The sequence below is a fragment of the Schistocerca serialis genome, chromosome 2 (assembly GCF_023864345.2).
Source record: "Schistocerca serialis cubense isolate TAMUIC-IGC-003099 chromosome 2, iqSchSeri2.2, whole genome shotgun sequence".
Lineage (NCBI taxonomy): Eukaryota > Metazoa > Arthropoda > Insecta > Orthoptera > Acrididae > Schistocerca > Schistocerca serialis.
The window spans coordinates 263,444,632-263,588,810 of record NC_064639.1 but is presented as its reverse complement, the minus strand read 5'-3'; the positions used below and the strand labels follow the sequence as shown (position 1 = coordinate 263,588,810).

The 144,179-nt window shown below is 41.9% G+C and overlaps 1 protein-coding gene, 1 long non-coding RNA gene and 1 pseudogene across 2 annotated transcripts; all 3 read right to left on the bottom strand.

Moving 5' to 3' along the window:
- Window positions 1-19,159: 19,159 nt before the first annotated feature.
- LOC126459700 (5S ribosomal RNA) lies at window positions 19,160-19,277 on the bottom strand (annotated as a pseudogene).
- A 46,102-nt stretch (window positions 19,278-65,379) lies between these two features.
- LOC126455888 (piggyBac transposable element-derived protein 4-like) lies at window positions 65,380-67,032 on the bottom strand. Its single transcript, XM_050091648.1, has one exon. It carries the CDS (start codon window positions 67,030-67,032, stop codon window positions 65,380-65,382), a length of 1,653 nt encoding a protein of 550 aa, XP_049947605.1.
- Window positions 67,033-86,584: 19,552 nt separating this feature from the next.
- On the bottom strand, window positions 86,585-119,486 carry LOC126455514 (uncharacterized). The gene is made up of 3 exons (XR_007585331.1): window positions 119,342-119,486; window positions 97,964-98,125; window positions 86,585-86,700 (listed from the first exon to the last, which is right to left on the bottom strand). It is a non-coding gene; the product is annotated as an uncharacterized LOC126455514 (long non-coding RNA).
- Between the last annotated feature and the right edge of the window lie 24,693 nt (window positions 119,487-144,179).

The window sequence follows — 144,179 nt, the reverse complement described above, 5'->3', positions numbered from 1 at the left end:
ACCACGCGCAATTGGGAGGGGATTATCGGAGGGGTGGAGGAGATAGGGTGAGGTGTGGATGGAGTGGTGGGGTTGGAGGAAAGTTTCATTGAGGAGGAAGGCATCCATGCGGTGGGTGGCAAGGGTGTGCAGGAAGAGGTTCTTGTTGGCGGAGAGGGAGTGGATATTGTTGAAAAGGATACATTGCTGTCGCATCATGACAGGGATTTAGAGAAGGGTGTCAAGACGGGAGAAGGTGAAATGGGCCTGGTTGTTGGAGTAGGTGACATACATCTTGGGTTGGAATATGGAACGCGCGGCGAGGGAGATCTGCTGGAGGGTGTGGGGGTGCTGAAAGGGATGAACATTTTGGAGGACGATGGTGAGGAACCTGATGATGTCCTCAGCGGTGCGGGGGGACGAAGGGAATTGCCAGGAGGGGTGGGGGGGTCCAGGGGACGGACAGGGATGGTGACTTCAGGAGTGGTCGGAGGGGGTCGGGCTTTACACTTTTGGGAGTAGGTGGGATGGGGGAGATTGCAGGTATTGCAGGAGGGAGGGGATTGAAGGTTACGGCACTGCCGGAGGAAGTGCGCTTGCCTACAATGCGGGCAGGTGGGGGCCTCGCGGCACTCAGCTGTTGGGTGTGCATTATAGCGCAGACACCTCTGGCAGCACAGGGATTGAGGAGGGGAATGGGAGGGGTCGACCTTGTAGCGCTGGTGGAAGAGGAGGGCACCCTCCTTCAGGAGACGGTCAGTGGAGGGGGCGTCCTCGGAGAAAACCTGCATAAGGCGAGTGGGGCCGGCCGAGTTGAAAATGCGGCGGACCGCCCGCACCTCCAGTGTGGGATGCGCCTTGAGCTCCGCCAACACCTCCTCCTCCGTGATTGACGGACTGAGCCGAGTGATCACGGCAGTGAGGGTCGGTGGGCGACGTGGGGGTGGGGTTTGGTGGGTAGGAGATGGAGAAGGAGCAGGGCTGAAGGAGGCGTTGGGGCCAAAACAGGTGATGGGGAGGCGGGAGAGGATGTCAGTATGGAGGGTTGGGCTAGGGGAGGAGACGAGAACAGAATCTCGCCTGGGAGTGAGGAGAGAGATGGGGGCACCAGGGAAGCGTTGGCGGAGGAGGAGGGAGAGATTCCGGGCCTCGAGAAGGGAAGGATCGGGACAGGAGAGGAGGTATTTGCATTAAGAGGGGGGGGAGGAGGAGGAGGATGACGAGTAGGCCGAGGGAGCAGGGCCAGGTGGGGAGACATCCATGGCACCCTGGGGGGGGTGAAGGTGGGCAGGGCGGGGCCTTTTTGGGAGCGGAGGAGGTGGTGGTGCCACTAGGGCGTTTTATGGCGGCAGAAGGGCAGGTGGTGATATGAGGGACGCGAGCTATAGGGAGGTGGTGGGATGGGACAGGTCCTGGCATGGACGCAGCAGTCGGCGCTGGAGATGGTGACGGTGACGGTGACGGTGAAGGCGACGGCGACGATGACGATGACAGTGACGGTGGCGGCGGTGATGGCGAAGCCGACGGGGAGAGCTGGGCATGGACAGTGGCCCGACGGGCCACCACCCTAGCCGGAGCTGCAGTGACAGGCTGGGGGAGTGGGGGAAAAGGATCAGATCGAGAGGAGCGGCAGGAAGAAGCCGAGGAGGGGGCGACAAAGAGTGAGGGCGAAGGGAGGCTGAGAAGAGGTGGTATGGAAGGAGGGGGGTGGGACTGGGCACACCATGTTATAGTGGTGGAGGGGGCGGAAGGGGAAGTGTAAACTATGGCGGTGGTGGTAGTAGTGACGGTGGTGGTGGGGGCGGACATGACGACAGGGAGAAACAATAACGCACAGAACGAAAAGGAAAGGACACAAACTGGGGACAGACGCAGACAAAGACGGAGGAAGACGAAGACGGCCGAAGACCAGGGTCGGATGGCGACGGCAACGGCGACGACGACGGCGACGGCGACGGCGACGGCGACGGCGGGGGGCAGGAACGCCGCAGCTGCTGCTGCTGCCGCGGACGGGGCCGGGGCGGCTGCTGCGGCTGCTGCTGCTGCTGCTGGCTGGACCGCTGCCGCTGGCTGGACCGCTGCTGCTGGCTGGACCGCTGCTGCTGCTGCTGCTGCAGGAGGACTGGTGGGCTGCTGCCGGCTAGACCGCTGCTGCAGACCGGGACCGGGACCGCTGCTGCTGCTGCTGCTGCTGCTGGCTGGACTGCTGGCTGGCTGGACTGCTGGCTGGCTGGCTGGCTGGCACCTACAATACCTAACGCTTCGATTAAACCGAATGGTCAATCGAAGGGCGGTATCCTACCGGATTACCGCCGAAGATGACCGTCTTCTCCTCTTACTCTGATATATACTCTACAGTGTTCCAGAGCCAACAGTGAGAACCAAAGTTGAACGGTCTGTTACGGGACTATGGACAACATTTCGGCCTTCGAACGCTATGGTCATGTCGCACAGTTTTCTTCTCCCTTTCGCTGCAGATGTCCTTTACTGTGGTTTCAAGCACGCATCACTATTGGGTCGATTTGTCCTGCGCAAGCGGAAATGTTACTCTCCGATACAAACATGCCCTAGTTACTTATCATTCCGTCCTCACTGACTGGCTGGCATCACACCATTTGAGGTTTTCACGTTTCCACTGCTTGCGACGACTCTTCGCTGATGGAGATATAGCATCTTTTGTCATTTGGGGGATGGTACTTTTTACGGCAATTGTAAACTACCTCTCCGCAGCTTTAATGACGTGGTGTTTGTGGTACATTTCTCACTGCTTTAGGACTCATTTCGTCCGTTCACTGTCTTTAGTGTAACCGGGCGTGTATTTCAATTTTTGGAGATCAGAAGTTACATTCATTTGAAGGTAAAGCGTTATACTTTCTCATAGTCATACATCTGGACCTACCACTATTACACATAAATTAAATTACATTGTTGGAAACAAATTTATTAATGAATGCTTACACGAGAAATATGTAAGAAAACTATTGACAATTTTAATAAAATGATTAAATACATAATAATTTCTACTGTTATTATTATTGTGAGTGTATTTGCATTGTAGACAATATTATTTACGCTCATATAACGCAAGCTGCTGTCGTATACATTACTCATCGTCCGGTATGAAAACAATATTTTCCAAATATCGTCCTGATTTACAGTAGTGTCATCGTGAAGAATGTAAGATATAGGCTTAGCGTCCGGTCGATGATAAGGCAGTAAGACACGGCGCATAATCTGCAATTGATGAGGGAGAGGTAGTAAATCAGCAGTGTTTTCTTTTCCATATGAACAACCCTGATTTTGTCTAAAGTGACTTAGGTTAACCACGGACAACGTAAAAGTAGATGGCAGGTCTGGTGTTAGACCTGTCGTCCTGCAGTGAGACGAGTGGCTTGCGCCATTGCGACATCTCGCTAAATTTATGGAGAAGGTTTACAAGATACTAATATGGTTCAAATGGCTCTGAGCACCATGGGACTTAACTTCTGAGCTCATCAGTCCCCCTAGAACTTAGAACTACTTAAACCAAAGTAACCTAAGGACATCACACACACCCATGCCCGAGGCAGGATTCGAACCTGCGACCGTAGCGGTCGCGCGGTTCCAGACTGTAGCGCCTAGAACCGCTCGGCCAACCCGGCCGGAAACATACTAATATCATGACATACATGCGCTTAATGGTAAATTCCATATTTGTGTATGAGGCACTTGTCATCGAAGTGAAGACTAGACATGAACATGTCGGTGATTCCCTATTTTACCTTGAAGTGGCACACATCCCCAGCAACACAGCTGATGGTCTCCGGTACTGTCATCCACTCTCCTAATGTGGCACTAAGCATGCCGAACCGGGACATGAACGATAGGGTTTATATTCATCTTTCGAAAGCTTCTCCTTCATCTCGTAGGGAGCGCAATAATCTCCTGAAAAATACACTGGAGCTAACATGGGACACGAGCGAAGGATTCACTTACACCACGGTCAGGCACCCAAAGTCTTGGAGGTTTGCTCACCATCGGGCTCCTCGCAGGTGGTGACGCCGTATTGCAATATTTCACTTTTCTGGCGCTGATAACGCAACCAGTGAGCAGGAAAGCACGGGGCAGGAAGGTAAAGGAAGCGGAAGAATTGGCGAGCTTCTCTTGTTCTCGGACCCTGCCCTTCGCGCTACGGCAGGCAATTTTTCGCGTCAATGAACGGAAAGAAGAGACTTCGTAATCACATTACTGAAATATGGTCCGATTTTCACCAGCTGCTCTTCGCCTTTCCTGTGAGAAGAGAAAGTAATTTATTTCACGCTGAGGTTGTGCGATTCGACGAATTAAACATGGTTGTAATTGCGTCGAAAGACCTCGAAATTACTGCAGAAAGTGGTGTTCTTGGGAAACCTGCTCCCACTGAACGTGAAAACCCTATTAGTGACAACTACATAACCGTAAACATTGATAAATAACTTCATAGAAAAGTGGCAAGCATAGACTTACATAACGTTTTAGTTACATGAATAAGCAAGTGATTATCAAATACTCCTACTAAACAAGGTTTGTTTGTGTAATTATGCCATATTGAGTCGTTCTGTGTTATAAAGTGCTAATAAGCTCCCAGGGTACACTACATGTGCACTTGAAACGCATGGTTGCTGACTATATGGGTTTTGATCAGAAGCACTAATTTATTTCGAACTCATTTTGAAATCAATGTAATTTCCACATCGCTGCTCATCACTAGAGATACTCGCCTCCAAGCTGAATATGCCAAAACTACTCACTGTTTCAGTGTAACAGCTTTTCTGTGTATCTCAGAGTATCTTCTTTTCCAACAGTAAGCAACAGTTAGCTAAATGCTCGCATAAGCGTGTTTGTGTTGAATAAACAATGCGTTGGTTTTCAAATATTGAACATGTATATGGCCACAACATACAGGCACGCCCCACTACGCAGCAGAAGTTCCGCTGGTAAGGTCTTACACAATCTCCGTACAGTCCCAATCTCTACCCATATGATTTCCGTACTTTTGGAGCACAGAAGAAAAACATTCGTGGCCGTTGACTTGCTTCGGACGAAGAGGTGCTAAAATCAATATTCTGTAGGCAACAGAGAGACATATTTCTTGGTGACATTGACCGTCTTGTATCACAGTGGAGTATATGTATTAATCGTTGTGTCATTTCCTCTGAAACAATTTTTTTAACTGTCCATTTTTCATTTGACTACCCATTACAGTATGAATGTATTATGACTTCGGTTTATCTTACGTAGATTGATAGAGTGTACAGCAAGGATTACAACATTAATTATATTTACCATGCAGTACTCAGTTTCTCTAGATGTAGTTGTATTCGTTATTTAATGAATGCGCTGTAGCATGTGCAAAGTCTTTCTTCTATGCGTAATCGAGAAAGGAAATGGCAGATATTTTCCAACAGGGACGTTAACTGCGCTTTACGACAGAAATCCTCACTTGTGTGTAGCCAGATTCAGTTTGGTAAGATTTGTAAATATATGCATGAGCAGAAGAGTATAGCAAAGCGAGTCTGTTGAAAGATTTTTAGCGGTTTTATAGAATATAGGATGTTGCAGCTCAGGCTGATATATCCAGACTATCTACATACAGGCTGAGCAAGCTAAGACAGTCTCCCCCCCTCCCCCTCAATACATGTAAACTATATCGAGGTGCCGTTTTCGACAAGTTGTAGCGGACAATGTGGCGAATTTCCTGACGTTTCGAAGTAATTTTTGTCATTTATAGTCCTCGAATTAGGACACAGGAGTTTTATTTATTAATTTTTTTTATTTTCTAATGGGAGATATGATTTTTTGTGTTGCATTTGAAAGAAGCTTCTGAGAGAACTTCAGCGATATAGAACGTGTGGGTCTTGATAAAGTAGTATTAAGATAACAGTACAGGAAACCACTGGCCCACCGTTATGAGGCGTCTGCTCTGAAATGCCAAATATTAGCAAACACGTAACCCAGGTACACTTCTTATGTTAACTTGTGCGCTGAAGGCTATCAGCTTGTGTTCTGCTGTTGTAGCAATCAGATAACTTGCTCGTTAAGCTTTTCAAACGTTCACAATGTATACGACAATCGATTTCTGGTAACTGTAGTGTACTGGAGAGTATGCAAATCGTGCAAGCACTCTCTAAAAATATTGTAAAAGTTTCTAGAAAATGAAAGTGTGGAGAATAAAATACACCAAGGAAAAACAAGAGCAACTGATGAAAGAAATGAAACTGCCGCTTTAGCAGCAGTAACACACCGTGCAAGTATTACTTCAAATGGTTGAAATGGCTCTAAGCACTATGGGACTTAACATCTAAGGTCATCAGTCCCCTAGACTTGCAACTACTTAAACCTAGCTAACCTAAGGACATCGCACACATCCGTGCCCGTTGCAGGATTCCAACCTGCGGCCGTAGCAGCCGCGTGGTCCCGGTTGAATCGCCTAAAACTGCTCGGCCACAGCAGCCGGCGCAAGTGTTACTATGAGAATAACGAGAGGGATCAACAAACGAGTGTTTCGCTAACGCTACATTCCATAGCATTTCTATCCACTTCACATATTGCTGCATCTACGGCTTCATGGCAGTTAAATCAGAAACTGGTTACAGGTCTCCGAATACTGTCTACGAAAAGCGCAATGTGATGTGGCGTACATATGCAAAAATTTGTTTAAGTAAGAAACATCGCTTACAAACCATAGGGAAGTCAATCTTCGCAACAAGTACTAACTATCAGCTAAAACTCAGCATTGTCTCAAAGAAATGCATAAAAACAACGCTATTGGTCTATTAACGGTGGGTGCAAGGTTTTCATGATGTGCTTGAATGGTCGCTGTTTTATTGATGTGAATCTAAATACACTAAAGTATCTCCAGTTTCTGACACATGCTACTGTCGCAGTTACTGAAAGACTTCCCGTTGGACATAAGACAATTAGTTTGATACCAACAGAACGGAAGTCCCTCCCATTCCGCACATGTAATAACGCACCACCTTAAGTGGACATTTAGGGAGCATTGGAATGATGGTTCAAAAAACACAAAATTATACGCACACTCACCACTAAACACCTCTATTCTTCTTTCTGAAAGTTAGAAGGAAAGGTCTATTACGAATACCAACGACCCCCGAGGGCATGGTTTATAACACGGCATTGGAAAGAGTCCTCGAAAAGGACTTCAACGACGTAACATCAATGGAATCGATCAAATATTAACATGACAATAGTGCCACGTACATGAGTCCTGCGTTCGAGAGAAGAGGTCCAACAAACCTAGTGGACAAAATGCAGGTGAACACAAGAGTCGAGTACGGTTTGCGTGTTTATTATAGCGTCTGTCATATCAGTTGCTCATAGCGTTAGCGCTGAGCATTGATACAAGCTATAAAATGAATTCTGGACACGTAATGTTACGCGCAAATTACCGAGCTAGGTGGATTAGTGGTTAGCACACAGGACGTGCACTCGCGAGAACAATGATTCGAATAACCGTGCGGCCACTTTGATTTAGGTTCTGTGGGATTTCCCCAGATCGCTGTAGGGAAACGCTGCCATGGTTCCTTTCAATGGGCACGGCCGATTTCCTTCCCAATACTTTCACAGTATTGTGCTCCGGAGCTTGTGCTCCGTCTTTAATGATCTCGTTTCCATTTTTACACACTGAAATACATCTGGACTTACCATAGCACTAGCTTGTTTTATTCTGTATTTTCTGGAGTTTTCGATTTTTCCGTGTAGACCATTCGATTTAAATTTCCCGAAAGATTTAAGTCCAGAGGCGTTAAATCTGGAGAGACTGGTAGTCATTTCTTACAGACGATCCAATGATCTCCAAATGGTCTATTACGGTCTCTAATTACCATTGACGACCCATTACCTTGGTACCACACTGATTGCCTTATGTTCAATGGGATGTTTTCCAAGTACAACAGCAGCTTATCTGTTGGGGGCTATGGCTATTCAGAAGACCGTCCATAAAACGTGGATCGGTGATGTGATTGATGAAAAGCTTTGACAGACCGATGTCATTGCTCATCGACTACCCTCAATCGACGTGGATTTTCGATAGACGAGTTGCGAATATTGTGGTGATAGATACAGTCATGGTGCATAAACTATGCATCATTAAAAAGATAAATTCCATAGAAATGCCACACCATATTACAGTTTTTGTAGACACCATAAGGAGACAGCTATTGCGGTGAAACTGTAGACAGGGTTAAATGTCGAAATGGAGAAATACATTGGCATTCATAATTAGTGTCACGTTGATCGTGTGTTACTGCTGCCAAAATGTTTGTTGGAGTTCTCTCGTCACTTACTGTTCATTTTCATAGACATAATTTATTCTTCTCACATCACGTTTTTCGCAAAATTTTTTTGTCTTAGCAAAGACAGATCGGAAAAAATTGGCATAATCACGATTACTGTCAGCATACAATCGCACCGATACTGTAACGACTTGGCAATATTCGCCTCAAGGAAAATAAGATACACATTTTCGACTGTTGTATACTTTATGAATGTTTGAATTGATCTAAAAACAATTTGCCTGGTAGCTACAACAGCAGTTCGCAAATTAAGGGGCTTCAAGCGTAGAAACACACTAACAGTACTTGAGTCACGTGTTTGTTTACGTTTAGTTTTGGTAGGCCTGTGCTGGACCATGTCTCCTGAGGGACACCCAATGGTTTTTGGAGGTGCTACCTTTTTCATGGGATATCGAGTTCCACGCCTGTTATGTCTTTGCAATCTCTTTGGAAGGATCTTTATAATGCTAAACACAAATGTGTAAGGGGGAGTCAAATGGAAAGGAGACAGACGAGGAAAATTCAGTATATTTCTTATTACTTCAGAAGCAATAGCCGTAACTGTTGATACGTTTATTCTTCTGTGACACAATGTGATCAGTGTTTGCATGGTAAAATCTTTGCAGCTCGTTGTGTACATAGTTCCACGTAGTCAGTGCGTGCACAACTTTCCCACTATAGCGCGCCCCGCTAAGCACAACAGTGCAGGCGCAGCGCTCGTCCGCCTCCGCACTACGAGATGGCGCTGCCTTAGAGATGGACCAAATTCTGCTTCCGCCGATCTGCGTATTAATATGTAACGTGGCAAATGAGATCGCTGCTAACGTAGAACCTTTTCTCCTCGCAATTACACTCGCGCAGTGATACCTGAACGCGTGAGGTATTATAACGAGTGTACAGTCCTCCGATTAGTCAGTCTGCATTGGTCTGCACCAGTCTGCATTTGTCTGCATTAGGCCGGCTGGGGTGGCCAAGCTGTTCTGGGCACTACAGTCTGGAACCGCCCGACCGCTACAGTCGCAGGTTCGAATTCTGCCTCGGGCATGGATGTGTGTGATGTCCTTAGGTTAGTTAGGTTTAAGTAGTTCTAATTTCTAGGGGACTGATGACCTCCGATATTAAGTCCCATAGTGCTCAGAGCCATTTGAACCAGCCTTTTGTCTACATTAGTCTGTACCAGTCTGCATTAGTCTGTACCAGTCTATAGTCAAGTTTCAGTCTGCGCCTAATAAGATTATCACATTCCTGTACATAGCCATGAAGAGAAATGTATAGACACATTGTCAAGTATCAGAGATATGTGAGAATAAGATTAACGTACCAAGACCAAAGGAACTTCAGATTGTCAATTGTAAACAGCATCCAGAATCAAGTTACATGCTTTTTACTGTTTTAATAAATGAGTGTGAAAATTAATCATGTTCTGTTTAAAGTTGGCCACCGTCAATCTGCTACTCTAAGCGTGCAAGTGGCATTTCTATCGTCTGACCTAACGGCAGAAGATAAACACGCCAGGATAAGACCACGAGACATATTGCTGACACTCGCCTACTTCGTTAGAGCTGCCAGTCAAATAATCTGATGGTGTGTGTACCGAAGGTCTTACAGTACGCACACCACACAGCTATTCATGGAAACATGTTGGTTCCCAAAGTGCAGCTCTGCGTCAGAAGTAAATTGATGACCACGAATGTCTTTCTTCAGGACTCCAAAAATATGTAAATCGCATGGAAAGAGGTAAGGACAGTATTGGGGATTTATAAGGACTTCTCAGACGAACTTCCCAGCGAAACTTCAGCATCATAATTGAAACAACCTTGGCAAAATGTGAGCCCGCCTATAAGTGAACTTCGATTTGCTTCGACTGAAGAGATATATCCTTGGGTACAATCATGGTTCCATAGTCAACCACAAACATTTTCCCATGAAGGCATTGACTGTCTTATCTCACAGTGGGATAAACGTGTTAACAGTTATGTCTATTACTTTTGAAATAATAAGAAGTTTACTTACTTTTTTCCATCCTACTCTTTTCATTTGACTGCCCCTTATATACAGGGTGTCCCATTTATCTTGACCACCCTAAATAACTCTCTGTCTACATGCAAATTACAAAATGTTTCAAGCAAATGTTCTTTAACCGTCAGTGGAATATCAATCAGCACTATTGCCTTCGTTGTAGCTTTGTTTTTCACAAAGATATGAACAGCGGTATGACTTTTTTAAATGGCACCCTATATTTTTTTATTCGGTAATTAATTTCCTCTTCTAAAGACCTATTCAAAAATGCATCACGGTGTACCATTCACTGAGTCACAACGTTATTAATTACGTAACACAACATTGACGTTGATGCTCCCAGCGCTTAATGCAGGTACTCGGGGTAATGGAACACATCCACGTGCTGACATTGACAGAGGACAAATGTAAACATAAGTAGAATGCACACCCGTCATCCGTCAACCATCGTCAGGGGAAGAGTTGTGTGAGTATAACGTACAGCAAGAAGAGAAAGTTGAAATGCTATTCATCGATGGGGAATGTAAGTTAGCAGACAGTAATTGCTATACTGTTTTCTTGTGTACGGGTACATTTAGTACAGTAGTTTAGTCGTTTTAAATACTGTTGTGTAGAGTAGGCATACAGTAAAGGTTGTCCTTCCTACAAACTACATCGACATACCGTTTCTTTTATTGTTGTAGTTGAAGGAAGGCGAAATGCTACGCAGGCAGCGGAACTGTGCACAGAGCGATGTCCTGACAAGAACCCACCTTTCCGACGGATGTTTTTTCGTCTTGTTGCGACGTTTCAGGAAACGAGAAGTTTCAACACACGACAACGCAATTGTCGTAGCACTCGCACAGACGAAGCTGCCGAAGTTGCTGTTCTCGCATCCGTTGCTATGAATCCACATGTGAGCACACGACAGCTTGAACACGACGTTGGCATTCCTAACACCACTGTACATCGTATTCTTACACGTCACCGGTTCCATCCTTACCATGTACACCTACATCAAGAATTGCATCGGAATAATTCCCAGGATCGTGTACTGTTCTGTCAGTGGGCACAGCAGCAAATCCTCGTTAACCGGAACTTCTTCTCCAGTGTTCTATTTATCAATGAATGTTCCTACTCAAACAAAGTACAGGTAAACACAAGAAGCCTGAATTATTGGTCCAGCGACAACCGACGATGGCCTAGACAGGTGGAACATCAGCGTCAATGCCTTGCGTGCACGTCGTATTCTGAACCGAAGGTATCCTGCCAGATGTATTGGTCGAGGAGGAACAGTTATTTGGCATTGTTAGGTCTCCTGATTTAAATCCTCTGGACTTTTTTCTTTAGGGATGACGTTGTCTATCGTGATAGTCCAACAACTCCACAGGACATGCAGAAACGTATCGTGCTTGCTTGTAATTCTCTTCAGCAGGCAACACTGGAAGAAGTAAATAATTCTTTCATTCAACGAGTGCACCAGGGTATCGGTGTCCATGGTCACCAATTTAAGCACCTTTGAATGTTGTACTCGTGGGCAATTGTGCATGAGAGTCAAAGTAAATTTTATGTAATTTTTTTACTTGGTTTTCATTTGTTTGCTGACAACTCCAGAAAGTGGACGAGTTTGTGACTCCGCGCTCAAAGTTTATTTTGTGTTGTGTAATTAATAAAGTTTTGTTTCAGTGAATGGTACACTGTGATACATTTTTGAATAGGTTTTTAAGACAGGAAATGAATTGCCGATTAAAAAGTACAGGGTGCCATTTAAAAAAGTCATACCGTTGTTCATGTCTTTGTAAAAAACAAAGCTACAACGAATGCAATCATGCTGATTGATGTCACCCTCACGGCTAAAGAACAATTGCTTGAAACATTTTGTAATTTGCATCTGGACCAATAGTTATTTAGTGTGGTCGAGATAAATGGGACACCCTGTATAACAGCTACATTTTAAAACTGTGTCATAGTTCGATAAGCATAATCCTTATCAATCATTTCTGTACGTCAGAATATTCGTCATATAGCTCTTGTAATTCTGCGATGAAGTCGTGTCTATATGTTTATTAGTTGTGTATTTACAGGGTGTAACAGGAGTAAGTGCAAGTATTTCTGTTGTTGGTTGAGGACGAAGTAGTGAACAAAATTGCGTCATATTTAAGCCACTTGCACTCTAATAATCATCGATATTCCAAGCTGTATGTTTTAAGCATGGTTAGTACCTCCAAGTATGCGTGGAAAAATCAAGCCGTTAATGCTTCTCTTCCCCTAGGCAGCAGGTCAGGTGTTGAACTGTGGACGCATGGACGCAAAACGGTCAATCTAAAAAAAGTGGTTCAAATCGCTCTGAGCACTATGGGACTTAACATCAGTCCCCTAGAACTTAGAACTACTTAAACCTAACTACCTAAAGACATCTCACACATCCATTCCCGAGACAGGATTCCAACCTGTGACCGTAGCAATCGCACGGCTCCGGACTTAAGCTCCTAGAACCGCTCGGCCACCGCGGCCGGCACGGTGAATCTATACTGACAGGTGTTGCGCACTTTGAGGTGCAATTACGACCATGTAGAAAACATCAGGTCATGAAGTGGGAAGACTGTTCGACGTAGAGAAAAAAACACCAAGACACTGATGTTTGTTAATGTTAAGGTAGAAAATACAAAAATACCTGCAATTGTATCCGTTCACCCTGGGACTGCGATAACCTGTCCTGTTCTCCCCAACCTGTGTATACACTGTTGACGAAAGTAACTGTCGTATGATGTTCACTACCAGGTAACATAGCTCGACGAAACGTGGACCATACTCAGAAAGGCCTGCCCGGCTAGCCGCGCGATCTAACGCGCTGCTTCCCGAGTGGGAAGGCGCACGTCGGTCCCCAGCACGAATCCACCCTGGGGATTGGTGTCGAGGTCCGGTGTGCCGGCCAGTCTGTGGATGGTTTTTAAGGCGGTTTTCCATCTGCCTCGGCGAATGCGGGTTGGTTTCCCTTATTCCGCCTCAATTACACAATGTCGGCGATTGCTACACAAACTGTCTCCGCGTACTCGTACACTGTAATTACTCTACTACGCAAACATTTGGGGTTACACTCGTCTGGGGCTAGGCGGGCAAAGCTTCTCCGTCGTTTCTAGGTCCCTGGTTGAATATACAATAAACAATACACAATAATTAGAAAGAACTGCTATGTTATAGTACAGAAGATAAATGAAATAAATACCAAAGGAAGAGAACAGAAATGCCACATTCAACTCAAAAAGTAATAATTTCATTGAAGTCCCTCGTCTTAATGATGGTTCCCGGCACATTACAAAAGGCGGGCCATGGTTCGTAATAGAATTTGTAGTCACCTTGGACGGCAGTGCATACGAACTCCCTTGTTAATCAAAAGGTCGGTAAAGAGTTCTTGTCGTAGAACGTTCTACTTCTCTACCAGAGCGGTAGACAGTTACTGAATGGCCGCTGGTGCATATTGAAGTACTGTAATACTTCTCCCAAAGGCATCCCACACATGCTCCATGTGATTTAAGTCCGGTGGAACAGACAGGTCAGTCCATTCATCAAATATCACCTCATTTAGGAGCTCCCCCAACTGCACAGTTCGATGCGGTCGTGCATTGTCGTCCAAAAAATCAAGTCTACGTCTAATGCACGTTCGATGCTGCCTAGCATCATACATAAAAATGCCAATCCAGGCCCAAATGCACCCTCGAAAAGATTCAAACTGGTAAGGAGTGCCATGTCACAACGACCTTGACCGGTGAGTGTACTGTGTACAAATATTTGCAGATCAATACGCCAGCAACATAATGCCATCCCACAACAGAATACCGGGGCAAGCAAAACGATCCGTTTCGGCAGTGGTCGTGGGTGCATTACGTTTAGCCACAAATCTTTGAGCACGGTGTGCTCGCTCACCATTCAACTTTATTGTCACTGAGCCCTGCGCAGCTCCCATTTATCCCATGTGTTGTTTGTCATCTTCTATTACGGAACTGCCGCCTCGTTTTCTTATTCCATTTACTGGCGTCACTAACACCCCGTCTTACTTGCCCGTGAGTGGCAGCAGCAGCGCGTATCGGTAAGTACACTATCGTACCATCTCTGGAGCGACCGATAATATTTCCAGGTCGTCGTGTGTCTGGAAGTCAGTTCAGGATGGACCAGCAGTGCAGTCAGTACGCAGCAGCAGTGAAGTCGGGGTCGGAGCGCCGGTGAGGCGCCGACAGCCAGTGCTCACCGACCGCTGGCGACACAGATGAACTGTCCGATGGAGGGAGATTGGAGCGGGACGACCGTTGGTTGGTCGTTCGGTTGGTCGTCTCATCGGCCGATGTATATTTGGTCCTTTCACTGTTTCCGGGCCTGGAAGTTAGTAGGCTGGCGTAGAGAAGCAAGGAAATCTCCGCGGCGCGTTGTTTGGCCGAGCCCACTGGTGGCCTCTCTGTGGTGTCGGAGTGTGTGGTGCTGTTCCCACTGCTACGAGGTTCGTGGCTCACCGATCCTAGACATGGAAGTTGAGTTTCGACTTAATCTACCAGCAGGACACGACTGTTCACATTGTGTCGTTCCGAGTTCATTGTCGGCTGTTGCGATATTCCCGCGAGCAACAACGTGTTGGTAAACCTTAGCCACCCTCCGGTGGAGTTTAACTGTACTTGGTTATTTGAATTGAAGTGAACGAGTGGAATCTTCTGCCTGGTGGCCGTTAACGTTCCGGTTACCTGCACTGGCCGTTGACGGAAATTCAGGCAGTGTATTTTCCTCAACGTGTTGTCTTGTCGGTGGGTCTGTTGACTGTCTCTCGGTTGGGTTGTCGTCGGATCGACACTTAAGCGAGCGTTAGTGTTTGAATTGCAGACTGACCCTCGGAGCTTCTGAGCACCCTTGGGTGTACTGCCGTTTCTTGTTTGTTCTTGTTGTTTGATCTTGTATGGCTTCTAGCCGATTTTTATTTAGCCCTTATGGTGTCAGATGGTTTGGGCCTTCAGCCTAATTTAAGAACTGTTTTACGGAGAGCCTTTGGCATTTTGAAATTAATGTTATTGACTCTTAAGTGTTGGGCCTTCAGCCGATTTTGAATTTAAGATGGGCGGCCGGTGTGGACGAGTGGTTCTAGGCGCTTCAGTCTGGAACCGCGTGACCGCTACGGTCGCAGGTTCGAATCCTGCCTCGGGCATGGATGTGTGTGATGTCCTTAGGTTAGTTAGGTCTATGTAGTTCTAAGTTATAGGGGACTGATGACCCCAGATGTTAAGTCCCATAGTACTTAGAGCCATTTGAACCATTTTTTGAATTTAAGTTGTTTTGCTCTTAAGGTGTCAGAGTCCTTGGGCCTTCAGCCGATTTTGAATTTAAGTTGTTTTGCTCAAAATTTGTCAGATTCTTGGGGCCTTCAGCCGATTGTGAATTGAAGTTGTTCTTCTCTTATGGTTAGATGGTTTGGGCCTTCAGCCTAATTTAAGAACTGTTTTATGTAAAGCCTTTGGCATTTTTAAAATTAATGTTATTGAGTCTTAAGTGCTGGGCCTTTACCGGTTTTGAATTTAACTTGTTTGCTCTTAAAGTGTCAGATTCTTTGGGCCTTCAGTCTAATTAAGGAGCTGTCTAAGATAAGGCCTTGCGTTGTAAACTTTAGCTTTAAGTTATTGACTTTCAGCCGTTTTTAAATTAAAGTGGTCTTGCCCTTAAGGCTGCAGATTGTATGGCGCATTCAGCCGCTATTTAAGTTCCAAAACTAAAGCTGCGGTTTTTTTTTATTTTCTTGGCTCTTGTAATTTTTGATCAAATAAAAGTTTGTATGTTCGAGTGTAACTGACAGCCGCTTATTTTGGACCCTTTCCACAACTTGAACTACCTGTCCTGTCCTTTTGGTTCAGCAGGACGTCTCAGTGACACTGTACTCCTTGCCCATGTGCGTCTTTTGAAGTGTATATTCTTCCCAAACTTCAATTTTATGTATGGCAATGTCAGACCACACCGGAGAGCGCAGGTGAAGGAGCTCTTGGAATGAGTGAAAATTCGTCAATGACCAGGCCAACCTGTTATTCGCGACTTAAATTCTATCGAGCACGTGTGGGAGCAATCATGAGGCTTACTGAAGCAGACCACTTGCTCCAACGATCATATAGCAGTTGTCAGCTGTCCTACCTCATGAACTCCTTACCAACCTTGTGGCCAGGGTGGGAGCATGCATTGCCATCCGTGGTGCTCACACACCCTACTAAGATTTATGCCTAGTCTTTTACAATGTCCAGCGGACCATCATAAATCGCGATAAATTCGATGTAATTATTATCTTTGAACAAAGGCCTCATTTCTGTTCATTTCATTGCATATTTATTTCTGTTACCTTATGTACTATATTTTAGCACTTCTTTCTACGCAGAGTATGTCGAAGAAGTCGGTAGCTTGTGAGCATTTTCTGTCAGATGTTATCCAGCTTCAAAGATACGAGAAGCCGTCCGCCTCATTCTTTTGATTATTATTTCTTCTAATTAGCTCCGAAGCTATATGGTGCGTGCAAGTTCGAAGTTTAAAGGCCCAAATAAAATCTTCACGGAATTTACTTCCAATAGATCTCGCAGATTAGTTTAACTTTTTCCGCTACAAAATTCTTTTCTGGTATTTTATTAAATTACTCATCCTCACTAACATATCTGTAGTTATGTCGTGTTATGTTGTTGTGAATATTGATTTTTATCTTAAAGTTTCATAGAGGTTTGTCGGCTACTGAGCTACGTGAGAACGACGGGCTGGTCGACGTAATCTGCCAACCGCTGACGACGGATACCGCTACAAGAGAGTCGGATCAGCCTTAGCCTGTGTGTTCGCTGATACAAGTCGAGCGAACACAATGCTCGATGCTTTCATGCAATAAAACTTAAGTATACCATGTACTGATGCAAGACGGGGCCAGTGCAATGCTCTGCACTTCGACACTGAATATCAGGACAGAACATTTTTTTTTTTTTTTTGTGGTAAGTACTATGGGACCAAACTGCTGAGGTCATCGGTCCCTAAGCTTATGCACTACTTAATATAACTTAAACTAACTTACGCTAAGGACAAACACACACACCAATGCCAGAGGGAGGACTCGAACCTCCGACGGGAGGAGCAGGACAGAATAAGTCACGTGCAGAAGACAAATGAGTTCAATGCTCATTGCTTTGACAAATTAATGTTTGGAGAAACTAAGACTGTACCGATATCAGTAGAGCAAGTGCATTGTTCATGCTTTCACAAAACAGAAAGTCAACTGTTTTGTAGCTGTCCGCTGTGCATAAGGACAATGCCGACACATTGAAACGAACCTGTTGAGATTACAACTATTATATCTGTTGCACAAGCTGCATGGCAAAGTAAGCAAGTAACGTGCTGCAGAGAATATTGATCGCATTACCGCAATTGTGCTACTGACATTCACTTAAGCATTTAACATGCGCCGACAATTGCCAAACAACGGCCGGAGATGATGTCCTGTCTATCACGGCCCAGAGCAGGAAGCTCGTTTCCCACGATGGTCACGAGCGTAGTATTCAGAATCCAAGTTCACAGGCCTCAACTCGGTGCTCTCTAAAAAGTCCACAAGGAGGGGACGCTGTTGCCAATGTGACGGGCAATAATTGTTGCCAAGTTCACAAAAGCCAGGAGAAAGTCCATGTAACTTCATTTCTTTTGCCTACAAGACGCACAGTTTTGAACATGAAGCTGGCACTCGACCGAAACAGTGTCTTCATGATAGGATGGTCGGCCAAACTTTTGCTCCCAAAACTGCCCAGGGCGACACAGTACTATCGGCTGAATCAAAGTTTTAGAGCGAATGGAACAGATTCCCCCACGCTGCCAAAATGGTGCTGAGGCTCTGAACTTTTGAACTGGCGGAGAAAAGAAGGAATGTCGTGTTCACTTATTCTCTGTGGTCTGGCGGCGTACATACACCCAAAGGGTGCAGACGCCAGTCTATCTTTCAATAGCGGTTGACCGAATCGTTGACCGAGCTCCACAAATTGCTCATTCCACCCAAAGCAGCCCCGGCTCGACGTAATGTCTTTCTGCTGGCAAACCACGCACCGTTCCGAAAGCAGGGCTGCCATGTCAGACACAATGCACTAGTACACTCACTAGATAACTGTAAAATAACTGCAGAAAATGACAAAATATCGTATAGAAATGTGTGACAGTAATGTCACATTGTGACAGTAACGTAACATTGTAATAGCAACATCACAATGTGACAGTAACGCCGTAGGCGACAACACGGAATTGCGTTGTCGCTACTTTTTGCGCCCATAGTTCGGCATCAGACCTGCGCCTTCAGCCCCGGTTCCAACACCAGTAAGAAGAAAAATTCCACCTCATCTCTAGCAATTAGTTTTGTGATAAGGCCGGCTGGAGTCGCCGAGCGGTTCTAGGCGCTTCAGTCCGGAACCGCGCGACTGCTACGGTCGCAGGTTCGAATCCTGCCTCGGGCATGGATGTGTGTGATGTCCTTAGGTTAGTTAGGTGCAAGTAGTTCTAAGTCTAGGGGACTGATGACCTCAGATGTTAAGTCCCATAGTGCTCAGAGCCATTTGAACCATTTTTGTGATACCTCATGGGCTACTAAATCTGTATAATTAGTTAAGTATTAACGGAGAAACTGCGTTTAGAGAATAGTAGTCCGTCTTCAGGCCACGAGTGGCCTACCGGGACCATCCGACCGCCGTGTCATCCTCAGTGGAGGATGCGGATAGGAGGGGCGTGGGGTCAGCACACCGCTCTCCCGGTCGTAATGATGGTATTCTTGACCGAAGCCGCTACTATTCGGTCGAGTACCTCCTCAATTGGAATCACGAGGCTGAGTGCACCCCGAAAGACGGCAACAGCGCATGGCAGCCGGGATGATCACCCATCCAAGTGCTGACCACGCCCGACAGCGCTTAACTTCGGTGATCTCACGGGAACCGGTGTAGCCACTGCGGCAAGGCCGTTGCCCTTGTTTAGAGAATAATATCACGCCAATTTCGATGTTCCATTCCCATTTCAGAAGAGTGTGTTGCAATCTTACTTGCTGGATTGTTTTGCATCATAAAGATAGACCAAGCCAACTAGAGTTACCTCAGTAAAATTGCAACCACGAAAAGTACATGACAGCGGTGTAAGATATTTTGCTTTTAGTAGTTAAAATTATAAACTGTATGGAATGAATAAGTCTTGAACAGATGTTAATTTCACCAGTGCGGTGTCCTTTTTTAATTAGTTCAATATTATTTAGGATCTGCTATGAAGCAATTTACGAAAACAATAGTAGATCTTAAGTGAAATAAACAGGGTGTACCTGGACCTAACAGTTCAGATTAAAGGTTCTATTTCAATACATTTCCATAGATGGTAATTTTTTTCAGTTTCTATAAAGTTCTTCATTATTTATGACTCTATCATTCAATCGACGAAGCTCAATTCAGGTGTTTATCCAGCAACCGAGGAAGAAGTATCTCGAGTGTGCTCTGTCATCATAGATACAGTAACTCAAATTTATGTGACAGTTATAATTGTGCACGACGAAGTCTGTCAAGTCGTAAGTATAAAAACTTGTTATAGTCAGCGAAGATGATATCTGATTTCGTCATTCAGTCTCCTCGATTATATTTTCCTCTGTATTAGTTATTATTTCCTTAGATTTGTGTTCTGTAATGGCAAGGAGTCTTTAGGCTAATCCACTCGTGCATTGTTGTTTACTGGTAATCTGTATTACACTTCCTTCTCTACTAATGTGGTTTGTAAATGGCACTATAGTTGTAGTGGTAGTAGTTCCACATTTTTAAAGTGTGCTCTGCATGTGTTTGTGTTTGTTGTGAAATAGCTTTGGTTTTTAATGAATTCAGCACATATGGAGTTATTATTCTCTAATTTCCAGCATTAACGCGCGCGATGTCATTAGTTTTGGAATACCCGCCTGCTGTATACAAGCAGGTGTTATTCTGTCTCCAGCATAAAAATTGGAATTTAAGCTCGTTGTAGAACCGACTCTGAAGACAAAAGGGATGAGAAGATATGTTTAACGTTGTTCTTAGATTGTTATGCTGTATGTCGGTTCGCTTACTCAGATACGCAAATAATTACAAATAATATTTTTTGTTTTGTTCCGGTTTCCCGTTTACGTGTATGATTTGTTTGTTTGTAATTGTGATTATTTATAAATAATTGCCGGCCGCGGTGTCCGAGCGATTCTAGGCGCTTCAGTCCGGAACCGCGCGACTGCTACGGTCCCAGGTTCTAACCCTGCCTCGGGCAGGGATGTGTGTGATGTCCTCAGGTTAGTTAGGTTTAAGTAGTTCCAAGTTCTAGGGGAGTTATGACCTCAGATGTTAAGTCCCATAGTGCTCAGAGCCATTTGAACCATACAAATAATTTTGTTGTGTCATTGGTTACGTTCTATGCGATATTGTCTTCTGTCAGTGAATTTGAATCGTATAGATGAATTTGTGTATTGTGAACTGAGCCATTCAATTAATTTTACAGTTTAAATCGGCAAGTCAGTTTTTTAGTGCACTAACTCTCAATTGACAGATCTCATTTGTCTATTGCACATCAGAAAATAAACAACCTCGGTTAGGGCATCCCAGCAATTAAATTGGTCTCTAATGTCTTCCGTTCATAACTAATCGGTTAATTATAGTCATCTTCATTCTCAAAGTGGTGGGTACATATACTGTAGTGAAATTCGAGTGGGACAGTGACCACCGTACATGGGTGTTGTAATCCGAGTTTTGCTCTATGACACACAGTTTCTATGTGCAATAAATACCGAGCCCTGTCTCCTTGTAACGACAATTTAACATAATATGAATCTATGAGAAATTGTAGTTAATCTATGTAAGAAGTTGAGGGACGATTTGTGGCAAGTAAACATGGTTAGGAGATTGTATGTATGTATTGTATTGTATGTTAACCGGGGCCCTAGAAACGACGGAGAGGCTCCGTCCCCTCCGCAGCTGCAGTGGTCCACAACCCTACGACGACTAACGCAGTCCACTTCACCCCTCCGCCGCCCCACACCGAACCCAGGGCTACTGTGCGGTTTGGCCCCCGGTGGACCCCCCCAGGGAACGTCTCACACCAGAGGAGAGTAGCTCCTATGTTTACGTGGTAGAGTAATGGTGGTTTACGCGTATTCGGAGACAGTGTTTGCGCATCAATCGCTGACATAGTGTAACTGAGGTGGAATAAGGGGAACCAGCCCACATTCGCCGAGGCAGATGGAAAACCGCCTATAAACCATCCACAGACTGGCCGGCTCACCGGACCGCGACACAAATCCGCCGAGCGGATTCGTACCCGGTACCAGGCGCTTCTTCCCTCCCGAAAAGCCGTGCGTTAGACCTCATGTAGTATGTGATCTCCCCTCTCCAAATGCTTGTGTCCTCAGCTCTCCTTTCATTTCAATTACCTTTCATTATCTTCTTGACCACTCTCTCTTTATATTTGTCTCACTCATCCCTTGTTACGTTCACCTTTCCTCTATTCTCCTTCCCTCTTACTCATGGACTATCTCACGCTCGCTCTCTCTCACTATTTGCGTGTATACATAACCAGCACGGTAGTGTATTTATATGAGTGTGTGCTTGCATGTGTGTGTGTGTGTGTGTGTGTGTGTTGCCTTGGAGCCAAACCACCATACCCTAAGCGAGAAAACATGAATATTCAGCGCATCTCCAGCTTGTGGTGCACATTATTTCGCATGAGAGAATAAACGAAATTAAACTCGGCCTCTCCCCTTCTAGAACTAGGAAAGAAACTGGAAATCGGGAAGACTACGGAAATAGTATTCGTGTCTCGGCCACACCTACTAGGACGGAGGACAGTATCTGCACCCGAGTGAGGCGGTAATATTTGCCCGTTCCAGTAGGAGCTAATTTCACGCTGCGTGCGCAAACAGCGGTACACTTAGTTCAGCACGGAATGCCAAGCAGCAGCGCCTCGGCACTGGGGGGATCTCGGAGCAGCCCACTGCCCCCCCTCCTCCTCTCCCCCCCCCCCCCTTGCCAGCCACTCACGACCTGCGTGGACGCGGCGCCTCATCGGCATTCAACACGCGGCTGGCGGCGCTTCTGCTGTTGCAGACGTGGGGCCGGACCTGATTGTTCTGGCAGAGGCACGCGATTAAGCAGCGTCTTCAAACACCTTCCGTGAGCCGGCTGTGAAAACCCTCATTAAGCGAATACGCGCCCAACTCGCGCTATCTTTCCTCCCGAAGAATGTCAGTGAAGCAGGAGCTCCTATCTCTTCGCATGCAGTTCCACGTATAGTGGACGTAATCTCGCATTTGTGCCCAGTGTAATATCCTGGACGGAACACCGCTCTATTTTAATGAATAAATGAATTTTTGTGAGCTCCGCCATAAGCATTATCCGTGCCTGCTGTTTCACTTTCAAACCCAACGGGTCTACGCAGCAGAACTCGTTGCCCCGCGCCCGTGTGGTGGCGCTGGTGCCGGTGCTAATAGCTCTGTGTCGTATCACTTGAAAATAAGAATATAAAAAGTCAAATGAAACTATACTGTTACAACGAACTTCTCAAGTTTCAAACATATATCATGTATATGTGTAGACTGAAGCGACAACTGAAAACTTGTACCAAGGCCTATATTGAACCTGGACCTCCAGCTCACTAGGCAGATCTGCTAAACACTACGCCTCCCTGGTACAATGACTTTTAACAATGCACCAACTACCCTAGCATGCCTCCCTCATCAGTCCAAATTCCCACTGAGAAGGGAGGTACGCTGAAATGGTCCGTGCACTTGTTGAAAGCGATTGCGTCAGGGAGGCTTAGTGGTTAGCACATCTGCCTAATGAGCAGTACACATGGGTTCGAATCCCAGTTTTCGTAAAAATTTTCATTCGTCGCTTCAGTCTACATACGTATACCATAAGTGTTTGATACCTGAAAAGGTCTTTGGAATCATATAGTATCATTTGATTAAAGCACCTATGTCTGGCTTTCAGGGAGGATTCCATGTTTCGTTCAATGCTGAGGTTCTATTCCAGTGCAGTTGGAGAACCTCTTCAATGCAGTTCGTGGTTAGAGCGGACTGAGGCGCGATTGGGAATGTGGGTTAAGGAGGGAGATGTGTTAGGGCAGCCTGTGCATTTGTGCAGACCTACTGTGCCAGGGTGGCGCAGTGATTAGAACATCTTCCTGGTGAGCAGGAGACCCATATTCGATTCCCGGTTATCATACAAATTTACTACACGTCGCTTCATTCTGCATACACACATTTAGAAAAGTATTTTGTTACAGGCTCAGTAATCAAACAGTCATAAACCGTTGCTAGTTTTACCAGTGAAACTGCTATCTTACGATAGCAAAATGTTAAGCAACATAATTAGATCAACTATTATCAACTTATTACTCGGTGTATGGTCACGAGAGATGCTCCAAAGTCTATGGTCAATCACCAAACGTTTCTCGCAAAATAGAACTGCGACACTGTTAAAAGCCACACGTCCTTCAGGTGTGAACATTAGTTTGACAGCTCACTATCCGAATAGGAAACGACATAGGAAGTCAGAACAGTGGAAAAGACAATGGGCTCTCATTCGGGAAAAACTTGGTTCTACCTCTACTTACCATCCACGTTTGTTTTCTGTAATGCCCCTAAATCAATTAAAATGACAGCCGCCGTGTTACCTGTGAAAACGACACTACAGATTTCATTTTCTGCCTTTTTCTTTCCTTCTTCTGAGTAGACGTCGCACCAACAATGGGCTTCAGTAATGTTATTTACGGAACGTATTTGTCTGTGGCGGAACTTTACATCTTCACAGTGGTAACCTCGGAGTAGCTTCGGTTGAACAGAGAGTCAGGGAATTTCAAACATACCACCTCGTAAAATAACGAAAGGCTTGTTATCTTTACCTTATGAACCATTCTGAAATGCGGGCATTAGATTAATTTTTTCAAATTAAACTATGCAGTTTATGCTTCCAGTGAGCTGTTGTAGAGACTTCCAGTTGCCCTTTATGCGTTATTCGTCGATTAGTACATGCTTCGACATATTTTTATTACTTACAATCACTGTAGGCATGAAAAATATTTACAAATTAATAACGCTAATGCGCTAAGTACTTTACGTGAAACACATGTTCTAATAATCCTCTTCTACAAATGATTAGACTCTAGTTCAATTAATTGGAGTTTCCATAGAGGTATGATACTACTATACACAGCTTTTAAGATCTTCAAAAATATAATAAATGAAAGAATACGAAAATGAGCGGAAGGCGAACTTTGGGAATATTGGTATGGTTTTCGATAAGACATAGGAACATCTGATTCGGACGGATAATCATTGAAAATTCCATGTACATAACATAGATCTGCGATTCCTGTTCAACGAGATCAAACTAGGTCTGGCAGCTTAATCGCCAAGACTTATACATAGTTCTGAAAGAAATGACAATGAGTGAGGTAAAGTAAAGGTATTCAACAATACAAGTGAAAGCTTCGCCTTTAGTAAAGTAGGGAATCAGTATTACAGCCTCTCCACTGTCTTATTCAACGCTGCCCTGCACAGCGTAGCAAATAACATTAATAAACGAGACACCACATTTAAGCAAACTAGATAGGTGTATGCGTATGCCTATGAAATTTCAGTAGTAGGAAGAGATGCTAACACACTTACAGAAACGTACCTGGCAGTGGAAACAGACGCTTTAGGAATCTGAATTAAAGTAAATAAAAAAAAAAAACAAAATACATGTTAATTTCTCTCTCTGAAGCCAGGATAATCGGGGATTATTTCGAAGGACTGTCCTCTTTTAGTTACCTGGGAGCCTTCATATAAATAGGACAGCGTTAGAAAGACTACATATGAAAGGATATAAGCAATGAGCAGGGATTCCTTGGCAAATCTGCAGTTTTTCCCAATTGGTCTTGTTAGAAGAAGAATGAAACTTTTGGTACGTAAGTCCCTTACGCGCGGTTGTCAAGTATGGACCAGAAGTATGGACGTTGACAGATGACAAAAATGCTTTAAGAACCTTTGAGCGAGAAACATTACGCAAAATTTATTGTCCAGTTAGAGAGTAAGGAAGCTGGAAATTCCGTTGTAACACTGAGCTACATGCATTAATACAAGGAAGAAATGAAGTAAAATTTATCAAATCACAACAAGTACCATGTATAGGACACGCGGGAAGAACGGCGGAGGATAGAACGAAAAAGAAAATGACGAAAGGTGTGATCCAAGCTACTAGATGGAAACAGAGGTCTAGAAGAAACTGCGTTGGTGACATATTAGAGGATTTCACGAATGTGAGTCCTGTGGTGGAAAACAGCTGCAATAATCAGAGAAACACGGAAAAAAATAAATGAAGGGACTATGGCTCACCAAGGGCTACAGCGCTACAGAAGAAGGAGAAGAAGATTCAAGTTTTTAGAAGATCAATATGAATTAATTATCGACTATTCATGCGAAACATTTTACTGTTGCGGGAGTTGGAAAATTATTTTATTTCGTCTGTCTCACTTGCACTGATATAAAATTCAGCTGTAGCGGTTACCGTTTTCAAGATGACAACCCATTTTCAAATCACTCATCCAAAAATTACAAATTACTTATCACACAAACAGCGGGTTTGACCATATTATAGGCAGTCATATGATTACAGACATGCATTGATATTAACCATAACCGATATAATATGGTACGAAAAGGAACATAAAAGTACACAGTGGACAACAGGTATCCTAATTGATCTCAGCCTATGCGTCCGTTGCTACTGACTGACGCTACTTAAGTGTCAAATATCACTTACAATAGTCAACAGGACGCCTTTGTAATCTTATGGTTATATGATCAGTGCAGAAATAAGGTTTGGCTGTGAATTGTGCCTTTGCGTAATGAGTGACGGTTGTGTGGGATGACGCTCAGTATGGTGCTGTGGATTTTATACCAAAGGTTTACTATTAACGTAATTTGTAAAGCTGTATCTGTTTTATGTCATTCGTCTTATTTTATTTTAGACAGCATGTGTCTAACATGCAAAAACGAACACTATATTTTGGGATTTGGCATTGAATCCTTGTATGCAACGTAGCAATGCTTGGTACTTTACCCTATTACAAAAATACAGGTTTGTGTACAGGAGAGCTGTAATGTGGAATTGATATTTTCGTTTGGATCCCACGTTATTTTGTAAAATAAAATTGTCAGCATTGTCTGCAATATAAATTTGTTTTTGCTTTACTCGTAAATCCTATCAATGCAAAGTGAATGGTTGGGTCAACACCATACAAATCTAATAGGCAGTCACATGCGCATGCGCTTACGTGTGATGGCGACACCTACAAAGATGTCTTATTGACTACTGTAGGTAGTATCTGATAGTTAGGTTGGGCCAGTCATACTGCTTGTACACATTATTGTATGACATGTACGATGTAATATTAAGAATTGTCGTTAGAAAATGGGTTTGTCAGCCCGAAACCGGTAACCACTACAGCTGAATTTTATATCAGTGCAACTGACACGGACGAAACAAAAAAAAGTATCCAATTTCCTAAGTATTGAGCAGTTGCGGATGTACTATCCCGTGTCAGAATGCTCAAATAAGCAATATTTTACTGTTGAAAGAAACATAAAATTCCAAGTGGTGCACTACAGTGCCACTACAGTAACATCAAGAAACCATAATTTTAAAAGGATTATTGTTATGAAATTTCTTTCCAGTTCTACGACATTGTTATGGCATTGAATTACAGATACATCCATAGAATCATATGTATATGTGGATGACTCAAATGAAAATGTTAAAAGCGTAATAAAATTCGTAAAATTTTTACTGTCAATTTGAAAGCCGGTAGGAATTTCCTTTGCGTTTCTATAAACGACGAAGAATTGGCAGCCTCTCGCAAAAAGGATGATGCGTCACTGCAAAGAAGGCTGCTCCTTTGTTGACTAGCACCGCAATGGAGGAACTGGCTGTGACAATTTTTTGAGCACTGAAGCTGCTGAATCTTTGAAAATGTATCTCAGGATGAGAACACAGTGTGGTGATTCGAGTGTCTCCCTGCAGAAGGCTAGGAATGGTGCAGGAAGTTTAAGAGATGCATAACGAATGCGGAAGACGCTCCGCACCAAACCAGCACACCATGCAGTGATGAAAGAAAACATTGCTCCAATGGAAGGCCTTGTGAAGAAACTACAAGTGTAAGTAACCCTGTAAATGACATAGCCACTAATTTTGGATAGTAGTGTTGGTTCAGCAAACAATATTGTCATCACGTACTGTGATTCAATACTCTCCGGAAATATATTCGAAGAGACAGAGGGCAAAGAGTCCAAAACCGCTGTTTCTTGCGTAAATTAGTTCGTGAGTTTCAGTACGTTTCATGCCACAAGAACTGAATTCCTTGAGTGGTAGAAAACTGTTACTTTATCTCACAGAACGCATGATTATGGACTCCCTTATACAACAGAACTCTGTACTGCAGATTCTAGGATGGTGGATGGTGTGGGGCTGGGGGATGGGGGGGGGGGGAGGAAGCAGAGATGTCCCCTCTTGCTTCCTCTGTGACCACCTATGCCCTATGGGCACAACTTGAGTTGCCTGCTGAATTGAGGGATCATCGCGTTAATGACCAGGAAGAACGTTTGTACCATTTCCAGGTCAAAGATAATGGACTTCCGGCCAAAATTGTTACGGGATTCAAACACGGGTGCACTACCATCAACCTGAAACTATCGAGGAGGAAATTGCGCGCCACAGAATTTCACTGAAAGCGAAAGCATCACGCACTCAGCCGTCGGCAGGAACAGACATGTTCAGTCTCTCCGGGATGGATAAGGGCTACTTTGGGATGTTAAATCGAAAGGGGAGTAACAGTAATCAGTAATTCATATTCTAATCCTTTATGAAATCACGTTCAGGCTGCAGTCTGGAGTAAATGACGCGTCTTCTGATTGCAAATGTTTTGTGGCAATATGACAACGCTTACTCCACTAACCACCTGTTCAACCGTAGCAGCAGTACTCGCCAGAAGTCGTCCCGAGTGCTTTTACGTATTCGGACTGCTCGAAAGAGCACCGTGGGGCAAGAATACTGGAACCGATAATGATGTTTATACCGCGCTGCATGAGTGGCTGCATTCGCAAAAATAATAATTCTGTCATTCAGTATCACTTCAACTCCGAAACGGAAGGATGCCGCATTACACATAATGAAGACTACGTGGAAAAATATGCGACTCTGTATTTTCTAATTTATTGGCCATGTATATGTCCTGTGTGTCTGATAGACGTTTTCAGTGTCTGCATGCAACTGTCTTCAAAAACATTAATGTTCCTTGTTTGGTTCTTCAACACTTTTAAATCCGGCCGGTGTGGCCGTGCGGTTCTAGGCGCTTCAGTCTGGAACCGCGTGACCGCTACGGTTGCAGTTTCGAATCCTGCGTTGGGCATGGATGTGTGTGATGTCCTTAGGTGAGTTAGGCTTAAGTAGTTCTAAGTTCTAGGGGACTGATGACCACAGATCTCAAGTCCCATAGTGCTCAGAGCCATTTGAGCCAACACTTTTAAAATTTTTGGCTTCTCATCATTATAATGAACTTTGCGGCTTCGTTATAGATGATATTGGAAATTAGATCTTCCTCGACTGGTGGCATACGACCACCGACAGAAATTACGTACAGTATCTGATGAAAAGTTCAAAATGTTCAAATGTGTGTGAGTTCCTAAGGGATCAAACTGCTGAGGTCATCGGTCCCTAGACTTACACACTACTTAAACTAACTTACGCTAAGAACCACACACACACCCATGCCCGAGGGAAAACACGAACCTCTGACGGGAGTGGCTCCGCAATCCGTGACATGGCGCCTCAAAACACGCAGCCACCCGGCGCCGCGGATCAAACGTACTCGGACACTTACTAGTGAACATTTATATGGAGTGTGTCCACCACTCGCCTTTATGACGACTAGTACTCTGCTGGGGACACTTTCAGTTAGGTGTCAGCTTCTGGAAGAATGGCAATCCAATATTCCTGAAGTGTCGAAACCAGAGAGGGTATTGGTTTTTATTTCATTTATTCATTTCTCAAGTAAAGACCAGCAACTTGTTATTATAGAGCAGGTCGTGCACTGTGTGACTTTATATGTTATGTCATCAAATTCAGTTTTATAACTAGTACATTTTCTGGTTGAAAATTTAAAAAAATTGTATATATATATATATATATATATATATATATATATATATATATATATATATATATATATAAATTAAAAAATAACAAATTTTTATGTATATATATATATATGTATGTATAATTTGTTATTTTTTAATTTACATGTATACATAAAATTTGGTTTGAACTTGTTGCTAACTTAGATAGTGATAGAAAATAAGGTACATAATAGGTTGTGGAAGTATTTTAAATTAAAATTAAAAGGGTATTTAATGGAAGAAACAAGAGATGGCAATTTGACTTGGATATAATGTGACAGTTATTTCCTTTTTACCTTTTGCGTGTACGGTTACATCTGTTTTCTTGACAGTGCTAAGACTAAATTTAATGTATTTATTATTTAGGTTATACTGGGTTTCCGAACTTAAAGTAACAGTGGAGATTGAGAGTTGATTTAAAATGTCAGTGCGAGGGCTTGGTAAACCTTCGAGCCAGTCACACATGATGCAGCGAAAGAAGAAGAAATGTCACATCTTCAGACAGTGTTACGTGCTATAATTGCCGGCCGCGGTGGTCTAGCGGTTCTAGGCGCTCAGTCCGGAGCCGCGCGACTGCTACGGTCGCAGGTTCGAATCCTGCCTCGGGCATGGATGTGTGTGATGTCCTTAGGTTAGTTAGGTTTAAGTAGTTCTAAGTTCTAGGGGACTGATGACCACAGATGTTAAGTCCCATAGTGCTCAGAGCCATTTGAACCATTTTTTGCTATAATAGGATATGACAAACAACTATACAGAGAGTTACATTTTCATATTGATTCGATTTAGTGTTGTAGAACCTTCGTTTACTTTTGCTATGTTTATATGTTTATCTCGTCTCCACTTCCTATGTGTGATATAGCATCCGATTCTTTGTCTGTGCTTGTGTCTTTGTCGTTTACTATGTACTGCTGATCTGTCTGATGTGTTGCCTGTCTTAGTCTAGCATATGGTGTCTTCTGTTTATATGTCGCTTATAGTGCTCGCGATACTTTGTCAGCGATGTTGTTTATAGAGTTCCAGCCATCCTGTCTGCGTATTAACTACCCTATGCCATGGTTCCCTTAACTCGGTCTTACGTGTCCTAGGGCATCGCAAGTGGGCACTGTGTGTTCAGGTGTGCTATTCACCTCAGGCACAAGTGTGATTCTGTTTTAGACCAAACCTGTGGAGAGGCACAGGATACGGGCCATAGCCCCTGAGAAAGTGTACCATGCCACCTGTTGGATTTACTTGCTTCAAATTCATCCGCTCTTGTATACTGGAGGAGAAAGAGTAGACTCCTCTTCCCTTATTAGTTGTGTCCCATTCTGTCTGCCATGTATCAGTTCTCCATTAGTTTGATTTCCGTTTGTCGTTTGTGTCTTGTCCAATACTTCTCTTTATTTTGTCGCGTCTTCCCCTCTTCTGCAAGTAGGCAGCTGCTCTATGGCGTATTATAATATTTATAAGGAAAACGTCCAGTAACACGCACAGTGCCTCAATCGAGGTCGTGTTGAAAGCCCCTGACATTCTGAGTAGAACACTTCACCGGCCGCGCTTCACAATGGTTTTATGCGAACCTGAGCATAATCGATGTGCCCAAGCACTAGCCGCAAAACAGGTTATTGACTCAAAGAGTGCTGTCTAATACGTCCGAGTTGTCTGAAGGGGTAGTCTGTATCTTGTAGTGTTCAGTCCTGCTAGTTTATCCATGAGTTTCGTCGTTTTATTAATTGTCAGTCTGGCATGTTCATTAAAGTCTAAATGTTCGTCAATATAAATGCCAAGGTACCTTGTCATAGCTTTCCTTGTCATAGATATGTTGTTTAACTTTATAATTGGATTTGTTTTCAGCGTGCCTCTTAGAAATAAGTAAACAGTTTTGTTTGTTGCTATTGTGAGTTTGTTGTCGTGCACCATTCACCGATGAACGCGAGAGGCCACGTAGCTTTAATCTGTAATGGGTACCTGCAGTTTTCAGATACTCTGACCATAATGTCATCAGCGTACACAACCAATCCGTTAGCCATATCGTTGTCTGCTAGTGGGTTCAGGAGTGGTTCTATGGCTACGTCCCAGAAAATTGGTCCGCATGTGCATCCTTGCGGACAACCCTTTCTTACCCTCTTTATAACTTTTCGGCGACCAGTCTTCCATTCCACTATCCTCTGTTTACAATAATCTCGTCACTGTATGGAGAGTGCTACATCTACATCTACATCTAAATGACTACTCTGCAATTCACATGTAAGTGCTTGGTAGAGGGTTCGTCGAACCACAATCATACTATCTCTCTATCATTCCACTCCCGAACAGCGCGCGGGAAAAACGAACACCTAAACATTTCTGTTCGAGCTCTGATTTCTCTTGTTTTATTTTGATGATCATTCCTACCTATGTAGGTTGGGCTCAACAAAATATTTTCGCATTCGGAAGAGAAAGTTGGTGACTGAAATTTCGTAAATAGATCTCGCCGCGACGAAAAACGTCTTTGCTGTAATGACTTCCATCCCAATTCCGGTATCATATCTGCCAGACTCTCTCCCCTACTACGTGATAATACAAAACGAGCTGCCCTTTTTTGCACCCTTTCGATGTCCTCCGTCAATCCCACCTGGTAAGGATCCCACACCGCGCAGCAATATTCTAACAGAGGACGAACGATTATAGTGTAAGCTGTCTCTTTAGTGGACTTGTTGCATCTTCTGAGTGACCTGCCAATGAAATGCAACCTTTGGCTCGCCTTCCCCACAATATTATCTATGTGGTCTTTCCAACTAAAGTTGTTCGTAATTTTACCACCCAGGTACTTAGTTGAATTGACAGCCTTGAGAATTGTCCTATTTATCGAGTAATCGAATTCCAACGGATTTCTTTTGGAACTCATGTGGATCACCTCCCACTTTTCGTTATTTTGCATCAACTGCCACCTGCCACACCATACAGCAATCTTTTCTACGGGAGAACCAGTTGTTTCCGTACCATGTACAGCGTGTGCAGGCATTATCAACAGCTGATTGGCCTCCACGGGTACACTTCTGCGAATGGTTCATCCAACAGTGTGTCAATCCTCATTTCAGTGCAAATGTTCTCTTTACGGATGAGGCTTCATTCCAACGTGATCAAATTGTAAATTTTCTCAATCAACATGTGTGGGCTGATGAGAATCCGCACGCAATTGTGCAATCACGTCATCAACACAGATTTTCTGTGAACGTTTGGGCAGGCATTGTTGGTGATGTCTTGATTGGGCCCCATGTTCTTCCACCTACACTCAATGGAGCACGTTATCATGCTTCCATACGGGATACTCCACCTGTGCTGCTAGAACATGTGCCTTTACAAGTACGACACAACATGTGGGTCATGCACGATGGAGCTCCTGCACATTTCAGTCAAAGTGTTCGTACGCTTCTCAACAACAGATTCGGTGACCGATGGATTGGTAGAGGCGGACCAATTCCATGGCCTCCACGCTCTCCTGACCTCAACCCTCTTGACTTTCATTTATGAGGGCATTTGAAAGCTCTTGTCTACGCATCCCCGGTACCGAATGTAGAGACTCTTCGTGCTCGTATTGTGAACGGCTGTGATACAATACGCCATTCTCCAGGGCTGCATCAGCGCATCAGGGATTCCATGCGACGGAGGGTGGATGCATGTATCCTCGCTAACGGAAGACATTTTGAACATTTCCTGTAACAAACTGAAGTCACGCTGGTACGTTCTGTTGCTGTGTGTTTCCATTCCATGATTAATGTGATTTGAAGAGAAGTAATAAAACGAGCTCTAACATGAAAAGTAAGCGTTTCCGGACACATGTCCACATAACATATTTTCTTTCTTTGTGTGTGAGGAATGTTTCCTGAAAGTTTGGCCGTACCTTTTTGTGACACCCTATATATATACATATCTCGTTAAACTATATATATATATATATATATATATATATATATATATATATATATATATATATATCATTAGAAGTGAAAGACCCGATAAATGAAATGAAGTGTTAGCACTGACTGAGGACTGAACCCCAGATCTTTGTAAACTCCTGGAATCAGAATTGCGGGACCTGGAAGAGTAATAAGTAAAGAAATTGGACATGTTGTGCATAAGCAGCATAGTGGGAGGTACACTTGATTAAATATATAGGAGGTTTAGGACTATAAAGGGTGCAAAATTTAGTGCACAGTGGTGTCACATCTGGCAGCAACAGTGGCTCCAACTCAGCTGGGCATCAAGTGGAGCGGAGGCTGGGTACCAGATGCGAGTTTGTGATTCTTGTTGCCTCATCTCTACGCCAGAGTCACTGTTTTTGTGAATCGTGGCATGCCAGTTCCTCGGCGATACAAGACCAGATGTTTTCAAAAGATGAGAAATCTAGAGGACTTTCTGGACATGGCAACAAACGAACACAACCTACACTATGTGATCAAAAGTATCCGGACAACCCCCAAAACATATGTTTTCCATATTTAGGTGTATTTGTGCTGCCACCTACTCCCAGGTACTCCATAACAGCGACCTCAGTAGTCACTAGACATCGTGAGAGATCAGGATGGGGCGCTCCGTGGAACCCACGGACTTCGAACGTTTACAGGTGATAGCGTGTCACTCGTGTCATGGTGTGTACGCGATATTTCCACACTCCTAAACATCCCTAGGTCTATTGTTTCCGATGTGACAGTGAAGTGGAAACGTGAAGGGACACGTACAGCACAAAGGCGTAAAGGCCGATCTCCAGCACCTGATTTAACGTATGCCTGCGAGAGTGGAAGCTGTCATCAAGGCTAAGGATAGGCCAGCATCATATTGAATTCCAGCATTAGTGATGGAGGGCGCCACGAACTCGTAAGTCATTTTCAGCCAGGTGTCCGGATACTTTTGATCAAACAGTGTATGTTGAGATAAGTCGGGACAACACAAACAGTATGCGATGTCGCGTTATCCTGTTCAAAGGTAACATTACACAGTCGTCGAAGATAGGTTACAGCCACTAACCAACACGTCAGAAATGTAATGGCTGCCTTTCAAAAACCCTCTACGCAAACCAGAGGTGACGGCGTTGTAAACACAATCGAGCCCCATAGCATAGCGTGAGGGCTGGGTCTGTATGGCAATAATGAATGTTGTGTAACAACGTATATTCTCTTCAGAGGCTCCAATTTGGGTACCTCAATCCGGCTGCTGTCTACAAGACTGATACTCTTCTAAAAAGCATCATGGTAACACTACCGTTAAAAGACGTCAGTCAAGTGATGCATTGACACATGCCATACATCATTCATTTTATCGAAATTGGTATAGCGTTTCTACCGGTCGATTAATGTCTGATGCTGATAATACGGGAGATACTGGTGCATGTAAAAATAGAGCAGCTAATACATGTTTCAACTTCCTCTGTATCTGCAGTCAATTGCATGTTCTGTACCTGGTGTGCCGTATGAACCTGGCGGCATCTTCGATGGTTCCTTTAAAAATATGTGAGCAGGGGACCCCGACGTCCAGTCTCCAGAGATCGCTAGGGCGTATACCGTCATATGAAACTTCCTGGAAGATTACAACTGGGTGCTGAGCCGAGGTACGAGCTCGGTACCTTTGTCTTTCACGGACACAGAGGTTTGTGTATTGGAGACGTGGAGAAGCAACGTTGTGACTTCAGACGCAAGGCAGAAGCTGAAGTTGTATTTCTGAACGTCAGCCGATCTGATAGAAGCTGATGATCAGCAGCAGGTGCCCCTCGCTGCTTTGACTCACCAAGTTAGGTGAGATTATCGAGCAGAGTGGGGAAGCTGGGAAGGGGTGTAGTTAGGCATTTTTCGTAGTTTCTAAATTTGTTTAGGTTTCATGACTTAACACCTGGGCAGGGATTCGACTGCTCATCCATCTGCATGCAGTTCTCATACCCCTTTCCAGTACTATCGGGCTAATCTCTTCACACTCATCCGCAGTTATGAATTTCTAAAATAACCTAGTAATACAATGTACACGTCAGTCCCACTTTTTCCTTGCGGACTTTGGCAGACCAGTCCACCTCTGATTTAAGTGTCTTTCAGTGTGCATAATCGGCAGTTCCTCTCACTTCGCAGTTTATTGCTCACGTTACTGGGTAATTTTGCTTTCTTGATAATACATGATGTGACGCCCCAACAACCACCTTAAAGTCAGTGAAGAAAGAGCATGATGTAGGGAAAGTCATCTTGGCAGTTACGACATCTTTGCCGATGAGCTAACACGAAAGAATTTTGTCAACAACTACATTGTACACCACTGAGCATATTTGTTAGCGAAAGAGAAAGAAGAAACATCGTATTTCAGCAATGGACAAATATCAATGTGACAAATGTGAAACTAATATCTCAAAAGTTAGGTCCAAAGTAATGTCATCAGAGATAAATTTTATGTGGAAGAGAGTTGTAAGCGCAACGAAGAAATTCAATGCGCCTTCAATGCTCTTCCACAGAAGAAGTCGCTTGCTAGAACTCATCCAGTGCAGACGTACGAGAGCAGTTCTGATCTGAATTATTGAGATTGCGAATCGTGACGAGATTGTTTTCGCGTTTAGAGGTGTTTGTTGCGTGACGGGATTCGCGGCTTAAGAAACTGATTTTATGAACTGAGACAGGAACAGATAGACTCATTTAACCGTGCACTGCGGGTTGATTGAAATCTAATAACGGAATTAGTGAACATTGGACTTGACTTTAAATTAGTTGGACCTTAAGGAGAAGTGAACATTTTATGAAAGAATACACGCAATTAGTCTTGAGTAGGACCCAAGTAAATGACATCGTGAAGATAAAACAATTACGCTAAAGTGTTGAATTGTGGTAATTGCCAAGAAACTATAACTCAATCGGACTGACTTAACTAAACTATTCCGTGTGCGTGTGGTGCGGGAGTTATAAGTATTTAGTGACAAAATAACAACAAACTGTTCGTTAGCAGTTAAATATCCGGTGTGGACTACATCATTAAATAGTTTGATAAATGACTAAATCAACGACTACTCATGAAAGACTATTTCACTGAAGTGCAAATATTCACGTCATTAGTTGAGAAGTGATTTTTGAAATATTTTCGTATTACGACGCAATCTTATAAAGACTGAATCAAAGAATATCTCTGGATCTCGCTGCATACCAACACAACAATTCCATAGCAATGAGACAACAGCGTAAGAAAAACATGATAAGTGAAATATTTCCTCGCAATCACTGGTGTGTGCTATGCGAACGAGGGAAGAATTAATAACTACTGCAAATCCGGGCAATTAACAATACAATATTAATAATAAAAAGCATTAATTATACGAGTTCGCATAAGTGGAAACACTGCGGACTTGTAATTGAGATACAACGATTACTTGAGGAACGCCTTTTCGGAAGTTTTTCAGGTTTTTTCTCCCGTATATCTGCGGGGACTGACGTTATGTCGCATCGTGTCTCGACTCTGCCGCGAGAGCTGTGGCAGTAGCAGCTCTACGGCGTCGACTACATCAGCACGCGGTTGGAGTCCGAGGGCACGCGCCACATTGAGCTTTTGGGAAATGATTGTAATAAACTGGAGTCGAATTTAGCTAAGACATTTAATTCCACAGGTAGCCGAAACTCCATTTTAATTTCGAAACATTTAATTCTTTATGTAAGAATCAACGCATGGGACTTGTTCACATTTTCCATTCTGTTGTTATCGTTCAGTCTATTGCACAACAGAATCATTTACGTATCTGTGTCCTTGGGGAATGATCTGACTCCCAGCCAGTCCAGCCAGTACAAAATATTATGGAAGTCAAACAACTTGCAGTTTTGGTTGGTGTTTCACAATTTGTCCAGCTACGTCATTGTGCAAACTACTGTTGGCTCGCCTCTGCTGCAGCACGAAGATGAATTTCAACAGATGCTGCCATAATGACCGCTTATTATGCTATAGTTGTCGTCGTACACTCAGTGTGGATATCAGTCTTGCAAAAAATTCCGTTTCATGACTGAAGGTACATGAACGGCTGTAGGATCTGTAACAAATAAAAAATATAAAATAAAATAATAATAAAATATAATAATAATAATTTGTAATAATAATAACTGTTATTTGTTTGGATAAGTAATTGAGGGATTAAAATTTTACGCCGTGAATTAATCGAGCTTCGCACGTCCGAAGATGTACGGAACGTAGCCAGGGCTCATTATGTATTTTTTTTTGTAGACAGAGTCTGATATCTGACCTCAGCATCAATCATGAAAATGGAGTGACTAAAACTACTAAAACAAAGAAAAGCATACGATTAAATAAACATATATTCATTTCAACATATACATTACGATATAAATTACACTTACGTAAAATTCTAGATAAATAATGGCAGATCATTCACAAATGAGAGCGACTTATTAATTCTGCGCCTCTTTTCTGCTAATAAATATCAATATGGCTAACTGTGGAGCCGCACAAAATATTAAGTCCTTCTAGGACAACGAATGACATGAGAGTGTTGATGCCTACTGGCTGTGACAAGAGAGCGGTGTTAATTGCTTTATTTTGCATTCTCTTGTCTTAAAAAATCGATACATATAATCTAAGTTAACTAAATTAAATATTGTCTGTGCTAGAGTGCAAATGGTTCCTTAAACTGCCCCCCAAATTGCGAGAGCAAAGGTGTACCACCTGCAGCTGAGCAATTTGTTGACGTATTTTCTTTATTTGTCATGTCACGAATCATAAGTTATTACGTATCTTGTTTCACAGATTCAACATACTTAAAATATCATACATCCACAAAAATACATAAATAATATTTACATACAAGATCAATGAAAGTGAAAATAAAAATAATAATATTCGCTTTCGAGCAGTATTGAACTCGGGAACTTCAGTATCAGAAGCCAGCGATGTGACACAGTGCTATCACTGCTTCTCTGCGTACAGTTCTCAATTTTATGTAACAGTTCTACACAGACAATAACGAATTTCATAGTTCGTATTCACTTGTGCTGTTACTTTGTAAAAATTTTGTTGGGCATATAGTCCGTTGTTCTCTTTCACTTCAAAATGTTATTACACATGTTCATTCAATAAATAAAATTAATTAATGGTTTTGTGCATATTCAGAGATATGTGAACATATTCTCTTTAGAATGTCACTTGTTAGTAAAGGTTTATACTGTGCTAAAGTCTTTGCACTTTAAAATAAATGTCACGTGTCACACGTTTTGTTTACATTGAGACGAAAGTTCTTGAAGAAACAAGTTGGAGATCAACAGTCCCGCAATGAAGCGTGCTTTGGAAGACGTAGTTAAAATGTGGTTTCGTCTTGGTAGGAATTCATGGTGTCAGTGGTTCCATACTGACCAGTCCGTGTTACATCTACTCAATAACCTCCATATTTCGTCTTCCAAAAAGCTTATGTCGTCTCCTGGATATTGTGTCGTCGTTTCGCCGAAAAGTGTGCCGTGGTTTTGCTACTCACGTCACCTATAGTGTCCCATCATGAGCGCAGTGAACCGTTTTTTTTTAATATTTGCACACAACTTATTCATACATTGTTCGTTGCAAAACAAAATGTTCGTTCACAACAGAGAGCACAAAACATAACAAGTATCACTTCACTTTGAGTACAGTTTTCTGTTACATATTTACATAGATATAAAAATTTTCTGTGAAACATGTATCTATACATTTACACTACATTGTTTCGTAATACATATACATATTTTATATTTTTCTTTTGCATTAAACTAGATATTTACAAATATATATGGGTCAGACATAAAAAAAATTATCTAATAGGTTCAGTGTATTGTGATACATTCAGAAAATCCATTTTCTTTTATAGGTCTCTTCCCCTTTTTAATAAAGTTTTCCTTTTAAGTATATTTTCCTTTACATCAGTACTACACAATAAGTGTTCTTCCTCATTAAATGTTTCCTGCAACATAAACTTTCATAATAGGTTAGAAAACATCCTTGAGATGATCTGTCCTGAAAAGTCATGATTACAATAAGACACGACACGTCACATCCACAATCAATTCCAAATTAGCACATGCACAAAGTATCATTTACAAATAAAATAAAGTATATAGCCTTGCTCAATTAATTTCATTTGTCATTTCCTGTAGAGTTTTTTTTTTTTTTTTTTTTGTGCATGTTGTGTTCATGTGGATTGTGGTGTGAGTGTGAATAGAAAATCAAGTGTCTATCATGCCAATTAATATATCAGGTTCAGAGCAGCAATTGTCTCCGGTCATTTAGTCTGTCAGCTTGTCTGCAAGGTATTAACAAATATAATCAGTAACTGTGCTTTGCATGAAAATTGTTAGTTCTCCCTGTGTCTTATCTTCTTGCTGCTGCTGTAAAATGTAGATACTTAAGATTATAGCTTATATCTTCTTCTTCTTCCAGCTTGAAGTACCAGATGTGACTTACCTTGTTTTTGTATCAGCATACTCTGCTAAGGGCTAAAAGTTTTCAAATCTTTGTGAGGGTACAAACCTAAAATTCTCTTACTCTTGGGGTTTTGTAACAGATATGCTCCAGGATGTGGTATATCAATGATTGTGTAAGGACCTTCATATAGCGGACGCCACTTAACATTACGTTTTAGAGGTAATGACGATTTGTAGTGGGTCTTAAGTAAAACTTGCATGCCTATTGTAAAGTTTTGCCTTCTTTTCAGATTAGCACCATAGTTCTTATTTCTAATGTCAGCTTGTTCAGTAATTGCCATGAGTACTTCCCTTACCTTTTCCTCATGTGAAGGTTTGGTGTCAGAAAATTTTGGTAGTGGGTTGCTCCATTCATTAGTTTCCTTTGTGTCAAACATGATTTCTCTGGGAGTGTAGGGTGTGTTGTATATATTTAAATTATTGTGTATTTCCTCAAAAAGTGCTAGATAATGTATCCAGTTTGTGTGCTGTGTTGAGGTATAAGTTCTCATGAATCTATTTAATTCTCTAAAAACTCTCTCACAAGGGTTGGCTGATGCATGAAACTTTGAAATAAAGATGCTCTTAATGTTATTGTCCTTTAGAAATTTTCTCCAGGTGAATCCTGCATAATACTTGGCGTTATCTGATAGAATGGCTTTAGGTTTTCCACAGTATGGCATGTAATCATTCGTGAATCTTCTGATGATGGTGTTTGCTGTGGGTGACTTAATGGCAAAAAGTTTGATGTGCTTAGAAAATATGTCATAAAATGCTAGAATGTATTTGCAACCTCCGATGCTAGTTGGATGAGGTCCGCTAACATCTGTACAAAGTATCTCTCTAGGTCCAGTAGGTAAGATAGAGTGCAAATCTGTTTTGGTGGATTGATTTTGTGGCTTGGATTTTTGACATATGAGACATTTGCTGATAACATCATGTATTTTTCTTCTCATGTTTGGAAAATAGCAATATGTATGTAACTTGTTTAGACATTTCTTTGTTCCGTAGTGTCCCCAAACTGTGTGAGTGTGTGCAACGAGATTGTGTACAGAATCTTGTGGTATGCAAACGCACCAGTTAGTAGCATTTGTGTGTCTTTTGTAGAAAAGTATGTTGTTGTGTAACATGTATCTGTCTTGTAAAGTGTCATTGTGTTGTTGTACTATGATTTGTTTTATTTTGTACCAGTGTGGATCTGAATCTTGTAGTGTTGCCATGTTCTTGCATAGGTCTATGTAGTATTGTGTAAACTGTTTGTCTTGCATGAGTAGTATTCTGTAATCGTGTGTGTTCTCAAAGTCTGTATTGTTATGATGTAATCCTTGCGGTAGTCTTGAAAGTGTGTCAGCTATTATGTTGTCTTTTCCCTTGATGTGCTTGATTTCAAAAGAGTAATTCTGTAATGCAAGTGCCCATCGTGTAAGTCTAGGATGAATGAGTTTACATGACAAAAGGAATGTAAGTGCTTGATGGTCAGTGTATATAATGGTGTGTCTTCCATACAGATAATAATTAAACTTTTTAAATGCCCATATAATAGATAATGTTCCCAATTCTGTGGTGGAGTAAGATCTTTCACATTCTGTTAAAGTACGACTGGCAAAACCAATGATCTTAATATGTTCTGAAGTTTCTGTATTAACAAGTTGAAATAAACAACATCCCAAACCAATGTTTGATGCATCACAAGCAATACAAAAGTTCAAATTGAAGTCTGGATGTTCCAGCATGTTAGAATTTACTAAGGCTTCTTTGATTTTAGTAAAGTCATTTTCACAGTCTTGGTTCCAAATCCATACCTGGTTCTTCTTTAATAAGTTTAGTAAGTATCTGCTATTGAGTAACTGTTTAGGTATGAATCGTCTGAAAAATGAGCATAGACCGAGAAATGATTTTAACTGTTTCTTATTAGTGGGACTGGGGAAATGTCTGATAGCATCTAATTTTGAAGGGTCAGGTTTAATGCCTTGTGTGTTGATGATGTGCCCTAGGTATTTGATCTCACAACAAGCAAATCTAGATTTACAAATATTGGCAGTGATACCAGCTTGTGTGAATCTGCATAGTAAGGTGTTCAGGGTATCAGTGTGATCCTTCCAGGTTTTTGAGGCAATCAGTATGTCATCTACATAGTGTGTAACAGTCTCTAGTAAATCATCACCAAGTACAGAGTTTAGTGCAGTAATGAATACTCCTGAGCTTACATTTAGGCCAAATGGTAATACACAAAATTGATAAGTTGTGCCACCAAACATAAAGGCTGTATATTTTCTGGATTCTTTGCTTATTGGCACCTGCCAAAACGAATTTTTAAGGTCTATTGTAGAGAAATATTTTGCATCCAAGAACTTCTGAAGTTGTTCGTCAAGATTTTCTGGTTGTGTCCTCACAGGTAAGATAATTTGGTTGATAGCTCTTGCATCTAATACTAACCTGATACTTCCATTGTGTCTTTTCACTACATGCAAAGGGCTACAATATGGAGATGTTGATGGTTCTATAATATTCCATGTAATCATTTTCTTTAGTTCTTCCCAAACTGCAGGTCGCAGAGCTAGAGGTACATTGTATGACTTGTGGTAATAGATTTGGTGAGGCTTGACTTCAATCGTATACATATATGTGTTGATCCTACCTGGCTTACTAGTGAAAACATCCTTATTCTTAAGTAAAATATGTTTAAGCTGGGATCTCTCCTCTTCATTAATAGCATCACATTCTGATAACTTAGAATTAATTTGTGTAAGTACATCATTCACTACCTCACCGTGTGATACAGGTTGCTGTGTGGAATCTATGTCAGTCTCACGTATAATCTGTATCTTGTAGCCAGAACAGTGCTTGTTATGGTCTACTAGTCGAGTGTCCAAGTTCAAAACTATGTCTCTGCCTTCATACTTAAAATAACAAATGCCTTTGGAGAAGTCTATAGTACAGTCCTTCTCGCAAAGAAAATCAATACCCAATATACAATTGGCAGCAAGGTTTTGGACAACTAGGAAAGGCCATTGTACGATTCCATTTCCCATATTAACAGTCACAAATACCTGCTTATTAACTCTACTTGACTTATTACCTAATGCAGTTAATATTAAACAGTTCTGAACTGGGAACTCTGGTATCTTAGAAGTTTTCTTCATCATAGTATAAAAATTGTGAGAAATCACACTGACAGCAGCTCCTGTATCAATAATTATGTTAGTAGGTATACCTCCTACAATGCCTGAGGTGGAAGACAGTACAAATCTTTTCTTTACATTGTGACATTGTGTGTTGTCATTTATCAGATCATCAGCTAAGTTTCCACTTTCATTATATCTTAAGAATAGTGTAGGCAACTCTTGTTGTGTAAATGTTAATTTTTCTTGTTTCACAGTTTCACTAGCAAGTGTGTATTCAAACATAGTTTCTAAATTGAAGTTGCCCCCCAAATGTTCCTCAGTCACGACCTGGGGCTCAGTAATGACTGGTTCTAGTTTACCTGGTTTGTCTGGTCATTGGTAAGTGTAGTTGTAGTTTCATTAGCTACCTCAATAATATTTACATTTGGATATTGTCTTTGCCAATCACCTGTCTGGTTTCGTTTGGCTGAAGTCACTTGTTGGTTTGTGTTGCTTGTTTGCGCAAAATTCCCTTGTGGCATCTGAATATGATTTTGTCGTGGCGGTTGCGGTGTTTGCCACTGTCTCACATCATACTGGTTGTCGTTCTGATTAAAGTGCGGTGTAAGTGTTCCATTTCTTGTGTAATCTGTGCTGTTGTTTCTTTGCCAGTGTTTGTGTTTTGCTTTGTGTCCGTTGTTGTTTCCATTATTGCTTCTTGAATTAAAATTGTTGTTTCTTCGTTTTTTGTACGGGTTATCTCCCTGTGTATAGTTGTAGTTGTTGTTTGTGTGCAGCTGTGAGTTGTGGTGACTGTTTTGCATGTTTACTGTGTGTTGTGAATTTTGCTGTGTGTTTGGTAATGTAGCAATGTAGACATGTTGATTCCTACTGCGTGAGTTGTGTGTTGGTTCTTGTTCTTCATATAGTAAATCAACAGCATCTAACTTTTCCAAAAAATATTCAGGATCGTCGTCCGGTAAGTACAGTAATTTCTCTTTAATATTAAAAGGAAGTCTTGCTTTCAGTGATCGGATCACATCTTTTGGTTTCACTGGTTCATTAAGGAAGTGTGTCATGTTTAGGTACTTCTCGAAATATCTGCGCAGGTTGCCGTTTTTAGGATTGAAGTGTTCGGGTTCAGTGACTTGTTTGCGGATGCGTTCCTGCACAGTGGGTGACCAAAACTTATTCAAGAAGGCGCGTTCAAACTGCTCGTATGTTACACATCTGTCGCTTTCATGGTAAGCCCAGACAGCAGCGTCCCCTTGAATGTAATCCACAACGTACGCAATGCGTTTGTGGTCGCTCCACGAACGTGGGAATGCGTTCCTGAAAGCTTTTAAGAAGATGACAGGGTGTACAGTGTTTTTGCCTGGTATAAAAGGTTGAAATTTACGGTGCTTGAATAGACTTTCTTCTTCTTTGTTACGTGTTCGTCTGTTTCTTTCCGTGTAATCATTGAATTCTTCCCTGTGTGTACATGGTTCTTCATCAGAATGATAATTGTATTGTATTTCGGGTGATGGGTATCTGTTGCTATGCGTGTCAGTGTATTGTGTATTTGAGTGTTGAAATTCGTGTGTGTACATGTGTTCATTCCCGAATCGAGATTTTCTTCTGTGTGTGTAAAAATGTGTAGTGGGTGTGCTATTTGGTTGTACCTGGCATTGAGTTGTCTTTGTTTGCATATCGTCATCGATTACTTGTCTATTGTTGTTCATGTATTCCACTACAGAATCGTGCACAATATGTGGCAATTTGTTTTGTATACATTCTTCAAAAATTTGGTCTTTGTGTGCCGTCCATTCTTTAAATTGTGAATTAATGCGGGACAAATGGGGTTCAGCCTCTATCTGTATTGTTGTGTGAATCTGTTTGTGAATGTCAGCTACGTTTGTTTCTATTGTATTCACCTTTAAATTAATTTCGTCACATGCGTGCGTGTTTGATTCTAATTTGCAATTAATAGTTTCACAGGTTTTTGTCAAGTCATTGATGTGGTTGGCATTGTCGCTTTGTCGTAATTCTAAATTTTCGAATTTTTCCGTAAGATCGTCGACCTGTTTGGAAAGACGTGCGTTAATTTCATCTACCTTCTGAGTCAGTGTGGCGAAGTCTGATTTTATGTCATTTCTGAAGGCTGCATTGTCTGTCATTAATTGTGAGAATTTTTCGTCATTGTCTTGCTTAATATTGGATATGCCTTCCAAAATTGAATTCAGTATAGCACCAAAATTTTGATTGCAAAATGAGCTTGCCCCCGCCGTGTCATTAGACGTGACGTGGTCTCTCAGGTTTGGTTCTGAATTGCTCCTCTCGGCGTTTATTTGTGTCTGTAGCGGATTATTTTGATGTGTTTGCGTGTCTGTATTAATTTCTGTGTCTGAATGTGTCTGTGTATCCATGTTTGCATTACTTGATTGTTGTTCCATTGTGTACTGGTGTCGAGTTTTTACCATATCGTGAATAAATTGTGTGCAAGAAAAAAATCGTTTAAACGCGTAGTGTGAAAATGTACTGCCTATGTGTGTGTTTAAATGACTGAGAATGATTGAGAGATGACTTTAAAGATCGAAAGTAGCATACGTGTTAATGGTGACTAGCCATGTTGCTTGAATCTTGTACAATGTCGGCCATATTGTGCAATGTAACTTGCGTATTGTTGGATCGGAATGTAATCGTCTGAATAATGAGATTTCGTGGAATTTGGAAAAAATTACTGAATGGAAACTGAATACTGAATTTAATGCTAAGAAAAATAATTTTGAATGAAAAATGTGCTTGGAATCAATTGTGGATGCGCGAGTGCTGCGTCTTACCGTGCATATCGTCTTGATGCGAAGATTGCATTTCCAGTCCAAATTGTCTCCAGATTTTATTCGTTTTCTTCAATATTCTCGTCACCGGTCAGGATGTACATGAAAAAGAACAATTAGTTGTAGTACAGATACAATAATGAGTCCTGTCACGGTCGCCAGTGTAACAAATAAAAAATATAAAATAAAATAATAATAAAATATAATAATAATAATTTGTAATAATAATAACTGTTATTTGTTTGGATAAGTAATTGAGGGATTAAAATTTTACGCAGTGAATTAATCGAGCTTCGCACGTCCGAAGATGTACGGAACGTAGCCAGGGCTCATTATGTATTTTTTTTTTGTAGACAGAGTCTGATATCTGACCTCAGCATCAATCATGAAAATGGAGTGACTAAAACTACTAAAACAAAGAAAAGCATACGATTAAATAAACATATATTCATTTCAACATATACATTACGATATAAATTACACTTACGTAAAATTCTAGATAAATAATGGCAGATCATTCACAAATGAGAGCGACTTATTAATTCTGCGCCTCTTTTCTGCTAATAAATATCAATATGGCTAACTGTGGAGCCGCACAAAATATTAAGTCCTTCTAGGACAACGAATGACATGAGAGTGTTGATGCCTACTGGCTGTGACAAGAGAGCGGTGTTAATTGCTTTATTTTGCATTCTCTTGTCTTAAAAAATCGATACATATAATCTAAGTTAACTAAATTAAATATTGTCTGTGCTCGAGTGCAAATGGTTCCTTAAAGATCCTGCACAGCCGAGGGAACAATGTGACTCCTCTCGGGAGCTATTTGGCCGCATCGGTTGAGATCTTGCATGGTTTTGTCTGCGGCCCTCCTGAACGTATCAACTGCTTATTCGCATGACAATCGTTGGTTCCTGACCAACGTAACAGTGATGTAGCGGTACGGTAAATCACTGTATCGATGCGCCTGTCCGTTGATGAATCCGGCAAGTGCTGGTAGATGATTTACTTCTTACACGAGGCACAACATTACCATCTTACAAACAACAACAACTAAAATGCGAGATGTATATGAAAAAAATTCTAATTAATGTTTTCATATTTGCAAAATGTAGATGACGTTACCTATATCTACTTGTGCAGTTGCACTGAAATGCTATTTACTTTCATATCCAATAGCTGTGCGATGTGATTGGGTTTTTACTCAGCTGATGATTCTGATTCACAATAATTGACTGCCGCAATATCTTCATTGTAGTGGCTAGACATGTAGTACGCTCCAATCAAGCCTCACTCGAACTTGCTGATTTCTCTCTCTTGGTCATTGTGATAGAAGTGATGAACACCTCTTTTAAGTTGACACAGTGTGCCTGGTTATTACAGATACGTGTCTTTGACCTGGGTCTCTGTAGTCTATTTTTCTACATATGGCCAACCAAACTGAAAGTTCATCACTCTCTTCTCTCAGTCTAAAATCACTTGCTAGGTCACTCGCACTTCAGATTGCGCTGCTAGTGCGAGTAACACTAAAGATGAAACATTGAAGAAAGCCCATAAAAGGGCCTGAATGTGGCTCTATTCTTTTGCCACGCTAATGTTTTTCATGAAGCCTTACTTCTAAAACTATCCTATTTTTTTACAGATTGATATCAGTGACAATATAATCCATAGAACAGCAGTACACGACTGAAACAAGTATATTATGCAATAATATAATTCTTCTGGTTGTGTGTCATCCTACCTATAGCAAGGACATACAGCCATAGAAAACGTTCCCAGAAATAAATGATGTCTGCCTCTTGTTTCTTGTGCAAAGCGGCAGGTATATTGGTGTACCAGTACTTATTACTTTTTTCCATCAGAAACCTGAAAAAACTTTGACTGTTTCTTTAATTCCATTACTCAACTGTAGATTCTTTAACATCAAAGAAAATAGGCACTAAACTCAAATTAATTTATAACGTATTTTGTTATGTGCCATTGAACGTTCTGAAAAAACACACGGATGTCCAAAATTAAAGCAAATAACGGAAATTTTACAAGGTTGTGTTTCTTCGGCCACAATACAGTATACACAGGCGATAGTAAGGTAGGAACAATGTAAAAATACAAAACGTAAACCACTGCAACATGCTTAATGGTTGACAAAAATGTTCTTTGCTTTTCCCGACTTAACGGATTTGCACACATGTTCTGGCTATTGGTTAATGAGCCCAGTATGGGGTGTGACCATCTCTGACAACATTATAGGCATGATAAGCACGGGGCGTGCTGTGAATGACGTCATCAGTCTCACGATGAGTCGATAACTCCTGTTCATACTACTAGCAAGTCTCGGAGAGTAACTGGTGGAAGCTGACGTATGCAACCCGTCCCCCAGTGCATCCCAGATATGCTCTGTGGGTTCCAGATCGGGAGATCGACCAGGGCCCGCCATGGTTGCAGTATCTGCCGTTTCCAAGAAAACATCAACCACCCGTACTCCATGAAGGCGAGCATTATCGTCCATAAATAAGAAGTCTGGACCCTCAGCACCTTGCAAAGACCTCGTTGCGAGACCTGACAGCAGTTAAACCTTGAATATTCACCCTTATAATTTCGTGAAGAGGTGTTCGTGTAGTTAACATAATCCCAGCCCACACCGTTAGGGATCCTTCTCAATATCGGTCTCTTTCCACAATTTTTCGGTCCCGAAATCTAGTTCTACGTTCCCTCCAGATGCGAATCCGTCGACAGTCACTCTCCAGACTATATCGGGGTACATCCGTGAAAAGAACATTGGCCCACTCTTCCACCGTCCAAGTACCACGCTGACAACTCCGTTCTAGACGTTCCCTTCTGTGAAGATGCGTCAGAGGTACACATACAGCAGGTCTTCGACAATGAAGGCCAATCTGCCAAAGCCTTCTGTACACCGTTTGCCTTGATACAACACGTCCAATGGATGCTACAGGGTTAGACGGCAGTTGTCGTTCAGTACTAAGACGGTACTATTGTGCCCTTACAGCCAAATAACGGTCCTCTCTTTCTGATGTCACAAATCATCGGCTCTGTCTTGGTCTTAGGGTTATAGTTTCTGTCCCACTCTCGAAAAACAACAAAACGATTCACATTAAGCCATCGGCCCACATCAGTTTCTAAGTCTGGTTGGTGACTTCTGTGCAATACTACACCGTCTGCGCCTGGCTACGCAGCAATTGTGGATGAGGCACTACCAGGCAAACAGTATCACGTTTGATAGGTGTTCTGACGTCATCGCTGGCGTGGTTATCCGTTGACTGGAATGCGATCTTCGGTGCAGAACACGATCGTATGGACATCTGTTGACAGTTTGTTTGATTACATCGCGAATTAGACAAAAAACGGGGAAATAGCGATTTGTTGCTTTAATTTTGGGAAACAGTGCATTTCAATGACTGTTTCATTACCATAGGCATAATTTCTACTGTCGCTGTTAATGTCGATAAAATTTTAAACTGAACAGAAATTCGGTATTTTTATTTAATTTGCAATTTTTAAAATGTGGTACTAGTTGCATAATTACTAATTACCAATTAGCTAAATACAATTTTTCTTAGCACTCCTCCCCAGAAGTAATCTTATGGGTGCCCACAGAAATAGCATATATTATTTAGTTAGCAACGCTCAAATTCTATGAAAAAGAATTACTGTATTTATTACTCATAAGAAGTGTCTGTGATTGTAGCATTTTCTTACTCGGAATCCGACATAAATGATCAGTGTTTGCTGCATACTGTATTTCAGTTCATAGGACATCATCACACAAAGAGAGATGCAAAATAAAGGAAAACCAAAAAATGAAGAAAAAAGTAATAAACACCGACAAAAATTTCATAGTTGACTCCCTACAGTGCTAAATTACCGCATGAAGAAAGTATTCTTGAAGTGGAATGTTGACATATTTGTAGAATCTCTAGATTTCTCTATTGCTTAATTGTATTTGTAAGCTTACGTATTATCTGTATCTCAAAAGTATGCATTGTGTACCTATATACGTTAATGACATTATGAATTGTATGCCTTCCATAACTTGTAGCAGTAATGACCAATGTAATTCAAGTACTAAACGAAATTTCCGTTTTGAAATTAGGGAGGTACGGCATCACTCGTTTTGTCTTTAAAGTAATTTATGTTGTTCCCATGCCTGCAGATAAACGACAGTTAGATACGTGCTCGGTAAAGTCGTGGAAACATATTTATTTAATATTTGAGCACTTGTGTAAATCGGCTACAGTTTTATAAAATTGTGGGTAGTAACAATTAATTTTGCAGATAATTTTTCCATATTGCTTGTCAACCACTTAAAAGTTTATTTTGAAACTTACCTGACTTTCAAGACCTCGTTCAATATAAAATAAGTTTTTTCAGTTCCTCAGTCGCATTGTTTTACAATGAAAAATGTGAGGCTTGCATCACATCAGTTATGTAAGATTAATAAACTGAACAGAAGCGTACAAAGCTTCGCCGATCAACTCTAAAAACAAACTGAAAGAACAATGATTGATAGCACTATCGCGAGACAGATCGTTTGATACATCATGAATTTTTTCTTCTTTTCTTGCAAAGCATATTCTGTCGCAGCGTAGACAATGTTATACCACGTAAAAGGCTTAAAATCGCCCTATTTGGACGCTTGCTGCCAAGAACATTTAATCCAGCAACTTTCGGAGCCGTATTAATCTGTAGCGCAATACGAAATTTGTGCTTTCAGAGCTAGAGACACAATACCACCAGTCTCATGGCGTTCCTGAATTACAGCTGTCATAACCATGAGCCACACGCTGTTGCTTGGTTTCGGTTGACATAAGTTGCGCGCGGCATTATTGGTTTTCCAGCTTTCAGTGTAATTTCATTTCGAGCCGTCAGCAGTTTGTCGGATTTAGGTCCACAGCTTGTTTTGTAGTTTGGTATTAGCGCCAGCTGTTAGCAAAGTTTGGAAACCTCCTCATATTCGACTACACCTGTGACCAAGGGCTATACTGCATAACGAACTGCCATATATCGAATCTCTAGTAGTTAGTAAATACGAAATTACAAAATAAACTTCTCAAATAGGTGACGTCCAATTTTTCATGAACCCATGTTTGTGGCACATAATGACGACCTCTTGCATTTACAGTATTCTTTGATAACAGGCGTTGAAAATATTCGTGGACAAACACTATCTCTGGTTACTGCTTCAACACGAAGAAAATGCATTAACACTAACAATGTAAATATGCAATAGCTCTTATTCCCATACTCTTCTGGAATTTTAAAAATCTCTGTGACTGAAATTCGTACATGCGACCTTTTATCTTACGATGACATACACTGATGCCACTGAGCACATTATGTTAATAAATTTACCATGAAAATTTGATCCCGCCTCGGCAAGCCGAGGAAAGTGATCTGTTGTTATGGAAACGGAGAACTAATAGGAAAAATCTTTAAAGAAATGAGAGTAGGATAAATGTTACAGACGTAACACTAATGAAAAAAAATACAAAGATACTATCTGGAGACTATATCGTTAATACGTAGCTTACACATCTGACATGTCTGGAGACTATATCGTTAATACGTAGGTTACACATCTGACACGTCTAAAGAATCGTCTTAATTGTATTGTATTGTATTGTATTGCTTATGTGGCGAATTTCTTGGTCTAGTGTCACTTGAAACTGGAACGCCACTGTGAACAACACTAGATCTTGTGTCTTTTACCCCCACCCCCACCAAAAAAAAAAATTCGCCGGCCGGGGTGGCCGAGCGGTTCTAGGCGCTACAGTCCGGAACCGCGCGACCGCTGCGGTCGCAGGCTCGAATCCTGCCTCGGGCATGAATGTGTGTGATGTCCTTCGGTTAGTTAGGTTCTAGGGGACTGATGACCTCAGCAGTTAAGTCCCAAAGTGCTCAGAGCCATTTGAACCAGCCAAAAAATTTCCCTGACTGTCATTATAAGTTAGCCGTTAAAAGGCGTCAATGGGTTGCTGACAGAAATATAACTAAGAAACTGTAGGAAAAACGGTTTAATGCAGATGTCGGAAAGTGTCCGATGCCTTCCAGTGCATAAGAACAGCTGTTTCTGTGCTGAATGACTCCGTCGTCAGCTGTAGCATCTGTTTGTCTTCTTGATAGACGGAAAGGTTTATCCCACTTAAGGGGCACCCATCTCATCGCCCACAAGAGACAGAACCATACTAGATTCGTACTGAATCAGACCTGACATCGGGTGTTGCGCAGGGATGCAGCTAACAGTGAAGCTGGGAGTTGCAGAGGCCCTAGGTGATTTTAAAGTTACTTAATCGCGCTTGAATGGCGTCGCTTTCGAAAGGCCATGCGTCCTTTTAGTGACAAACCGGAATATAGAGGAGTGATGGAAAAGTAACACCTCCTTGAAAACCTTTGTAAGGGCCTCCGTTCAGAATTACAGTGCCCAGCTACACTGGTCTTTAATACTGGGCGGAGCCCATGTGTATCTGAGCGCTAAAGAGACAAGTAAATCACAAATACTGCTCACAGAACAGTAAACCTCTATGATGGGCTCGGTACACAGAAAAAGTTAGTTTCTGAGGATGGCAGCAATTCTTAATCAGTTGGTGGAAACCAGGGAAGTCTGTAGGACAACTGCGATGTTACCTGTAGACATTATCTTCACGTGATAGCTGCAGTTCCCTGCCAAAATATCATGATGGTTTCCTCCTGGGTGAAACATCGTGGACCTCCGGGGGAAGACTAGAGGAGCCACTAGCAAAAAAGGGAATACCAACTTAGGAGCGTAGACTGCTAGAGCGCTAAAACAGTGGATACTTTGCACTCAAAATTCTTCGTCTACACCGATTCCCTACTTGCACTGCACATCAGGAAACGCTATTCTACACCATCCAAGATATCCTTCATCGCTGGGCACACGAGTCTGTGAGAACTCAGAGTTATGATGCAGCGGACGTGATATTCATACCGCCGACTGTTGCGAACTGTGAAATCATCTTCAGAAACCTCGTTATCGAGGTACAGGACATTTCACATGGAGGAGGAGCGGCTGGAATAGATGGCTGACTGGCATAGTGAACTCCTTGCTGCCGACACGGCGTAATGGACCCATCTCTAAACCACTCCGTTTACACAGATCAGCCAGAACATCATGACCACCGACCTACTATGGATATACACCCATCCTGGTGAGGAATGACTACTAGCCAGACACACCCATGGTGTGTGTAGTGTCAGTGAGTGTGCTGTCCGTGTGCAGCATGGGGAAGGTGGGCGATCTATCTGTATTTGACCGAGTCCGCAGCTCGTGGTCGTCCGGTAGCGTTCTCGCTTCCCACGCCCGGGTTCCCGTGTTCGATTCCCGGCGGGGTCAGGGCTTTTCTCTGCCTCGTGATGACTGGGTGTTGTGTGCTGTCCTTAGGTTAGTTAGGTTTAAGTAGTTCTAAGTTCTAGGGGACTGATGACCATAGATGTTAAGTCTCATAGTGCTCAGAGCCATTTTTTGTATGTGACCGAGGGCATACTGTGGTGGCCTGGAGGCTCAGGACGAGCATTTCGGGAACTGCACAATTTGTTAGGCGTTCGAGGAGAGCTGTGCTTACTGTCTCCTTCATACCACGTACAGACGTCGTAGGTTGGCGGCCACCACTCTTTACAGATCTCAGATGTCGTAGGCTAAGCAGGCTGGTAAAAAGGGCCAGTGAGCGAACCCTGTGGAACTAACCAGACTGGGCAGAGTACAAGTGTGTCTGAGCACACACTGCACTGAACACTTCCAACGACGGGCCTCCGTAGCCGACGACTCTTGCATGTGCCAATGTTAACACCACGACATCGGCAACTACGACTGAAACGGACATGTGACCATCGTCTCTGGACGTTGGTGCAGTGGCAAAGCATTCCATGGTCTGATGAATCACTGTACCGTCTTCATCATGCCAAGGGGAGGGCACGAATCCGTTGTCTTACAGAGGAACAGCTCCTTGGCACCTGCACTGCAGGATGGAGACGAGCTGGTGGAGGCTCCATTATGCTATGGGGAACATGCACACAGGCATCCATGGATCCAGTGGAGCTCGTGCAGGGCACCATGGTGGCCAAGGAGTGCTGTATACTATTTGCAGTACACCCCTTCATGACAACTATGTTTCCAGACGGCAGTGGTATTTTTCATGAAGATAATGCTCTATATTACAAGGGCAGGAGCGTGATGGAGTGCTTTGAGGAACACCGTGGCAAGTTCTAATTGATGTGCTGGCCCCCAGTTCACCAGATCTGAACCCGACCAAACGCATCTTGGACGTGATATAATGCGGCTCATGGTCCCATCCCACCTTGTAATCTACGGGAATTTGGTGACATGTGTCAGCAGATGTCACCCCAACTCCCTCCAGCGATCTACCAAATCCTCATTGCTTCCATGTCACGATTCGTCGCCGCTGTTATCTGTGCCATAGGAGGCCACACCGGATATTAGGAAGGTGGTCATAATGTTTGGCTTATCAATGTATAGGACTGCATTATGAAAGATAAGTAGGTTCTCCAGAACGCGATGCTTGTGGCATACATCTGTGAAAGGGCCAAATTTTGAATGAGTGCCATCGGTTTCTCATTTACAGGGCAGACCATAATTTCACTGGGACTTACTCTGCAATTTTTATTGTGAGCCATAGCGTGTCAATTGTGTAGTTAATCATACTGCACTTACTGAACTTTTATGTGAAGTGTTGTGCAAAAATACTTCATTGCGTTAATAAGCTGTTTTTGCCAGCCAGTCTCTTAGAAATAAAAGATTTTGGATAGTATATGATTTTTTTGTGCACATAAGCTATTTTGGCACCATTTTCATTTTGTGATAAATTTGGAAGTTATTAAAAAAATGGTTCTGAGCACTATGGGACTTAACATCTACGGTCATCAGCCCCTAGAACTTAGAACTACTTAAACCTAACTAACCTAAGGACATCACACAACACCCAGCCATCACGAGGCAGAGAAAATCTCTGACCCCGCCGGGAATCGAACCCGGGAATCCGGGCGTGGGAAGCGAGAACGCTACCGCACGACCACGAGATGCTGGCGGAAGTTATTAATATTTCCTTCTGTTGTAATGATTATGTTTTTGTGATTAATAAACAATGCATGACAAAAAAAGCTAAGCTAAAGCAAAGAAGACATGGTTGATTATCAGTGTGACTTTGTACACTTCGACACCATAAGCGGATATGTAAATGGTTACACTTTCAACTCTCTATGAGAGATACGTAGACACTAGAAGCCTCAGTATTTTTCGTATTCCGATTACGTTAAATAAGATTACACTTGCTTTTCGTTCCATAGACACAAAGATGAGATGTTTCTCGTGGGTGTAGAAAAGTCTGAAAGTATAATATAAAAACCATAAAACATTTTAGTATAATATTCACTTTCCTGATCATTTGTCAGGTGCTTGACAAAATATGTGAATACATTACAATATACCGGAACTGTCAATAATTACAGAATTAGTAGACTTGCAGGATGAAACATAGTTATCCACTTTTAATAAATTTATCATACACAATACCTAATCTCGACTATCTTAACAAAGTGCTGCCAAAACTGAAATCTAACAGACATTTTTACTTTAGTTGACCTAACAGACCCCGTTAAGATACTCATCCACAGAGTAGGAGTTGCCTATCAAGAAGTCTATCACACTCTGTTTAAACTATGCTTTATTTGAAGCCAGGTTTTAATGGGTGCTTCCAATTTACTGAAAATATATGTTCCCAAATAGTGGACCCCTTTTTTGACCAAGGCAGGTGATCATGTAGATTGTTCTTATTCCTAGTAGTGGTACTCTGTATTGAGCTATTGCTTGTAAATAGAGGCATATTATTTGCAACAAATTTCTTTAAGGAATAAATATACAGAAAAGCAGTGGTTAGAATACCAAGTTTATTGAGCAGGTTTGTACGTGATGTTCTTGAATTTACACCACTAATGAGTCTTATTACAAGCTTTTGCACGCTAAAACCTCTTCGTCGATATCACAAGTTACTCTAGAATATGATTCCATACGACACCAGAGAATGAAAGTAAGCAAAGTGTGCAAGCGCTTTTATATTTGTATCTGCTACATCTGACATCGTTTCCACTGCAGATATAGACTTGTTTAGCTGCATCATCTATTCTGTAGTATGCCCTACCAGGCTGAACATATTATCGAGCTATAGTTCCAGAAATTTAGCACTGCCAGTGTCTCCGATCTGCATGTTTTCATATGCTATACACATGCTGGAAGGAAATGTCTTACAGGTTCTGAACTGTATATAGTGGGTCTTTTCAAAGTTTAATGACACTGTGTTAGTTTTTACCCATTTATTAATGCTAGTGAAAATTTGGTTAGCAGCCATTTCTAAATCCGTACTTGACTTACTATTTATTGTAATGTTTTTATCATCTGAATACAAAACGCACTTAGCGTATGAAAATGTAATAGACGAGAGATCATTATTGTAGACAACAAAAAGCAATGGACCCAAGGTGGAACTTGAGGAATACCCCATGTAATTAATTCCCAATCGTATGAAGACAGGTTGATTACTCCACAGGTATTTCGGACTTCACCTTTGTTTCCTGTTAGATATGTGAGACTTGAACAATTTCATATTATGGCCAGTGACACTGTAATATTCTAATTTACGCAAGAGACTGCTGTGATTCACTCAGTCAAAGGCTTTTGATAGGTCACTGAAAATGCCAGCAGCCCCTAATTTGTTACCTAATAAATTAAGTACCTTCTCATTCAATATGAAATAGCCTTCTCTATTTTGGAAGCCTTTAGGAACCCAAGCTGTGATTTGGACAATATATTGTTTGCAGTCAGATGCTGAAGAAGCTTGAATGCAACCATTTCAAATATTTTTGAAAAAGTGAAATTGGTCGATAGTTTGACGATATCTCCTTAGCTTCCTTCCTGTAAAGAAGTTCAACTTCAGCGTATTTTGGCAGTCTGGAAATGTTGCGTTGATAACCGACTGATTACATAAATAACTTAAGACAGAAATCAATTCCCAAGAGCACTCTTCGATAAACTACATTGATATGTTATGATAACCACTACAATACTTTGATTTTAAGGATTTTTATGATGGATACTACTTCTTTGGGAGACGTGAGTGTCATTTCCATTTTAGCGAAATTAATTGTAAATACTGGCCTCAGAGATTCCATTTCACTGTTTACTGAATCTTATAACCTCAAGCTGTTAGTAACAGAAATAAAGTACTTGTTTATGAGATTTGCAGTACTACAGGCAATTGTTACTAATGCTTTATTTATTTGTAGAGCTATTTGTTCCTCCTCTTCTTTGGCCCCAACTGTCCCTGTCTCTACTGTATCCCACATAATTTTTATATTGTAGTCTGGTGTCATTATCTTTTTCCCATAATAAACATTGTGCAGTATTCTTTGTAATGCTTACAGTGCTAACATCAGAGCTATTTCTAGATGGTAGATACAGTCTCCTTTTTGTTCCACATGGTATCTTTATTCCTCGTGTAATTCATGATTTACTTTCAGAATTCTGTTTGATTTGAGTTACCTTTAGGGGAAACAAATTTTCAAAAGAAGTCACTTTATTAATGAATGCTTTCTATTTTCCATTTGAGTCAGAAGTATTGTAAACACCTATGCATTACATACCTCTGAGGAATCTCCTAAAATTCTTAATTGTTTACTGGTTTATTGCCCTCCTGTGCTCAGGTTTAATAGATTTTCTTATCCTGACAAGATTCAACTTTTAACAGAATAAGCTGCATCTCATGATCAGAAAGCTCATTGACTTTTGGTGTTGTGATGTTGTTTCAAGGTTTCATGGTCTGGGGGGTGGGGGGGGGGGGGAGAGGGGGGGTCGGGCGGTACATAAGGGACGTAAACAGCGTCAGATGTTGAGTGATTTCTGCAAAGGGTACTCAGATGGAACCCACTTCTGTGGGGCTGCGTTACCACCACCTACAAAATTTGAAAAGGGCCTCATTGTGGATCACTTTCATCAATGTAGAGCTTTCTGACGTGACAGTTGTCTGGTAATGTAAAGGACTGCAGTGGGAGGGTAGACATACTTGTCGTCAAGATTCAAGTAGACCACGTCTGGCCACCACAGGGGAGGATTTGCGTCTCGTGCTTAGTACACAGTACCGCCTTCATATTTGCGATTACCGTCCGAGAACAACTACTCTCTGTCACATTGTGTATGATCCCACATTACTGGTCGGAGAGTAGCTGCAACTGTCCTAGACAATTACAGTCCCGCGCTTGGGCTGCCGTTAGCACCACAACATAAACACCTACGATTTGAGTAGTGCTGTTATCGGGAACCAGGAACTGCTGATGAATGACGTCGCAACGTGTTCATAAGCGAATCACTGCACTGCACTACTCGGAGAGTATCGTCAGAGAGTATGGCGGCTACTTGGAGAGAAATCTGAGTCTCCTAATGTTTTGGAGAGGCATAGACTCGTCCTCCTAGCGTGGTGAGCCACCGGGTATTACATAAGGTGATGACTGGTAGTGACTGGGAGAACTCTGACGGCACGTAGGTACATCGTGTACATCCTGTGTACTCATGTACTACTCCTCATGTGACAGTGTCATGGTAAAATGCTCGTGCACAGACGGCACGTGCCTCTATCAACTGCCTGTGTGATGTTGAGATACTTCCGTGACCAGCAAGATCCCCATATCTGTTCCGATAGAACGTGTTTGGGACCAGCTAGAACTTCAACTCTGTCCCACTGCCAGTATCCCTGATATAAAGGATCAGCTACACCAGCCGTAAACCAGTTTGCCTCGGAAGAGTATAGAACGGGTTTATGACGTCCTTGACGACAGAATCAGTGCATGCATCCAGGACAGAGAGGATGTAACAGTATACAGATGAGTGACCTTGTACTGCCAAGTTCTTTGTAAATTTGACATGGTAATGTAATGACCATTTGATTGGAGACGGAAATGGAGGTTCAGAGGAGACTGGATTGCTAAAGTGAAAAATTTAAAGAATTCAAATTGATAATGAGTAAGAGCAAGACAGTGGCAATGAGGATGAGAAGGACATCCACACCCTGCAACATCACGCTAGAGGGAGAGAAGATGGAATGCGTGGAGAGTTTCAGTTATCTGGAATGTATCATACAAAGATATGGAAATGTCAGACTTGAAGTTTTAAACAGAGTAGCAAAAGGATCCTGCTCCTTCCAACAAGTACAAAACATAATGTGGGACAAGGGAGTCCCTCTAAAAGAAAAACAGACCATGTATAAAACATATCTCCCACCAGTAATGACATGTAGTATGGAGACACGTATAGTAGCTAACAGAGGAGGAAGTCAGACAAAAGCTCGCGAAATTAAATTTCTTAGACCAGCACTACAAAAAAGCGGGTGAGACACTCAGGAACGTGTATGTAATGATAGACCTGCATGTGACAATTACTACAGAGGGAAGAATGAGTGCTGCGAAATTGAAGCGTTAGACCATGTAAAACGAATGGAAGCAGAGGTACCAGTAAAAAGACCGATTGGGCGACCTAGAAAGAGATAGGTAGACCAGGTTAAGGAAGATCTCAATATGAGAGGAGTAACGTAAGATGCAATGGAGAGAGGGAAGTTGCACCAGGACAGATATCAGTGGACACATATCGTTCACAAAGTTCATGCCCGGATGATGATAAGGATTGTAATTTCGTTCCGTCCTCCAGTTCTGGGTGCTTCATTGTTTTTGTCAGGAAGTGTATTTTCCGAACAAATTTATTGATTCGAGTTTTTATATTCTAGCGTTCACATCGTAATTCGAATGTAATTGTTGCTTTTGGCTGTAATATTCTACTTAACAGGACTGCTAGTGTGTCAAAATATGCTGAAAAGTTTATTTGAAGCTTGGAAAGTAAGACAGAAGAATTAGTACATTGAAGATGTGACTCGGGGCTTGAGACGTAACAAGATACTAAAGCTGGTAAGTCAGCAGCATGTGGGAAGCGTGTTGAGGCTCTCCGCTTAAGTGCCACCAATTCTGATCGATGAGTCTTATTTACAAATGGTAGGATTCTCTGTATGGTGAAATTTTAATTTATTTGAGTACATAATCGAATTCCGATTTAGAAGTATTATCATATCTTTAGGCTTAACAAAAAACCAGTTGTACAGACAAAGCATAGTAGTAAGCTACATCATTACCATTCTTTCCTTTTTCTGCTGTACCGATGGTAGCAGTTAATTCTGCAGAATTCAGCCATACATATCAAAACAGGAACAAACAATAAGAGGAACACATATGACATATGTACTTACAGTGGAATGTAATATATTTCTAAGTGTGGACTGAAGTAGATTTTACAGTTTCTCCGACACTACTGAGTAGCTCAATTTTGAGGTTCCTTATCAATTCAGTTCAAGGACAAAAACTGTCGCTGACTGAAAGATCACTAGAAACAGTATCTCAGTAAAGCAAGCATATTTATTTCTTTGTGACTTACAACATGCATTTCTTTTTTATAAAGACTCATCCGTTAGCACTGTCGAAAACTTTGTTGACATTATAAAATATGAAAAGGGTTTGTCATATGTAAAACAAAATATATGTAGATGTCGGGTGAAATTCAAAGAAAAATGAGAAAAGCGAAATGAAACATCATCTCTAGTAAGCTGTATATACTTTCTAAACAAAGGGTATCGTAGTAAAGAATTGTTAAAACACAGAACCGACAAAGTATCTGTCAAAAACGTATTTTATATGTTCCGTAACTACAAAAAATTCTACACTTACAATGACATGATAAGAATAATTTACTATGGATGAAACATGGTAGTCACTTACAACTAAACGTACGTACCAGTGCAAACGTAAACATGATACAGCCACGATTTAGGTATAGATAATCTCCCCAATGTTATTTTTGACGGTTACTTGGTAACGGAAAAAAGGTGAAACAGGCTTTTCGTATAAAATATGAATATACATTACGTCATTGCAGCAGGTTTAAAGATCTCATTTTTATTATGCCTTACAATGACGTACACTAAGCTGCATGCCCAACGGAACGTAAAAATATGACTCATATTTAAGTCGATATCAGAGAGTATAGTCCTGTATGGCGCAGAGACTCGGATAAAACATCAGATATGTATAAACAAGCTAAAAAGATTAGAAATGGATTTCTCGAGAACGACGGAAATAATTTCCAGAAAAGAGAACGTAAGGCTCAAAGAAGTGTCGCTTGCATTGGGTTGTGGATGTAACATGTGGTTACCGGTGCTTCACCTGTCTATCTGTGTCAGTGTGTTAGGAAATTAACTTGTACCCGTCGATTAGGTGTGTACAGGGTGCATCTGAGGATGAGGCGTGAATCATACAGTAAAACTAGTGTCACCACGAGTGAGGTGGGTGAGGTGGTGATTAGAAGAAGAGCATATAGCCAGAAAACATATTTCGAGGTGAAGGGCGTTAAAGATTTGTTTTCGGTTTAAAATTATTTTATTTATTTCCCTCTACAATTCTCACGTCCTGAATTTTAAGCTTTCTTTTTGTAATAAGTCAGTATGTTGACATTTGAATGCTTATTTTATTATGATGGAGTTTTTAAAATACGTGCTTTTTTTCCTACCTTCGAAGTATTGTAGTAATTTATTAATGAAGAAGCCTGTAAAGAGAAAAATATTTTTTCAGATAATACAAGTTAAATAGAAGTTAAATATGAGCTCTATTCATAGAAGTACTGCAAACAATGTACCAGTGTAACCAGTTAATATCTATAAAACATATAAGTCACGTTGCTTATCAGATATTACCTCCTCTGCTCCTGGATCAGCTAGCTCCTTTTCCACTAGACAACTTTCATTCACGTCGTGGCTCTCTTGGTCATTGAAATAGTTTTAGTCTCAAACATCCTTTATCTTCTTCGCAATTGCCATCACCGATGGACTAACATCAGGATGAAATGATTTCAGTATTTGTATGTCAAACACACGTAAAAATGTGAAAGGGAGATAGCTTTGCGTATAAGTTCCTGAAGCAAGTAGTGTTCTGTATGCGTTCTACTGTATATGAACATGACTCTCAGTTTCTAATGATTTCTTTTAGACAAAGGTGGCAGTAGGACGAAGTTATTCATTAGTCCCTACCAAATTCAGATCTCTGCACTAAAGTAAACACTGAAGGTTGAGATCAGCATAAAATGATTGAGTCAAGGAATGAATGAGTTGTAGGGATAATGGTTTTCTTCTTTAGAGCCGGTTTCACTATCCTAGAATTTCGATCATATTGGGAGAGGGGGTGTCCACCTGCTGGGAATAGATGATGGATAGTGACATTCCATATATGTGAATGGCATGAGAAAACAGCAGCCGTCGCCATATTCTTATTTTTCCCACTTGCAGCATTAGAAAGATTTTTTCTTCAAACCTCTGTATTTTATCTCCTTTGTAAGGCTGCCCTTAAGAAAAGATAAAACAAAGGTGCAGTCTTTCCTGTTTTGTGTTTCCACGAATCAGTACGTGTAGGTTGTCTTGTCATTATAAACATGAATGCTGAACACGTTCATCCACAGCAATACTTTGTAAAACTGTCTGGTAACATTCCACTTTGTTACCGGAATGTTTTTGGCATAATCGGATTCTATAACAATACATTCCTCACTGTCTTCATCATCATATAAAACTGCTCTCTTCATTTAAAAGTGTTTGTCAACGTTTTTCTTGTGAAGTAAGTATTAAATTTTTCAGCTATCATTAGGACTACTTGCAAGTTTTTTTTTCACATTGTACACAGTAGTCACTTTATGGTACTCCGAAAGAGAATTAACGTTTCTGTCTGAAGAATTTGAAGTAGGTGTCCTTTTCCATAGTAACAGCTTTCCCAATTTGATCCTTAAAATTTTATCTGATCATTCCATTAAGTGTTTTATCATTTCAATCGGTATCATTGAAATAATAGTAGATAGTAATTACTTGTTGTGACTTATAGGCTGGAAGTCTTCTGTCATCAGTTGCCGTATATTTTGATCAAACTTATATTACCTGTTAGCAAGAGTGCCTCTTGCTTCCTCAACAGATTTCTTTAGAACAACTTTCCCCTGAATTCAGTGTCCCCTCTTAACACTCACCTTAAGTAAAATTAATAATAGTTTCTGACAAACTTTGACTTCTATCTTTGGAGATGTAATCTGTAAGCGCAGAAATGTGTTCGAGTCTTTGCCATATTTAGAGCTATAGCTTTTGGTTAGTTACATATCATGCAATTAGCTAGCATTGTGCCATGGAACTTCTTATACTCATGTATCCTACACTATTGAAAACTTTTTCTTCTTATTCTGCATTTAAATTTTCCTGATTCTAACAGTATTGGTTTTAAATTATTCGAAGCAGTAAAATTTTGTTTGCCTGTATATCTTGCTGCTTTTCCACGTTCCTTAATCCAAGACTGTCTGCTTATTGGTTTTCTTCCACTACAGTGGACAGACCTGTTGCGCCTTAGGCCAATTGTATTTTCAACTTAGAAACGATAAAAATTATGTGAGTTAATGCAGTATGGTACCACACTGGTTTTGTCACTTCTTCTATGATAAGAAAACTTTAAAGTTTGAGTTAAAAGTAACTGTAGGTTACCTACCATCCTTACGCAACAACAGTCAGTTGTGCAGCGATTTCATCGAACTGATGTCCTGAACCTCAGAGTTAATTGTTTGAAACAGATATTGCAGACATTATAGACGAAAGTTTGGGGCATTATTTTAACCAATGGGTGGACAAGAGGCACGTAACCCAATGAACTCTTTTGCCAACGACCGCCTTAATTGCATCCTGAGTCAATTTTATTTGTTGTTCTTATTGTTTTAGCTAAGAAGATAATGGAAGTGGAAGAAGTAATGTGTGATGTGTTGTAACAAAGAAACTTACAGTGAAACTACACGTAAGGAGACAGGGGGAAACAAAAATTCCGCAACCGATACTCGGGTACGAAACTAAGACAAGAAGAACAAAGAGAAACATGTATGCTTGGCACCAAAATGAACATATGACAGTTCGAACATCTGATGCAGAAGAAGAGATGTATGAGATCGGAATATCTGAAGGAACACGTAGTAAATATAGTCTGAGTACTAATCGTTGTAATAATTTCCGAATGTGTTGTTGTGTTGGAGAGAAATCACTGCATTACGGAAAATCGCAGTAGCTTACTGGTTGCCTTTTGTTCAGTTTTGCTGATCGAGAATGGCAACTTAGAATAGTAAACACATTATAGCAAAATGATTGAACAAATGTTTGTAAGTGGAAATCTGTTTTGCTATTATTTCTCACTGAGTAACTGTTTCACTTTAGTTCTCAATTTCGCTTTTGTTACCACAATTTCGACGACAGACACTATTTGTAGGATAGACGTAATTCGTGTTCTGGTCTATTCAGTCAGAAGCTGTAAGAATGTTTGAGTTGCTGGTGCGAGTTCTTTTGATTTCCCTTTTCGTTCTAAGAAAATCTTTCTTCAACCTAAATAATTTCGCTAAAATGTGTGTGGATGTGCGAATGAGTGAGTGAATTTCTAGGCATAAATAGTTCTGGAAAAATATTTTGTTCATTATTGTAAAACAACGTTTTTCATTTTGTTAATTTTGATCACAATACTTTAATGAAATTTTAGCAGTGATACTGTAAACTTTGATGTGTGTCCAAATGATCGGCTTAACAATGTTTAATGTTTACTGATCTGTATCGAAGTTAGAACTACGGTAACTTTCTTCTTAATAGGAAACAGCAAACAGCTGTTTTACTAATCAACTGTAAGCTTAATTTGTCACAGTTCTCCCTCCCCTATTTTTCCAAATATCTTCTTCATTTCCGCATAGCTGCAGCATCTTATATATGGTTTACATAGTTTACTTATATATGCTTTACATAGTCACATACAGACTGTTTTGTGTTTATCAGTTTCGACCATCCATTCATCTAGAGGTCTTTCGTAGAGTTATTGCAGAACGTTTTCATTTCTCACTCGATGAATCTAGCCGATTTTCAAGGTTCATGTAAGGTAAAACATCGGTCTTTTAATACTTCCATTTCAGTTTCCTCTATTGTACATTTTCCTACACATACCGAGTATAATGAGGTTATACTCAGTTCTAATTGCCCTGATTTCTCTGGGCAGTTAAAAATTTCTTTATGCACTGTTTTCCTTTTTAACACTCTCTGTACCAGGCCTATTTTATGCACCCGTCCCTAGAAACCGGGCAATTTTACCAATATTAAAAAAATTACTGCATCAAATCTACTGTTTGGATTGTGGCAAATTTGGTACCATCTTGAAGCTGCACATTTCTACTTTAATTCTGAGTGAAAGAAACTACTTTACAATGCACAGCTTTAAGGTACAGTTATAGAAATCACTTAGATGTTTTAAGAATTTAGAAAAAGTCATACGAATAAGGGAATACAATTGTGATTTATTTTTAACCAAAATTGTGGCACTACATTACATGTTTCTGATAGTATACAGTATTACATATAAATTTCACACAGAATCATATTGTTTTTTAGTGTGGAAAATTTTAAAGCAAGGTTCCAGGCAGAGTGCAACGCCACACTGTTCACATTCGTATCGTGTCTCTTTGCGAGAAGCCTTGCCACTCTGTTTCTTGCTCCTGGAACTGCACACGTGACACACACGAGCAGCATACTTCTTAGTAGTTGCAGGTATGTGCTGCAAAAAATGTCTCTTTGTTAGCCGACCTACAGTTCCTTCATTTCTTGGAATGAATTCAAGTGTGTCGTCTTCAACAAGCTGAACTGCAAGCACTGTTATAAAGTCTGTTATTGTAATTTTCTTCCTGTGCACTGCATTGTACAGCCAAAATGCATTTGATACTCCCATAAGCAGCAAATGGAAATATAATTTTCGCCACCATTTCACAGTTCTGTGCTGGAACGGATTGTACTGCAGGCGTTGGTCTCCAATATCCACTCCAATTTTATTGAGGTTGTAATCAAGTACCTGAAGTGGTTTCAATACTACAGACCCATTTCTCTTAGTATGCGTACCAAATGTTGCTTGATGCCTTGTAGACAATGTATACACATCTCTCTTATCTTTCCACTTCATTGCCAATACATTATCTTTACGCCGAAAAGACATTTCGCCCTTTTTCAGCTTAGCAGATACTAAATCTTTAGGCAATCCTTTCCTGGATTTGTTCACAGTACCAACAGCTCCAGTGCCTTTCTCTGCCAGTTGCTGAAATAGCTCTGGACTGGAATAAAATCGATCTAAATACACAGTGTGGCCTTTGTTCAGCAAGCTGCTGTCAGACAACAATCGCAAAATAACCGCAGACGAAGAATTGTCAACAATATGCTTACCAGCATAAACTTCAAAATTTACAACATAGCCACTACTGGCTTCAGCAACAGCATATACTTTCAGTCCATACTTATGAGGCTTATTTTGCATGTAAACACGGAAACTCACACGACCTCGAAATGGGCAAATTCCTTCATCAATTGTCACTTTTTCTGAGGGACGATATGCCTGGATACATCGCTCCTTCAAATTATTATAATATGGCAAAACTTTGTAAAGTGGATGAAATCCATCTTCGCCTGGTTTTTTCTGATTTGAATTGTCAACAAGATGCAAGCATGACAGTATCTGAGTGAAACGCAAACGGCTCATGACATGGGGACAAAAGTTACAACTAAGAACAGGATTAGTGCTCCAATGGTCCGCAATTTTGGGCTTTTTCGAAACACACATGTGGAAAATAATACCCAAGAAACGCCTCATCTCACTTATAGTCACTGGCTTCCACGAACTCAAAACTGAATGGGGCTTCAGATTATTTCCTCTTCTTTTCTTCTGTATTGTCTGTGATGCATACAAATTTGTCTGTCTCTTGAGTTCATTTACGTCACTGTCAGTAAGGAACACTTTACTGCAATCCAGTACAGAACTCGACTCATCAATATCCACTAGTATCTGCCTGGGTGTCGTGTTGACAGGCAGAGGTCGGTAGGTGTCAACTGCAGTCCACTCACTGTCTTTCGGATACGGCACAGCTGCTGGATTTGAAGCAACACCTTCAACATCATTCTCGTCTTCATCTGAAGACAAACTGTCATCAATCTCGTCTTCTAAAAAGAATATCACATTATGTGTAACTACATACATCGTTTACACATGTTCAACAGATATGTGCGTACTGCACAATTACGTGGAAAATTCGGAAATACGTACCTTCAAACACACCATTGCATTCAGAATCGTCTGAATCACTCTCTACATTATCCAGAGTGTCGCTATGATTGATCAAATCCGCAATTTCTGCGTCTGATAAACCGCGCCGAAACATGATGACAAACAACTGAATGATATACAGACTGAGAACGCAAAGATAAGTTTTAACATGAATTACAGCGCTGCCGTGACATCTATGGACGCATTTTGTTAATAAACATCTGAAAAACGTATAGCGCTGGCCAAACCCGTAGAAATAACGTTGCAGTGTTTTGAATGAAATTAAATGTAGCGGCCCGTAAATTTTACGGGCTTGGTGATTTTCGCGCGATCCCAGGCCCGTAAATTTTACGGGCTTGGCGCTTAGAGTGTTAATGCCTTATTTTTTACTTCTATTACACAATTACCCTTTCCACTATAATTACTGTGCTTCCTCTTTATGGGTCCTAGTGCAAGCTTGGCTATTATCATGTTCGTTTGCTAACCAAAATTTGACCCTAGGTTTCCTCTATCTTTTCTACATGCACGGTTAATTTTATTTGTAATTGGCCGATTTTGTTACTGTTTGCTTTAAACATTTCTGTTTCTTCGCCGTTTAGTTGTTAATTCAATTATCTCCAATGTTATTCACGACTGCATTCTTGAGGTTTAGTAATTTTTCTGCCGCATTTTCTACACGTTCTTTTACAATGATTCTTTCTTTTTTCAACAGCTGCCACTCCTGTAAGCTTTGTGACTGGTTTTGTTGCACGTTCTTCCAAGGCAATCCCAGTTTTTTCTTTGAACATTCTCGGTTTCAGCGTTTCAACTGGAATATCAATAGTAACAATTTATAGCCACTATCTATATAAGCATCATTTACTTATTTATTTATTGCTTATTTAGCCTGAATAAATTCGAACAATATGGCCTTCTGTTACATCTGACAAGCGAAAACACATAACAAAGATGTTACCTGAAATCTCATAATAATAATAGTAATTTAATAATAATAAGATGAAGTTAACCGACACCTCATGTTCTGTTATTACCAAGCAACAAACTTAGGAACCAACACAACTGGATACAGATCACAAGAATACACAACATTTATTACCAGATACCCAGAATTAAAATTTTAACAGAACTACAACTAGATGATCAGATCCATGTAATAATAAAAAATAACAGGATACCCCAGTCAGAATTATAAACATCAAACAACAAGTACAACAAATACTAGAACAAAATAATGTGCAATCAGAAGAAGAAGAAAATACAGTAATAGACTCAAACATCCCAGAGCAAACAAACAAAGAACAACACGCATCAATTAAACAATCAGAGGAAAACGAAATCTTATGACAGCCACCAGAACAAGCACAAATAGAACACGAAGTGACACACATGTTATATATAGAAGAAAAAATTCAGCTTACATATATAGAATACAAAGACACAAATACAGACATTAGATCGTTCTTGCGTAGACCACCAAATAACCCCCAAGTCGAAACAACAATAACAACTATCAACACAATCATACACAACAAAATAAATGAAAATACAACTATGGAAGAATTACTACTACTGATTTATATAGGAACACTCACTACTCTAAGTATACACACTAGGCAGAGATCAGAACCAACCAACACACGGAAGAAACCCACAAAACCAGCATGGCAACACAGGCTACAGATCAGAATAGAAAAACTGAGGTAAGACATTGGACAGCTAACACAATTTATAAGAAATGAAATATCAGACAAAAAACCAAAAAGGTTAGATAAAATCTCACAACAAGAAGCGATATAACAATTAGATGAATAGAAGCAGAAATTACAAGCATTGGCTAAACGACTTAGAAGATACAAAAAAAGTGAAAATAGAAGGAAATAAAACCAAACATTCAACACAAACCAAAAGAAATTTTACCAGACAATAGATAACACACATTAAAGTAGACAATCCACCAAACATAACAGACATGGAACACTTCCAGAGCAACATATGGTCACACCCGGTACAAAATAACAGGCATGCACAGTGGATACAAGCAGAAACAGACACATATAAGATGATACCACAAATGCCGGAAGTGATAATTTTGCAACATGCAACATAACAGGCATGCACGGTGGATACAAGCAGAAACAGACACATATAAGACGATACCACAAATGCCCGAAGTGATAATTTTGCAACATGCAAGCAATTAATTCTACTCACAATTGGAAAGCCCCTAGAAAAGATAAAATAGCAAATTTCTGGCTAAAGAAGTTCACCTCAACACATTCACATCTAACTAAATTATTTAACAGTTACATTGCAGACCCCTACACATTCCCTGATACACTTACACATGGAATAACTTATCTGAAACCTAAAGATCAAGCAGACACAGCAAACCCAGCTAACTATCGCCCCATTACATGCCTACCAACAATATACAAAATATTAACTTCAGTCATTATACAGAAATTAATGACACATATAACACAGAACAAAATTATAAATGTAGAACAAAAAGTTTGCTGCAAAGGAGCGCGAGGATGTAAAGAGCAACTGATAATAGATGCAGAGGTAACATATCAAGCTATAACTAAACAAAGGTCGCTACACTATGCATACATTGATTACCAAAAAGCTTTTGATAGTGTACCCCACTCATGGTTACTACAAATATTGGAAATATGCAAAGTAGATCCTAAATTGATACAGTTCTTAAACATAGTAACAAAAAATTTGAAAACCACACTTCACATCCAAACAAATTCAAATAATATCACATCACAGCCAATACACATTGAGCGTGGAATATACCAAGGAGACTCATTAAGCCCTTTCTGGTTCTGCCTTGCTCTGAACCCACTATCCAACATGCTAAATAAAACAAATTATGGATATAATATTACTGGAACCTACCAACACAAAACCACACATTTGCTATACATGGATGATCTAAAACTACTGGCAGCAACAAATCAACAACTCAACCAATTACTAAAGATAACAGAAGTATTCAGCAATGATATAAATATGGCTTTTGGAACAGACAAATGTAAGAAAAATAGCATAGTCAAGGGAAAACACACTAAACAAGAAGATTACATATTGGATAACCACAGCACAGCGATTGTATAGAAGCGATGGAAAAAACAGATGCCTATAAATATCTAGGACACAGACAAAAATAGGAAGAGATAATACAAATATTAAAGAAGAACTAAAAGAATAATATAGACAAAGACTAACAAAAATACTGAAAACAGAACTGACCACAAGAAACAAGACAAAAGTTGTAAATACTTATGCAAGCAATATTGACCTACTCATTTGGAGTAGTGAAATGGAGTAACACAGACCAAGAAGCACTCAATACACTCACACGATCACAATGCCACAAATATAGAATACATAACATACATTCAGGAACAGAAAGACTCACATTAAGCAGAAAGGAGGGAGGAAGGGGATTTATCGACATAAAAAACTTACATTATGGACAGGTAGACAATTTAAGAAGATTCTTTATAGAACGAGCAGAAACTAGCAAAATACACAAATCAATCACTCATAAAAATACATCTGCTACACCACTGCAATTTCATAACCACTTCTACAACCCTTTAGATCACATAACATCAACAGATACGAAGAAAGTAAATTGGAAAAATAAAACACTACATGGCAAGCACCCATATCATCTAACACAGCCTCACATCGATCAAGATGCATCCAACACATGGCTAAGAAAATGCAATATATACAGTGAGATGGAAGGATTCATGATTGCAATACAGGATCAAACAATAAACACAAGATATTACAGCAAGCATATTATTAAAGATCCCAATACCACAACAGATAAATGCAGACTTTGCAAACAACAAATAGAAACAGTGGATCACACCATAAGCGGATGTACAATACTAGCAAATACAGAATACCACCAGAAGACATAACAAAGTAGCAAAAATAATACATCAACAACTTGCCATACAACATAAACTAATAAAACAACACGTTCCCACATACAAGAATGCACCACAAAATGTACTGGAGAATGATGAATACAAATTATACTGGAACAGAACCATTATAACCGATAAAACAACACCACATAACGAACCTGACATCATACTCACTAATAAAAAGAAGAAATTAACACAACTAATTGAAATATCCATACCCAATACAACAAATATGCAGAAGAAAACAGGAGAAAAAATTGAAAAATACATACAACTGGCTGAGGAAGTCAAGGACTTGTGGCATCAGGATAAAGTTGACACTATGCCAATTATACAATCAACTACAGGAGTGATACCACACAATATCCACCAATACATCAACGCAATATAGCTACATCCCAACGTATATATACAACTACAGAGATCTGTAATTATTGATACACGTTCAATTACCCGAAAGTTCTTAAATGCAATGTAACATATACCGTACAGTTAAAAGGAAGTCACGCTTGATCAAGGTCCATGTCACTTTCCATTTTTAACCAGACATAACGTCCGAGAAAGGAAAGAAATAATAATAATAAAGATAATAGTAGTGATAATAGTAACATTTGACACTAATAAAAATTATAGTAAATGACATTAAGAAAGCTTTAGACCAGTTTAGTACATTTGAAGCCATGTTTAATATTGTCTGAAGTAGAAGGGATAAAGAGGGAGGGGAAGAGTAAAATGACGATGACAACGGCTATAGGAAAGAATGGGGTTTAAGTTAGGAACTCTGCCGAAGTGGGGGATGGAAACGTTGAGGGGGAGGGGGATTAACGGGAATGATTTGTAGAGTAGTTTACGGAACACGGAGGGCCATGACTGAGGGAACGATAGAACAAACACAGACTGAGATAGTACTTACGCTTATCAGCACGTAGTGACGATAATTGGTCATAGGCATGACTGATATGGTCGAAATGGCGTACATCACAAATGTATCGTACACATGGATTCATCGCCAGTCCAAGCCTAAGTAAGCTTTCGTCCTCAAGCCATTGAGTACCGTCAGCAAGGTAAGGTATGGTGAGTATTAGTGACTCTACGAGCTTCTTTTCAAGCTCGAAACGAATTACTTTTTTATATTTATGTAGTAGATGAAGTGATGCTGACACCTTTTTATAGATTGCGGTTGTGTTTTCAGGCGAGCGTATGTGATGGTACAGAATTGTCGCCAGGTTCTTTGCAAAAAATGGAAAGGTTATGTCTGTGCCGTTTAGGATTCAGGGTGGAAGAGGTTCTCTGGATTCTGTGGTAGTAAGTCTTTTGTTAGCGCCTAAAATTGTTTGCGTTTTAGATGGGTGAAGTTTCAAAGCTACAGGGTTCCACACCAAAGATGGTACGTCAAGTAAATTAGCTTTAACATGTTGGATGTCTGTGCACAGGTATGTTGGACTTGTATTTAGATATAACTAAAGCTCGTCAGTGTATAGATGATCCTGTGGGAAAGAATAGTTGACATATCATTAACATATAATGAAGAAAGTAATGAGCCTGGTACTGATCCTTGTATTCCAACTATTACACACTGTTCAAGGATGCAAGCTGAGATGAAGCATTGTACAGTACTTGCAGAAAAAAATGTTGATTTATGTGTTTAGCAAGAATAATGTCAAAGCCAACAGTGTCGACAGCTTTGCTGAAATTCAGAAAGAACATAATACTCAACTGTTTTTTGTCCATAGCTTGTTTCATTTCGTCAGTCATTTTAATAAGAGCAGTCGTCGTGGTGGCGATTCTGATGGGAAACAGGCTGGTATTCATCTGAAAGGTTATTTCATGTTAAATAACTAGTAAGCTGTTCTTGGACTATGTAATCTAACGCCCTGGATAATGCTGGTAGGATATAAATGGGCCTGAAGTCGGAAGGCTGCCTGGAAGACATCTTCTTTTAAGTAATGATTTTATGAGCCCCTACTTCCAGGTGTTGGGAAGGTACTGGAGGTCAGAGACTGGTTGAAAATGTCCACTAATTTCGGCATCCATGAGATCATTTGCACCATTGCCTGATAGTGTCTTGCAGTTGCCGAACGAACTCGCTCTCTGGATTACCCGGTTAGGTTACGGTTAACCAGCTGAAGAAAAAATAATTCGTTTCTGTCAGCCAAAGGATAATCACTGGTTTGTTTCTTTGTGCGTTGTTCGAGTAAAGATATTTGCATCGCGAAATAGTACATTAGATCCTCAATAAGAGCTAGGGGTTAAGACTGATGAATGAAATAACTGTCAAGTCACTATATCACCAAAATCTGTCCAGTTGATATATTCTTTATCTTTTGATAGATCCACATATAATTACTTCTCAGAGCTAGTGAGAACACAGAAACCTATTAACCTTTCTACCCTCTCAATACACTCGCTAATCCGCTATTGTATCACCTATCTTCACTGAAAATTGTCTTTGTTTTCTCAATATACATTCATTAACGGTCTTAACACCATTTCACTTTCACTGTATTGCACATCTATGATTTGTGTGTTTACCTCTAGGATTACAGGGTCAGTTTTCACCAACAATGTAACCATTACTTAGTTGTTAATTTCCTTTATTGTTATTATTCACGCTCCTGCGCTACTGTTATGTGGCCCAGTATGAAAAATCATACAATCGCTACTGCACGAACAGTATCTCACAAATATAGGCTTCCGCGACCATTGTCAGAAACAATAAAATTTTTCTCAGTTTGCGACCGCATTGTCAATATGTAAAAACTACCGACGTTTCTGTCACTGTAGCACTTTCTTCAGGGTCACTTGCAACAGTGACCGAAACCTCGGTAGTTTTTACTTATTGACAATGCGGTCACAAACCCAAAACAATTTTATTGATAGTATCTCACTTAGTCCTAAAATATCTATGGATCGTTTCCACTTCACCCTTTAGAAATCCCAGTCTCCCTCAGTGCCTTACCTTCCTAACATTTCCTGTTCAATATTTGCTTTTTGTCTGAAAGCTACTTTTAACTAACCGTCAGAAATATTTAACCCTGAAGTAAGCAACACTGTCAAATTTAGCCTAAAGTTGCGTGTATAAGGGAAGATACGAAAAGTGGTGTTACTCCAACACCGAGGTCCCCTTCTCTCGCGTCTTGTGACAACAGGCAGAGAGTCGCCTCTGTGGAGAATGAGAGATCAAAACTACACACACTGTTCCCGGAAAGTGTCCCATCGTCTTACTGGTAACAGTAGGCCATGTTAATCAAAATATCCAGGAACAATTACTTTTGGAGATACGGACAGTTTAGTCTTACGATATCAGTGCATCAGTTGAAACTTCAGACACTGCTCCATGTGGTTACACCATATCGTACACAGCTGTGAATCAGGAACTCGATTGCTTTAGTCATACGTTCTTCCAGGACAGTCTCATGGGTGTCACACGAGTGCTGTCGGATCCTCTCGATTTCAGGCAATGCATACATTTTAAAGTGTTACTGCATGCGGTACCAGTCGACACGATGCACAAGATACAGAATAGTGTCTTCCATTCATGATGTATGCGAACGGGTACACATGGAAAAGCAGTGTGACGTCAACAGCGATGTGGCAAACATAGGAAAAATCATGCAATAGCATTAGTAGTCTCTGTTTCTAGACATTGATGAAAGGATATTTTAATTCTACTTCTGACAAATATGACGTCCTGTAAGAACAGGAGATCGGTTATAAATGATTTGTGTATGGAAAAAAGCGGTTTTTTTCTTTTCTTCTCTAAGCTCTCAACAGTCTATGGTTATTCATACTGAACCACACTCGTCTTCTTTACTTGTGATTCTCAGTTCCATGAAGATTATTGTGTGCTGTTTTCTATAGTTAATGAAAACATGTTGATGGATAGAAGTAGCAGACAAAATATGTCATTACTCGTATGAAATCTAAAAAAAGAGCAAGATTTCTTCACAATGGGTGCTCTGAATCCACAAATCCACAATTACGTAAGACCATTTACAGTTACTTGCTTCACCCTTCAGTAAAGCTGTGTGGTAGTGGACATATGGAGTCTTACACCTCTTCTTGTCAATTAGCGAAACCGAAGTAATACCCTGTTACTTTAAATTGGAGACGAATGTGTTATTTCATCTGTGCAGGTAATTAGACATTGTTGATAGAGAAACTTGCTTTGAAGGTATTTGATTATTTCTACTAAAATTAATTAAACCACATAATGCAGCACAACATATATTTCCACTCTTCGTTACATATTTCTTTGCACTCTATTTTAGGAAAACAGTAGAAATGGCAACAGGTATTTAACAGATGTGACGATTCTTTCACTTCGCTAAGCAGAACATTTATACTATTGATATATTGTTACGTATATAAACAATGGTAAAACGCAATTAATACTGAACATTCGAATTATGACGTCTTACTTAGACAATGGTAAGCTGTTCAGTTCGTCGTACGTCAGACACGAAAGAAAAATATCATCCAGGATAACTGAAGATTTCCCACTTAGACTGAATTAGCAGCAACAGTGGTATCAGTTAGGCCCAGTAGCAGGGCAGCCAGCCTGGTCGGTGGCAGCTTAGGGGGCGGGTGGCTTATTGGGTTAAGGCACTTGACATGGCGAGGCGGCAGGGCGGAGTGGCCCCCCACTCGTTCCGTACTTGGGGGACAGGTGGAGGCTCTGCAGTGCCCCACTCATTCAGTACTTATGGGCCAGATGGAGGCTGCGCAGAGGTGCCCAGTCCTGGGGCTCCGTCTGCAGCTCCAGCTGGTGGTGCTCCCTGGGGTCGCCAAGTTCGTCCTGTGAAAAAAGCGTACGCACTTTCTGTAGAGATTCGGTACAGAGTGGAGTACAGAAAATACGAAATAAGCATCAGTGATATTCCTTTGTATCCATGGTAGCGCAGAACCAGTTTTTTTTAAGTAACTAATTTTCCTTCGTAGGCTGTTGTTTTAAAGTAAATACATAAAATACACACCTTAGTTATGTACATCAGAGTAAAAATGCATACAGCATGATATGTTTCATACATCCGTGTCGAGGATGCAACATTTCTAACACGTTTCTATTAGATTGCTCTTTTGTCTCATTGTTCAGTAGAGATTTTGCAGTTGATTTTAAAATAGGCTTAAAAATCTACACATGGCTCAGAGCTGAATGGCAATGCAGTACTAACTCACTTTCTTGTTGGTCTGACAGGTGCAGGGAGGGGTGGAAAATACTGGTAGCACCTGACATCTTGGCCGCCTTGCAGAACTCGTGTGTTGTACAGTTGGTATTGGAATGCATTGCAGGTGGTATGCAAGTGGACTGGCACAGATGAGAAAAGAGAGGGGAAGAAGAGATTGATAAAGAGAGAGACAGGAGGATAGGTGTGTAATATGTGCACACTGGCAAAGCTACAGGGAAGAGGATAGTACATAAATGGGGTGTTAGGGTTATGAGTGCATGTATTGTGATCATTGATATCTTAATACATACGCCCTTCAATGTCTTAATCGCTTCTCCCCTCATACCAGGTAATTTCCTACCTGATGTTTTCTGCATAGTCACAACTGCACCACTAAGTGGACTATCCCTGCGAGTACTGACTAACCATTTTGGATCCGCTTGACCAAACTCCACCACTTTATCTTGTGCTAAGGGGAGAGTAAGCATCAATGTCTGGCTTTTGCCACATGTAGTTTGAGATACTAATCAGTCTAATAATTTACTACTCCTAATACCTATAGTTATTATTCTGTAATTAAAGGAAATAATGATTTAGTGTTGTTCAGTGTACTGTCCTCAGTCACCAATAAAAAAAATCTGTACTTGAAGCCCTAACACCATGTACATAAATAAAGACTGAAATAATAAATCTAATATCATCAAAATGCTTAAAATCCTTTAAGATATTTCATACAAACAAGTATAAAAAGCAGAAAATAATTATGTAAAGAAATATATCTTTAATATAGCACATTTTAAACTGGAGTAAAAGAATAAAATAATTTATTCTAGACCAGACTACTAACTCCATACAGACAGTTCTTAAAATAATGATTGGACATTTTTGTATCTATGGCAATACTTGTAAGATTTATAATGGAAGATGTGGGACACTTGCAATACATGAATAGTTCTCCTCCCGACTATCATCTGTTCCATGCATTCCCCGTTTTACCTTATACGTGCCCCAAGCATTCTTGTATCTATTAAAAAGTCACAATCACAAATTTGAAGACTGTGTACAAGGGGTTGGGAATCTGTATGGTGGTAAAAATTATTTATACTTTTAGTCTACTTGAAAAAGGTGTCGTATTAAAAATGTATTTTACTGAAATAATTACTTTTCTTTCATGTTACTTCATCGCCCTTATCCCACTGGGTGGGTATTGGACTGTGAGTGATTTCAGTTTGTCACTCTTCAGTCAAACTCTTTTAAAAATAAAAACCTAGCAACAGATTGTAAATAGCGTTAAGAATGAATGTGTTCACAAAATAAAAGGCAGTTGGTGAACTGCATTGATCAAACGATAGAAGTTAGATTTTTCGGTGATGAAATATTTGGACAAGGAAGAAATGAAGTGATGAGTTATACAGGGTGCCAGTAAAAGAGTATTATGGGCTTCATAAGTTTTTGTGTAATGTGCTATGGGTTTTATGTATCTGGACGTTAGGTTGGGGTGTTTGGAAGGGTGATGAGGAAGAGGTACCGAACTATGTCTTAGAATATGTGGAGAATGCGCATATATCTCAGCGGATTTCGTAGTCTGGTAAGTGGATGCGACTAAGGCTTTGTAGAAGGGAAACAACATGCGATGGTGTCTCCGGCGTCTCTGGCTTCTCCAAGAAGCGTTTCACACTATCAAAGGAGGTACTAGTACAAACTGTATATCTTTCAGTACTTACAATAATTCAAACTACAAATGTAAAAACATAAACTTAGAATTACATTACTGACCAATAGCGTAACAACCACCTCTGGCCATAATAACGGCATAGAGTCAAACAGAGCTTGGATGGCGTGTACAGGTACAGCTGCCCATGAAGCTTCAACACGATTAGCACAGTTCATCAAGAGTAATGACTGGCGTATTGTGACGAGCCAGTTGCTCGGCCACCATTGACCAGACGTTTTCAATTGGTGAGAGATCAGCAAAATGTGCTGGCCAGGGCAGCAGTCGAACGTTTTCTGTATACAGAAAGCACCGTACAGGACCTGCAACATGCGGTTGTGCATTATCCTGCTGAAATGTAGGGTTTCGCTGGGATCAAATGAAGAGTAGAGCCACGGGTTGTAACACACCGTCAATGCGAACAAGAGGTGACCGAGACGTATAACCAATGGCACCCCGTACCATGAAGCCGGGTGATACGCCAGTGTGGCTATGACGAATACACGCTTTCAATGTGCGTTCACCACGATGTCGCCAAACACGGATGCGATCTTCATGGTGCTGTAAACAGAACCTGGATTCATCCGAAAAAATGACGTATTGCCATTCATGCATCCAGTTTCGTCGTTGAGTACACTATCGCAGGCGCTTCTGTCTGTGATGCAGCGTTAAGGGTAACCGCAGCCATGGTCTCCGAGCTGATAGTCAGTCCATGCTGCTGCAAACGTCGTCGAAATGTTCCTGCAAACGTCCCCATCTGTTGACTCAGGGATCGAGACGTGGCTGCACGATCCGTTACAGCCATGCTGATAAGATGCCTGTCATCTCGACTGCTAGTGATTCGAGGCCGTTGGGATCCAGCACGGCGTTCCGTATTACGCTCCTGAACCCACCGTTCCATATTCTGCTAACAGTCATTGGATCTCGACCAACACGAGCAGCAATGTCGCGATACGATAAACCGCAATCGCGATAGGCTACAATCCGACCTTTATTAAAGTCTGAAACGTGATTGTACGGATTTCTCCTCCTTACACGAGGCATCACAACAACGTTTCACCAGGCAACACCGGTCAACTGCTGTTTGTGTATGAGAAATCGGTTGGAAACTTTCCTCATTTCAGCACGTTGTAGGTGTCGCCACCGGCGACAACCTTGTGTGAATGCTCTGAAAAGCTAATCATTTGCATATCACAGCATCCTCTTCCTGTCGGTTAAATTTCGCGTCTGTAGCACGTCATCTTCGTGTAGTAGCAATTTTAATGGCCAGTAGTGTATATCATATAGGATATATTCTTGAACTAAACATTTTATCAAAACTGCTTCGGTGAGCACCTACACACCGCAAAACAAATATTCGTTTTAACGAAACGTCGTTTCATGTCAAACGTAGATACTCAAGGACAATGTTACCAGTTACTTGCAGTACACGCTGTCTACTTATTTGACACGGCAATGCAACTTTGTACACACGTAAGTGAAACAAATAATTAACTAAAATTATTTAGTAAGCACCCAAATCACATAAGTTTTGCCTTCCGAAAAAATACATCTTTCCTTTCTTTCAACGTATGTGCAAACTGTTGACCATGGACTGAAAGGGACAATTGCAATCACCGTTCGGAAGAACGATGTACAGATGTAATTCCAGTGGATGATGTGGTAGAGTATCTACTGGTGATTCAACAACACATATCGTCTAGCATAGTTGGGACTTCGTCACAGACTGCATCTGTGAGTGCTCCCCAACGAAAGAAATCAGGCGCAGTCAAATCGGGAGACCTCGTAGGCCATCTGACAACATAATTTCATCCTGTGCAACGTCCAGGAAGGTTCTCATTCGGTATTCGTGTTGAGGCTCCTGGCGAGTGAGTTGGACAACCATCGTGTTACACTCTCGAATATCGTGTGGCATCTGTTCTAGAAGAACGGGCAGAATGTTCGTCAGAGTGTGTGCGTACGAATGTCCGTTTAGAACGCCTGAGATGAAATAAGATCCCACGATGTAATTTCCTACGATGCCACGCTATACGTTTACGCTCCACGGCCGTTGGTGTATCAGATGACGAAACCACTGTGGATTTTCGGCTGCCTAGTAGTAAATAATACGGAAATTTACATTAGCGTGGTTGGTAAACGTTGCTTCATTAGTAAAGAGCACACGATAGAAAAACGCAGGGTTGTCTCTCAGTTGCTGAAGAGCAAACCGACAGAATTCTGTACGATGTTGGAAATCACGCTCGTTGAGTGGCAGATGTAGTAACAGATTACAGGGACGCAAATTCCGTCCATCTAGGATGCGTCTGGCTGATTCCAAATTCCGTGGCCACATGTCTCGTGCCACTGTACGGATTCATTAGCGTCGTAGCCAGAACAGCTTCTTCGTGTTCTCTGTCTGTTGGCAGTCTCCCTTGCTGTCCTCTTTTTGACATTGAAGCAGCCTCTCCTAGTGTTTTAATAGCTCGTGCAATTGCCTGGCGCGTCGGATATTAGCGATCCGGATATGTAGCCCTACACCGCTGTATAGATTTTATGGCGTTTCTTTTACGTTCACCACATAAAAGCAGTATATACAACTTCTTCTCATTGGTGTACATGTCTGCACGGAACGAATGTTGAAGGAGAAATGAGCGACCTGCAGTGCAGACAAGTAAACAGGCAAATGTGTTGACGTTCTTAGACATGGTGGCACAAGAGCTCTGCTTGGCGGTATCTGTACCGCTAATACCGATTCCAGCCACTGTGTTCTCAAATTCAAGGACGTGCCTCAATTTTTAACTGACTGATTTCAACGTCAAGACTGTTTTCTCAAGAGCTAATGAATGTAGTTATAAAAAACGTATACCCTTCTAGTTTTAGAAAAACGATTTGGTTCAGTACCTCCGTTTATACCAGCACTAAAAAAATTAGTCAAACAAAAAAATACGTGCTCCTCCATACCCTGTTTGCCGAAAACCACTTTTCGGTATGTGTAACCGTTCACGAATTAAAGGGGTGTTACATCTTATGTGACTCACGACATATGTATACGGGGTGCGACAATAAAGTAATGATACTGAGGTGAAAAAAGAAAACGATGCTTACCATTTTAGTCAAGTTTAGTGTTGTCTCCTTCAAAGTAGTTCCCTTCTGATTGCACACACTTTTTCCAGCGCTTCAGCCATTGTTGATAATATTTATGGAACTCATCTTCTGTAATACCCTCCAAGATCCTTGTCACAGCTGTTTGTTCATCTTGTGTTGTTTGAAAATGGTGTCCCTTGACCACCGTTTTGACTCTTGGAAATAGATATCTGGTGAATAAGGTGGCTGTAGTAGTACTGAAATTTGTTTTGAGGTTAAAAATTGGTGTACTGACGGAGCAGTATGGGATGGTGCATTATCGTGCTGTGGAATCCAATCATTCTCATACCAAGCTCTTCAGTTATTATTAGATGAACCGTTTCTCGATTGATGTTCAGTGCTTCTGCAATCATTGTCACGGATAATCTTCGATGAGGTCGGGCAAGTTCACACACCCTGGCCAAGTTGACATTCTTCCGTTAGGTTGATGGTCCTCCAGTGCGGTCTTCAACTTCAGCATTCGTTCTGCCTTCCCTAAACATTTTATGCCAACGAAAAACTTGAGCTCTTGACACAACCTCATCCCCAAAGCCTTCTGATGCTTACCGTTAGTTGTCGTCGCTTTTTCAACCAATTTAACGAAAAAAGAAATGGCATACCATTGCGCAATATTATGCGGTTCAATTTCTGTGACGAGAGACACAAACATGTGTCAACTTGTTACAGCAGAACTCACGACTGAGCAGTTGTATCGATGTGCCGCTTGGACTAGAAGCAGCTTGTAGATCAAGGTGAAAGATATTGCGCCTACGCAAGCCTGCAGAGTTGCCACATCTTGCACAGAAACTCAGTCTCATTACTTTATAGTCGCACCTCATATATATATATATCAAATACTGACGAACCGATTCCACAGACAGAACGTGAGGAGAGGGGCTAGTGTAATTGTTTAATACAAACCATACAAAAACGCACGGAAGTATGTTTTTTAACACAAACCTACGTTTTTTTAAATGGAACCACGTTAGTTTTGTTAGCACATCTGAATATATAAACAAATACGTTATCAGTGCCGTTTGTTGCATTGTAAAATGTTAATTACATCCGGAGATATTGTAACCTAAAGTAGACGCTTGAAACCTCCTACGTTCAGTTGCGTGTTGTAACAAACACGGGCCACGGTCGTCGAGCAGCATCTGCAGGGACATGTTTACGATGAAGACCGTGTTTACGAGTGTGGCTGTAGTGCACTGTTGTGGTTTGGTCTAGCTATCGCAGTGTCCGCTTGTAGCGCTTGCTGCTATTGTTATTCTGCATTCGTCTCCGCACGCAGACCAACTGTAGTACACCGTGTTACCAGACGTCTGTGATAGTGTAGTGTTGTAGGAACTGTGACCATGGTGCATTAGAACTCTGAAAAGGCGGAGATGATACTCATATACGGCGAGTGTCGACGAAATGCAGCTGAAGCCTGCAGGGTGTATGCAAAACGGTACCCGGACAGAGAGCATCCAACGTGCCGCACATTGCAAAACATCTACCGCCAACTGTATGCTACAGGTATGGTCGTAGCACGCAAACGGGTCCGTAACAGGCCCGTCACAGGAGAAGCGGGTGCAGTTGGTGTGTTAGCTGCTGTTGCCATGAACCCACACATGAGTACACGGGACATTGCGAGAGCCGGTGGACTGAGTCAAAGTAGTGTCACGCGCATACTGCATCGTCACCGCTTTCACCCGTTTCATGTGTCGCTACATCAGCAATTACGTGGTGATGACTTTAATCATCGAGTACAATTCAGTCAACGGTCATTAACAGAGAATGCGTTGCAGTTCTACCTGGTCACCGATGAAGCGGGTTTCACAAACCACGGGGCAGTGAATCTACGGAACATGCATTACTGGCCCGTGGACAATCCTCGCTGGCTCAGACAGGTAGAGCGACAGCGACAGCGGACTGTAAGTGTATGGTGCGGAATCATTGGCGACCACCTCACTGGTCCTCACTTCATTGCAGGGGCCCAAACAGCTGCAACATACATCGCGTTTCTACAGAATGATCTGCCAACGTTGCTCGAAAATGTCCCACTGGAAACGTGTCGACGTATGTGGTATCAGCATTATGGTGCACCTGCACATTCCGCAATTAACACTAGGCTGACCCTTGACTGGATGTTCGACGGGCGTTTCATTGGACGTGGAGGACGCATAAATTGGCCAGCCCGTCTCCTGATCTTACACCTCTGGACTTCTTTCTGTGGGGTACGTTAAAGGAGAATGTGTACCGTGATGTGCCTACAACCCCAGGGGATATGAAACAACGTATTGTGGCAGCCTGCGGCGACATTACATCAGATGTACTGCGGCGTGTACGACATTCATTACGCCAGAGATTACAATTGTGTGCAGCCAATGATGGCCACCCCATTGAACATCTATTGGCCTGACATGTCGGGACACACTGTATTCCACTCCGTAATTGAAAACGGAAACCACGTGTGTACGTGTACCTCACCCCTCATGGCAATGTATATGTGCGTCAGTGAAAAAGACCAAGAAAAAGGTGTTAGCATGTGGACGTAAGGTGCTGTTCCAGTCTCTTTTGTACCTAAGGTCCATCACCGTTCCCTTTGGATCACTATGTAATTCGGTGCTCTCCGATACACACGATCGAACAGCGGAGGAGTGGTACTCAAGCGTCAACTTTAGGTTACAATATCTCTGGATGTAATTAACATTTTACAATGCAACAAACGGCACTGATTACATATTTGTTTATATGTTCAGATGTGCTAACAAAACTAACGGGGTTCCATTTTAAAAAACGTAGTGTTGTGTTAAAAAACATACTTCCGTGCATTTTTTTATGGTTTGTACTAACCAATTACACTAGCCCCTCTCCTCACGTTCGGTCTGTGGAATCGATTCGTCAGTATTTGATGTGGTTTACGAAATAAAAATGGTTCAAATGGCTCTGAGCACTATGGGACTCAACTGCTGTGGTCATAAGTCCCCTAGAACTTAGAACTAGTTAAACCTAACTAACCTAAGGACAGCACACAACACCCAGCCATCACGAGGCAGAGAAAATCCCTGACCCCGCCGGGAATCGAACCCGGGAACCCGGGCGTGGGAAGCGAGAACGCTACCGCACGACCACGAGATGCGGGCTTACGAAATATATCCAGCGGTAATGTTAGGTGACTCACCCTATATATATATATATATATATATATATATATATATATATATATATATATATATGTGTGTGTGTGTGTAGTCTTATTAGTTCAGATATTAGTGGTGAGTGAAGACTGAAGACACTGCACTGAATAACATTACATCAGTATTTACATCATTTGTAGACTAATAAATATAATAATTATAGCTGTTAGGAGGTTTATATTTTTAGGATGCCTTGTACCTCTAAGTACATCTGGCAAGACCAAGCCATTAATGGTTATTTTCTGCTGGTCATGTCAGGTGTTGAAGTGTGAATGCATAGATGCAAAACTAACAGTCCATACTGATACTTGTAGTGTACTTAGTGGTGCAGTAGGACTGTGCAGAAATCTTGCAAGTAGTACATTACGTAAAGTGGTTGTGGCAAGACTGTTATATGCAGAGAAATGCAACTAAAGCAACTAACACACTGAAGTGGGTATATATTAAGATAACAATGGTCACAGTATCTCCACTTATGCCACTAACAACACACACAATATACATATATATATTTTAGTGCTAATCAATCAGTCGTTGTATTTGTATATGGCAATCGTTATCCCCAGTGGTTTCAGTGGTAGCGAATGTAGCTGCAGTGTGGCGAGTCATGTGTCTGTATTTGTGAATCTGAATATTCACCGTCAATTCTATCCTCTAGACTCCACTTACATCTGGCAACAGGCTCAGCTGACTAATTTACAGTTAAATTTGCAGCCATGGAGACACACGACTCTATCCACGATGCACAAGGATACGCCGAGTTCGGGGATGACGTCGCAGGTCCCCCTGGGGAGTTTAAAGCGAGTAGGCGAAGCTCATTTCTTACGAGGGCAGTTCAATAAGTAATGCAACACATTTTTTTTCTGAAACAGGGGTTGTTTTATTCAGCATTGAAATACACCAGGTTATTCCCCAATCTTTTAGCTACACAACACTATTTTTCAACGTAATCTCCATTCAATGCTACGGCCTTACGCCACCTTGAGATGAGGGCCTGTATGCCTGCACGGTACCATTCCACTGGTCGATGTCGGAGCCAACGTCGTACTGCATCAATAACTTCTTCATCATCCGCGTAGTGCCTCCCACGGATTGCGTCCTTCATTGGGCCAAACATATGGAAATCCGACGGTGCGAGATCGGGGGTATAGGGTGCATGAGGAAGAACAGTCCACTGAAGTTTTGTGAGCTCCTCTCGGGTGCAAAGACTTGTGTGAGGTCTTGCGTTGTCATGAAGAAGGAGAAGTTCGTTCAGATTTTTGTGCCTACAAACACGCTGAAGTCGTTTCTTCAATTTCTGAAGATTAGCACAATACACTTCAGAGTTGATCGTTTGACCATGGGGAAGGACATCGAACAGAATAACCCCTTCAGCGTCCCAGAAGACTGTAACCATGACTTTACAGGCTGAGGGTATGGCTTTAAACTTTTTCTTGGTAGGAGAGTGGGTGTGGCGCCACTCCATTGATTGCCGTTTTGTTTCAGGTTCGAAGTGATGAACCCATGTTTCATCGCCTGTAACAATCTTTGACAAGAAATTGTCACCCTCAGCCACATGACGAGCAAGCAATTCCGCACAGATGGTTCACCTTTGCTCTTTATGGTGTTCGGTTAGACAATGAGGGACCCAGCGGGAACAAACCTTTGAATATCCCAACTGGTGAACACTTGTGACAGCACTACCAACAGAGATGTCAAGTTGAGCACTGAGTTGTTTGATGGTGATCCGTCGATCATCTCGAACGAGTGTGTTCGCACGCTCCGTCATTGCAGGAGTCACAGCTGTGCACGGCTGGCCCGCACACGGGAGATCAGACAGTCTTGCTTGACCTTGCGGCGATGATGACACACGCTTGGCCCAACGACTCACCGTGCTTTTGTCCACTGCCAGATCACTGTAGACATTCTGCAAGCGCCTATGAATATCTGAGATGCCCTGGTTTTCCGCCAAAAGAAACTCGATCACTGCCCGTTGTTTGCAACGCACATCCGTTACAGACGCCATTTTAACAGCTCCGTACAGCGCTACCACCTGTCGGAAGTCAATGAAACTATACGAGACGAAGCGGGAATGTTTGAAAATATCCCACAAGAAATTTCCGGTTTTTTCAACCAAAATTGGCCGAGAAAAAAAATGTGTTGCATTACTTATTGAACTCCCTCGTATTTCTGCTGCTGGCGTGGAGTGGTGTCGGGAGGTAGGTCTAGGCCTACCTGCTGCCAGCGGAGGCGGCGCTCCTCGGCGAGGCGGAACGTGGCGTAGAGGTGGGCGGAGGAGGGCGTGGCGCTGCCGGCGCCGTGGCGCGCGGCCTGGTGGTGCAGCGGCTGCAGCGCCAGCTGCGTCCTCTGCTGCTGCTGCTGCAGGTCGCTGTGGCTGCGGCAGTGGCGCGACAGCACGCCGTTCCCGCTCACGTAGCTCGCCTTCTCCCCCAGGCCCGCCACCTCCTCCCCCTCTGCCGACGCTGACTCTTTCCTTCCTGCTATGAGACAATCAGACAACGTGATTCTCCGCCGTTATAGTTTGGAGTGTACAGCTGAAATTGTCACACAGAATATGAATCAACAGTTTTTCATAGATGAGCGGTAATTACACTACTGGCCACAAAAATTGCTACACCACGAAGATAACGTGCTACAGACGGGAAATTTAACCGACAGGGAGACGATGCTGTGATATGCCAATGATTAGCTTTTCAGAGCATTCACACAAGGCTGGCGCCGGTGGCGACACCTACAACGTGCTCACATGAGCAATGTCTCCAACCGATTTCTCATACACAAACAGCAGTTGACCGGCGTTGCCTGGTGAAACGTTGTTGTGATACCACGTATAAGAAGAAGAAATGCGTATGATAACGTTTCCGACTTCGATAAAGGTTGGATTGTAGCCTATCGTGATTGCGGTTTATCGTATCGCCGCATTGCTACTCGCGTTGGTCGAGATCCAATGACTGTAAGCAGAATATGGAATCGGCGGGTTCGGGACAGTAATACGGAACGCCGTGCTGGATCCCAACGGCCTCGTATCACTACCTGTCGAGATGACACGCATCTTATCCGCATGGCTGTAACGGATCGTGCAGCCACGTCTCGATCCCTGAGTCAACACATGGGGACGTTTGCAAGACAACAATCATCTGCACGAACAGTTCGACGACGTTTCCAGCAGCATGGACTATCAGCTCGGAGACCATGGTTGTGGTTACCCTTGACGCTGCATCACAGACAGGAGCGCCTACGATGGTGTACTCAACGACGAACCTGGCTGCACGAAGGGAAAAACGTCATTTTTTCGGATGATTCCAGATTCTGTTTACAGCTTCATGAAGGTCGCATTCCTGTTTGGCGACATCGCGGTGAACGCACATTGGAAGCGTGTATTCGTCATCGCTATACTGGCGTATCACCCGGTATGATGATATGGGGTGCCATTGGTTAGACGTCTCGGTCACCTCTTGTTCGCATTGACGACAATTTGAAAAGTGGACGTTACATTTCAGATGTGTAACGACCCGTGGATCTACCCTTCATTCGATCCCTGCGAAACACTACATTTCTGCAGGATAATGCATGACCTCAAGTTGCAGGTCCTGTACATACCTTTCCGGATACAGAAAATGTCCGACTGCTGAACTGGACAGCACATTCTCCAGATCTCTCAAAAACTGAAAACGTCTGGTCAATGGTGGCCGAGACCCTGGCTCGTCACAATACGCCAGTCCCTACTCTTGGTGAACAGTGTTATCGTGTTGAAGCTGCATGGGCAGCTGTACCAGTACACGCCAATCAAGCTCTGACTCAATGCCCAGGCGTATCTAGGCCGTTATTACGGCCAGAGGTGGTTGTTCTGGGTACTGATTTCCCAAGATCTTTGCATCCAAAATGCGTGAAAATGTAATCACATGTCAGTTCTAGTATAATATATTGTCCAATGAGTACCCGTTTATCATCTACATTTCTTCTTGGTGTAGCAATTTCAATGGCCAATAGTGTAAAGTTCACGAAAGATTTCTGAAAATCAGTACAGATAATGGGCCAAGAAAAACGTAACAGATAAGAAAGTATATGAAAAATAAGATCACAAGGATTTTTTTGTAATGTTTATGAATGTTCGTCACATCTCAGAATCTAGTCGGTAGTCTAAATCCGCCCATACCGGGCCCATCATCCTGGAAGTGACATTAAGAGCAGTTGTTACTATGTGGTGTCGCAAACGGTTTAGTTAATGTGGCAGAGGTGTAACGTAAATATGACCCTGGTAGTAACCTCATAAGAAGAAACGGCAATGCGTCAAATTTGGTGACTATGGTGGCCCCTCCAGTAACATAAACAGCGGTCGCAACACAGATTAATCAGCGATGCGGTGAAGTCTCATTCTGGTAATCTCGTACACAACTGTGTAAATGCGACGGCCGCCACTTTGTTCACAGACGAAAGACGTGCTATTAGATTCAAGTCGTGGCAGCATCTAGAGTATGTTCTCTCACTGAAGAAGAGAGTTTCACAGATTGTCTTGTTGGTTACAGCACGGAACTCGTTAACTTAATCTGAATCCCAGACATGTTCGACAGTTGCATACGAGATCTCTGTTCCGCATATATATGAGTTAACCTTCACGGGAAAACGAAAAGTGGCTCCGTCAATGAAGACTAATTTGTTTTCGAAGTCACGATTTTCCAGATGATTTTGGATGGTTTCACTCTTAATCACTAACTAAGAATTTTCCACTCTGTTGGGTTAGTGATGTGTTTCACAGTATCGAAGATGAACAAGTGTGCAAAGCTCTTAAGGTGTGCATTTTTGTGCCCATGTATACTGGACATTCTTTCTTGTCTTGATCAGTACTACCACAGTGTATTCTGTGTGGCCACTTTTCCTTAACATACTGTATACGTCCATTACGTCTGTGCCACTGAAAAATAAGGCAAGGAAGGGAACGAAGATTATATTTTATAAAACTTCTGCAGCTCCTGTATTTCTCTGCTGCAGTAAGACCTGGACCCTTTGCAAACGACAGATAAGTGCGAGCCGGTATTTCTGCCGATGCCGGCCGCGAGGGCCTGTTGATGATGTGTCCCTGCACGTGCCTTCTGGATGTGTTTGAGGTGTATCCGCTATTGCTGTACTGGAACCGTTCACCATGGGCGCTTGCCTTCTTTACGTTAAGTTTTGCCTTTCCCTTCTTAAGGCTCTGATGTGCTTGCTTTAACTCCTAAACATTCTGCATAAAGAGCGATGTCGTAATTAAATTTTGAGGAAGTTCCTTCGCCTGTTCAAATATCTGCATAAATACTTGGTGTGCTGAGGGAAATTTTAATATAATTCCCTATCTGATTGCCAGCTTCTTACATTTCCACTTGTAATTATAGCTGATTATTCTTTGCTTCAACTTAATGTCATTGTATCCATTCAATGTTGTTGTTGTGGTCTTCAGTCTTGAGACTGGTTTTATGTAGCTCTACATGCTACTCTATCCTGTGTAAGCTTCTTCATCTCCCAGTACCTACTGGAGCCTACATCCTTCTGAAACTGCTTAGTGTATTCATCTCTTGGTCTCCCTCTACGATTTTTACCCTCCACGCTGCCCTCCAAAACTAAACTAGTGATCCCTTGACGCTTGAGAACATGTCCTACCAACCGATCCCTTCTTCTCGTCAAGTTGTGCCACAAACTTCTCTTCTCCCCAATCCTATTCAATACTTCCTCATTAGTTATGTGATCTACCCACCTAATCTTCAGCATTCTTCTGTAGCACCACATTTCGAAAGCTTCTATTCTCTTCTTGTGTAAACTATTTATCGTCTGCGTTTCACTTCTATACATGGCTACACTCCATACAAATACTTTCAGAAACGACTTCCTGACATTTAAATCGATACTCGATGTTAACAAAGTTTTCTTCTTCAGAAACGCTTTCCTTGCCATTACATTTTATACCCACTCTACTTCGACCATCATCAGTTATTTTGCTCCCCAAATAGCAAAACTCCTTCACTAGTTTAAGAGTCTCATTTCCTAGTCTAATTCCCTCAGCATCACCCGACTTAATTCGACTACATTCCATTATCGTCGTTTTACTTTTGTTGATGTTCATCTTATATCCTCCTTTCAAGACACTGTCCAGTCCATTCAGCTGCTCTTCCAAGTCCTTTGCTGTCTCTGACAGAATTACAATGTCATCGGCAAACCTCAAAGTTTTTATTTCTTCTCCATGGATTTTAATACCTACTCCGAACTTTTCTTTTCTTTCCTTTATTGCTTGCTCAATATACAGATTGAATAACATCGTGGGTGGGCTACAACCCTGTCTCACTCCCTTCCCAACCACTGCTTCCCTTTCATACCCCTTGACTCTTATAACTGCCATCTGCTTTCTGTACAAATTGTAAATAGCCTTTCGCTCCCTGTATTTTAGCCCTGCCACCTTCAGAATTTGAAAGAGAGTATTCCAGTCAATATCGTCAAAAGCTTTCTCTACGTCTACAAATGCTAGAAACGTAGGTTTGCCTTTCATCTACATCTACATCTACATTTATACTCCGCAAGCCACCCAGCGGTGTGTGGCGGAGGGCACTTTACGTGCCACTGTCATTACCTCCCTTTCCTGTTCCAGTCGCGTATGGTTCGCGGGAAGAACGACTCTCTGAAAGCCTTCGTGCGCGCTCGAATCTCTCTAATTTTACATTCCTGATCTCCTCGGGAGGTATAAGTAGGGGGAAGCAATATATTCGATACCTCATCCAGAAACGCACCCTCTCGAAACCTGGCGAGCAAGCTACACCGCGATGCAGAGCGCCTCTCTTGCAGAGTCTGCCACTTGAGTTTGTTAAACATCTCCGTAACGCTATCACGGTTACCAAAGAACCCTGTGACGAAATGCGCCGCTCTTCTTTGGATCTTCTCTATCTCCTCCGTCAACCCGATCTGGTACGGATCCCACACTGATGGGCAATACTCAAGTATAGGTCTATCGAGTGTTTTGTAAGCCACCTCCTTTGTTAATGGACTACATTTTCTAAGGACTCTCCCAATGAATCTCAACCTCGTACCCGCCTTACCAACAATTAATTTTATATGATCATTCCACTTCAAATCGTTCCGCACGCATACTCCCAGATATTTTACAGAAGTAACTACTACCAGTGTTTGTTCCGCTATCATATAATCATACAATAAAGGGTCCTTCTTTCTATGTATTCGCAATACATTACATTTGTCTATGTTAAGGGTCAGTTGCCACTCCCTGCACCAAGTGCCTATCCGCTGCAGATCTTCCTGCATTTCGCTACAATTTTCTAATGCTGCAACTTCTCTGTATACTACAGCATCATCCGCGAAAAACCGCATGGGACTTCCGACACTATCTACTAGGTCATTTATATATATTGTGAATAGCAATGGTCCCATAACACTCCCCTGTGGCACGCCAGAGGTTACTTTAACGTCTGTAGACGTCTCTCCATTGATAACAACATGCTGTGTTCTGTTTGCTAAAAACTCTTCAATCCAGCCACACAGCTGGTCTGATATTCCGTAGGCTCTTACTTTGTTTATCAGGCGACAGTGCGGAACTGTATCGAACGCCTTCCGGAAGTGAAGAAAAATAGCATCTACCTGGGAGCCTGTATCTAATATTTTCTGGGTCTCATGAACAAATAAAGCGAGTTGGGTCTCACACGATCGCTGTTTCCGGAATCCATGTTGATTCCTACATAGTAGATTCTGGGTTTCCAAAAACGACATGATACTCGAGCAAAAAACATGTTCTAAAATTCTACAACAGATCGACGTCAGAGATATAGGTCTATAGTTTTGCGCATCAGCTCGACGACCCTTCTTGAATACTGGGACTACCTGTGCTCTTTTCCAATCATTTGGAACCTTCCGTTCCTCTAGAGACTTGCGGTACACGGCTGTTAGAAGGGGGGCAAATTCTTTCGCGTACTCTGTGTAGAATCGAATTGGTATCCCGTCAGGTCCAGTGGACTTTCCTCTGTTGAGTGATTCCAGTTGCTTTTCTATTCCTTGGACACATATTTCGATGTCAGCCATTTTTTCGTTTGTGTGAGGATTTAGAGAAGGAACTGCAGTGCAGTCTTCCTCTGTGAAACAGCTTTGGAAAAAGGTGTTTAGTATTTCAGCTTTACGCGTGTCATCCTCTGTTTCAATGCCATCTTCATCACGGAGTGTGTGGATATGCTGTTTCGAGCCACTTACTGATTTAACGTAAGACCAGAACTTCCTAGGATTTTGTGTCAAGTCGGTACATAGAATTTTACTTTCGAATTCACTGAACGCTTCACGCATAGCCCTCCTTACGCTAACTTTGACATCGTTTAGCTTCTGTTTGTCTGAGAGGTTTTGGCTGCGTTTAAACTTAGAGTGAAGCTCTCTTTGCTTTCGCAATAGTTTCTTAACTTTGTTGTTGTACCACGGTGGGTTTTTCCCGTCCCTCACAGTTTTACTCGGCACGTACCTGTCTAAAATGCATTTTACGATTGCCTTGAACTTTTTCCATAAACACTCAACATTGCCACTGTCGGAACAGAAATTTTCGTTTTGATCTGTTAGGTAGTCTGAAATCTGCCTTATATTACTCTTGCTAAACAGATAAACCTTCCACCCTTTTTTTATATTCCTACTAACTTCCATATTCAGGGATGCTGCAACAGCCTTATGATCACTGATTCCCTGTTCTGTACATACAGAGTCGAAAAGTTCGGGTCTGTTTGTTATCAGTAGGTCCAAGATGTTATCTCCACGAGTCGGTTTTCTGTTTAATTGCTCGAGGTAATTTTCGGACAGTGCACTCAGTATAATGTCACTCGATGCTCTGTCCCTACCGCCCGTCCTGAACATCTGAGTGTCCCAGTCTATATCTGGTAAATTGAAATCTCCACCTAAGACTTTCCTTAATCTAGCTTCTAAAATAAGTCGTAGAGTCAGTATTGCCTCGCGTGTTCCAATATTTCTACGGAATCCAAACTGATCTTCCCCAAGGTCGGCTTCTACCAGTTTTTCCATTCGTTTGTAAAGAATTCGCGTTAGTATTTTGCAGCCGTGTCTTATTAAACTGATAGTTCGGTAATTTTCACATCTGTCAGCACCTGCTTTCTTTGGGATTGGAATTACTATATTCTTCTTGAAGTCTGTGGGTATTTCGCCTGTCTCATACATCTTGCTCACCAGATGATAGAGTTTTGTCATGACTGGCTCTCCCAAGGCCATCAGTAGTTCTAATGGAATGTTGTCTACTCCCGGGGCCTTGTTTCGACTCAGGTCTTTCAGTGCTCTTTCAAACTCTTCACGCAGTATCGTATCTCCCATTTCATCTTCATCTACATCCTCTTCCATTTCCATAATATTGTCCTCAAGTACATCGCCTTTGTATAGACCCTCTATAGTCTATATACTCCTTCCACCTTTCTGCTTTCCCTTCTATGCTTACAACTGGGTTTCCATCAGAGCTCTTGATATTCATCCAAGTGGTTCTCCTTTCTCCAAAGGTCTCTTTAATTTTCCTGTAGGCACTATCCATCTTACTCCTAGTGAGATAAGCCTCTACATCCTTACATTTGTCCTCTAGCCATCCTTGCTTAGCTATTTTGCACTTCCTGTCGATCTCATTTTTGCCTGCTTCATTTACTACATTTTTATATTTTCTCCTTTCATAAATCAAATTCAATATTTCTTCTGTTACCCAAGGGTTTCTACTAGCCCTCGTCTTTATACCTATTTGATCCTTTGCTGCCTTCACTATTTCTTGCCTCAAAGCTACCCATTCTTCTTCTACTGTATTTCTTTCCCCCATTCCTGGCAATTTTTCCCTTATACTCTCCCTGAAAATCTGTACAACCTCTGGTTTAATCAGTTTATCCGGGCCCCATCTCCTTAAATTCCCACCTTTTTGCAGTTTCATCAGTTTTAATCTACAGTTCCTAACCAATAGATTGTGGTCAGAGTTCACATCTGCCCCTGGAAATGTCTTACAATTTAAAACCTGGTTCCTACATCTCTGTCTTACCATTATATAATCTATCTGATACCTATTAGTATCTCCAGGGTTCTTCCATGTATACAACCTTCTTTCATGATTCTTGAACCAAGTGTTAGCTATGATTAAGTTATGCTCTGCCCAAAATTCTACCAAGCGGCTTCCTCTTTCATTTCTTACCCCAATCCACTTCACCTACTACGTTTCCTTCTCTCTCTTTCCCTACTCTCGAATTCCAGTCACCAATGACTATTAAATTTTCGTTTCCCTTCACTACCTGAATAATTTTTTTTTGTCTCATCATACATTTCATCAATTTCTTCGTCGTATGCAGAGCTAGTTGTCATATAAACTTGTACTACTGTAGTAGGCGTGGGCTTCGTGTCTATCTTGACCACAATAATGCGTTCACTATGCTGTTTGTAGTAGCTTACCCGTACTCCTATTTTTTTATTCATTATTAAACCTACTCCTGCATTACCTCTATTTGATTTTGTATTTATAACCTTGTATTCACCTGACCAAAAGTCTTGTTCCTCCTGCCACCGAACTTCACTAATTCCCACTATATCTAACTTTAACCTATCCATTTCCCTTTTTAAATTTTCTAACCTACCTGCCCGGTTAATGGATCTGACATTCCACGCTCCGATCCGTAGAACGCCAGTATTATTTCTCCTGATAACGACATCCTCCTGAGTAGTCCCCGCCAGGAGATCCGAATGGAGAACTATTTTACCTCAGAAATATTTTACCCAAGAGGACGCCATCATCATTTAATCATACAGTAAAGCTGCATGCCCTCGGGAAAAATTACGGCTGTTAGTTTCCTCTTGCTTTCAGCCGTTCACAGTACCAGCACAGCAAGGCCATTTTGGTTAGTGTTACAAGGCCAGATCAGTCAATCATCCAGACTGTTGCCCCTGCAACTACTGAAAAGGCTGCTGCCCCTCTTCAGGAACCACACGTTTGTCTGGCCTCTCAACAGATACCACTCCGTTGTGGTTGCACCTACGGTACGGCTGTCTGTATCGTTGAGTTACGCAATCCTCCCCACCAACGGCAAGGTCCATGGTTCATGCGGGGCGGGAGGGGGGGGGGGGGGGGGGGGGGGGGGGGGAGATCCATTCTATAGATGTAAGAAAATTTGTCAGGTCTGCCATGCTTGGGTATTTACTCTAAATTACCAACTCCTACCATAATAAATGCCACTGTCGAGGAAGAGAGTGCGAGAGTTACCTTTTACTTACTTATTGATCACGTGAGATTTTATTATGATTTATTTTTTATTTGTTTCTGGCACAAATTCCTTGGTGTAGCAAGAATAGAAATTTTAGTCACGTCAATCTTTTGTTAAAATTGAAAGAGGCTTATTTTCATTTAATAACCTCTTATATTCAGTGGTATTTGGTGATGGTTGAATTTTACTTGGTGCTCTCATGTGCGTTGCAAATAAACATGATCATTCGAGGGACAAATGATGCTAGAGCTGGGGAACCATCCTTCCATGTGATTCTTTTCCTATCTCAACCTATATCTTGAGGTTTCAATACAGAAAGAAAGAGTTTGGAAAACATCTAGTAAATAACTGAGGATGCAGGGTGCAAGTGCTAATCTGTGATGTAGCAGTTGTGACGAGAGAAATTCCTGGTGGGTTGCACTAAACCTGTAGAAGACCTGACGACAGAGCGACAGAGGAATCGCAATTTGGGGTTGGTGCTGTCCCCTTTAGAGACATCTGGCAGGATTAGGCTGTAAATGCATGTAAAACACTAACAGCAGCACTGGAGAGTTACAGCGAACAAGAAAACGAACAGCTGTGTATTATTTACGTTTTCAAAATATTCCACGTTTTCTTCTACAGAACAGAATTCTACATAGTCACAGACCATAAGCAGTTAATTTCACTTTTTGGCCCAGAGTGAGTCAGCTACAGAAGAGAGCACAGCGACTGCAGCAGTGACTGCTGTTCATGACTGCTGTTCACTAAGTATTTAGTACCGTGACATCCGATATCGGACCACCACTCAACATGCCATCACTGACGCCCATTCCCTGCTACCAATTGTCCTGACCATGACTTCGATAAGAAAGAGACACCTTGTCTCCAGCTTGATAAAAATATTAGTGAAACGCTTGACCAGTCCTACGGGAGGTACCTACACATGCAGTTTAGTACCTGATGCTCAGCGAAGAAGCACAATATTGGATAGAGAACCTCCCCAAAGCTACAGAAACTACAAGATAGCCCATTTTTTGATGCGCCACAAACTTAACGTTAATTAACGGGTGCTTCTGCAGCCCGCACTGTAGTTCAAGGACAAAGTTGTGATAACATCTGTGCTTTCGCCTCACATGCTGCAGCTATAAAATGTGCATGATTAGGACCATCTAATATATTACAGATAAAATTTCAGCCTTTTTATATTTTCAAACAAATTCACAATCCAGCATTTTGTAACACACCATCTATTTTTGTTACGAATAGTTAAATGTTACATCAATTATGCAGAAGCAGTAACTTTTTCGTTTGTCGATACCTACTTGTATTGGATGACATGGTAAAAGGGAATCGGTCGTGTTTGTGACAAAGTAACTACATCGTTGTGTTACTGTAGCGAAATAAGACAATAGTGGAAGACAGATGGGGATAGACATCCTCACCTTTCTTCAGCAAAATCAGAATCCAATGTCGTAGTCACTGCACCATCTCGCTCCGTGACAGATCATTTCAAGCAGGATGAAGTAGGATTGCTGCGCCATGTTATGGGCTAGTCCCGACGTTAGCATTAAGTGGTACAGAGAAATTTAGGGAAATGTGTAACTTGATGGTAGGGCAGGAACTCAAAGTACATTCGTGCACGAAAATATTGTCCACTGTCACTACAAATACCAATGTGAGAGAATTTTCTGAATTATTTATTAATTTATTTCTACTTAGTAGTCTTCTAACACGTTTTGCTTCTGCTCTCCACAAATTGCTTACTTGTCCCAATCTCTTCATTTCAGTCCGTCTCGTGCACCATATATTCTTGATTATATGCTGGATATACTCCAACTTTTGTCTCCCCCATGCAGTTCTTATCCTCTACAACTGTCTCTTGTATCATGGAAGGTATACCCTGATGTTATAACACATGTCCAGTCATTCCTTCTTTGAAGTGTTTCCCATACGTTCCACCTAGCACCGATTCTGTGGAAATGCCCTCATACTTTATCTTGTTAGTCTAAGTAGTTTTCAGCATCCCTGTACAGCACTACATCTCAGACGCCTCGGCGGGCGGAGCGGCCGCGCGGTTAGACGCGCCATATCACGGATAGCGCCGGAGGTACGATTCCTCCCTCGGGCGTGGGTGTTTGTGTTGTTGTTAGCATAAGCTAGTTTAAGCGGTTTCAGTAGTGTGTAAGTCCGATTACCTCAGCAGTTTGGTCTCTTAGGAATTCCCACACATTTGAACGTTTTTTCACATGCTTCAATTCTATTTTCTTCTGTTTTCACCACAGCCTGTGGTTCACTACATACAAAGCTGTGTTCCAAATGTATTTTCTCAGGAATTTCTTGCTCATAAGGCCAATACGTAGAACTGGTACACTTCTTTTGGCTCTGAATGCCGTCTTTTCCTGTGTAGTTTTTATGTCCTCGTTCCAAGGTAACATAGGAGCTAACCGAGAAAACGATTTTCACGGTTTAAATCTGAACAAATGTTGCACAATTTAAATATCTAAATTATACAGCCTTTTTGCCTTACCTGGGAACCTCTCTCGTTTCCTGCGTAAGTATGAGAAGAGCACCACTCCAGCGACGATAAAAGCCACGAGGACAGCTATAAGAGTAACAATGATGGCGGGATTTCTCCAGAAATGGCCGTTCCTCCAGCCAGCCTGCACAATTAGCTCTGGCGCGACGACACCTACAAAATAATAATACAGTTGTATGTGCTTATGACAGAAACCTCTATAATTTTAATGACAGGTCGTTAACTTTTATTTAATTTTATTTCTCTTCCGTTTCATTGGTTTATAAACAAATAGTACGCAGTATATTTCTTAAACCTTCTTAACGCATCTAAAAGATGCCGAATGGTTTGTAAAGCATTGGAAGGCGCTTAAGCGGGTATGTTTTTAATCAAGTAGTATGCGATTTTTATGTGTGTGGGAGGAGAAAGGATTTTTTTATGACTATCGGACCAATTACTAAATTTAGGTTATTTACCTCAAAAGTTTTATAGAGCACACGTGATGGCCTGGGGATGAGCAACGTAACATCCGACCCGATAAGTAATTGAATTATAAATTAATGCGTAGAATGCCATTTAAAACAGAGAAGCGAGGGACGAGGGAAAAGAAGGCATACTGTTTTATTACACAAAGAAAAGGTTGGATTGTTAAATACCCAAGAGAACCAACTACTCAACTGAATACTACTCTTCTGCTGCTAGAACTAGGATACAAGAAATGTTTCAGAAATAAATAAATGTCACACATTCTGCGAATTATGATTATAGAGGGACGATTGGAAAACTGTGGTAAGCCGAATTATACGCCTTCAGTATGATGTAGTTGCAGCAAATATGGACGATTTCCACTGATCTAAATGTCTTTGCGTCTTCATGTACTTCTTCTTCTTCGATCTTTAAATTACATTTCACTGTATTTAATTCATTCCATAAGAACTAAGGAGATCTCATGTCCACTTGAGTGCCAGTCCATCTGTTTCACTAAATAAACTGTGTTAAATTCATTTTATTGTATATGTTACATTTGTCAAAGCTGCTCAAGGTGAAAGAACTTTAACTTTCCTCATAAAAATTAAAGATGTACTGGTTTCATTGTTATAAATTAATTGCAATTGTCACGGAAACTTTAACTTTTGTCAAGCACATCGTCAGCACCAACTGTGTTTTAGTCATATAAGATAGGAAATATTATACTAATTTGTATTTAAAATTATGTACCAAGTGATGGCGTTTTTTCCTTGACTGCGGGTTCCAAGAGAACAAAGCAACATATACCAGAAGTAGTTAGTAAAAGTGTGCCCAGTTATAAGACACTGCAATCAGTTGAGCCAAAGATGTCCTCTAAGTATCATTCTGTGGAGACAGTAAATGACTTTCGTTTATAACAACCAGTTGGTTCCATACAGAATATAACCATGTGAAAATCTGCTGCTATTAAAAAATAAGTCCATGGTAATGTAAGAAGTGTCTGAAAACTGCAGTGTAGTAATTAATTTAATGACAGCCTTGTCTGAGCTATACATAACTTCCGGAATGTCTGTGTAATCTATTTCAGTCCATAATTACCTAGCGCTTCTAATTTCTGTGAGATTATACAGTTTATAAAATCATTTGTGAGTTATGAAAAAATCTCTGATAAAAGCGATCATAAGTTCCATATTATAAGGATTAATATCTTATGTTTTACTGGCTAGGTCCTGACTGTTCTTTCTTGTACTGAAACTTAAGCTCTACGATAAATTTCTTCAACATATGTGACCTCAGAAATCGTTTCCAGGATACATTACCTGCTTGGCAAAAATTTTATTCCGTAGTACCTATATTTCATTGATATAGAAATAAATTAATGAGGAAATATCATTCAGTTCATAAATAAGTGAAAAATATTAGTTACAGTTGGCAGACCGTATAAATGTGTGGATCATAACAGCTGCTGGAGAAGATTTACAAAACTTATTCTTTAACTAACTGAAAAGAACGTCACTGCACTTATATTTGGATACCTTTTCAGATCTGCAGCCGACAATTTACCTTCATTTATATCAAAGGCAGAAGGAACGCCCCAAACAATAGTGAGAGTCAAATGCTAACCATTTTAGAGGCATTACAGTGTTGTCCCGTTCCTACAGTTCTGCCTTCAGTGAAAATGATTACTTAGAATATGTTTGGGAATGGTTCAATATTACGTTTTAAACAATAGTGACGTACTGATTACATGTGAGAACTACTGGATAGGATATTATATATTGTTTTTTTTAATATAACGAAAGTTGACAATGGAAGGTTCAACATGAAAAGGTTTTAAATGCAATGAAAATGAGACTTTCAGTGAATGTGTACGCAACAAGAACCTTAAGAATTAATGTAACTTTGCGACGTTCATATATACATAGCAAAATTTTGTATATTTGAAAGATTGTATGCCAAAACGTAAGCAATCTGTTCAAATGGCTCTGAGCACTATGGGACTTAACTTCTGAGGTCATCAGTCCACTTGAACTTAGAACTACTTAAACCTAACTAACCTAAGGACATCACACACATCCATGCCCGAGGCAGGATTCGAACCTGCTACAGTAGCGAAGCAATCTGTCATTTATGGTTTAAAAGAATGAAGTTCTTCTGGTTCTAACAAGGGAACCTCCCCATCGAACCCCCCTCAGATTTAGTTATAAATTGACACAGTGGATAGGCCTTGAAAAACTGAACACAGATCAATAGAGAAAACAGGAAGAAGTTGTGTGGATGAAAAAATAAGCAAAATATACAAACTGAGTGGTCCATGTGCAAGATATGCAACATCAAGGACAATGAGAGCTGAGGAGCGCCGTGGTCCCGTGGTTAGAGTGAGCAACTGTGGATCGAGAGGTCTTGGGTGCGAGTCCTCCCGCAAGTGAAAATTTTACTTTCTTTATTTTCGCAGACTTGTGATCTGTCCGTTCGTTCATTGACGTCTCTGTTCTCTCTAATAAGTTTAGTGTCTGTGGTTTGCGACCGCACCGCACCGCAAACCCATGCCTCTCCAATGGGAACCGAAAACATTTGATCGCATGTTCATAGGTCAACCGATTCCACCACAGGAAAACACGTCTGATATATTCTATACGACACTGGTGACGGCATGTGCGTCACATGACAGGAATATGTTGTCGACCCACCTAACTTGCACACTAGGCGAATAGGTAAAAAGATTCTTCTACCTTGCCCGATTTAGGTTTTCTTGTGGATGTGATAATCACTCCCAAAAAAGTGATGGAAACACAAGAGTTTGTCACATAAACTGCAACAAATGAATGCAACAGTTTCACAGTCGCACAGTTTTCCCTGTGCTCTGTCAAAACATATGTTTTTTACGTTTTCAAATGGTTCCGTGTGTAGACCGTAAAATTGTGCATATGTCCAAGCAAATCTGAACATGCCCTGGAATTTTGGAGAGCGAAGTTGATTATGTGTGAGAGCCTGAACTTTGATAATTGTCTGAAAATAAAAAATTAAACTTTTCTCTCGAGAGAAGATTCGAACCGAGGACCTTTCGTTCCACATCTGCTCACGCTAACCACGGGACCACGGCGCTAGTAAGCTCGCACTCTCCTAAATGTTGCATACATTGCGCATGGACTACTCAGTTTGTATATTTTGCTTATTTTTTCATAGTTCCACACAACTTCTTCCTGTTTTCTCGATTGATCTGTGTTCAGTTTTTCATGGCCTATCCCTGTGCCAACTTATAACTAAATCTGAGGGTGGTGCGATGGGGAGGTTCTCTTGTAAGAATAACGACTTGAATATTTGTCGCCTTAGTAGGTGACGATGTTATTGGGTTAGTTGCGTATTTCTGTCTACTGTCATATTACTGTTACATTGCACTGTTCATGTTACATTGAATGAAGAGTAAGAAGAGAACTACAATATACAACAGGAAATAAAAATCTTAACAGTAACAATTAGAATAATATCTGAGTGAAAGTAATATTTTATATAGATAGAGCTTCAGCAAAAAAATTACTGAGCGAAACAGTGTATTCTCTCTTTCATATGCCTCACATAGGCATTACATTAGCGCAGACTGAAGGTGAACTTTTTTTACATGTTTCAAGTTTTGATTTGATGAAAGAATTTGCCGAAATGTAATAAATTAAAACGTACTGGGCGCTATAGATGGGTTAATTCACAAAGAAAAATGTCTAGTAAGAGCAAGAACTACGACTGCAAAATCTCGTGGAAAGTGCTCCGATAATGCGAGCAGATCACATCATGATGCAGCAAAGAAAAACAAAATACTTTCGTCATAGATATCTTTTTAAAATTTTTAACTTTTGAAGGTGACGAATGGTACAATGTTTCAAACGAATGCAACAGAATATGCTTTCTGTGTAGATCGATTATAATGTACGAGTGATTAAATCCCTCATCATTTATTTCCGCACGGTACAATCGACATGTGCTATAAAAAGCAGAGTATCGCATTCAACATTGGTGCTGTAACGACTGTTACGTTGTAGCAGACGTTGGAACGAGTCGTGTTCCTTCGATGTCTACATTTATGTGCTGATCGAGAGTAGGACAGCCAAAAGTACATCTACATAAACATAACAATTCACACTTAAGTGCTGAGCAGAAGGTTCCTAAATCATTTTCACACTATTACCCTACTGTTCCAGTCTCGAACAGCCCGCGGGAAGAACGAACACTTAAAGCTTTCAGTACAGCTCCTGATTTATCTTACTTTGTTATGATGACCATTTTTCCCTTTGTAAGTGGGCGTTCACAAAATAACAGAAACACAACAGTAATAGATATATAGTTCAGGTGGTAATTTTACTAAAACTAAAGAGAAAATTGAATGCCATTGCGTGTTGGCCATCCTCTTACGACGAGGTGGGATGCACCTCTACTTGAAATAATGGGTTCTGTTTCTACACTCACCATCTCTTCCCCATTATGGAGAAGGGCTCTCAGCTGCTTCTAAAGCTCTGTTCACTCTATAATAATGTCTTGAACTTAAATACTTATTTTAGAATAATGAAACAAAGGTTAAAAATAATGCCGATTAATATACGAAGTTTACTATGTCTTTGGTGAGTATTTCAAGTAAATGAGTAGTTGAATTTGTTGGGGAGTTCGTAAAGAAGATGTATGAAGATGATGTAAGTTCAATGGAAGTGGGAATAAGGAATGTGAACTGGAGAGTGCTGGTAAGATATAAAAGGGGAATTAGGAAAGAAACGGTATTGTCCAAGGACGGATTCAAGCCGAAACGGTCGACAAGCGACCGGTTCTCCAGTGCTCTTATATTGCCGTAAGAATACTGAGAGAAAGGTAAAGATATGACTGCAATTTCTCTTGATGTTGGGATGCCATATGAGAGTGAAAAGAATGTTCCGAGAGTGCTTGAGAAAAAGAAGAAAGACTGAACGTTTACTGAGTACTGTAATAAGGTTGTGCGATTTAGCAAACGTCATTCATTCTGGTTTCAGACCAAAGGAGGAATTCAGAACCTAGTGCTCTGAATCATTGCTATTTTTGACTATTGTGGATGAAACAATACAGAACGTCAAGAAGGCTCATGCAATACAAATGCCTTGGCTACAGCTGATGATTTTGTGATAAGGAAAGAACTACACTGCTGGCCACCGTAAATGCAACACCAAGAAAGACAAGAGGTAGCACAACAAAATTTATTTTGTAGATAACATGTTGACCAAGTATCAAATGATTACGTTTACAGACGTCTGTGACATGTGGTTCCTGCCAGAATCAGTAGCCAGAGTAGCCGCCATTGCTGGAGATCACCGCTGCCACACGTCTCGGCATTGAGTCAAAGAGACGTTGGATGTGTTCCTGGGGTACAGCAGCCCAAGCAGCTTCCACACGTTGCCAAAGATCATCTGGTGTGGCAGCTGGGGATGTAATCTGGGTCACTCGTTGAGCAACCATGGACCACATGTTTTCTATCGGCGAGAGATCCGGAGAGCGAGCCGACCAGGGAAGCACTTCAATCTGGTTATTGACGAAGAACCTTTGGACAATGCGTGCCACGTGTGGTCGCGCATTATCCTGTTGAAATATGGCTGTGGCCGAGCCCTGAAAGTAAGGAAGGACAACTGGCTCCAGCACCTCGGATATGTAGCGCCGGCTATTTAAAGTACCGGCAATGCGTACTAGAGGCGTGCGAGAGTAACATCCAATACCGCCCCATACCATAATACCCGGTGCAAGACCAGTGTGGCGGTGCATAATGCAACTGTCCAGCATCCTCTCTCCACGGTGTCTCCAAACTCGAATCCGACCATCGTGGTGCAGCAGACAGAAGCGTGCCTCGTCAGTAAAGACAACGTCATTCCATTCTGCCGTCCACATCCGTCTGTCATCACACCATTGGTGACGGAGACGTCTGTGGTTCTGCGTCAATGGTAGACGAAGCAATGGACGTCTTGCGGACAGACCACTCTGCTGTAAACGGCGTCGAATGGTACGCACAGACACTGGATGATGCGTTACAGACGCAATGTGCTGTGCTATGGTTCGGGATGTCACTGAGCGATCCGTCACTGCCATGCGCACAATTTGCCTATCAGCACGTGCAATGGTGCACCGAGGTGAATGCGATCGACCACGTCGGTCCGTCGTACCCTCCTGCATCCAACGGTCACATATCCGCATTACAGTTGTTTGGTTTCGTCCAAAACGACTAGCGATTTCTCTGTATGACAATCCACAATCTCGGTAAGCCACTATCCTTCCTCTGTCGAACTCGGATACTTGATCAAACGATGTTCGCTGTTGTCTACGAGGCATAACTGAACGTCTTGTGAAACAACCACAAGGTAAACACACGTGCCGAACGTACACTCGTCGAAATCGCCAAGCCTTAAATGGCGCTATGATGTGGCGCCACAGGCGCGCGTGATGTGCGTCTCCGCTGAAATTCTAATCAGTTGCATATCTCATCGCTGCAAACCCATGGTGTAAATTTCACTTGATTCGGATGCTTCCTTCAGGGTGTTGCATTTACGGTGGCCAGCAGTGTATATATGGAAGTGGTGTGGTAGGTCAGCTGTTGTTTTCTATCTACATAAATGATCTTTTGGATAGGGTGGATAGCAATGTGCGGCTGTTTGCTGATGATGCTGTGGTATGCGGGAAGGTGTCGTCGTTGAGTGACTGTAGGAGGATACAAGATGACTTGGACAGGATTTGTGACTGGTGTAAAGAATGGCAGCTAACTGTAAATATAGATAAATGTAAATTAATGCAGATGAATAGGAAAAATAATCCCATAATGTTTGAATAATCCATTAGTAGTGTAGCGCTTGACACAGTCACGTCGATTAAATATTTGGGCGTAACATTGCAGAGCGATATGAAGTGGGACAAGCAGGTAATGGCAGTTGTGGGGAAAGCGGATAGTCGTCTTCGGTTCATTGGAAAAATTTTGGGAAGATGTGGTTCATCTGCAAAGGAGACCGCTTATAAAACACTAGTACGACCTATTCTTGAGTACTGCTCGAGCGTTTGGGATCCCTATCAGTTCGGATTGAGGGAGTACATAGAAGCAATTCAGAGGCCGGTTGCTAGATTTGTTACTGGTAGGTTTGATCATCACGCGAGCGTTACGGAAATGCTTCAGGAAGTGCGGGTGGGAGTGTATAGAGGAAAGGAGGCGTTCTTTTCGAGAATCACTACTGAGGAAATTTAGAGAACCAGTATTTGAGGCTGACTGCAGTACAATTTTACTGCCGCCAACTTATATTTCGCATAAATAATAATGTAAGAGAGATTAGGGCTCGTACAGAGGCATATAGGCAGTCATTTCTCCCTCGTTCTGTTTGGAAGTGGAACAGGGAGAGAAGATGCCAGTTGTGGTACGAGGTACCCTCCGCCAGGCACCGTATGGAGGACTGCGGAGTACGTACGTAGATGTAGATGTAGAAGTACAATTTAGGCTGGAGAAAATAATGGATGAAGTGCCAGTAGTAATGGCAGTGAATAGGGAAGAGCGAGCAAAAAACATCAGGCCAAGTATGTACACTCCTGGAAATGGAAAAAAGAACACATTGACACCGGTGTGTCAGACCCACCATACTTGCTACGGACACTGCGAGAGGGCTGTACAAGCAATGATCACACGCACGGCACAGCGGACACACCAGGAACCGCGGTGTTGGCCGTCGAATGGCGCTAGCTACGCAGCATTTGTGCACCGCCGCCGTCAGTGTCAGCCAGTTTGCCGTGGCATACGGAGCTCCATCGCAGTCTTTAACACTGGTAGCATGCCGCGACAGCGTGGACGTGAACCGTATGTGCAGTTGACGGACTTTGAGCGAGGGCGTATAGTGGGCATGCGGGAGGCCGGGTGGACGTACCGCCGAATTGCTCAACACGTGGGGCGTGAGGTCTCCCCAGTACATCGATGTTGTCGCCAGTGGTCGGCGGAAGGTGCACGTGCCCGTCGACCTGGGACCGGACCGCAGCGACGCACGGATGCACGCCAAGACCGTAGGATATACGCAGTGCCGTAGGGGACCGCACCGCCACTTCCCAGCAAATTAGGGACACTGTTGCTCCTGGGGTATCGGCGAGGACCATTCGCAACCGTCTCCATGAAGCTGGGCTACAGTCCCGCACACCGTTAGGCCGTCTTCCGCTCACGCCCCAACATCGTGCAGCCCGCCTCCAGTGGTGTCGCGACAGGCGTGAATGGAGGGACGAATGGAGACGTGTCGTCTTCAGCGATGAGAGTCGCTTCTGCCTTGGTGCCAATGATGGTCGTATGCGTGTTTGGCGCCGTGCAGGTGAGCGCCACAATCAGGACTGCATACGCGCGAGGCACACAGGGCCAACACCCGGCATCATGGTGTGGGGAGCGATCTCCTACACTGGCCGTACACCACTGGTGATCGTCGAGGGGACACTGAATAGTGCACGGTACATCCAACCTGTCATCGAACCCATCGTTCTACCATTCCTAGACCGGCAAGGGAACTTGCTGTTCCAACAGGACAATGCACGTCCGCATGTATCCCGTGCCACCCAACGTGCTCTAGAAGGTGTAAGTCAACTATCCTGGCCAGCAAGATCTCCGGATCTGTCCCCCATTGAGCATGTTTGGGACTGGATGAAGCGTCGTCTCACGCGGTCTGCACGTGCAGCACGAACGCTGGTCCAACTGAGGCGCCAGGTGGAAATGGCATGGCAAGCCGTTCCACAGGATTACAATCAGCATCTCTACGATCGTCTCCATGGGAGAATAGCAGCCTGCATTGCTGCGAAAGGTGGATGTACACTGTACTAGTGCCGACATTGTGCATGCTCTGTTGCCTGTGTCTATGTGCCTGTGGTTCTGTCAGTGTGATCATGTGATGTATCTGACCCCAGGAATGTGTCAATAAAGTTTCCCCTTCCTGGGACAATGAATTCACGGTGTTCTTATTTCAATTTCCAGGAGTGTAACTCCACAAAGATGAGGGAAAGTTGGACATGTAATTTCTGGAGACAATCTAGCCATGAGAGACGGTCTAAATCGGGTTCAAAAGAATTTATAGTTTTACTAACATACTATGGGATCCAGAGCTGCCAAGAAAAGCAAAATAGGTGATGTTGAAGGGCAGCTTCGAATCACTCCTAAATATGCTGTAGAGACATTTTGAGTTTACGTGCATTATGCCGCTTGTCAGTCACTGGTTGACGTGCGTTGTGATAGGACGTCCAGGCAGTGAGTTGAATATGGTGTCAACTTGTACATGTTGCAAATTGTCTATGGCATATAATAATGTATGAAACAAATATAGCAGGGTTTACTGAAAGTGTTAGCGATTTGCATTTTGGACATAGAATACGAGCCATGTATATTCACACATGGATGCAGTTGTGGCAGTCCTTCAGAAAGCTGATAGAGAAATTCTATCCTAACGATTTCCTTTTTGTTTAACTACTGGGAAGTAGAGAAGACAGACTAGAGACGACACACGTGGAGCTCTTCTAGTACATGATACAGAAAAGTAGACATGTAAAGAAATGAAGAGTTGAGAGAGATGTAGGGTAGGTGTGGACGAGTGCTTCTCTGCTGGACGCTGGTGAAGCAGTGGGCGATGAATGCTGCCAACTAATTGTTAGAACACTTTACTGACAGACACAAACAGACATGGTTCAGCGCAACTGAAACAGACAGACTGCAGAAGATAGGAGGTGATCCACAGTCCCATGCATGCTGGTACGGATACGCTGATCCAGGCGTTCGCCGTGGATGGAAATGGAGGACCAACCACTACAGCATGAGGTGGAAGACTGCTGGATGGCGGCGCTGCAGGGGCGAAACTTCCGTTTACCCGATTGCACACTTAGGCAGCTGTCGTCGTTTCACGGCCTCGTGGAACCAGAAGCACCGGTGCGGCGATCACTGACAGAGGCTGAGCGTCATGGGATGGCCCAGCTGCGACGACACCATGACGAGCTGGGCCCCGTGGTTTAAATGCTGACAGTTGCGGAAGGCATATGTACTGAGGCCGCGATTAAGCGTCTAGAATGGGATCGATGGCGAGGAATGGCGTAAATACTACGTTGGTTGGTTATGTGGCAGGGAACCGTGTGATGTCCCTCTGGTTGACTCGCAGAAGGGCCGACTGAGGAAGAGGTGACACTGCTTACGTTGCTGAGTTGGCACGGCAACGGCTAGAGGAGTGCGGACTCGTTTCGTTGTTCGGTAGCTTTCCAAGCTGCCACATGCCAAGACAGCACATTTTCTCACTCCTTAGATTAATCCATTCCCATAGGTACATATCTTTTTGGTATGACTGTAACAGAAACAAACATATCAATGCTTCTTCATTGCCAGTTTTCCCGTCTGATCTTGTAAAAACTTTAGCGTGTCCTTCTTTTTGTTTTCATACTACACTAGCTGCAAGATCTCATTTTTCCATGCTTTAGCACTCAGTCTCTGCATCCCGCTGTTTTCTTCTTCATTCACCACAATTTAACATTACTTATTGTGGTTGAGTCACTTCCTCACTGGTGACGATATGGATACAGTGGACCCGCAGGTGGGAGGGAGGTAAGTGAACGATTTGAGCAACTCCACATGTAAAATGGGAGCACAAAATACTTACTATTATCAACATTACGCAAGCGGCTGATGTTCTATACCCTATGGTTATGAGTCAGTGGCATCGTTCGGTCCGATGTTTCCATACGTGACTGAGTACATCCTCCATGGTTACGCAACTATTTTGTGCTGCTTTCACCTGGTTCATGGCAGCCAGAGGAGTTGGATCTAGCATCGCGATTACGAAAGTCACTATACGTATTCTTCAGCAAGCTTTCGAAAGGTACGTCCAGTCCACACGCTATGGGAAGAGGAAATTCCATGTCATCTTACTTGTCCTTCTCATGGACGAAAATCCTCCTCAGATTCACCATCTTCACGGACTAAATTGCCCAGTAAAACATCGCATTAAAATTATTTTCGACCGTTAAGAGAAACGCTAAAGAGCATCACAAATAAAATCACTCATCCTCATTTAGTACCAACTTACTTGCTTATGCACAGGTTCTTCATTACCAACTGCATTTACAACAAAACGATTAATTTTTTCACTCTTGGTGGCAAAGCAGGCTTTATTATTTTATATTTTGCCAATAATGCGCTTCGCCTTGATTAAGGCGTCTTCAGATTGGCTGGCATAATCGGTGTTAAACACATGTGCTACCATCCATGCAAATGTCTTAACAGGCAAACACTGTTGTCGATATTTTAAGATTTTATTAACATTTTGTCGTGCCCTGATATAAAATAGTTCTGCGTACAGTGGGAGTTACGTTTAAAAATACATAAAAGACTTCAGCAGTAATTGCATTTACGGAGTTTTAAGAAGCTTAACGCAGTGACATTGCAAAGTACACTACTGGCCATTAAAATTGCTTCACCAAAACGAAATGCAGATAATAAACGGGCATTCATTGGACAAATATAATACACTAGAACTGACATGTGATTACATTTTCACGCAATTTGGGTGCATAGATCCTGAGAAATCAGTACCCAGAAGAACCACCTCTGGCCGTAATAAAGGCCTTGATACGCCTGGGCATTGAGTCAAAGAGAGCTTGGATGGCGCGTAGAGGTACAGCTGCCCATGCAGCTTAAACACGATACCACAGTTCATAAACAGTAGTGACTGGCCTATTGTGACGAGCCAGTTGCTCGGCTACCATTGATCAGACGTTTTCAATTGGTGAGAGATCTGGAGACTGTGCTGGCCAGGGCAGCAGTCGAACATTTTCTGTATCCAGAAAGGTCCGTACAGGGCCTGCAACATGCGGTCATGCATTGCCCTGCTGAAATGTAGGGTTTCGCAGGGATAGAATGAAGAGTAGAGCCACGGGTCGCAACACATCTGAAATGTAACGTCCACTGTTCAAAGTAACGTCAATGCGAACTATAGGTGATCGAGACGTGTAACCAATGGCACCTCATACCATCACGCCGGGTGATACGCCAGTATGGCGATGAGGAATACATGCTTCCAATGTGCGTTCACCGAGATGTCGCCAAACACGGATGCGACCATCATGATGCTGTAAACAGAACCTTGTTTCATCCGAAAAAATGTTTTGCCATTCGTGCACCCAGGTTCGTCGTTGAGTACACCATCGCAGGTGCTCCTGTCTGTGATGCAGCGTCAAGGGTAACCGCAGCCATGGTCTCCGAGCTGATAGTCCATGCTGCTGCAAACGTCGTTGAACTGTTCGTGCAGATGGTTGTTGTCTTGCTAACGTCTCATTTGTTCACTCAGAAATCGAGACGTGGCTGCACAATCCGCTACAACCATGGGGATAAGATTGTTGTCCTCTCGACTGCTAGTGATACGGGGCCGTTGGGATCCAGCATGGCGTTCCGTATTACCCTCCTGAACCCACTGATTCCATATTCTGCTAACAGTAATTGGATATCGACCAACGCGAGCAGCAATTTCGCGATACGATAAACCACAATCGCGGGAGGCTACAATCCGACCTTTATCAAAATCGGAAACGTGATGGTACGCATTTATCCTCCTTACACGAGGCATCACAACAACGTTTCACCATTTTACGCCGGCCAACTGCGGTTAGTGTATGAGAAATCGGTTGGAAACTTTCCTCATATCAGTACGTAGTAGGTGTCGCCACCGGCGCCAGCCTTGTGTGAATGCTCTGAAAAGCTAATCATTTGCATATCACAGCATCTTCTTCCTGTCGGTTAAATTTCTCATCAGTAGCATGTCATCTTCGTGGTGTAGCAATTTTAATGGCCAGTATTGTATATGGCGCAGTCCGAAGGACATCAAAAACAGGATCAGTTCGTTTTGACAATGCCATATAGTGCGTGAAGTCTCGTAAAACTCGACAAGAGCCATTACTGCTGGAACTCTTTATGTATTTCAAAACGGGTCTTTCCGTGTATTCAATGCTATTTTATATCAGGGCACCACCAATTCTTAATAAAATTTTAAAATATTGTCAACGGTGTTCGCCTGCTAAGACACTTCCATGGACGGCAGCATACGTGTTTAACACCCTTTACGCCAGCCAATCCGAAGACGCCTTAAACAAGGTGAAATGTGTTAATGGCAAAATATAAAATAATAATGCCTACTAGGCAGCCAAAGCTGTTTATATCATAAAAACATTTATCACTGATTGCCGTACCATTCCGCCATGAATTGGAAAAAACTCTAAAACAATTGAGTTTTTCATTTTAATTCAAATTAGATGTGCTAATGTTCTACCTTAATAGTTATCTAACCTACAACCTACACGCAAGTATTATCTACGAACCTTTATCACGGAAATTACATAAAAACAGACTCACTGCACACTGAAATTCTTTCCTGCCATGCGTGGTATCTCACTGAGAGGCTCCATCAGCCGCTTAACATTGGAGCTCCCAAAGGCTAGCATACCCACCCTCTGTACTTGTCCAGACTGGGCAGGAAAATCGACCGCTGGCCCAACAGGAGAGGCATCCGGTGCTGGCTCAGGGTTATTATCAACACTGGGTAACACTTCGTACCTGTTGCTAAGGCGTCGGGAGCCAGCTGCACGGCCTGCTCCCTCTTTCGCCTTCCGCCCAGTGACACGAGAACCCACCACTGTCTGCCACCGTCTTTGAAGTGAGGACGGATCGTTCAGATATTGCATATCAGAAGCTGCAGCGACGTCCGGGTCTCTAGGGGATTCCAGACGCACCAACGGTGTCGCAGGTCCCATCACTGGCGCCCCGACGTCACCGCAAGTTTAAGTACTAGCTAAAAGCTTGTCGACGGTAGCCCACGCAACTTCCAGCTGTTTACGGACAGCAGCCAGATCTCCTTGTATCCACTCACAGCAAGCGCAGTCCGTAGCCATATTGCACTATGTATAAAATAGTTATAAGGTCTCAGAAGGAGCTACCGTGTTTGAAAATATACCAAAGGGGAATAAAGTAACACTAGTTGCTGTGCAGATTTCTCACTGTACTCTGAGGCCACAAGCTATTAAACAGAAATGTATTTCTCCACTGAAGTTGATCTAAGATATCCTGTGCACCGAAAAGTTACTGCACGAGATAAATATCTAAACTAGAATGCACTGATCTAAACTGCGTGCAGTCTACTAGTACAAAATTAAAACTTAATGAAGTTCAAATGGCTCTGAGCACTATGGGACTCAACTGCTGTGGTCATCAGTCCCCTAGAACTTAGAACTAAATAAATCTAACTAAACTAAGGACATCACACACATCCATGCCCGAGGCAGGATTCGAAAATGCGACCGTAGCAGCAGCGCGGCTCCGGACTGGAGCGCCTAGAACCGCACGACCACCGCGGCCGGCACTTAATGAAGTGGCGGAGTTTCTGGCGACGGGAAAATTTACACCAGGAAGCCACCCTACACAAGGATGTTCGTAAGACTTAGGCAAAAACAAAAACTGCGATTAATTTTCTAACCACCAATCTATACAGTAAAATACACACGTATAGTTCAATTGTTTCACTGCTCTGCTGTTCATCCTCACGGCTCGACGGCTGCCGCTACATCGGAACATATACGACGTATTGTTGTGTTTGAGTTCAATAGAGGGATGACATCAGCGGAGGCAACCAGATACATTTGTACCGCGTATGAGAATAATGCCATTGGATATCACACGGGAAGAAAATGGTTTTCTCGTTATCAAGAGGATCGTTTTGCACCAGTGTCTCTGCACCCTCAGGAAGACCTTCGGGATGTGATGAAGATTGTTTAATCGTATTAATCCACAATGATCCACATCAGCGTTTTCGAGAACTGGCACCTGTGATGAACTATGATCATTCCAGGATCGTGTGACATTTTCATCCGACGGGGAAAGTTGAAAAATCGGGTGTATGGGTACCGCATGCTCGAAGTCAAAGTGAGCACGTGGTCATACGTGCATCTCGCCATGCTCATCGTCAACTGGCCCGTGAACAACACCGACCGTTAATATGCCGTATAGTTACTGGTGACGAGAAATGATGTCTTTAAACTAAGAAAAGGAAGAAAATGTCAGCCCAAACAAAGCAGGAACTCTCAGTACTAGGATCGACGTGCATCAGCAGGAAAAAAAGTTGTGTATCTGGTGGAACAGCGACGCTGTGGAGTACTACAAATTGCTTATAATCATCACTACTGGCATTTATTATCAATAAATGAGACGTCTCGCAGACGCAGTCAAAGGACAACGAGCAGGAAGGTCGAGTGAAGTGATGCTACCGCATAACAACGCCCGCCCACGTTCAGCTAGACTGACAGAAAACACTACAGGGGTCTTGGGTTGGATAGTTGTTTCGCATCCATGTTATGCACCGATCTTGCGCCCTCAGATTTTTTTACGCTGTCTCTGGAACAACCTTCAAAGATTATACGTGGACTGAAAAAGGAGAAGAAGGGAAAGAAAAGGAAAGGAAAGGGAAGGATCACAGCTGTCAGCTTCATCGGGACATTACGCGGAATCAGCGGCGACGAGTGAAAGTGTGTACCGGAAAGGGATTCGAACCCGGGATCTCCTGCTTACTAGGCAGTCCGTTAGCCACTGCGCTATCCGGGACGCAGCGTGTTCTCAACTGCGATGACTATCTGAGTACGCCTTACGGCCGATCCACATCCCCATCGAGCTCAACCTATCTGCAGTCCCTGTCCATTTCCTCCAAGTTCGTTCTCTGAGATACCAACAGGAGGTCGAACTTACTTGTGCATCCGCATAGAAGGTAGATCTAATGCTCAGATAGGCCGATGAATTATATGAAAGCGTGGTGTCTGTTCTTTCGGAATCTATTTGGATGAAAATGCGCTCTGAAGTGGCGTAGACGAATTTTTGCAGGAACTACAGTCGTGGAGGCGAAAAGTTATCCCAGCGTTGGCACAGTGTAACAAACAGTGGAGAAGAGTATCTTATTGATGACTAAAGTCTCTGTTATGGGTATTTATTTATTTAATCGTATTGCTAGGGCCCCATGGCGGGCAGACCGTTCTCCGGGTGCTGGTCTTTCAATTTGACGCCACTTCGGCGACCGGCAGGCGATGAGGATGGCAACATGATTAAGAGGACCGCACAACACCCAGTTCATGGGGGAAGAAAATTCCCCGACCCAGCCGGGAACCGAACCCGGGACCAGAGCATTGACAAACCGTCAGGTGACCATTCAGCTACCGGCGGCGGACGTTATGGGCATCAGATATGTTTATTAAACTTACAGAAAAACGCTACCAGCTTGTGCACCAGCTTAATGAATTCATGGGCCTAAATTTAATTTTTGAAGGGGCATTTCATCCCAGGGCATATTCTGGATACATTGAAAGGGTCCTATAGCTACCTTTCATTAGTCCGGTAGCCCATTTTCACTACCGTTTCTCCTTCTTTTCCTTGTTTATCTTTTCTCACAACTCCCATAGTGGTGTGATTGAATGAGTGTGGTTGTGTGTCACGTTGCTAGACGGTGGCGTAGTCTGCTGCCGAAAGTCTGCGATAGTCATACAGATTTAGCAGCAGTTGTACAGAATAGCCAACTCTCGTAGTGGTCAAGAAGGAAAAGAGGTTTGCGCTACTTGTGAGAAATCCACCTGCGTTAGGTTGGTGGCGGAAATGGCATCTTTGGGTTTTCCGGGCCACGACGAGCGTGGAAGAGGCTGGAGAAGTAAAAGGGAGGCAGTGTGCCGCCGGTAGGGGAAGCGTCCACAGCTGTGCACCAGTCGAAGAAGGGTGAGTTAGACTGACCGCGCGGCGCTTTGCTACTTGACGAGAGGAAAGCTGTTAGCTTTTGGTCTCGCTCTTCAGGTCTGAAAGATTGCTTTGCCTTGTCGCACCAGGGAATGCAAGACTTTGGCAGATTCTTCTTTTAGTAAATTTTTATAGCAGACTTCTATTCGCCTGAAGAATGCCACACAAAGGTGTCGATAAGAAGTGAGCCCTTGCTTCTGTATGAATGTGTGTTTGCCTTCAGCTGTGCCTGTATAAGCTTTTATTTTTCTAGATATTAATTCTAACATTCTGCTTGGTGTCTGTTTGTTCTATATCGTGTCTCCCTACCACTTCCGCGCAACGACGCTCTGAGCGTGTTTTTTAAGGAATTGACTAGTTAGAACCTGGAACCTGTTGCTGGTAAGGAGACGCCAGACCACACATGACATGTAGAATTCAGAAGAATTCAGTGAGACTAGCGATGATATAACCAAATACTTAATGATTTCAGCGTCAGCTCCACTGCACTCCCTGTAAAAGAATCTTAATACTAACTAAGTTTAGTGGAAGGGGTTCAAGGCTTTCCTATTTTTAGTTAGCTGGTAAAATAACGTCGAGAAAGCAGTTAAGTTTACCATTGGAAATTTTATTCTACTCACAAAACATCGTTTATAAATTGCACTATTGATAAAAGGAAATGTTTTAATACAGGATGGTAAAAACCAACTGCGTTCTACAAAAATGTGAACGAATATTCCCTGAATGGGTTTCCAAGTTCTACAATGGATCGAAGGATGACCTATGCCATATCACATCTATAATCTAGGTTTAAATTAAGTTTCACAAGAGAGAAAACTATCAAAATAGCCTACAGTGATCCTCAATTATCTTTAATTATTTATCTAACTGGTCGTAAGTTACAGTGGCTGAAGTGGCTTCTCAATAACTATATAACAGAAAAATCATCGCGTTTCAGATTTTTACTTCAAGTGGCAAATGTGAACACCATGAGCTTTAATTGACGATCGACACTAGTATTACGCAAAAAGAGGGTGTAACAGATTAGAGTTCTGCAGTTCTGAGTGAAGCTTTATGCGCTGGTATGCGGCATCGCGTGCGTTCATTACCTTGTCGGTGTTCGTCAGGGGGCCGGCGGACAGCACAGCTCCGCTCACCTCTCCGTCTCGGAAGCAACTCTTGTCCTAACTTCTCCTTACTACAATTTACCGAAGTTGGCTTAAAAAAAAAAAAAAAAAAAACTATCTGGCTGTGTTTTCATCTGACCAATCAGGGTCCCAATGTTAACCTTAAGCTCCACCTACAAAAATTCTGTCTGTCCAATGAGAAATGTTATACTTTTCGTTGTGGGGCAATGTTTCTAAAGTTTGCAACGTAACAGAGACGCGAAAAAGTCTCACGCTAAAACTTGCGGTTTGGGGTGGCCCTTTTTGTGTTATCGTAAGATCTATACTGTTCTTCTGGAGGACTATAGCTTTTAACATGGGCTGGGGGGTGGTCCTAACTGTTAGCTAGCGACGTGGGTGTCCGTCCCTTATCGTAGGGCCTTCTAACTTAACACGGTTCTGCTCTCGGCTTCTGTTCTCGTTTCTCCCCTCGGAACTGCGTCTGTCTCACGGTGGGAAGGTATGACATGCATTTAGGCATTCTTGTGTTAGTCTGTGGTATTCCATTAGCTCACTCGTTACTCGTATTACTTTGGTTAATTTAATGTCACAATTTATTCGGAGCTATGTGACTACTATTGGATTTGCTTATCATGTCAGGGTTTTCATGGAAGGTGTTGGATTTGCCTGACACCTTACATACTTCTGTATGAATGTGTGTTTGCCTTCAGCTGTGCCTGTATAAGCTTTTATTTTTCTAGATGTTAATAGCTTTGCCTTCTCGTAAATCTTTCTTGCTCTATGTATCTTTCGCGCGTAGAGTTCGTTGGGCTACTGTCATCACTAACTGTCCGACCTCATGTTTGTTTTAAAGAACGTTAACTGTTCATGATTGTGTGGTGTGATATTGTTGCAACTCGGCCGCGATACCTAGAAATTACGTCTCCACAAACCACGTGGGCAAGCGGGTGTACTGCGAAACGTGTCCCGTTTCATGAGTTATTGTGATTAGTCATCGGGCAACAGCCGTTGTGTGATTATAACGGCGAATGTATCGATGCTTTTCTTTAATGTTTTAGCAATTAATGTTATCAGGAATTGTGTACATGCCTCACATCCATGTCTTAGAAATAATTGATTTTATTCACCATTATCTCTTGTATTCCGAGATTACGATTTTGCACCTAAGCCACTCACATCGTAGCTTTCCCGTTAGCACACCCAACGCGTTTCCTTACGCACAGGTTCAGTGATTAGTTTCCCCTTTTATTATAAAACAAATGCTTTGGATTAAGTCTCATTTTCAGGTGTTTTTCTGGGAGCCGATCTTATGCACTGTGTTGATGCATTTTCTATTTTATTTTAAATGTTTGATTCTCGTGAACAGTGCACGGGCAATACTATTAATTACATCGCATCCCCTACGAGCGATATCACGACGTATGCATTTTTATGAGTTTTTGGACTGTGATCAAATTAATTTATTTTCCGACTCGGCCAAACCTTTGATTAGTTGTATGGTTGGAATCGGTGGCGACCCTAATCTTAACGCAGAAACAGGTTAGATACAACATACACTGCTGGAAATGGAAAAAAGAACACATTGACACCGGTGTGTCAGACCCACCATACTTGCTCCGGACACTGCGAGAGGGCTGTACAAGCAATGATCACACGCACGGCACAGCGGACACATCAGGAACCGCGGTGTTGGCCGTCGAATGGCGCTAGCTGCGCAGCATTTGTGCACCGCCGCCGTCAGTGTCAGCCAGTTTGCCGTGGCATACGGAGCTCCATCGCAGTCATTAACACTGGTAGCATGCCGCGACAGCGTGGACGTGAACCGTATGTGCAGTTGACGGACTTTGAGCGAGGGTGTATAGTGGGCATGCGGGAGGCCGGGTGGACGTACCGCCGAATTGCTCAACACGTGGGGCGTGAGGTCTCCACAGTACATCGATGTTGTCGCCAGTGGTCGGCGGAAGGTGCACGTGCCCGTCGACCTGGGACCGGACCGCAGCGACGCACGGATGCACACCAAGACCGTAGGATCCTACGCAGTGCCGTAGGGGACCACGCCGCCACTTCCCAGCAAATTAGGGACACTGTTGCTCCTGGGGTATCGGCGAGGACCATTCGCAACCGTCTCCATGAAGCTGGGCTACGGTCCCGCACACCGTTAGGCCGTCTTCCGCTCACGCCCCAACATCGTGCAGCCCGCCTCCAGTGGTGTCGCGACAGGCGTGAATGGAGGGACGAATGGAGACGTGTCGTCTTCAGCGATGAGAGTCGCTTCTGCATTGGTGCCAATGATGGTCGTATGCGTGTTTGGCGCCGTGCAGGTGAGCGCCACAATCAGGACTGCATACGACCGAGGCACACAGGGCCAACACCCGGCATCATGGTGTGGGGAGCGATCTCCTACACTGGCCGTACACCACTGGTGATCGTCGAGGGGACACTGAATAGTGCACGGTACATCCAAACCGTCATCGAACCCATCGTTCTACCATTCCTAGACCGGCAAGGGAACTTGCTGTTCCAACAGGACAATGCACGTCCGCATGTATCCCGTGCCACCCAACGTGCTCTAGAAGGTGTAAGTCAACTACCCTGGCCAGCAAGATCTCCGGATCTGTCCCCCATTGAGCATGTTTGGGACTGGATGAAGCATCGTCTCACGCGGTCTGCACGTCCAGCACGAACGCTGGTCCAACTGAGGCGCCAGGTGGAAATGGCATGGCAAGCCGTTCCACAGGACTACATCCAGCATATCTACGAACGTCTCCATGGGAGAATAGCAGCCAGCATTGCTGCGAAAGGTGGATATACACTGTACTAGTGCCGACATTGTGCATGCTCTGTTGCCTGTGTCTATGTGCCTGTGGTTCTGTCTGTGTGATCATGTGATGTATCTGACCCCAGGAATGTGTCAATAAAGTTTCCCCTTCCTGGGACAATGAATTCACGGTGTTCTTATTTCAATTTCCAGGAGTGTATTTGTATGTAGTCCGAATGTAATAAAAAAGAGAGTGGTTTACAACTGACCTGTCTCGTCATCGAGCGTGACGAAGTCGTAGAGGGCGACGGTGGAGCCGGCGCTGTTGTGCGCGGTGAGGCGCAGCAGGTAGCGCGTGCCGGGTCGCAGGTCGAGAACGGAGAAGGGCGCGTCGGCGTGCGGCACGCTGTTGGACACGAGCGTCCAGCCGGCGCGGTCCCACCGCCGGTACTCCACCACCAGCGTCGAGATGGCGCAGCCGCCCGTGCGCCACGCCGACACCACCAGCGACACGCGCGTCGCGTTCACCACCAGCAGCTCCGACTGCGGCGGCGCCTCCGGCGCTGCGGGAAGCGAGGCGGGATCGTTCGGTCTCTGCCTATCGGACCACACACAGGTGTATACTACTGACAAGATGATTTAACAGTCATGGGCTGTGCCGCGACCGTCGATAGTCGTGTCTCGCCTAAAATGACATCTTTGTTTACGGATGTAGTCTAGGGCAGCGAACGCAGTGGTGGGTGGTTCTCACTTGGTTCTTACAAGGGAACCTCCCCATTGCACCCCCCTCAGATTTAGTTATAAGTTGGCACAGTGGATAGGCCTTGAAAAACTGAACACAGATCAATCGAGAAAATAGGAAGAAGTTGTGTGGAACTATGAAAAAACTAAGCAAAATATACAAACTGAGTAGTCCATGTGCATGATAGGCATCATCTAGGAGGGTTCGAGCTCAGGAGCGCCGTGGTCCCGTGGTTAGCGTGAGCAACTGCGAAGCGAGAGGTTCTTGGTTCAAATCTTCCCTATAGTGAAAAGTTTTCTTTCTTTATTTTTGCAAAGTTATGATCTGTCCGTTCGTTCATTGACGTCTCTGTTCAGTGTAATAAATTTAGTGTCTGTGTTTTGCGGCCGGACCGCAAAACCGTGCGATTAGTAGCCGAAAGGACGTGCCTGTCCAATGGAAACCGAAAACATTTGATTGTAAGGTCATAGGTCAACCGATTCCTCCACAGGAAAACACGTCTGATATATTCTATACGACACTTGTGACGACATGTGCGTCACATGACAGGAATATGTTGTCGACCCACCTAACTTGTACACTTGGTGAATGGGTAAAAAGATTCTTCTACCTTGCCCAATTTAGGTTTTCTTGTGGATGTGATAATCACTCCCAAAAAAGTGTGAAAACATAAGAGTTTGTCACATAAACTGCAACAAATGAATGCAACAGTTTCACAGTCGCACATTTTTGTCTGTGCTCTGTCAAAACATGTTTTTAACATTTTCAAATCTTTCCGTGTGTAGACCGTCAAACCCTGCATATGTCCTAGCAAATCTGAAAATGTCCTGGAATTTTGGAGAGCGAAGTTGATTATTTGTGAGTGCCCGAACTTTGATAATTGTCTGAAAATAAAAAAACTAAAATTTTCTCCCGAGGGAAGACTTGAACCAATGACCTATCGTTGAACAGCTGCACACGCTAACCACGGGACCACGGCGCTCATGCTTTTACACACACCTGTATGTTGCCTATCTTACACATGGACTACTCAGTTTGTATATTTTGCTTATTTTTTCATAGTTCCACACAACTTCTTCCTGTTTTCTCCCATTGATCTGTGTTCATTTTTTCAAGGCCTATCCACTGTACCAACTTATAACTAATTCTGAGGGGGGTGCGATGGGGAGGTTCCCTTGTTAGTGGGCTTGGAGGAAGGGGGACGGAAGCAGGCTTTGGTTTCTGAGTTGCCTATGTGGCGCCAGCAGTGGCGTGTCGGAGTCCGATATGGAGTCGAAGCGCGCCCCGGGTACGCGAGGAAGGCTACCTGGGAGAAGGTTTGATTACTCCCACCTTCCCAGTGGAGTTTCCTGCCGCCTTCCACAGTGACTTCTTGCTTCAGTTGTGCCTTCCAAAGGCCGCTGCACAATTCTGCGCTGACTTTGGAGACGGAGCGTCGCCACAGCCTCTGATTACATGGTGAGCGGATTTTAATGTACTGCTTAGTGATTTCTAAGCTGAATAACCTACTCAAAATTTTGACGGGACGAATGATGTCAGCCTGTCCGTCAATTCGTTGCCCTTTGGAGTGACTTTACTTCTGGGCTATCTTGCGCATTCTTACCCGGTATTATCGAAGTCTGGTACTCTACTCAGCCTCTCGAGTGATAAGCCTGAATAATTTGGCCTTAAGTAGCCTTTAAACGGTAACGGGTGCTAATGTTTATAAGTTGTCCTCCCTGATTAAACTGGATCTGGTAAGTGCCGAATGGGTTCTTCTCGCAGCGGCCCAGTTGACATTTTGCCTTAACAAGATACTGTCAGTTGCGAATTTTGGTACAGTTCTTTCGTGTGTTTTGGCTTAAAGGGCTGTTGTCGTTTTTGGTAAAATGGTTTCGTTCTTTGAGCGCACTTTCAAGCACTTGTTCCAAGTATCTTAACCCGGAGTCGTGTATTTCAGAAGAGATGAAATAATTTGATACGTTATTGATTTTTCAGACGGTTACTAAATTTCTGTTGAGCGTTTGAAATTTTAAGAGGCTGCAAAATTTGTGTTTCACTTCACTTTCTTTTGAGAAGAGTAGAAGGGGAACACAGAAAGCTAGTCATTTGCTTGGGTATCTAAAATTGCTTCCATAATTGGTTACATGAATATTCAGGTTTTGCTTAATAATTTCCCTAATTAAGTCAACTGAGGTAAGCAGAAGCAAGGCGAAACATTTGAAGAAATTAACTGATTTCCGATCTAGCTTGTCACTGAGAATTTTTCTCCTTGCTTTTTGCGGTGCACAAAAATTTGAAGCTGCTCTTTTAAATCCATTGTATGAGATTTTTGTACGTGATGGAGTATCTTAAGGATTTCCTCTTTCTTTTCGAATGTGTATCCAGTGGTTTTATGTGTCTTCCTATTGCTGATATTGTAAATTTATTAGGCGTGTAACAGTTGCTGTGTTCGGTGTATCTACGAGTACATTGGAAATAACTTCAATTCTGTCCTACGTAATATCTTGTACAAGTTTTACATGTTACTTTGTAAGTTCCTGGGTATGAGAATTTACCTTTTTTCATTGTTTAAAGTGTGGACTAGTTTCTGTTGTAGTCTGTTGTTTGTGGAGAAAGCTACTTTCACTGTATGTGGCCTAAATATGTTTGCTACTTTATCAGTAGTGTTACCTACGTAAGATATGCTAGCCATATATTTGATTACATTATTGGTTCCTTCTAAAGAGCCAGAGCTTTTTTTCTTTTTGATAGTTGTCTCTGGATACTGTATATCACTGGGCTGGAGAAATCATTGGCCATTACAATTTGCTCAGAGTTGTTTACTTCGTTCTTCTGGTCCTCTTCAATCATTCGGATTATGCTTGCCCCTGTAGCATCGTTTTCTGTACAGTTCGCTTGTTACATCTGGGTGATATGATGTGGCAGAAATTGTGTTGCTGGAAGTCACGTCTAGTGATATAAAATGGGCACCATCTGTTTTAATGTCTATTTCTATATATTTTGAAAATGTGCCTTTTTTCTATGCACAAGTCTAGAAAATTAATGCTACTTTTTTATATTCAGCTGTGAAATTCATTTTCTTATGCACATTGTTAAATGCGTTTATGATGTTATTGGTGCCATGTTTTAGTAAAATTAGGGTATCATCCATATATCTTTTTCAGTATACTATTTCTGTCTTTTTTTAAGCAGCTTTCTTGGCTGCTGAATATTTTCTGTTCTAGGTGTTTTATGAAAATATCTTCTATTGGGCCACATATGGATGGGCTCATGGCTAGTGCATTGAGTTGTTGATGAATGTTACCATTCAGTGCAAAGTATTTGCATTTGAGGATTATTTCTAGCAACTCTATAAATCAAATAATTTAAGTTTGTGAACAATTTTTGTCCTTTAGAAGGTTGTTATTCATTATTGAAATGGTTTCTTTAAAGGGATATTGAAATATAGGTTTGTCACGTCTAGTGATATAAAATGGGCACCATCTGTTTTAATGTCTATTTCTTCTATTTCAGTGACTAATGTAATACTGTTTTTTACAGTATATGTTTTTTCATACGTGAAATACCCTTTTAGGAACTGATGGAGCTTGAGGGATAGTTTGTGTGCAGGGCTGTGCATACTGTTAACTACAGACGTTACAGGACTTCCTTCCTTGTGCACCTTCGGTTGGGATATTGATAGGGAAGCTGTAGGGTTCATGCAGGTGATGTATTCCTTTTTTTTTCGTATTCTGTCAGTAAGAAATGTGTTTTCTTTAACTGTCCTTTGGTTTTGTTATGGATTTGTTTCGTTGGGTTTTCATTAAGCTGTACAATATTTTCTGTGGATAATTTAAGAGTTTTCACAATGTATTAACTTCCTTCCATAACACAATTATATGGCTTTTATTTTGCTTTAAGGTTAGTGACTGATTTTCTCTAAATTTTTGTTTATACTGCCTACTGTTTTCGAATCATTTTGTAAGTGTCTATGGTTATCTTTCAACTTCATTACTTCCTTCTTAAGGAGTTTGTTTTGTTTGTGACCTATGGGAGATTCTTCATTGCTGTTTAGATTACAACATTATTGCAGTCTTTCTTGTTACTATGAGGTGTTTCAATATGTTGTCTGACGGCTTTCGTTTTGCATTATATTTTGAACCTTTGTTAGCAGGTTCAACCATCTTTCATTAAATAATGTGTCTGCATTGTTGACTACTCTCCTGTAGAATGTGTGTGATTTTGACAATGTTCCATTCTTTACTGTTATCTGGTTTTTAAACTTTTAGATTGTTCAGTTGCTTATTGTATGTTACAGATTTTAAGGTACCACTTACAAACTATGGCGTGAGTTTGGTCCTTTACAAGGTTCCATATATTTTGGTCCAAGCTGTTTGATATTTGTAAATGTGTGTATTAAACTAGTTTTCTTCTTGTATAAAAGCATTATTTCTCTATTTAACTACATTGCTTATATTTTCCGCTTCCCAATCTTCTTATAGTGGCTTCTGCATCCTTGTTTAACGTGAAAGTAGTCAGGAATTAGACCTAACTTGCCGACACTCTTTGTTGAATGTTATGTGTGCAATCGTTTAGGAAACTTCAATTTTCACTTTTTGAATTTGTATGTTACTTTTATTGCCTAGCTATGCACTAATAATTAATTGTCGTTCATCATATTAGGTATCTTGGCAAAGCCTACAGCTGTGTCATTCATGATTCAAGTAATGAACAATTTACGAGTTACTTATTTTATACTGCTTAGCACAACTCGTTTCGAGAATTCATTCTCATGTTCAAATGCATTTTTTTTTGTGAATAAGTCAGATGACTTTTGCATGTGTGATTTTCTGCCTCTCTTGCTTCTTTTTGAAATCGTGCTGCAATCGGAAAGTGGGAGGAAATAAACTTTAGAGTGTATTGAAATGCGAATGTTAGAAATTGTATTTTTGTTTGTTTACTTACAGGTATTGTGCCTCCTCCATTATACAGAACATAACACAACATGCAAATCATCACTTACACTGCTTGGTTACAAAGCATGCTACAAAGATATTATGACACTATGCTTTCACAAAGAGCTTGTACGCAGTAAGAGCTGTTACAGTGATTTGGTGTGCAGTATGTGTATGTATAAGGCTACGTATAATAAAACGTATTTCTTACGGCTGTTAACTACGAAATTACCAATTACAATTTTTGCTAATGATGAATTTTACATATTAATGAAAATAGTCACAGTCATCAGATGTAGCAAAAACATTTCAAGAAACTGACTGATTCACTGTTTGGCTTGTCATAATATCTTTGCAGCATGGTTTGTAAACAAACAGTTTAATTGACGATTTGTTTGTGTGTGAGATTCTGTATAATGGTGGAGGGTTAATACCTGTAAGTAAACAAACAAAAAGGCCATTTTTAACTTTAGCATAGAAAAACTTTAAAAAAACTCGTTTTGTCTAATTTTCGATTGCATTCTAACTTCGAAAACACGCTGCAGAGACAGGAAATCACACATGCAAACGTTACCAAACATATTCATGGAAACAAAGCACTTGCAAATGAGAATAAATCTCGAAACGCGTTATGTTTAGCAGTGAAAAAAAGTGACTGGCGCAGTTATCATGATTTAAATCATTAATCATACAGTTGCAGGATTTCCAAAAACATCTAATGCCATGGACGAAATTAAGTTACTAGAAAGTAGCCAGGCAATGAAAGTAATATACAAGTTCAAAATTACGAAAACGAAAGTTTTCAAAACGATTACACACAGAAAATTCAACAAAGAGTGGCGAAAATTATGTGCGATTCCTAACTACTTTAACGTTTAAGTGGGATACAGAAGTCACTGTACAAAGATTCTAAAGGGTAAAAATGAAGCAATATGGTTAAATACAGAAACAATGCTTCTGTAGAAGAAGAAGGACATTCTAAACAAACTGCTTTTAAACATACATTTACAAATAGTAAACACCATTTGTCATAATACATGGAACACTGTGTGGGAAAAAATTCATGACACAGTTTGTAGGGAGTACATTAAGATCTGTAATACACACAATGAGGACCTGAACAATCTAAAAGTTAAAGTACATCAGAATAGTAAAGCAGGAAACATTATCAAATGGTTCAAATGGCTCTGAGCACTATGGGACTCAACTGCTGAGGTTATTAGTTCCCTAGAACTTAGAACTAGTTAAACCTAACTAACCTAAGGACATCACAAACATCCATGCCCGAGGCAGGATTCGAACCTGCGACCGTAGCGGTCTTGCGGTTCCAGACTGCAGCGCCTTTAACCGCACGGCCACTTCGGCCGGCTAAACATTATCAAAACCGCACACATACTCTACAGTAAAGTAGTGAACAAAACAGGTATAGTATGTAACTAAAGAGGGTTCAAACTCAGAGAAAATCAAGCACTAACCTTAAAGGAAATAAAAGTTACATAATTGTATTATGAAAGAAAATGAATACATTGAGAAAACTTTAATTATTCACAGAAAATGTTGTACAGCTTAATGAAGACCCAATGAAACAAACCCATAATAAAACCAAAGCACAGTTAAAGAAAACACATTTTTTACTGACAGAATGAGAAAAAAATACATCACCTGCATGAACCCTACAGCTTCCCTATTAATACCCCAACTGAAGGTGCATAAGGAAGGATGTCCTGTAATGTCTGTAGTTAAGAGTGCACAGCCTTGCATACAAACTATCTCACAAGCTCAATCAGCTTCTAAAACGGAATTTCACATATGAAACAACATATAGTAAAAACGGTATCACACTAGTCACTGAAATAGAAGAAATAAACATTCGAGGAGGTGCCCATTTTATATCACTACACGTTATAAATTCCACTAAAGAAGGCATTGCAATAATAAAGAACAACCTACTAATGCACAAAAGAGTTCACAAGTTGAAATTATTTAATTTATAGAGTTACTAGAAATACGAGGTAATCCTCTACTGGAACTACTTTGCATTCAATGGTAACATTTATCAACAACCAAATGGATCAGCCAAGGGCTCTTGCACATCTTGCAGGAAATATTGAGCTGTCAGTAACCCTGTATAACAAACACAGATTACTGCAAACGATATGTAGATGATAACTTAATTTCACTGAAAGGTGACACTAGTATCATCAGTAACATCATAAACGTATTAAACAAAGTGCACAACAAAATAAATTTCGCAACTGAATACCAAGGAAAAAATCAGTAACATTGTAATTCTTCAGGCTTTCCCAGCGATCTAATGACATCTTGGGTTGTCGGATGTTCTGCCGGATATCAGCGTCGTACTTGCACAATATTTCGGTCACGTAGCTCGAGACCTTCATCAGATGCGACCTGAGACTGCTCCTCGAGTGGACCTGGTCCAGTATTTATGCCTATTGCCTTCCCCCTCCACCAACGGCTGCAGGCGCTTCCTCTGTGGTCCGCGCCCATTCCCTGTGACCTGCTGGAGCCTTGCTGCTCCGTTTTCCGTCCGCTGCGGTTCTAGGTGCTCCCTCTGCGGTCCGCGCCCACCAAACCCGCTCCTGGGGGTGTCATCTACGGTCTCGGGTACCAGGCGTTCCCCCTGCGGTCCGCGCCCGCTCACCACGACCTGTTGGAGCGTTGCCGCTCCGTTTTTCGTCTGCTGCGGCTCTGGATGTTCCCTCTGCGGTCCGCGCCCACCAGTCCCACTTCTGGGTGTTACATCTTCGGTCTGGTGCTCCTGGCAGTCCGTCAGGGGCTCGTTTACCATCTCCAGGTCTCTGGTTCTTCTGTTTGTGTAGTGTTGCAGCTGGCCCCGTTGCTCCTTTAACAATTCCAGAACCGGATCCCAGGCTCTGCTTAGCTGGTACCCTGTGTCACGATTCATAAGATCGTCAGCCATTTTAATCTCAATCGATTCTCTTATAACACTGTCCCAAAATCTGGGTGTTTGTGTTAGAATCTTGGTATCCTCATACTTCATGGCATGATCTAGTTCTAGACAGTATTCAGCAATGGCTGACTTAGTCACCTGTCTTAAGGTGACTAAGTCAGCCATTGCTGAACACTGTTTAGAACTAGATCATGCCATGAAGTATGAGGATACCAAGATTCTAGCACAAACACCCAGATTTTGGGACAGTGTTATAAGAGAATCGATTGTGATTAAAATGGCTGACGATCTTATGAATCGTGACACAGGGTACCATCTAAGCAGAGCCTGGGATCCGGCTCTGGAATTGTTAAAGGAGCAACGGGGCCAGCTGCAACACTACACAAACAGAAGAACCAGAGACCTGGAGATGGTAAACGAACCCCTGACGGACTGCCAGGAGCACCAGACCGAAGATGGAACACGCAGAAGTGGGACTGGTGGGCGCGGACCGCAGAGGGAACATCCAGAGCCGCAGCAGACGAAAAACGGAGCGGCAACGCTCCAACAGGTCGTGGTGAGCGGGCGCGGACCGCAGGGGGAACGCCTGGTACTCCAGACCGTAGATGAAACCCCCAGGAGCGGGTTTGGTGGGCGCGGACCGCAGAGGGAACACCTAGAACCGCAGCGGACGGAAAACGGAGCAGCAAGGCTCCAGCAGGTCACAGGGAATGGGCGCGGACCACAGAGGAAGCGCCTACAGCCGTTGGTGGAGGGGGAAGGCCATAGGCATAAATACTGGACCAGGTCCACTCGAGGAGCAGTCTCGGGTCGCACCTGATGAAGGTCTCGAGCTACGTGACCGAAATATCGTGCAAGTACGACGCTGATATCCGGCAGAACACCCGACAACCCAAGATGTCATCAGTAACATAAATTTTCTAGACTTGTGCATAGAAGAAAACAGGCACATTTTCAAAATATACAGAAATAAGACCACCTTCAGCAACACAATTCCTGCTACATCATATCATCCAGATATAAACAAAGAAACTGCACACAGAATGATGATTCATAGAGTAAACAAACTCCAAATGACTGAAGAGGACCGGAAGGAAGAATTAGATACCTCCGAGCAAATTGCAATGGGAATGACTTCCCCAACTCAATGATAGACAATGTCCAGAGACGAATAACAAGAAGGAAAAAATTCCTAGCTCTTTAGAAGGAAGCAATAAAGTAATCAAATATATGTCTAACATATCTTATGTAGGTAACATTACTGATAAAGTAGCAAATCTATTTAGGTCACATAAAGTGAAAGTAGTTTTCTCCATAAACAACAAACTACAACAGAAACTAGTCCACACTTTAAACAATAAAAAGGTAAATCCTCAGACGCAGAACACACAAAGTAACATGTAAAACTGGTGCAAACTATTATGTAGGACAAAATGGGAGGTGTTTCCAAATTACTCGTAGATACACTGAAGACATTAACTGTTACACACCTAACCATTTTACAAAATCAGCAATAGCAAGACACATAACGAACAAGGGACACACATTAGAAAAGAAAGAAGAAAACCTTAAGATACTTCATCACCTACAAAAATCTCATACAATGGTTTTAATGCAGAATCTTTAAATTTTTGTGCAATGCAAAGAACAAGGAGAAAAATTCTCAGTGACACGTTAGATCGTGAATCAGTTAATTTCTTCAAATGTTTCTCCTGTATCTGATTACTGTGGCAATTTTTTATAAATATGTATATTTCGTTATTAGAGAAAATAATCGTATTCGATAATTTAGTAGTCAAAAGTGGCAAAGAATAAAAAAGTATATTTTTATGTACATAACCTTATATATATAAATAATGTAATCCAAATCACTGTAATAACTCTGACTGTGTACAAACTGTTTGTGAATCCATAGTGTCATTATATCTTCTGCAGCATGTGTTGTAAAGAAACATTATAAGTGATGATTTGAATGTGTACTGGGTTCTGTGTAGAGCATAGGAGACGCAATACCTGCAAGGAAACAAATAAAAATTCATTTTTTAACATTAGCACTTAAAAATCCCCAAACGTTCGTTTTGACAGATTTTCCTATTCCAATCTAACTTCGAAAAGACGAAAGAGAGGCAGAAATCATCAGAGATATTCATGGAAACAAGGGCAAAAATACCCTTGAAAATGAGAATAAATCCTCGAAACCTGTTGTGCTAAGCAGAAAAGTATTACTATCTGGTTCAGTTTTTCATTATTTAAATAAGACACTCAGTTGTTTCTGTCGTAAGCTATCTAGACTAGATGCTATTCGTCCTCAAAAAGGAGTACTATGGGCGGTGGAGATGAATGTAGGTACCGACCGAAAATGGTGTTTACACCTTTCCAAAATCCTACCATAACTCATCGGACTTGTTCAATGCTAAACAGATACCTCATGGATTACTGCTTCTCGAAACATCTTCCAAGCTCTACTGATGCTGAACCACCACGCACTCTGCTAACCTTTCGGATCTTCATACACTTCTCCACGCATATTCCCTACTAATTTGTAGAATTCTCCACGCTTCTCTTTCCGAGTGAAAACATAATGTCCCACAAACTTGATACTAATCAAGCTGCCATTAATTTCTACTTAAATTTGAGCTTAAATTTATCCATGTTATATGAATGCTGTTTGAGGACTTCAAATGTATTGTAATATTATTATCAAATAATACATACTATAACAGTCACTCGTTAGTACTTCATTAGCACGACACATTTTACCCGCACATTGCCATTATCAGGTGCCTTATAATTACTTTTAGATGATAATTAATACAAATTGAGGTTAGTTTCCTATGTGGTGTGTGCATACTAATTGACAGCCTCTCACAAAAAAGAGAAAATAGTATTAAAAAAACCTCCACACAGAAAATGGAAAAGAAACTCACTGCTTGCATCGCTTTCGAAAACAATCTCTCCTACAAAATAGAAAATATTCTCCGACCTCACAGCATTAACACTGCCTTTATGGCACATAACAAACTTCAACACACACTGAGACACAATATTAACAAACATACAGATAAACTCTCACAATCAAGCACTTTTAGAGCAGTATGTAATACCAGCGAAGTCCTCTTTGTTAGCCCAATTGGGCAAGACTTCCACAAAAGATACAGCGAACAAATAAATACCTACCGCACTAAAAACTGTAATAATCAGCAATAGCCATCCACACAAAAAACATAGGCCATGCATGAAATTGAGCATGATATTGAGCATGATCTTCATAGATTAAAATGGACACTGGACATCAAAGAGACTTATATGAAGAACTGCAAATTTTCATTCATGGCAGAGTAGGCCTACATGAAGACTTGTTAGCAAATGATAAACTTGAAAGTAATAATATTAACTTCTACAAAGACTTCTCAAATGTTTAACGCCTATTTCACCGAAAAAAGAACCGTCTTTACCAGTTACTCTAAACAATGGCTCTGAGCACTATGGGACTTAACTTCTGAGTCATCAGTCCCCTAGAACTTAGAACTACTTAAACCTAACTAACCTAAGGACATCACACACATCCATACCTAAGGCAGGATTCGAACCAGCGACCGTAGCGGTCACGCGGTTCCAGACTGTAGCGCCTAGAACCGCACGGCCATTACGGACGGCCCTGTTACTCACCTAATATATGCCATGCCATAAATACATCTGGATATAAGTGTTTAATCTTCACTATATACTACTGTTTTACGGTAGAAACTAGTTCATCCTAGCGTTTCACACTCTTTAGGATGATGTAAACAAATTATTCGGAAAGTGTTCAGTTTCGATGTACATCTTACTGTGCTCTGTGTACCAGAGAACGAAATTACCAACAAAAAGTAAGTAAATGCACTAACAAAATGACTAATCACGCTTATCGCATAACCTATACGCTATAACGTATTTATCTTTCTGAACAGAGCTCATTTTCGACACACAGCAAAGGAAACTAACCTCACTTCATATTAATTACAAGGTAGAATTAACTACTAATGCATCTGATGATGTCAGCATGCCGCGAAAATGCGTCGTGCTAATAAAATGCTAGTGACAAGTGATTGTTGCAGTATACATTATTTCTTAAATATTCTGCAGTCGATTTATTTTAGGCTAACATAACGATGAGCAAGAGACATGAAATTGGAAATGCAACTCATAAATGGATGACAACGCAATATGAAGTCGCTTGCTCGTCTAGTACGTCGTGGATGCTACTTAGTTTAGTACTATCATTTCTCGATAAGCTAGAGACTTTAAACCTTGAGTATAGCTCAGAACTGGATGACAACGATCTATGATGTGGATTGTGGCGGAAAGTATTTTTCTTACTCCATACTTTTCCAGTTCCCTTCGTGAAAGGTTCGTGGGAAGATCGATTACTGTTAGGCCTCCATGTCAGTCCGAACGTCTCAAACTTTCACGGTCTTTTGCGAGGTATTCGTAGGAGAAAGCGGTGTATTGGTTGAGTCATACGAAAAGCAGCAGGAAATAAGCTTGGAATTCACCAAATGTCTTTGCTACAATATTATCAGAATGTCTGAAATCGATTGAAATGTTTTACACACAAATGATTAAAAAATGAATTTTTAATGTACGAAATTTTTAAAATAGAATTAAAAGTGTAAATTATTTCTCTTACCCCATACAGATTCCTCACTCCATATATATACCCTTAAAATATGTGACAATGAACTTCTAATAGGTATGATAATATTTGTAAGATTTATGACGGAAGCCGTGAGGTGCATCCTACACATAATAGATGCATGAATAGTTTACAGCCTTACAATTAAACTACTTATTAATTTAGGCATGAATTGTTCACCTCTTCAGTTTCATCTGTTTCATACATCAAATTATATCTTACAAATATTTTCATAGCTGTTGAAAATTCACAAGCACGAATTTTCAGTATCATCTGTTTGGCTAGGAGAAATTTTTTATATTGTTTATGAACCGTGCCGGATTTTGTCCTACTGATTCTCCTCCAGAGGTCGTACCCTTTGATGCCGTCGTGAAGTGGCGTGCACGGTGAGAGGTGATTTCCCGAGCGAACGTGGGGAGTGAGGGGTAGTTAGTAACAGAGTGTGGTTGGCAGTGGACACGGGAGTCACCCTGGCGGCGAGTGCTGTCGCTATGAAAACGTCCATTCGGGTCGGCGCCGGCTCTATTGGACGCGTTATGGGATGGGTTGTGTAGCGAAGAGTTTGGTGGTCGTTAGCCGATAAATGTTACTGGTGGTCCTGACTCGTGACTTACCTTTACGATGCTGTTGGCCACAGACTTCAACTGACATAATAAGGTGACATCAATGCATTTATATGGATATGGTGTCTGTTCTTTCGGACACGTCGGAGAGAACAGACACCATATCCATAAAAATATGTAGTTCTGGCAATACCGGCCATGACCTTCCTGTTCTGTGCGGATGCACACATATTACCCGAACTCTTACGGGATTTGGTAAGAACGTCTTCCACGAGCAATGAGTGTGTTGGTATGTAGGGACACTACGAATGTAGTGTGTGAACATATAATGTTAGAATGTAGGTCTCGCGGGAGGCGTGCGTACAATAGTCACTGCAGTCGCACTATCATCTGTGCCCTCGGTGGCTCAGGTGGATAGAGAGTGTGCCACGCAACCAGGAGATTCCGGGTTGGATTCTCAGTCGGGGCACACACTTTCACCTGACCCCGTTGACATATATCATCGCCCATCAGCATCTGAAGATGTTAATATAAAATTCTAATTTTCAATGCATTTATGTCATTCATTGGAGACACATTTTCTGCCCTCCGTGTTGCAAGTGTGACAGATTACCCGTTGTTTCTCAATCGGGAAACTCTGTGCACAATTTATGCTGTGGTTCGCAGCTGCGAAACTTGTTGCCCCGTTCTGAGTGTAGTAATTCGTGTTGACATCCAATTGCTTGGATATTCTGGTTTACCATTTAAACCTGGTGGCTTACTGTGTATCCCTTGTTAATTTTAGTGCTTAGTCTATTTTAGAAAGCACTGTAAAGCTTTGAACAGACGGGTGCATCTGTGTATGGTCATTGTATCAGATCTTTCCACGGAGTCTTGAATGTCTGGGTCCATCAAGGACGTGTAATTATTGTGAGGCTAATTTATCATTTTATGCCTTTATCAGATCTTTCCGCAGAGTCTTGAATGTCTGGGTCCATCAAGGACGTGTAATTATTGTGAGGCTAATTTATCATTTTATGCCTTTCCTTGAGGTAAACTTACGTAACTGTGATTTGAAATCTTTGTTTGAAATATTTTAGAATATGTGGGATTTAAGTGTGATTTGCTTACTTTTCGCAGGCAGTAACATCTTGCTTAACGTGATTTCGCACTATTTCAATTTTGTTTTGTTTAATAATGTTGTAAGTGCACTGCCTTGGAATTAACAGGATAGGATTATTTAGTTAAAGAGTTTAAGCTGTAACGTGTTCGTCATCGCCTTGGGACGCACGTTTTATTGGATACTATTTCTTCCCATTTGCTGTAACTCTGACTCATGGTTGTGGGTGCCTTAATTCTTTAGTAGATTCTAACGTTCCGTTATTGCTCCAGGTATTCCCCGTAACAGTTACCTATTTTTGAAGTTAATACTCTTTGGGGGGATATATGTGCGACAAAGTCAGTCTCAGACTTGTATGCCTCGAGGTAATGGTCGGGCAGATAACTGGTGGTCGAGCGGGACAACTGGCCGTTGTCCACGCTGCCTGTTGTGTACAGCGTTCGTGGCTGCACCTGGTTGGCTCCTAGAGCTCAGATATACACTGAAGCGCCAAAGAAATTGGCACAGGCAAGCGTATTAAAACACAGAGATATGTAAACAGGCAGAATATGGTCGCCAACGCCTATATACGGCGACAAGTGTCCGGCGCAGTTGTTAGATCAGCTACTGCTGCTACAATGGCAGGTTATTAAGATATCAGTGAGTTTCAAAGTGGTGTTACAGTCGGCGCACGACCGATGGGACACAGCATCTCTGAGGCACCGACGAAGTGGAGATTTTCCCGTACAGCCATTTTACTTGTGTATGAGGTAAAACATCAAACCTCCGACATCGTTGCGACCGGGAAAAGATCTTGCAAGAAAGGGGCCAATGACGCCTGATGCGAATCGTTCATCTTGACAGAAGTGGGACACTTCTCCAAAATTGCTGCAGATTTCAATGCTGGACCATCAGTAAAGTGTCAGTGTGCGAACCATTCAACGATATATCATCGATATGGGCTTGCGGAGCCGAAGGCCCACTCGTGACTGCACGAGACGAAGCTTTACGCATCGCTTGGGCTCGTCAACGCCGACATTGGATTTTTGACGACTGCAAACATGTTGCCTGGTCGGACGAGTCTTGTTTCGTATTGTATCGACTGGATGGACGTGTACGGGTATGGAGAGAACCTCATGAGTGCATGGACACTGTATGTCAGCAGGCGACTGTTCAAGCTGGTGGAGGCACTGTAATGATGTGGGGTATGTGCAGTTGGAGTGATATGAGACCCCTGATACGTCTAGTTACGACTCTGACATTTTAGACGTACGTAAGCATCCTGTCTCATTACCTGTGTTCATTCATTCCATTGTGCGTTCCGACAGACTTGCGCAATTCCATCTGGAGAACGTGTCACCCCACACGTTCAGAATTGCTACAGAGTGGCTCCAGGAACACGCTTCTGAGTTTAAAAACTTCCGATGCCTAACGAACTCCCCAGACATGAACATTATTGAGCATATATGGGATGCCTTGCCATGTGGTATTGAGAAGAGATCTCCATCCCCTCGTACTCTTACGGATTTATGGACAGACATGCAGGACGCATGGTGTCATTTCTCTCCAGCACTACTTCAGACATTAGTCGAGTCCATGCCCTGTCGTGTTGCTGCATTTCTGCCTGCTCTCCGGGCCCTAGACGATATTAGGCGCGTGTACCAGTTTCTTTGGCTCTTCAGTGCATATATTTCGCGTCACTTGCATTATATGGACTGCGGTATTGCGTGTTAATTTTGATGTAATAGAGGTGATATCGACTCAATGCTGCAGCATTGACGCATTTCATAATGAACTGTAACATATAATTGCCACAAAAGCCGAAAACAATTTATCTCAATAATAGCTGCGGTGGAACACGTCGTCATATATGAAGCTACTGAATCTACATCTACATCCAAAATCCGCACGCCAGCTGACAGTGTTTGGCGAAGGGTACCTTGAGTACCTCAATCGGTTCTCCCTTCTATTCCAGTCTCGTATTGTTCCTGGAAAGAAAGATTGTCGGTATGCCTCTGCGTGGGCTCTAATCTCTCTGATTTTATCTTCATGGTCTCTTCGCTAGATATACGTAGGAGGGAGCAATATACTGCTTGACCCCTCGGTGAAGGTATGTTCTCGAAACTTCAACAAAACCCGTACCGAACTACTGAGCGTCTCTCTTGCAGTGGCTTCCACTGGAGTTTATCTATCATCTTCGCAACGCTTTCGCCATTACTAAATGATCCTGTAACGAAGCGCGCTGCTCTCCGTTGGATCTTCTCTATCTCCTCTATCAACCCTATCTGGTATGGATCCCACACCGGTGAGCAGTATTCGAGCAGTGGGCGAACAAATGTACTGTAACCTACTTCCTTCGTTTTCGGACTGCATTTCCTTAGGATTCTCCCAATGAATCTCAGTCTGGCATTTGCTTTACCGACGATTAATTTTATATATTCATCCCATTTTAAATCACTCCTTATGCCTACTCCCAGATAATTTATGGAATTAACTGCTTCCAGCTGCTGACGTGCTATATTGTAGCTAAATGATAAAGGATCTTCCTTTCTATGTATTCGCAGCACATTACTCTTGTCTACATTCAGATTCAATTGCCATTCCCTGCACCATGCGTCAATTCGTTACAGATCCTACTGCATTTCAGTACAATTTTCCATTGTTACAACCTCTCGATGTACTACAGCATAATCCGCAAAAAGCCTCATTGAACGTCCGATGTTATCCACAAGGTCATTTATATATATTGTGAATAGAAACGGTCTTACGACACTCCCCTGCGGCACACCTGAAATCACTCTTACTTCGGAAGACTTCTCTGCATTGAGAATGACATGCTGCGTTCTGTTATCTAGGAACTCTTCAATCCAATCACACAATTGGTCTGATAGTCCATATGCTCTTACTTTGTTCATTAAACGACTGTGGGGAATTGTATCAAACGCCTTGCGGAAGTCAAGAAACACGACATCTACCTGGGAACCCCTGTCTGTGGCCCTCTGAGTCTCGTGGACGAATAACGAGGTGGGTTTCAAACGATCGTCTATTTCGAAACCTATGCTGATTCCTACAGAGTAGATTTATAGTCTCCAGAAAATTCATTATACTCGAACACAATACGTGTTCAAAATTCCACAACTGATCAACGTTAGAGATATAGGTCTATAGTTCTGCAAATGTGTTCTACGTCCCTTCTTGAAAAAGGGTGTGACCTGTGCCCCTTTCCAATATTTTGGAACGTTACGCTCTTCTAGAGACCTACGGTACAACGCTGCAAGATGGGGGGAGGGGGGAAGCAAGTTCCTTCGCGTACTCCGTGTGAAATCGAACTGGGGTCCCATCAGGTCCAGCGGCCTTTCCTCTTCTGAGGGATTTTAATTGTTTTTCTATTCCTCTGTTATCTATTTCAATATCTACCATTTTGTTATCTATGCGACAACCTATAGAAGGAACTACAGTGCAGTCTTCCTCGGTGAAACAGCTTTGGAAAAAGACATTTACTATTTCGGCCTTTAGTCCGTCATCCTTTGTTTCAGTACCATTTTGGTCACAGAGTGTCTGGACATTTTGTTTTGATCCACCTACCGCTTTGACATAAAACCAACATTTCTTAGGATTTTCTGCCAAGTCAGTACATATAACTTTACTTTAGAATTCGTTGAACGCCTCTCACATAGCCCTCCTCACACTACATTTCGTTTCGTTTAGTTTTTGATTGTCTGCAAGGCTTTGGCTATGTTTCCGTTTGCTGTGATGTTCCCTTTGCTTCCGTAGCAGTTTTCTAACGCAGTTGTTGTACCACGGTGGTGGTACAACAACGATCTTGCTTGGCACATACTAATCTAATGCATATTGTACGATGGCTTTGAACTTTGTCCAGTGATCCTAAACACTAACTATATTTGAGATAAAACTTTTGTGTTGAGCCATCAAGTACTCTGAAATCTGCTTTTTGTCACTTTTGCTAAGCAGAAAACTCTTCCTACCTTTTATAATATTTCTATTTACGGCTGAATCACCAATGTTATAACCGCTTTATGATAGTTGATACCCTGTTCTGCGTTTACTGATTCAAATAGTTCAGCTCTGTTTGTCACCAGAAGGTCTAATATGTTATCGCCACGAGTGGTTTCCTTGTATAACTGCTCAAGGTAGTTTTCAGATAATGCACTTAAAAAAATTTCATTTGATTCTTTGTCCCTGCCACCCGTTATAAACGTCTGAGTCTCCCAGTCTATATCTGGCAAATTAAAATGTCCACCCAAAACTATAAAATGGTGGGGAAATCTACTCGAAATATTTTCCAAATTTCCCTTGAGGTGTTTTGCCACAACAGCTGCTGAGCCAGGGGGTCTATAAAGATATCCAGTTACCATGTCTGAGCCTGCTTTAACCGTGACCTTTACTCAAATTATTTCACATTTCGGATCTCCGTCAATTTCCTTCGATACTATTGCACTTTTTATTTCTATAAACACACCTCCTCCTTCACTGTCCAGCCTGTCTCTACGGTATACATTCCAATCTGAGTTTAGAAGTTCATTACTGTTTACATCTGGTTTCAGCCAACTTTCCGTCCCTAGTACTATGTGGGCATTTTGAACGTTTGTTAATGAGAGCAGTTCTGGGACCTTTCTACAGACGCTCCTAGAGTCTACTATTACCACATTAATATTGTCATTCCCTGTTGCGTTTTGCCTAGTGCTACCATGTCACGTCTCAGGAGGCGTCTTGTCGGGCCCTGGGAGGGAATTCTCTATTCCATAATCAAGACTAACTTTAGTAGTGGAAACCATTTTTTGCAACTAATACAAAATCAACACATTGTCATACTTTTGCTCTCCTTCAGTCACCTCCACAGCGCATAATAAACCCAGAGATTTCGAAGTCGTACGCTATCTTTAGCAGCGTGACTTGTGTTGAAAATTCGAATGGAGCAGTTGTTCGAGAAAATTCTGTAACAGTTTTAAGTGAGTTCTATGAAGTGTTTCCTTCATCTTAGGAATCATGTCAAAATCATAACTCCTTAAGTCCAGGCGGAATGATGCATTAAACAGCACTTCCCAGGCCAATGCACTTGAAAAATAAGTCACAGCTTGCGGCGTATGCACTGGATTCTGCAGATTTTGTCGTCGTTTCTTTCTGGGAGCTGCTGGCGAGGCGTGTTACAAACATGAACCAAGTGCAATGATGGTCTGCCTTTCGGGAACGTTATCCGCCAGGACAACATCATCACGGTCGAACATGAGTATCACCGTAATTTTCACATCTCTGGGGTTTTGACCAACTTTCGGTTGTCGTGGTGACCCTTAATGGCGGTGTTTTTAATGTGGTCCGCACTGTTTGGGCTATGTCCTATCCAGCGAGGTGATATGGCTTGAGAAAGCCGTTCCTTCTCTTTCATTGCTTTTCATGAGACTAGCAGCATGAAACAGGGTCGTCTGTGCTCATTCTGTCTCTCGGACTTGTTTATCAATAGTTTGGCGCCAATCACTGTTCTGTAAGCCTGTAATAGTAGACGTCTCTTCTTCGCTAACACGAGGACGACCTAACCGACGAATGTCTGACATGTTTTGGTGTCTCTGGTTGAAAGTTTTTAGCCATATTTCCAGTGTTCACTAAGGTAACTCCGACACTCCACAAGCATCTTGAACATCTGACGACGCTGACGAGCTGCTTTTCCTCTGGAACGTTCGATTTTTATCCAGCTCCGTTTTTCTTGTTTCGAGAACGTTTTGACAGCACTGTGTTAGACTGCCCTAAGCTTTATTCTTCTCGTACCTGCGCACGCATGTTATGTGGGAAAAGCGACTCCATTTGCTCTGAGGTAAGGAAAGTGAATGTGTGGTACAAGTGAAATCTGATTCTGACGTTTTGCGTCACTACGGCACTGTCACCATTGTTCAAGTTTACTGTCTGCTAAGAGGCTTGCACTGACTCATTGAGAATTGTTTTTGCAAATACAGGAATGACACTCTATCAAATATTTTATGCCAAGTGGGATTTCTTTCGTAGCTGTTGCAGTTATTAGTTAACAGCTTTATTACAGCATTGTATTCATATACTATGACACAACGCTTTACAGGAATTAAGGAAGAAGATATGGGATATCATAGGCGGAATTCGAATCCCCGAGCATCTTGAAGAAGTGCTGCTGAACTTCTACGACAAGAGACAGAAGAGGCCAGGAGAATATCGCACACCAATGGCAGATATGCGGTACAAGTACGTGGGAAGAAGAAAGGAAACACATAATCCATAACCATTAAGTGTACGTAGGGACACATTTCCAACTTTCGCCTCTGATAATCACAGTAGCATAAGTTTAATATATTTTTCTAGTCCATTTATAAACGGAACACAGTCATTTTCTGAAATGACAGAAAGTACTCCGGAAAATTAGAGTATTTTCAAATATTAAAACAATTTACAAGTAGAAGATGGTCATATACATAGGAACAAGTATTCTGTTGATCTTTAACGGTTATCAGTTACATTGTTACTCTACTACACACCAGTAATCAGTAAATCAAATCAGATTAAGTAGAATTACTATCAAAAATCAGTTATAAACTGAATGCATTTTGAAACTGAAACTATTAGAATGTCACACAAATTTCCATTTTCAAGACAGGTGAAACTGTTGAGAAATTAAAGAAAATAATTTACAAATAGTCCATGTTCCGTGGTAAAAGATACATTTTTTTTCAATGTACAAAATGCTGCCTACCGAAGAAGTATGGCTTTACCGTGCACAAATTATATAAGTACTTTTAAAAATAGATAGACTTTTTCGTGTCATTAAATTCTGCAACTGGAATTCATATTATATTCCATATATCTTTAATATATTGTACGGCACTTAATCCCACCATGAACTAAAGACCTTACCGTTGCTAGGGAGGCTTGTGTGCCTCAGCGATATAGATAGCCGTACAGTAGGTGCAACCACAACGGAGGGGTATCTGTTGAGAGGCCAAGCAAACATATGGTACCTGAAGAGGGACAGCAGCCTCTTCAGTAGTTTCAGGGACCACAGTCTGGATGATTGATTGACCTGGCCTTGTAACATCAAACGAAACGTCCTTGCTGTCCCGGTACTGCGAACGGGTGAAAGCAAAGGGAAACTAAGGCCTAATTTTTTCCGAGGGCATGCAGCTTCACTGTGTGGCATGGGTAGCTGCATGAAACCAGTCTTCGCACTAAAGACCACAACAACGACAACAGCACTTAAATGTGTTGAACTCGAGAAATCTGGAAACGCTGCACAAAACACAACCTCATGTCTAGAAACAAGGAAAGCTGCAGAAAATGGCGGAAACTGCTTATTGTGGTCTACAGTCACATCTCGTAATGTGATTTTAATGTCAGTCACTAGACTGGAGTACCGACCAAAAAGCATCATGTGTTCCAAGGTACAACACCTCAGTTGCCAACGGAAATGAGACAGGGTTCATTCTGATTTGAACCGAGAGAAACAGTGAACGCAAAGATTGCAAGCTAGTGAACAAACAAGCAATTATACGATTCGAATATTCCTTCCACTCTGGCGCTATGTTGATAAAGCTCGAGTTTACTAACTTAGGGCGAAGACAATAAAGATTAAACTCAGTCCTCCGGCGACTTCACGGTTCTCCTTCCGAACATTTAAATTTTTGGGTATCGTCGTGGTTCAAATGGCTCTGAGCACTATGGGACTCAACTGCTGAGGTCATCAGTCCCCTAGAACTTAGAACTAGTTAAACCTAACTAACCTAAGGACATCACAAACATCCATGCCCGAGGCAGGATTCGAACCTGCGACCGTAGCGGTCTTGCGGTTCCAGACTGCAGCGCCTTTAACCGCACGGCCACTTCGGCCGGCGGTATCGTCGTTTGCAAGTGGATTTGTTCAAGATAACATTTTTATTGTTACGTTTTTTTTTTCTTTTTTTGTGACGACAGTATTGTTAGGAATCATGGTCAGCTGGAAATTACTATTAAGTAATGATTGTACTCATTACACTGTCGATAGTGCTGAGAACTACTAATCTCCGTCGTTATTCCCTAGAGTTTAATTATGTTTTATTCAGACAACGTAACGATTTTTCCCCGAATGTTTTACTTAATGTCAGTGTTTCGGGGGTAACATTATGTACGAAATAACCTCATGTTTCAAACGCTTCTATCTGTCGTCCGCTTCAGTGCACATTCAAATGTTATCTGAAAAAGAGATCGATGTGTCATTCTGCATGATAAAGAATCTTTCACAAGCAGCATAGAAAATACAAATAATTTAGGTACGTCAAAACAGCACCCACATTAAGCATGATGGAAGTGGGCGAAAACAGCCCGAACTCCGAGGCCGAGCTTCGTAGCGGTATAATCAATCAAACTACGACGCAGTGAAGTTTGATAGTCTATCTTGTGGAGCGGCTATAAGCGATAAAACAAAGTTAGTAGGCGCCGACAGTATATTACCTGGAAATTTTACGAATAAATAACGCCATTGTAACTTTTCTACTTCCCAAAACTCTAAGACTGAATGAGCGGAGCATCGCTTATATCATTAAGATTAAACAAAAAGAAGTAACTAAGTTCTCTACTTGTTTAGTATTTGGGCTCAAGTACTTCTGAAATTGAATTTCGTCTTCCAGGCCTAGTGATGCTGACGTTATAGATGTGAATGTTGTACCACTGTTATCTTCAAATGTTCAAAGAAAATAGACCATGAATCGGCTTATGAAAAGTAAATGATCTTCATTGAGAAATTCAACTATAAAAATCAGTGCTTTGCTGACATGAGACTTCATCAAAACTGAAAACCGTTTTCAGCTTTTCATCTATCATGAGAAAATATAAATCATATGAACAGCTTTATAAAACAAGAAAATGACAACTAATTGGGCAAACAGAATGAACTGGTTACCTAAAGTTCACAGCGTTTCACACAGAGGCTCGTAGTCGGTACATAAAATAATAAGAGCCGGGAGCACTTACTTACAGATTAAGGAAATTTCACAATGATCGACGCTGTCGGCGCTAGAAAAATATCAGTAACCGACAGTTTCGTTATATTAACGGGAAGCAAAAGATGTAAAAGAACTAGCCTAAAAAAGTATTCCATGCACCCTAAGATTAAATTTACTGTTAACACTGAAGAAAATAGGCGAATTAATTTACTTGACATAGCTATAACCAAGCAGGAAGGGGAAAATGAATTCGCGACATAGAGAAAGACAACCTGCACAGATATTATTGTTAACGCAAATTCATGCCACCCAAGTCAGTATAAAATGGCGGTCACTACAGCAATGAGGATGCTGCCGTTGTAAAGTGAAACCACCAAAGAACTAATCTAAGACAAGTTATAACAATATTTGTTTATGGTTCATTTAAATTTTTATAATTTCTATTTGCATTAAAATTTTAGCATAGCGGTACCATATTTTATGTATGTGTTCAAATGGTTCAGATGGCTCTGAGCACTATGAGACTTAACTTCTAAGGTCATGAGTGCCCTGGAACATATAACTACTTAAACCTAACTAACCCAAGGACATCAGACACATCCATGCCCGATGCAGGATTCGAACCTACGACCGCAGCGGTCACACAGTTCCAGACTGTAGCGCCTAGAACCGTACGGCCACCACTGGCCGGCTTATGTAGGTGTAAAGTGTACTATACTGGAGGCTGAAGTTCTTTACATTGTATGTGAGTAATGCATATAAAATACAACATAAATTGTTTATAACGTTAAATAATTTTCAGATAACATTTTGTATTTAAAAATATTTGTGTGTATAAATGGTTCACGCTGATGTAAATTCGACAATTTAAGAAATGGTCACACTTAGTAACAGTATAAGAAATAGGTGTTATGTAAGAGTCAGTGTGCTTTTGTTTAAAACGAAAGTGGCTCTGGGGAATTGAAAAGGTGGCAAGGGCGAATTGGCACGCTACCTAGAGCAAGTGTGGCAAGTACACTATGTGATCACCAGTATCTGGACCCCCCCCCCCAAAACATACGTTTTTCGTATTAGGTGCATTAGGCTGTCACCTATTGCCAGGTACTCCATATCAGCGACCTCAGTTGTCATTAAACATCGTGAAAGAGCAGAAAGGGGCACTCCACGGAACTCACGAGCATCGAACGTGGTCAGGTGATTGGGTGTCACCTGCGTCATATGTTTGTACGCGAGATTTCCACACTCCTAAA

Excerpts from the sequence above, each read along its gene's own strand:
- LOC126455888 (XM_050091648.1), bottom strand. The coding sequence starts at position 67,032 with ATGTATGTAGTTACACATAATGTGATATTCTTTTTAGAAGACGAGATT.